Source organism: Pinus tabuliformis, chromosome J (genome assembly GCF_031772625.1).
Source record: "Pinus tabuliformis cultivar Carrire ecotype Pingquan chromosome J, CPIR1, whole genome shotgun sequence".
NCBI lineage: Eukaryota > Viridiplantae > Streptophyta > Pinopsida > Pinales > Pinaceae > Pinus > Pinus tabuliformis.
In genome coordinates, this window is record NC_142295.1 from 1,445,853,582 (window position 1) to 1,445,997,760 (window position 144,179).

Consider the following 144,179-nt stretch of genomic DNA (forward strand, 5'->3'; position numbering starts at 1 on the left):
TGTGCCCCATACATTTCGAGAGAGCTTGTGGACTCAAAGAGGATTTTTCTAACAAACGTCAGTGCCATTCGATGCATGAAGGGTTAGTTTTAAAAATCCTATAGTTAGGAAAGTTGTTTACAATGATCAACTAAATGGCCAAAGTAAAAGAGACATAACGTTAAGCAAGGGAGGCCTTTCATGGCACTAGAATAAAATGGGCGACCATAATCATCTACGACGACCATGAAAGGGGCACTGAAAAGAAAGGACCTCAATGCATTTGATCTCACCAATTAGATGTATAGGAGTCCGGCTTCTCCTCCACATGTGGTTTTGTTAGTGCATGACTAAGATATGAAAACCCATGTCACCCCAATATGAAGAGAGGACCTCCACGCATGTAACCTCATCAATTAGATGCATAGGAGTTCATCTTCTCCTCCTCAAGTGGGTTTCATGCATGGCTAAAGCAAAGACGTGAAAACCCATGTCACCCCAATATGTGGGTAAGCATATAGTGAGCAAAGTACGTACACTAAATATTCAGTTTGAAGCTCTCATCTAAGGTGGACCAGTATTAGCAAAAGACAAGCTTCGAGCTTCAAAACATGATTAAGTTAGTCAAAAAAATATAGATGTTGTGGATCCAAATTGTGAGTTGTAAATCTAGAAACATCAACACGAACTGCATATATTGATTAGTTAAATGCTTTCACTTTTGAGTCTTTTCATTTTCCATTAGTTACTATATAAATATACTAATTACACATTGTACCGTGTGAGACTTGGTTTTGAATATATTGCAGTTATGTTGACTCTCTCCAATTCTGTTTGCACTTGAATTATCTAACATTGAAGGCTGTATAGATCTGTCCATAGCCGTACTGCGTTTAAAGTATCATAATAAGCTCATCCTATGTTAAAATCAGCTTTTGGCTTAGAAAGCCTTTAGAAATACTAATTTTGAAAGTGTTAATTTTGAAAGTGTTCTGGAATAGAAGTCAACTCATTGGCCATTTTTCCAACATCCATTATTTCTGATGATCAAAAATCGGAAAATAAGTTCACATGATTAGCAAACAACGTAAATCCAATATTGCCCATGGAGATTTGAATAGACAGTGATTAAGTGTACTGTTAAGGCACTCCTTAATGTTAAGATCAAGGGTTCAAAACCTGCGGCAAAACCAAAAAAAATCCTGTGACTCGGATATTAATCTTAACATACACATATATGCTCAGAATATTAAATTTAGAAACTTTTAGCTTTCTATTCTCTAATACCAATGTTCATGTATGTTTTGAAACTTATTGTGAAAGATGATGGTGGAAGGACGTGTTTAGAGTGTAGTCCCATAGTACAAGTTATGCCACAACCGGAGATGCACAAATGCAGCATCGGAGCTCCCCAAAGCATAATGTAAGCTAGTTTGCTTAGTGTACAGAATATTTAAATTAAAAACTGGTGAGCATATTCAGAGGAACAAATGCACTAGCATGACCATTCTGCACTCAGCCTGCCATAGCAATATTCACCTTTCTCCTCAAAGGAATTAACTAGGCATTCTGCATTAAGTTAACCATTCTCACTCAACCTGTCATAACAGTGTCTGTCTTCCTCGATGAATTAAATTAACATAATGACATTAAGACGACCAACGACCATCACCATTCATCCCTCCATAATTGTATCATTCTCCTCGTCATCCAAATCAACTGCTGACAATAGATCTTCAAATGTCAAAGGAGAATGCCTAGCCGCGTACTGAAAAAGTATCTGTATTATAACACCAAAGTATTCATTCATTTCATTATCCACAAGGATACATCACATTTTGGAAGTTTATAAGAGAAAAATTTTAGAGCCTTTTCCAGTACATACCTTTGAGCAGCTATCTGCAAAAGCACGAGCACGAGTTACAGCACCCTGGAATTGCACATCAGCCACTATAGGCTTTCCATCTATAATACGCAAGCCCTGATCACCAACAGCAAACCGCAAGAGGCTCCCAGGTTTCAAATGCTTCTCATTCTGAACAAAACAAGGATATCAGGGACCATAATACTGGGACTGGTGCTGCCTAACAAACCGCCTACGGTTTTCTATGCGGTAAAGCTACAGGCTTTAAATGGTCTTTCCATTATAAAAAACAGTTCTTGCAACTCACACCTGACAACAAAATGTTTTAATGAACTTTTCTACCTCAATGAATGCCCTTCCTAAACCAGAATATAATTGTGAAATGCAAATATAAATTTTGAGGTATATTTCCAATGGTAAAGATATCATTATTATAAAGGAGACGTTTCTTCCAAGTGCAAAGTTAGCTATCACAGCGATGTGGATTATCCGTTTGCAGAAGCTTTTCTCAATACCTTGTCTGTGGAGTTCCTCAAATCTCATGTTGCATATACATAATATTAATATATTAACAGTTATGATTGTTATTACCCCCACAATATTACTAATTAAATATACATCTTACAGCTAAAATCTAACTATAAATATTGTTATGAATTTTCAAAACACCTAGCCAATAGGTACAAAATGAAGATTGAGCACACCTGTTGAAGAAATTGTTGAGGCATGCTGGCTATAATAACTGGAGGATCATCTATTGTACCAACAGTTCCATCTTCTTGCAATTCCAAAACAACCTGTCATCATGAAAAGACATTTGTCAGACGTAAGTACAAAGTGAGAAAAGATAAAATTGCCTCCATCCTAAGTTCAAGAGGTATTTTCCTGTCAAAGGAATTACTTAAGAAGAAAGTCCTGAGACAATACATGCAGGAGTATATCTTCTAGAATCTAGGGTGCAATATATAGCTGTAGTTAAGATGGAATGATTTTAATTTTTAATTAAAGCTGGAGGTGACAAGCCTCAATGTTCAAAGGGTATCCACTGGAAAAAACATTACTAGCGTGAAAGCATGTAAATAAATGTTTAAAATTAAAGCCGCAAGGTCCAAAAGAATATCCAGTCAAAGTCTACAAGAGACCATAAATAGCAACCACATCTCAGCACAGATATAAACATCAGAAAAATATTAACTCTCAACGAAAGCATAAATTCTAACAACGTAAACTAGAAACTATAACAAAGAACAACGTGATCTGACTCACAAGCTATCTCTGAACTGATTAGACCATAAATTTAGGACAGCAGGAGCCTCTGCAAACAATCTTTATTTATGATTGGAACATCCATGGGCCAAAAACATTCTAAATTATGTTACACAGTGAATGGGTGCAGATCAGGTGCACTAGACAGTTGGGTGCAGCTCAGTGCCTAGATTTAGGAATTGCGGATGGTGTTGCAGTGGGTGTAGAAAATATATATTTTCAAATAAATAAATAAATATATAGTCAATTGGGGTTATCTCAGGTGTTTGGGCAGAATGGTTATTATCTTCCCCACCCAGGTTCAAATCCCCGCTAGTGACATGATGAGCTATAATGCCTTGATAAATATTGTTGTAATGGCTTCATGCCTATGAATATTGTTGTATTGGCTTCAAGCCTTGTGAACTCTTAAGTGAGTATATCTGTGGACTGGCCTAGTACCAACAACCTCACTCTAGCCCTCGGGTTGAGAGGGAGGCTGATTTCTTTCCTCGGTAAAAAAGGAAATATATTAATATGTGTGTGTGTGTATGTGTGTGTGTGCGTGTGTGTGTTAACCCCCAGATTTGCCTGCGCAACTAGAGGGTTAAGAGCCAGCAGGTTTTGATCAAGCCAGTAGTCAAAGACAGCTTTCACAGAGATCAGAGACAATTTTTCCAGGGATCAGAGTTCATTTCGGAGCCAGAGGCATTTCTGCAGCATATTCATCAGTTTTGGGGAAAATGGTACTTTTAGCAGTCTTCCTACTTTCTAGGAGCCCGAGTTCAAATGTCCACAGCTCAAATGCGATCAGATATTTGGGATTTCAGATTTCAAATGTCCACTGCTATTTTTAGTAGTTAGGGTTTGAGGGTTTGTATGTTGATTCTGAGCATATAGTTGGATTCCTTCCGAAGAATCAAATCTGATGAGCCTGATTTCATTGATATGTGAGTTGCCACTACTTTTAGTAGTGCCTATTTTTAGGCATGCTATATTTGGAAATTGGCAGTGATCTCCTAACAGTTCCCCACATTTTTCGTCTTTTCAAGTTGTTAGAGGTTGGGCTGCTAATTTTTAGCATGTCTATTTCTAGCAGGTGAGGGCAACATGTTTTTGGTTCCAGCGTGGCACATGGCAGCAGTATTCTCAAGGTTCCAATGTGACAAATGGCAATAAGCTAAAAAATTTGTTGTATGCTTCGGTTCTATTTTCAACAGATAACTTATCAATTATTTTAGCAAGGAATGACACCTAGGTATATGGATTCCTTCTTTCTAAATTTGCAAACTGGGAGAGGATTACTTTTAGAGTAAGACAGCCTCATGGGATAGTGTGCATGAGAAATTTATTATTGGATAGTGAGTTTATTTTGGAAAAGTTTAAATAAGGAAAACTTCACTTGTCTTAAGTCAACATCACATGGACAATAGATAGGGCACAGGAGTTGTTTTTAAGAAAGGTCGACCCCCCTTTTTAATGGCTACTTTTATGGTTGTTATGTAGTATTTGCAGCAGTTGAATTTATTTAAAACAGCCAAATTACAACATTGGTGTTTTGCATGAACATGGCCACCTACTTTGAAGAGTTTGAAGAGTTAGATAAGCCAGAGCAAATGGCATTATTTCAGCAGAGTTTTCAAGTGAGCAACCAGCAGTCCTCTTTATCCCATCTCTCTTTTTCTTCTTGCTGCCTACAATTTGCAGGGTGAATTATTGTAGTCAGTCTTGCATTATGTCTCTATGATGCGGACAGTCTTTTGACAAAAGGAAGATAGAATTTGACTATACAGTTTTCCACAGCTCTTTGAATTAGTCAGTTCGTTAATTTTATTTTGTGCGGTGCTATGGGTAGTTTAGTACCTTTACTTTGATTGTATTGATCACTTAAAGTGCACATCTATTCTCTATTTCTTTCACATATAGCTGTTGCAAATTTAAATTCTCTTGCATTATTTAAGCATCAACATTCTTGTGTTTTATGTGCTGATTTGTCATTCTAACATATAGATTTTTCTATGTAATTATCAATACATGAACAATAGGGACACCCCTCTGTGACTGGAAAAGCACCAGTCCAATCGGAGGAGTAAGTCTAATTACTCATAGGTTTCTCTTATGTTTGCTTGGTGCAGATTTTAGTGATAACATTATACAATTCAAAAAAAATGCTGACTGCCAATTTATTACAATTAAATTATTAATCTTTGCTCATTAATCAACTGGGTCTAGATTAGTTAGTAAAATGGGGCTGTTTCATACCCTCCGCCAGGTCAAATCCCCCAAAGATGCATTTCACCCCTTGTGAGCTCTCTCACCTATGCAAGCAGACCATTTCATGCAGTTAGTGCCAGTTGCAAATCTTGGTGATTTCAGCAAAATAGAGACGTCCACACAGTTTCTCAGCCAAAAGGATCTTTCTAGAATAGAATCTTGTAAGCGGGATACATTCCACTGTAATAGTCCTTGATGGGGGAAAGGCATGTTTGCCACACAATAATAATAGGAAGCATCTTCATCCAAAAAAAAAGGTTATCCTTTTCAAAACCTATTCACCAAATATTAAATAACACTGGAATTTGAATCCATGATTCATAATACATACATGAATGTCTCTATTGCAAAGATACTTACCCTGTATACCTATAAAGATCAAGGAAAAAGGCACCCCATTGTGAAGATATGACACTAGAGGCAAATAGCAGGTCTACAATGCAAATCCCAAAATCCAATAACCACTTGTGAACAAACCAAAACCTTTCCCAAGTACAGAATGTTGGCCAGCAACCTGGAAAGGGTTTTGTAGCTAAAATAATATTGGAGTACCCTAAAAATGGTGTTCAAGTCTATGTAACAGTTGGATAGTGAAATTGCAGCTCAACTTTTATAACGTCGTCAGGAACTCATAAACACAGAACAAAACCTCTGTAACTGCTTTTGAGCTTAAAATATGCATGGCAATCTCTGGAAACAAACTGGCTGGCATGAGAAGATGTGCATCAGACTGATCAGAAAGATGTGTTTTTTAAGTTCCTAATTATCTAATAAGACTTGAGACATTAATAAAGGGCGTCTTTGTGTCAAGGGATTAGTTGTGTCCTAATAATGTAATAAGGCCTAAGACATTACTGAGGCCATGTTTGAGTTAATTAGGGGATTGGTGCATCTTGATAATATCACAATGCCTAAGACATTCATGAGGCCGACTGTGTGGGGTTATGTTTGTCCTAAAATGTAATAAGGCTAAAGGAATTTATGATGCTAACCTTGGGCTAATTAGGGTTAGGGCTAGAGTAGCATTTATGGTAAGGCTAATAAACCTATAAATAAAGGAGACAGCCTCAACATAAGGGATCAATGTATTTTGTTTGTTTGGCATTGTATTGTAGAGTACCCTCTCTTGAATAGGGCTTGCTTTCTAATACAATCATTCAACTGTCCTTCCATTCTGATTCTCCGTTATTGTGTGTTCCATTGCTTAGTATATCCTCTCATGATATTGCAATTAGTCATTTTTGGTTGGAGAGTAATAGTGATGGGCACAGGTTCACCACAAATGGTATCATAGCAGTGGTTGTGTGACCTGTTGACAAGTTCATGGTTTGGTTGGGATGCATCTTTAACCGTAAAGGAGTAAGTTTGATTGTGATCTTCTCAGCACAAGACAAGTTGTTTCTTGTTACTGTTCAAATAAGTCATTTCCTTCTTGTTGTTCAATAATCCATCAGTTGTGTTCACCACGTGTTCCTCATTATAGTGTTTATATGTTAGCTCATCTAATTTTTCCATCTCATTGGTATCAGTTCTCTGAAATATACAAGCCGATCCATATTGTGTCTCGGTCTTAGAACTCAGAGAAATAACTTGTCAAGTCTTTCAAGTATTTATTCAATATTCTTAAGGTTCATCGTATTCTAATTGTGCCATAAATGATTTTGAATTTATGAAGTGCCTAAAGACAATTGTTGATTAGGTTGTATGCATATATTTGGAAACCATATATAAGATGTGGACCTTCCATTAACCCCAAATTTTAAGAAAGAATCATGATTCACAAGAATTTCAAGGACGGACTGGATCGTGGAGACCTCCACTTCCTTCCAGAAGACCTTCAGTGGTTATGTGCAAAAAAAAGGGACTGGGAAGTCCCCTTGGACCTTCAAGTAATTTTTACAATCCCTATTTTTGCTTTAAAAGCAAGCATATTTTGTATTCAGTAGCAATCTGTGCAAGAAGAGTTATTAAGTGTCACTACAACCCTCTGAAATTTTGGAATACTGTACATAACGACCAAAATAAGCAGGCATACAACTTTGTCTCGACTCTCGAGTCTCAACCACTCAATAAAAGAAAGCATTTCATTGAGAAGGCTGAAAGCACCCAACAGGTATTCAAGGCACTCTGACTGCGTGTGTGGGCAGCAGACACTTGTCATTTATGTTGAAGCTTATGGTAGCTTCGGAATGTCTTCTGCATAGACTTGGTGTCTTAGAATGTGGAAGATGACTTATTGCCTCTTTAGATGCTTGCTTGGTGGAGTGTGTGACTTATGTCTTCTTTCCTAAGTCTAACTTGGGAAAAGTACAATAATTAAAATCAATTAATTATTGTGGACTATTAAGTCATTTTCTAAGGAGAAATAATTTAAATTATTTACGTGACTTAGAAATTATCTCAACCATTGATCTCCAAGATCTTCTAGAAGGGAGATTAGGGTTAGGGATTTAGGCATAATGAAGATTATAAAAAGAAGCCTAAGGAAGAAGTAAAGACACAAGAGGGGACACAACAAGAGAAAGCGTTTTTCTCTAGTGCAAGTGGCTCAATAGACTAAAGCGCAAAGGAGGAAGACTGAGGAGGACACAAGCATATCCAAAAGGTTGAGTGTTTGGAGATTGTGGGGACTAGTTGTTAAAGAGAGAGTGAGGTCGATTGATTGGAGTAGCCGATTTGTTAGAGGCCAAATTTCTTGAGGCACAATGGCAACTCGTAAGGAAGGCACAGGGTCAATTTTGCTAGCAAATTGTTGGGCCAAATTTCTCCAGCTCGAATTCCTTCAAAGGCTGATTTCCACGGGGCCAAATTCATCTGCTAGGGGCCAAGTTAGAGGTTCCAGTAAGTGTATTTTTCCTTGTAATTCTGTGGGTCGAAAACCCTGATTTTCCAGTTTAATAAATGATGAATAATTGTTGTGGGCATTTATTTGTTGCAATGTGTGATTAATCTCTCCTAATTTCATTTTCGTTGCATGTATCTCTAGAGGTTAAAATTCCTGTGATTTTTTTTTTTTTTTCAAAATTTATTTGATTAGTTAAATAAACTATTGGGAATAAATAATTGTCATGAGAAAAAAAAAACGGTTGGTATTAACAAATTTAACAATTTACTAGTCAAAATTAAGCTTTGATCAGGGAACATTAATTAAATGGACTTTGCACAGTGCATATGATAAATGACCACCAAAGTAAATCACAAAGAAGAAACTTGAGGAAAACCTTGATTATGTACTAAGGGCTCTAGAAGATCGAATAATCAGTGAATTTTTCTTGAGAGACATCCCCCAAAGGAGGGATGAGGAAGAACCTCCTAAGGAACCACATCCAAATACAAACAGAAACATATCTACGATTGAGGATAGGGAAGTTCAATGACACACGAATCAAAACTTTGGTTGGTCAATTGGACCAATACTTACCCTTCATAATATTCCTAAAAAAATCAAATAAAAGGGTCCTCATAGCATAATTACACATGGAGGTTAAAACCTTCCAATGGTCTCAATAGATTACAAACAAGCCTAGGTCGTACAGATACACATGGAAGGAATTCAAAGAAGATTTATTCGATCAGTATGACAACACTTGAAACAATGGTTGTTTCAACCAAATCTCTAAGTTCAAACAAACTGGATCAATAATGGAACATACCATCCAACATCAAAATTTGGCTTCACATATGTTTATGATTTATTAAGGATAGGATACAAGAATTATATATCAAAGGACTTAAAGAGGACACGTGTTATGAGGTTAAATGCTCAAACACAGTGTTACCAAGGATGCAACTCACAAGGACAGACATGTTGAAGGAAAAAGTTGAATCCAGTGGAGGTATACCAATAACCAGCATAGAGGAATTTTGCGGAAGTCAGCTAAATGCTCCATACCAATACAAAGGATCTCTCCCAACAAATTGGAAGGAAAAAAAGTGTTACCTAGTATGAAGGGAGACTTTTTATGTGTTGGGATACTACCCCTCCTCATAATCAACAACTATTGTAACTTGCTTACTGAATTGCATTGTAAATGACAGCATTTTTAGTAGAACCAACACCCTTCATTTGCTAAGATCGAATTTTGAGAAAATGGTTCGAATTCATGAATTATTATAGTTATTGAATACTCCAATATACTCGATTGTCGATGATATAGTGAAAATTAGCAAAGCCACTCTCACCAATGTTTGAACTTGTTTACAAAATTTATAAGACAAAATCGACTTTCTCCAACTTGAGTCACAACTTCAACGAGATGAAGTACTGCAAAAGAGTCAACATTCTGAATTAGTCCTTGTTCAAAATAATTCTCTTTTTGACTTTTCAAAAATATTCTTATCTGTTAGAAATGTAACTAGTTCTGGTCTTCATAATTGTTATTGTACTCATTTCAATAAGTATCTTATGTAACAAACAAAAGAAAAAAAGAAAAAGTATTGTTTTAAAGCATGGCTTTCATGCTCTTGATTGATGGCCTTCTAGGTAAAACCCTGCTCTTCATGCTTCTAGGGTTTGTTAAGTCATAAGATATATTGTCATGAGTCAAGAGAGTCAACATCATGATTATAAGACCCTTCCAGGCAAGATGTACCTTGTAAAATAAAATATAGAAGGTCCTAGAAACCTCCAAAGTACAAATCGGCCATGGCAGCTATAACTCGGCGTAAATGAGGGAATTCGACCCCTTGGAAATGTTATAAATAGAAGCATATTCGACCTCATTTGGCACTCACTCACTCACAAGTTCAATCTCTCAATAAGAAGTTTGATCTGTAGTTGGGAGAAGTAAGAAAAAAAAAGCGAAGGTCTAGAAGACAAGGAGAATCCAAGAAGAAGAAGAAAAGTTTGTTTTTGGGCTTTATCTCTCTCACACATGTGAAATCTAGGGTTTTTGTAGCATCTAGGAAGGCTGAAATTGCAGGTCTAAATTGTAGGAGATCAAGTTGCAGTATCAAGTTGCTACAAGAGTGAATACTCAGTTTTGACCTTGTTGCACTCAAATTTTCAAAGTTCCATGGAAGTGAAAGTACCAATTTTTTCAACAAGGATCAAATCACATATCAGTAGTGCATGTGTCATAGTCATCCCATTCTGCAAGTTATATTGTAAATGATCTTAGTAAAACCATGAGTCTAACGAAATCCATCCTAGGAGGTTTTTTTAACCTCATTAATTACCTGTGCTTTTCGACACGGCTAATCAAAAGAGTTTTTTCCCTCTAGCTTAAACCCCCAAAGATAGGGTGAAATTTATTGTCAAATTATTAAATGAGTCTTAGTGTTTTAGTCGAGTCTAATGTAAAAGTGGTTTGGGAATAATTTAAGCTAATTGGCTAAATTATTTTATTACAAATCACTTGGTTTACTAGATCATATTGAGTTGCAGATGGGTTATGTGTCCTGAGGGCCTAAGACAAATGTGCATTCCTTCTTTGAGTCTTGTAAAAGAAAATTCATATGTATTAAAGGGTTGAAAAAAAAAATAATCCCCTCATGTGTGAATTAATTAATTTTTTTGGCAAAATGATATTAAATCCTAAGCCAGAAAATTAATTAATTACAGTCAAAATTAAATTGTCTAGGAAAATAAATTCTCCAAATGGAAAAAATCGTGGGTATTTAAGGAATCAATTTTTAAAGGTCCTCCACCAAGGGAATATTGTCTTTTTTAAGAAAATTTGGACCCTTGTACCTTGGGGGTTAAATCAAAGTCAATTTTTTTAGGAAATTAACTCTAAATAATTAATTTTGAGCTAATTAAAATGGAATTAAATGGTAAATTCGAAAATTCCTCAAAAATAAGAAATCAAGGGCCAAGATAAAAATATCTTGAAGTGTTTATCAACGACCAATATTATTTTTAAAAGGATCAAAGAAACTATCCATTATTTTTCCATTTGGAAAATTTATCTATAAATTAGAAAGCCATTTGAGTCTATAGTCATCTTGATCTCTGGCTAGAATTGTTGCTGAAGCATTGTGTAAACTATTGTCTCACTGGGAACTATTTTTCTATCATAATAAAAGACTTTGGGGTGCAATTCAAGGTGTTCTTGCTTATTGATTTGTGGTATCTGCTGACTACGGGCATCTCTATGTTGTGTTGACTATTGGTAAGATATGTTTTTTCATTAGATGGAGATATAATCATACTATTGATAGTTTTGGGCTAATCTTATGTGGTTTGATTCCCCATGTGATCTAATAGATTATTTTTTGAGATAAATACAGCGTTTGTAGGTATTTCAGTCTTTGGCCTCCAAGTTCACAAACTTGGGCAAGAACCATTGTTGCTTGGATCTTTAGATTTTATATGATGGATTTAATCTTCGCTTGGGCTATAGTGAATCATTAATTTTTCAGAGTATTTTAGCCATTCTTTTAAGTACACCAAAAAAAAACTCAAAATCCATTTAAAAGCACATGCATATTTTGTAAATTGTAATTTTAATTTATTTTTCTACCTTGGGTTGGGGCTTTAGATTTATTTTGTATATATTTGGCGTTGGGGTGTTTTTATTTTTATTGTTGCAGGATAGATCAAGGAGTTAAGTGGAAGAAGAGCTACATCTAAGCCTTTGAGGGTAAGATCTAGTCTCTTGGAAATTTTTGCAGGTTTCCCACGACAAAATTTTCAGAAAATCAAAGAGCTGAAGCATAAAAATAATCAAAGCAAGGTTTTTCAATTTTTGGCTTTCCCAAGGCCAGATCTACCTCCTCCAGGCCCAGGGTCTCCCTCTCTTGGCCTGCGCCAGCCCTCCTTGCCCTCTGTGTCATCTTTTCGACCCTCCTAGGCTAGTTGTTAGCCCTACTTAGGCCTGTGCAAGCCTCTCCTCCTTTTCGGCCCTCCTCCCTTGGCCTTTCTCCTCCTTCTCCTTGGTCGTCGTCCTATAAGGGCTTGCAGCTCCCTTGTGGAGCCTTTAGGCCCTAGGCCTTAGGCCTTGGGGTTAGCCCCTAGATCCCTATTTTCCCAAATGCTAGCCTTTCTGGGCAAAGCGTTGGCCCTTCTTGGCCTTTTCTAGCCTCCTTGTGGCCCGATCTATCATCCTAGCCCACTTATCCCCGCAAATTCACTTCCCTTGTCCTAGTTCTCCAAATTTTGGCCTCTTTTGCCCCAAAATTGACCTGAAACCCTAATCTGAAGATTTAAGGCTAAATACTTGGCGGTTTTGCAAGATTAAGGTCCCAAAATTCATATCTAGCAAGCGGCAAGGTAATCCCAAAGTTTCAACGATTTTCAATGGTGGGATCTTCAAAGCCTTGAGCCTAGGGTTTGACCTCCAAACCAGTGTTGCAAACATTGCGATTTAATCGCAATTTTTTAACTTTGCCGATAAAATTGCCCGATTTTTATGAAGTTTTTTTTTCGAAAAAATCGCAATTCGATAAGCAAAAGCATGGACCTCCGGGACAACGCGTTTTAAAAGCAATTTCGTGGGTTTTACTTGTCATTTTTAGCAGACAGCGGACTTGTTTAAGAGCTAAGGAGAAGAGGAAGGCGACTACTAGGACAAAGGTGGAGAAAAACAGAAGATTTTAGCATCCCCAGCAAGAGAAATTTGTGTTTCGACCAAATTTCTTCGGCAAACAGTGGTTTCCAAGTTTGGGCACCAAATTTAGCCTTTTTTTTGTTTTTTCTTGTTTTTGCTTGGGTTTCTATAACCCATTGATTATCAATGATTTTTGAGTGGATTTGATTGTGTTTTTTTTTTCATTTTTGTTGCATAGAGTGGAGAGGGTTCATTTTGGTCAAAAATGCAAAAACTTGATTGTTAGATTTATTAGTTTAATTTTTTCTTGTGCTCTATTTTTTGCATCATTTTTTATTGGGTGTGAATGTGCATTTTTTCTATTATTTTTGGATTGAGTTGAGGTTTTTTTTTGTCAAAAATTCAATGTGTTGTGTCATGTATGTAATTTTTTTTAACTTGCAATTCTTCTTGTGCCATAGGTTCAAGTTTCAACTTCAAACTTCATCTTACATTAAAACTCAAGAGTTCAACCAAATTACAAACATGCCAAGGAAATTGGACCCTCTGTGGGAATTTGGTGAACCTGATGGAGGGTTTGATAGATCAAACTTGTCTTGCAAGTTGTGTGGGCATCATATGACAAGGGGGTTTATAGATTGAAGTATCACCTTGCAAAAATCCCTGGACATGAGGTAGGGCCTTGCACCAATACAAATCTGGAAATCATCCAAAGAGCCCTCAGATCATTGAAAGAATTAGAGCAAGTCAAATTGTCCAAGTCAAAGCTGAGAAAGCAACTAGTAGGGAGAGTGTTAAGAGGTGATTATGAAAGTGGCACTAGTTCTACTTTAGCATCAACATCTACAACCAACCTTGTAGCTACCTCATCATATTTTGTTCCTAGAACCACAGCTGGTTCACAACCATCTATCTCTTCAATGCTTAAAAAAAAAAAGACGCTGACAAGTTGTTAGGCAAGTTTCTCCTTTGGAGTGATATTCCTTTCAGCGTTGCAAGGTATAATCCATTTTTCCAGCCTACTGTTGATGTTATTGAAATTGTTGGCCCAAGGTACAAAATCCCTTCTTATAATGACTTTAGAGGCCGCATTCTTCAAGATGAAAAGGTTGACTGCACCAAAAGATTGGAGGAGTTTAAGGCATCATGGGCATAAACAAGACATATTGTGATGTCAGATGATTGAACCGACCAAAAGGGGAGAAGCCTTATAAACTTCTTGGTTAATTGTCCCAAGGGGACAACGTTTATGAAATCTGTTGATGGATCTACACATATCAAAGATGCAAAATTATTATGTGATTTGTTGGATGTGTTTATTTTGGAGGTGGGTGCAGAATATGTTGTCCAATTCATAACAGACAATGCTACAGATTATGTTGTTGATGGCAAGATGCTTATGGAGAGGCATCCTACTTTATTTTGGACACCTTGTGCTACACATTTTATTGATTTGATGTTGGAGGACATAGGAAAAATTTCCTTTGTCAAAGATATTGTTGACTCATCAAAAAGCATTACAAAATTTATATATAATCATGCATTTGTGCTTCATTTGATGAGAAAATTCACCAACAACAAGGAGTTGGTGCGTCGTGCCATTACATGCTTTGCCACCAGTTTCATATCTCTCCTCTTGAATTCTATGTGGGATGTGAAGAGAATGTTTCTTTCAGATGAGTGGTGTGCTTTGACATTTAGCCACAAACCAGAGGGAGAGGCCATATGCAAATTAGTAGCAGCCAGAAGTTTTGCCTTGAGGTCTACTTCAACTACTACTTCAGGGTTATCTTCGTCATCATCCTCTTTCATGCAATTGGTGCCTTCATCCTTGTTTTCAACTGTCTTCTCTGGTTCTAGATTATCTTTGTGCTCTTTGCCACCATCTTCTAGATTTGAGGTCATGAGCAAAACTCCTTTTGAGTGAAGATCTTGAAGATTCTCCCAAAGCTCTTTTGTTGATGAACATTTCTCCATTTTGATTTTTATATGATCTGGTAGGGCAATCAAGATTGCTTCCATTGCTTTTCTATTGGATTCTTCTGACTTATCTGTAGTAGCATTTTCAGTAATAACTGATTCCCAGACTTCACTGCCAAGGGCCATCAAAAAGAACTCCATTCTTGTACTCCATTGTTCAAAATGTGTTCCATTGAACATGGGGCTTTGCCAACATGATTTACATCTATTTTCATAATTGGGGAGGAGATATTTCAGAAGGTTTGGAGCCTTCTTGATTATTCCATTTATGTTCGTAAGATCTACCTTCTAGTTGTTAGGCATTGAAGGTATTGGCTCTGATACCAATTGTTGGAAATACTTAGAGGGAGGGCGAATCATTGTTTCATTTCACAATTGTTATTTTAAACCAGTTAAGATCACTTAAAAACAGAACACAAAATGAACAAAATAAATAATTTTATTAACAAGAAATGACGAGGACTCCAATCCTCTTTTTACATCAATCAATTTGTACAATAGGGCTTATAATTTCTTCGAGGCTCCAATCCTAGATGACGATTCTGGTCCTGATGAACCACACTTGTTGGTTCGAAATGCGTCGACCAAAAATTTCTATTATGTGATTTCTACCGAAAGTCCTTGCTTAATTCCAATCTTCAACCAAACTAGGCTCTAACCTGCAAGTGCCACGCTCCAACTTGGTCTTTTGGAGGACTCCAATCCTCTCAACGATTCAGGCTCCAACCTAGTTTTCCACAAGGCTCCAACCTAATGTGAGGACTCCAATCCTCTAGGGCTCCAACCTTTACAATCTGCTTCAATTCTGCAAAGCGGCTTTAGTGCTGCTACAGGGCTTCTAATGTATCCTTCAACAAGTCCTAATAACACCTCCAAGATCACCTTCAAGAATGGTTTATGAATAGCTCCAAAATTTGCTTCATCAATTGCCTAGTATGTGTCTCCACAACTTTTCTTATCTGTTCAAAACAATTTTCCTCTAGGCTACTTCATTAGAGCTTCAATAATGCTGCCCCTTAGATGACTTCTTCAATAAGCTGCTTCAAAGTCTGCATTCACAAAGTGTTTCCAAAAATGCTTCCACAAGCCTTCAATAGTGACCCAACAAATATTTCACGGGGCCTTCAATAATAAGTCTTCAAGATGCCCTAAGCAATGCTCCAAGCTTCAACTACTGATCTTCAAAATGGTCTTTAATAGACTGCTTAACAAGTCTTCCAACAAGTCAACAATGCTCCAGCAAGGTATCTTCAAATTGTCTTCAACAAAGTCTTCAAGAGTAGCTCCAAAGGATCTCCAAGATGCTATGGAAGCCTGCTTGACAAGGGAATTAGACTTCTTAGATCATTCACAGGTTCAAGCCTCCACTGTTCAAGTCTGAGATTACCAAGCTAAAATTCACAGATTGTTCACCCTCAAACTGAAGTCTTTTATGCTCCACAGATCAAGGTCTTCCACTACAGGACCGAGACTTTTCTCCTTTCTATAGGGCCAAAATAACAGTGTTTTGGAGGTCTGCCCACAAATCTGAATTATATTAGTGCACAGTTCATAGGTCCGAAAATAAGATTCTTCCCACAGGTCTTAGGCATATTAGTATTACAGGTCCGAGCTCTGAAGTTCTCCCACAAATCCGAGGGTATAAGACAGAAAAACAAACAGAATTTTCCACCAAAAATCGTCCTTTCTTGCACAGGGAAATTTGTTCTTCTTAACTGTCTTACTTTTATTTTTACCTCAGGTCTGAATCATTTTTTGTATGCTTGACCGAATTTATTTGCCAAACCGAGGAGCTCAACTTTTTATTTATAATTGTTTTTCGTATAGTGAAGAGACACGTCTCTTGATCATGGAGCTGACTTGTGGGCCAACTTGTATAATTGTTTTCATTTTCCAGTGATGCCAACACAACAACTTCTTGTAATGAGGTATGGCATTTTTTTTAGTGTCATATAGTATATGTATTGAGTGATCCTGAGCATCGTATGTTTGATGATGAGATACATTTTTGAGGATAGTTAATCCTTTCTTGGATAATTCTCAACCAGAGGAATGAAACTTTAGTGCTTGCACTCAAAAAAATGTTTTATGGTTTTAGCAGTCCAACGCTATTCTGCCACATATATCAAAAGTCCAAGTTGAGTAAGTGCAAATTTTGTTCCATGCCTTCTTGTCCTTTTAATATCTAAGATTCTTTGCCATAGTCAACAAGTCTTGTCTTACTATAAGCAAGACAAGTTAAAGAAGGAGCACAGTCTGGAGTCATTGTTTGAGGTCACAATGCAAGAGGTATAGAGGGATTCCACTTCATAGAGTTTCATCAATGCATTTGGCATATACATTTAGGACTTCATTTATGCATACATAGGCTTATGGCTAGGGCTTCAATTATATATTTAGGGCTTTATTCATCTTCAACAATGCTAGGCCTTCAAGGATGCTAGGGTCACTATTGACATCAATGACAACTTTATCCAACAACTCCAACACAAAGGAAGACTATTGTAAGTAAGGATGTCAAATTCGAGGAGGGTAGGACCTTTAGATCGGAAGCGAGAGGCTCTGAAGGCTGAGTAAGGGTAATAGCACCAGCAATTGGGACTTAATCTTATGATCAGGAGGAGGAGCAAAAGGTTTCTTTGAGCTCTGTCAAAAGGAGGTCAATATGGACCAAGCAGACCTTGAAAGATGACGAGGAGCGTGTGGAGGCTCCTAGCAACACCTTCAAGGACAGTAGACCACCAAGGAGATTTTCCTGCTACATGGCATTTATGAGCAGCATCAATTAGTATGAGCCTTCCAATTTTGAGGAGGCAACTGACCAGCATGTTTGAACAGATGCCATGGTGGAGGAGTGCAACTCCATGACGAACGATGTTTGGGAGATTGTCCCAAGCCCTGAGAGGAAATCAGTGGTAACTTCTCAATGGATATATAAGAACAAACATGTTATTAATGGAAATCTTGAGAAGTATAAGGCAAGGTTTGTGGCGAGAGTGTCCTAGGAGGGAGTAGACTATGAGGAGACATTTATTTCTGTCATCGGATATGCATCTATCAAGGTTGTTATTTCCATTGCTTCGAAGATGGAGCGCAAGACACTTCAAATGGATGTGAAGACAACCTTCCCCAAGGATTCGAGTTGCATTGGAAGGAGTCCCATGTATGCAGGTTGAAGAACACGTTGCACGAACTTAAGTAGGCACCTAGAGCATGGTACTCAAGGATTGATGGGTATCTACTAAGCTTGGGCTTAATCAAGAGTGCGGCGGATTCCAATTTGTACTATGCACTTGTTGGCAATGATCTGCTTATCTTGGTGCTCTATGTCAAAATGATCTCTTTCTAACGAGATCTAAGAGGCACATAGAGATGTGCAAGGAGGACCTTGGTTCGAAGTTCAAGATGAGGGACATCAGGATGATGCACCGCTTTTTGGTATTGGAGGTGTGGCAATAGCCAGGAGAAATATTATTTGGGTAGGGCAAGTATGTGGTTGATATCTTGAAGAGATTTCGCATGGAGGATATCCCGTGAGTCCCAAAAACCCCTAAGATTTTTCAAGGTCTGAGGTTGTGGCCAATCTTGCATAGCCTTAATATTTTTTGGATCCACTCATACTCCTTCGTTGCCCGCAATGTGTCCCAAGTACTCCACCTCTTCCATTCCAAAAGAACACCTGGACAATTTAACAAATAATTTCTTATCCTTTAGAAGTTGCAATATTTGGTCAACATGTTGATGATGTATTTCCCATGTGTTGTTGTAAATGAGTATATCATCAAAATGACCAGGACAAATTTTCTGAGATATGACTTGAGAATGTGATTCATGAGACTTTGAAAGGTGGACTGGGCATTACAAACACCAAAAGGCATAACCAAAAATTCATAGTATGTGTTTTGAAAGTGGTCTTGGGAATGTCTTGTACTTTCATTCTAATATGGTGGTAGCAGAAGCAAAGATCCAACTTGGTAAAGAATTGGGCGCCATGGAGTTCATCAAGGAGATCATCCACCACAGGGATAGGAAACTTACCCTTGATTGTGAGTTTGTTGAGGGCCTTGAAATCGGGACACATGTGCCATTCCCCGTCCTTCTTTAAGACCATGACTACTAGGGACGAATAAGGGTTGGTGTTGGGACGAATCACACCTGCTTCTAGTAGTTCTTTAATAATCTTTTCAATTTCATTCTTTTGTGCAAATGGATACCGATAGGGTCAGACTTTGGGCAGTTGGCTACTCGGAATCAAAGGGATGCTATGATCATGTTGTCCTTGGGAAGGAGGTAGCTCCTTGGGTTTTTCAAACACCTGTTGATGGTGGCTCAACACCTGTTGCAAATCTAGATGAATATTGGCAATGCTTGAGTAAATGGCCTGGATTGTGTTGAATTGAGCAACTACCCCATGGTGGCCCTCTTTTAAAAGCTTCTCCATTCTATGCAAGCTGATGATTGTGGGATCACCTGCCTAGAGCCCACGGAGCGTATGCATGTGTCCATTCTGTTTGAAACCCATATATAGCTCTTGGAAGTCCATGGTAGTGGGGCCTAGTGTTTGAAGCCACTAGCCACTCAGCTCCAAGGGCGATGTCGCAGCATTCCATTTCTATGGCAAACATGTGTATTTTAAGGTGATAGTCCCCCATCTGGAGTTTGATATTTTCACAACAGCCTTCACATTTCATGGTCCCCCCATCAGTTATAAGGACTTGAAAATTGGATACTTCCCTCACAAAACAATGCACGGCATCAACAACCCTTTTATGGAAAAAATTATGCGTGTTTCCATTGTCAATCAATAACACGACCGGTCGGTGCTTAATAAAGCCTCTAACTTTAAGTGTTTATTGAGAAGAAATATTGACTAGTGCATGGAGTGAAATAGTCAATTCATCAGGTGTAGTTATAAATTATAATATATGTTGTAGTATTGTGGGGTACCACTACTTCCACGCAGATATGTCATTGGGTTGGGCCTCGTTCGTCGAAGCTATTTTAAGTAGCGTCAATCTAAAAGAACTTGAGTTCCTTGCATGTGTCCTGGGGAATATTTGTCATCACAATAGTAACATAGTCCTTGTTTTCTCCTTTCGGCCATTTTCGCGAGCAACACCTTTTGCACCTTCAAGGTTTGGGTGGGGCCACTAGCAGGGGTGGGGTGTGCTTTTGATGTGAATGAAGGACAGCTAGGTTGGGTAGAAATAACAGTTTTTGCATCTAAAGATTTGTGGCAAGCTTCCAACCAAGTAGTCGGTGGATGCATTCTAACATGTGCTTGGATGGATTCCTTGAGGTCGCTAATGAAACATTCCAAATAGAAGGCGTCCCCTAGGCCCTCGGTTTGAATGGCCAGCTATTCAAATGCGGTGATGTAGTTGTGAACTGTACCAGTTTGTTTGAGCTTTTTGAGGTGACCCAAAAAGTGTGAGTCCCTATCAAAAAGGGCACAGATGGATTTAGAGAAGACATTCCAAACTGGCTTTCTTGCGTAGCATTTCTGATGCCATTGCCACCATTGCCAGCGTTCTTGGTCCAAATAAAGAGCTCCCACATGTAGTTTGGTGTCATCATCCCATATATTATTGAGTGAAAAGTATTGTTCCATTTGTGCCACCCATACTGTCGGGTTAGAACCGCCAAATTTGTGCATGTCAATCTTGGGTGTCTTATTGTTGTAATAGTAGTGACCTCCCTGATACCCCTCATATCGATGGTGGCTAGATTCTCCTTCCACGCTGCCATTGACCTAGTTCCCCTCCCTCATGGGGCTTTTGTCCTTGAGGAGTTGTTGCATGGCCTTGTCCAGGGCCTTGTCAACTACAGTTTGGATCGTATTGGTGAGAGTGTCTTCTAGGGCTTGCACTCTTTTCTCGAGGATGTCCAAAGTTTGAGCCCTTGTAACTAGCATATAATGGTTCGGGTCAAAATTTTGGATTACTTAAAATTACTATGGCGACAATGAGCACAAGACAAGGAGTCCATTGGTGTAGATCATTTGAAAGCACCTTAGAAAAATTTGGGACTGCAGAAAAAATGGACGCTTATCGGCAGGATACAACAAGATATGATCTGTATTGTTGTGGCAGAAACCCCAACTTCTGGATACTGCAAGATGTGATGGCCAATCAGCAAAAAAGAGGGAACTATGGCAATAAAAGAGTGTCAGGTGCTACAGATCGTGATATACGTCGAGGGTCCAACAATAGTACTCAGCCCAATCTTTCAAGGCGTTAACTAAGGAGGACCGACCGTTCCCTTAGTCGTACTACCAGACTACCCCAGGTACGTGCGAGTAATATCCCCGAATGTTGTTTATAGTGTACTGTAGCAACAAGACAACCAACGGCTTATCTAGGGTTTGGTTTCAGGGTAACCTAGGGGGGCTTCCGATATAGCAGAGGTATGTGGAAGTGCAGTGCGTGTAGAAGTGTTGTCTGATGCACTACCACTTGAAGCGTTACCAACAAGGGGTATAAGGGAGTCCAACAAACGTGGCCACCTATTGTAGTTCCCGCATGTATGCCTCCACAACCACAGGTTGATGTGCGTAACGATAGATCTTTGTAGTTTAAAGACATCGGAACACATTTGTAGCCTAAAAAAAAATTACTAAAATTGGTGGTGCGACTAGTCCAAGAAAGTGCTCTGATACCACTTGTAATATGCTTGACCTGCAAAAAATATCAAAAGAGTGAATATGCCAATGATACCATAGAAAAATAACACAATGAGATGAGAACAACAAAAATATTTTATTAATATCTGAAACAATTACTATTCACTTGCCTCTTCGAGGGGGCAACCTCTAGTAGAGCAAAGCTCAATTACACAACACAAGACAAGACATTCCTTACTATATCTCAAATTATATAGTTTCATGAGACTCTAAAACCCTAACTACTTGTGGTCCCTTTCATAATGTGGGTTAACCACTTTATTTATTAACTATGGCCCGTTCTAACTAGTTGTGGTCCCTTTTTTATAATGTGGATCAACCATTTATAATGCTTAAGGGATTTATTTATTAAACTAACTAATCATGACTCTTACGAGCCCCCTTGGGCTTATTAAATTAATAAAGGTTAGGGTCGGACCCTAACAATTATTGAAGTGATAGTGGATGACCCCTCCAAATTGCCATTAGGTCTTTACCCTGTAAATTAGAACTTTACCACCTTTGGTGAAGACTTAAATGGCATTTTGGCATCGTTGCTAAGGATAAAATCTATTTCATGAATCAGAAATAGTATGCCTCAACATTGTTGATGAATCAATCATTGGAGATATACAAGAACTCATCTGGCAACTCCAGAAGAAGAAGGTACATCCAGGAGATACTCCACAAAGAGTTCATCTCAAAAACGTTTTTGTTCTCAAAAACGTTTTTGTTCTACAGAAGAAGAACTAAAAAATCCTTTGAATCTTCAATTAAGAAAAGCCTTGAAATCCTTCGGGGCATAAGATGCTTATTCCTTCACTCTTCTAATAAGGAAAAGCCCAAAGTAGTTGTGGCTTCGTAGAAAAATAGTCTCAACTATCAAAAGAGCCCCACATGACATGGCTAAAATATATAGTAAATGGCCTCCCAAATCTCAAGAACAATGTCATAATCATAACAGCTACAGAGCGCAATGAAAAAAGATGTTCGAATGTGGTTTAAGAACCTCAATGCTAGTAGCATCAAAACTTTGGATTCCTTTAGAGATGCATTCACAGAACAATGGCCTATGAAAAAGAATGGTAGACTTCTAATTAATGAACAAAGGTATATCTTTCGATGTGACCAATGATCAAATGAAACAAATTAGGGAAAAAGTATATAAGCAGATAAGCTCATGAATATGTACAGTCCAATGTCCTCTAAATAACAGATGAGAAAGATAATAAGAGAAAGAAGTTTGAATACATACCAAAGGTGAAATTCAACTGGTTCAAAAGCCACAATCTAGGAAAAAAACTTCCTATCCTGGATAACATCAAACATATCATGATATTTTGTTGTTATGGACATGGTTGTCATTCCTGATTGATGGGGTATGCTCCTATCCAAAAAGTGGGTCATGAACCTTGGTGGTAGTATGTAGATGGATCTTTCTTATGCCATTATACCAACATGTGAAGGAACTCATAAGACTTTATACAGGGAACTTCCTATGAAGTATCATATTGAAAATCCCAAATACACAATGAATGAATTTGTTTGTTAAGAGGATGATATGGGAATTTATGTTCTTCTTACCCATACGCTAGCCCCTATAGTCGAAAATGCATATGAAGATAGAGGTTAGAAGGCATAGAAGACACATTTTGACAGAGGCCAATCCAAAACAAGAGTAGGAGCCAAAATTGTGTTCATTTCTCCTTGAGGTGGTACACAAAGCTTTTCATATATAATGGAGTTCGCGTGTATGAACAATATGGTTGAATATGAGGCATTATGTTTAGGCCTTGAACTTGCAAGACACAACCAAAATATTGAAGGTTGTTGGCGATTTAGACTTGATTGTAATGCAAATCAAAAATCAGTTTGTTGCATGAATATTAGGTTGAAAAGGTATAGCCATGCGTGGGATTCCATTGAGCTGTTTGAGGCAATTTCAATTTCCATTAAAGCAGTGCCAAGAGAACCGAATGAGACTTGATTTATTAGCAGTTGCAGCTTCTACTTTACAACCTTGTGATTAGTCGGTATCTAGTAACAATTGAACGGAGATATCTTTAGGCCTTCTTTTCCTAATAATTATGAGCATTGGTTTATTTTTCATGATAAATTTCTCCATAATGGTCAAGAAATTGCAAAAATCCAATAAATTGGCCAAGTCAAGATGATGAAGAGCTTGAAATCATAGAGTTCAAGGATAATAAGTTTTCAAACAGTGTCCTTCCTTTTGAAAAGTTTTTACAGGCATGACATGTATAAATAAAGGAGGAACGTAATCACAAGGATGCCATTGAAATTAATAATGGGTCAATTAAAAGTCTAAAACTCATATAGATGAGAAAGAATACTTCAGCATATGTAAGAGGAAATAGAGAATCTAATCGAGGCATACAAGGATGTATTTGCCTAGGCATATGATGATCTCAATGCTTATAAATGTGATATCATTCAACATGTTATTCCATTGAAAAGGATGTCGAGTCTTTCAAGGAAAAGTAGAGACAAATTAACCCCAAGTCAGCTCTTTTACTCCAAAAAGAACTTCAAAAATGTCGAATGCCCAGATCATAGCCTCTACAAGGCAGTCCTCCTAGATAGCAAATTTGGTGGTAGTAAAGAAAAAGAATGAGTAAATCAGGTTGTGTGTCAATTTTAGAAACTTAAATCAACTCTACCTTAAAGACAATTACCCTCTTCCAATTATGGAACATTTATTACAAAGGGTGACTGGATCGGGTATGTTATCCATGCTAGACAATTTCTTCAATTATAATCCAACTCTAGTTAAAGAGAAGGATCAACACAAAACAGCTTTCAGAACACCATGAGAAACATTCAAGTATAAAAGGATGCTATTTGGTTTGTTGAAACTTGAAAGTGAGCTCAACTTTTTTGAAACCTATGGATTTTTCATTTAGAGATATTATCAGTAAAAATATTGAGATTTATCAGGATGATTTAAAAGTATTGTCTAAGGGAAAGAGTATGCATGTGAGATATCACTAAATTCTAAGAAGTTTGTTTTCGAGGTAGATTAAGGGAAACTCCTTGGACATATTGTATCAAGGATGGCATTAGAGTCAATCTGGAAAGGGTAGACGCTAGCAACAAAGTCCCACTACCAGAAAATAAAATGGATATCCAATCATTCTTCAACAAAAATTTATTAGAAGGTTCGTATGGAACATTATTGAGATAACAAAGATATATCTAATTTGCGAAAGAAAATTTGTGAATTCAAGTGGAATGATGAGGGCTAAGTCATTACAAATGATAAAAGAAGCAATAGCATCAGCTCCAATTTTGGTGAGTCTTGCTTATTCTAAAGGGTTTCGGATCTTCTAAATTTTAACACAAGATACCATCACTGGATTTTTATTACAAAAATATGATCAAAGTACGAAACAATCAATAGATTTTATGAGTAAGGCATTGAGAGATTCAGAACTAAACTATTCAATTATGGAAAAGCAAGCATCAATTTAGTTCAGTCCTGGAAGCATTTTAGGAACGAAGATGGTTATGCAAGAATTATTGGATGTGTTCCTCATGTTGTTGTGAAGGATATTCTTTCCCAGCAAAATTGTTTGGGTATCCAAAGAAAGTGGGTTTCAATTATTCGAGAATACAATATGGAATTAAGCCCATTAAAATAATCAAAGAACAGAGACTACCAAAAATGTTGACTTAGGCAATGAAAAGGCATTGAACATTGGTTGTGTTGACATTATTGCCCTGTCTTGGATAAGCTACAGCACCACAGTTGGTATTCAAATATCATACATAGATTATTTGAGGATTACTGCATGTCCAGATACTTTGAATGACCACAAAATAAGAAGGCTAAAGGCTAAAAGCTTCAAAACTATTGCTTGATTCAAGAAGGCTTGCAATGGAGGAACCCTAATGTTTTGATACTTAGGTGTGTTGATGAGGACAAGTGTAGAAAGCTCATGACAGAATTACATTATGCTACTAGGAGGACAACACATATAATTCGAAGCGCAAGATATTATTGGCCAACATTATTTGCATATGTCCACCATTTTGTTAGAACATGTCATCCCTATCAACTTTTTTGCAAGAGCAATATTTGGCATCTCTACCTTTGTAGTTGACTGTTGTAGCAGTAACCTTTCAACAATGGGGCTTAAACTTTAAAATAGACTTTAAAAAAAACTTAAGCGATGGTTTTCGATGGATTATTACAACAACAAATTATTTTACCAAGTGGATCAAAGTCGTTCCCATAAACGCAATAGATAAGGTGGCTAAGTCATTGGATTCGCTCCCCCCCCCCCACACGTGTCATGAATACATCATGTCAGGCAAGATTCTCAAGTGACATGTGCCTGATTCGAACCTAGAGCATGTCAAAGAAGTGGGATTCGTGCCCTACAGGAATCTGACTGGCACCCATAGAGAATCACAATTTTCAGACATGTGTACGCCAAAAAGCAACCCGCAAGCTTGATAAAAGCCAAAATTGGGCCGCTTTTTCTCATTTGAAATCGTTGTTTGCAAGTTTTGGGACTGTGGGAGTGACCAACAAAGGAGATAGGCATGTTTTGGAGGTGATTCAAGCTACAGGTATGTGGATTTCCCTTCCATTTTTTTTCCAGTTTTGCTACAGCAGTCTGCCTGTCCATTTTGTTTACATTTTTTCTTTATTTTTACAGCAGTCATGGCTCAATCAAGGGCAGTAGGGAAGGGGCAAAAAAAGGGGAGGAATATCCCCATTGGTAATTTCAATTTCATCAAGGTCTGCCAGTGTTCCATCTGTTGGAAGTGGGGTTGCAACAACAGCTTCAAATGTTGAGAGAAACATCAATTTAGCAAGACAACAGGCTTAAGAAAGTAAATATCCCTTGTGGAAGTATGTTACAATAGATCAAGGGCCAAGCACCAAGTTAAAGCAAGGAGACAATGTTCTCTGGAAATGCAACTTTCGCAACACTCAATTCAAGAGAAACCATTTCTGTGTGAAAGCACATTTGTTGGGCATACCAACTTGTGGAATTTGTGCATGTTTAGGAGTGATTGCATCTAAGAGGAAAGAATTAGAAAGAGAGGCCAATTTTGATGTGCAATGGTGGCTGCATCCTCTAAGAAAAACAAGGATGAGGATCCCCTTCCATTCTTGACGAAAAGCAGTTCCAGTGGGGGTGCAGGTCAAGTAGCAAAAAGGAGGGCACATGATAAAGGCAAGAAGAGATTGATATCACCATTGCATTCCTTTTCTATCTCAACTTCATATCATTTAATGTTACACAATCACCTTTATATATTGAGATGTGTCGAGCTCTAACTCAAGGGGCTCCATCGGGGTATGTGCCTCTTGGGTTAGAGAGGCTTAGAACTACATTGTTGAGTAAGGCAAAGAAGGAGGTGGATAAAATGCTTGAGCCTATTAAATCAGCATGGCCAACATCTGGGTTAGTATTGTTTTTGATGGATGGACAGATGCAGCACGCCATCCACTCATCAACTTCATGGTGTCTTCCTTGAATGGACCAGATTTATTGAAAGTAGTGGATGCTCTTGAAAAATACAAGGATGCACAATATATGGGTGAGTTGTTCATTAAAGTTATTGATGTACGTGTTGTGCAAATCATTTCAAACAATGCACCTGTTTAGAAGGTTGTTGGCATGATTGTGAGAGCTAAATATCCACAAGTATTTTGGACGCCTTGCATTGTCCATTCATTGAATTTAGCATTGGATTGGAAATCATATTGAGGATGCACGAGATATCCACAACTTTGTACAAAATCATATCAATGCCCTCACAATCTACAAAGAGTACACACATCTATCATTGTTGAAGATTGCAGATACATGGTTTGGCTCTGCATTCATCATATTGAAGAGGTTAAGGGAGGTCAAGACCACTCTAGGGGCCATGGTTATTTCAAAGTTTTGGTCTTTTGGAAAAAGATAGATCAAGCAGCCTCAAAAAGAGTCAAGGACACAATGTTGGATGATGTTTGGTAGGAGAGGGTAGATCTTAATATTAAGATCATGGACCCTATCATTACTTTGCTACAATTTGTGGATACAAACCAACCCATCCTAAGAGAGCTTTACGAGGGATGGGATTCCATGATTGAGTCCATGAGGACCATTATTTTTCAGAGTGAGTGCCCTAAGTATGAGACATCAACGGAGGCCTTCTTCACCACCATACAAGATATTCTTGTCAACAGGTGGGACAAGAATTGCACACCTTTGCATTGCTTGGCTCACTCATTGAATCCAAAATACTACAGCCATGAGTGGTTGAATGGTGGACCTTCACGCAAATTCCCTCCTCACATGGATGGTGAGATTTCATGGGGCAGGAAGGGTGCATTGAGACGGATAGTTCAGGATAGAGCATCCCTTGATAGGGTGGAGGATGCCTTTGCATATTTTTCCACTGGCACTAGGCAATTTGCAAGCTATGATGTTATTAGAGATAGAGGATCTAAGAATCCCTATTCTTGGTGGGCAACTCATGGGGCACTATGCCCTCCTCTACAACAATTAACCATGAGGCTCCTCTCTCAGGTTACTTCATCTTCTTGTTGCGAGAGGAATTGGAGCACATATGGGAATCTGTACAATTTCAAGAAGAGAAGGCTTGAGCAGTCTAGGGCAAAGATAATGGTGTATGTGCACATCAACCTTCGTCTTATTTACAGGCAGAGGGAGGAGTGGTTGAAGGGAAAGACAAAGACGTGGGATGTGTTCCCTAATGATTTGGGTTTCGTTAGCACTGTTGAGTTAGCATTGGCCAACTTGGATCTTAATGACCCAGTGCTAGAGCCCGTCACAGTGTCACTTTTGATGATGGTGATACACTTGAGGAGTCATCCTCCACACTAGTAGATGCAGAGATTACAATGAATACAAAGGAGAAGGATGCAAAAGAAAGCAGTGGTGGTATTGATGTTGATTTTGATGATGATGAGCTATATGTACATTGGGGCACATATAGGGCTTGGTGCTCTTGATTAAATGCCAATCACATGCCCTCATACATGATATAATCTAGTGAAATGCCACAATCCCATTGATCCTGAAATCCTGAAAACTATCAAGTTTGTTGAATTTTAAAAGGGATATGAAATTCTATTAAAGTCTGATAAGGTTGGAACCACTGTCAAACATCCTGAGTCATTTCATGGCAATGTTAAAAATTTAAGTAAAAGGATAAAAATGAAAGATAAAGGAGAATGTCACTTTTAGTTTAAGAACCTAACATTACCATTAGGGAGCATCTAGGAAGCGTTTAGGGAGCATCAAGGGGGCACCTTGGGAGTGTCCTGGAAGCATAATTCTTTACATAACAGTTTGAAAACCAAGTCAAGTCCAAAAGAAAAATAAAAATAAAAACTAAGTCCGCAGAACCATCCCCCTTCCTCCGAATCTACTCGTAATCCGCAGTGGATCCTCAACCGATCCTTTTTGGAAACACAGATTTGGCCGACAAAAACGTGGATTGAGGCCCCACAAATTTAATTTTCCAAGAATTGCCAAAAAGAGTCAAAACTGCAAATTCGATTTTCGGATCTGGAATTCCGGCAAAGGATCAAAGGCAAATCGGTATGGGACCCAAATCCACCTCCAGATCCGGGGGGGAAGGATCCTACAACGTTGTGCAATACTCATGGGAGAAGTAGATGTGGTCTTGGGAGTGCAATGGCTCTAAACATTATGCACCTTTGATAGAAAAATCAACAAACTCTTCATCAGATTCAAGTTATCAAACAAGTAGTAACAACTAAATGGGTTCACACCTCCACCCTCACAAATCTTAGATCGCATTGAAAGGAGAATTTACAGAAAAGGAGTGAGTAGCATTTTATTGCAAGGAATTATGTTATCCATGTGAAAGAAGCACCTAACTATAAGGAACCAGAGTTACAAGATGTTCGTAAGCAACATCACAAGATATTTGACGAACCAAGAGGGCCTCCAATCAAGAGAGAAATCGATCAACCCATATATATCTCATGTCCAACAACAATCCACCAAATATCAAAAAGACCATGCAAGTACCTTTATGAACAAAAGAAAAAAAAAATAAGACTCGAGAGGTTGATTAGGGAGTTGTTAAATGTCATAACAATATAAGAAAGGTAAAGCCCTTACTAAAAGGAGGTGGTATTAGGCCAAAAAAAGGATGGATGTGAACCACCAAACATTAAGGACTATCTTTCAAGTAGCCCCGAAGTTAAAGCAATTATAGATCATTTTTAGCAAATACAAATTGTGCAGTCCCAAGACTAACTTACACACTACACAAAAGGAGATGATAAAAGTAAACAAAGGAGTGAGCAAAACATTAAAGCAAGGCATTGGATGTCAATGTCTCTAACCATGCAAGAATAATTCTCTTAAAAAGGAAGGAAAAAAGTTAAAGACAATCTAGCACTAAGATTCTATGGTCTCTACATGCCACTTAAGCAAATTGGTGGAGGCATATGCACTAGAGTTACACACTTCCAAAAGTTACAATGTTTTCCATGTCTCCTCTTTATTGAAGGTGGTCGGTTGAGATACCAAGATAGATCCATCTTAAACCTAGATTTAGTAAGCACTAAGAGGGATCAAAAGAAAGATAAACACAATTCTCTTAGTGTTTAAAAGATCCAAGGTTGAATGGATCCATGTTAGTTTATTTTATTATAGATTTTATAATTATTATGGCTCCTTTTTTGTTTATGCCTTTTTATTATTATGGTCAGCTATTTTTCATTTTTCATTTCTTGGTACTTCAATTTTTTTCAATTTAATTTATTAATGTTACAAGCATGCACATCAAGCTAGGATGTAGATGCGCCTTGCTTTGTACAATCAACATGTAAACAAAGCTACTCAAGTTTTATGTGGAGGATTGAATGTAGATGGAACTAGAAGACAATCCTCACAATTATATAAAGAGACTTTGGTCCAACAAGGTCAAGGAATACCTCATCAAATGGAAAGCTTACCTCCAATAAGACAACGCATGTGAAACTGAACAATTTTTTCCGCAACACCCAAGTTTGTCCAAGTGTTGAAAGCAAAGCTTTTGTAAAGCGGGGAAGAAAGGTATGTACCATCCTAGTTATTTAATAAGGCCTAAGCCATTAACAATGAAATAAGAACTTAGACATTAATGAAGCCAATTATGTTAATTAGGTGATAGGTGTGTTAGTAATGTTATAAGGTCTAAACATTAATTGTTGAGAAATATAGCTTGAACATGCACTTCCACGCAGGTTCAATGTGAATGTGCTAAAAATGGCTTGAGATATTTTAAAAAGAAACTCTGTTTTTAATTCACTTTACGAAAAAGTGAAGTCTTATATTTGTTGAGTTGAAGAGTGTATTTCATGCATTAATGACTTAGACTGGGAATAATCTCAACCATACATCTCACTAAGAGATTAGGGTTTCAACTAAATGTTTTAAGACGTCTCAAGATAAAGAGTTCAAACATTTTTGGTCAAAAAAGGGCAACAACCAATTGAGCAAAGCTAAAGAACAAGAGAAGAGTCAAAGTAGCCATTTCTATGGTAGCTGTACAACAAATTCGTATTGTCACAACAAAATCTAGCACCTAGTGCAAAACCTCACTAGGTGACCTAGGCAATGCACACAGAAGTGCCACCACTATCACCTCAACAATTACTCCCCTCTCTTTAGTGAAAGACACAATCCAACACAAGGGAGGCTTCCCTAGTAGGACTTAGGGATCAAGTAACCCAAAGATCTCAAGCTAAGTGCCCCCTCAGGATTGGACAATGCAAATCCACCAAATGAAGGTATAGCAAATTAGGGTTTGACGTGTTTGAAGGCATAAATTCTAAATTTGGGTTTAAGGGAGAAATGGGTCAATCTAAGCGTAAATTCCAAGTGTTCAAAGAAGATCTGTTGTTATATGTCATGACATCAGCCATAGAAAATGGCTGAAAATGCATTAAAAATTTAAATTTTGCTTCCCTATTGTGGTTTTAATCAACGTCTAATCCTAGGGCATACATCAACAAATCATTAAATGCTGAAAATATAAGATTTTGTTGTAATTTAACCCTAATTTACCATAAAATAAAATAAAAATTGATTTTTATATTTTAAAAGAATACCACAAGTGAGATAGGCTAGAGCCTCTCAATCTAGAGCATATGGAGTCAACAATACAAACAATTCTAGGGTTTCTTCTGGAGTGATTCTAAATCCAAACAAACTAGGGCAAATAAATTAACTTACCCAAGGGTTTGATATTTAAGTTTTCAATCTTCTAGATGATTAAGGGAAAGAAAAACCTATCCCTATTCCTTAACACAATAACATTAATCCTATGGAACATGTAACCAAGAACAAACTGACTTACTTCACCATACAACATCCAAGATCCGTAATAAACATCCATGAAAAGAAGATTCCAAGGGTTCAAAGAAGATTCGTTGTTATATGTCATCACATCAGCTATAGAAAATGGCTGAAAATGCATTAAAAATTTAATTTGTTCTTCTCTATTGTTGTTTTAATCAATGTTTAATCCTAGGGCATACATCAACAAATCATTAAATGCTGAAAATATAAGATTTTGTTGAAATTCAACCCTAATTTACCATAAAATAAAATGAAAATTGATTTTTATATAAAGAATACCACAAGTGAGATAGGCTAGAGCCTTCTCAATCTAGAGCATATGGGGTCAAAGATACAAACAATTCTAGGGTTTCTTTGTTGGAAATACTAAGAGGGGGGGTGAATCAGTATTTCTTTTCAATTGTTATTTTTACCAATTAAATCATTTATATTTAGAACACAAAATAAACAATAAGAATAAATGCTTTTATTAATATAATCTTTACAATAAATCAGGTACAATATATATAAGGCTCCAATCTGTTGCCAAGTACAAACTTGATCTTTTGATAGGCTCCAACCTCTAGGGCACCAACCCTATCTTCTCAAGGCACCAACCTTGTGTTTAGGAGCATCAACTCCAAGGAAACCAATCCTTCCAATTCTAAGGCACCAACCCCAAGGGCTCCGACCCTATCTTGTCAAGAAATGTTTTGATTGTATTACACTGCTCTCAAAATCTTCTTCACTGTGTTCTGTCAATCTACAGCTTCTTTCTTCGCTCGGCCTTCAGCTTCTACTGCACCTTCTACGTCTGCCAAACCTTCAGCTTCCTCTGTTTCTTCCAGTTCACAAGTTGTGAACTTTTCTTGTTCTTTGTGATAGATGCCTGATACGCCTCACAGTTACTATCAATCTAAGTTGCACGAAACGGGGAAACGGGGAAGCGACACGAAACGCGGAAGCGAAACGAAACGCGACCTCCCCGAATTTTGGAAACGGGGAAACGCGAATATATATAATAATATATATATATATATATATATTAAAAACATTTAAAAATTATTAATATATATATGTGCAAGACTGCAATCATAAAGCATTAATGATACATTTACTTAAACATTTTAACATTAAGATTAAATTTACATCACAATGATCACATTTACTCATGACTCATCACATAATGAAAATAAAAATATAGGAACTGGAAAATCCAAAATCAGCCTTTATTTATATTAGTATATGAGGCTGCAAGTACAATAAAGACTATAAGGCTGCAAGAACTATAGAGACAAGTCACAAAAGACTAATCCTCATCAAAAATAGAAGCAGCAGAATGCTCAACAGTGGATGGTGGTGCTGAAGAAGATGATGCACCAATTCCACTTCCAGAATCCTCCTCAATATTCAGGGCAGCAAGAGAGAGATCCAAATCAGGATTTTCTGCATCCACATCCCATTCTTTAGAAGGACCACTGTTGTATTCTGGACCCCTACGAGATGCAAGGCGAAGGTTGGAGTGCACATAAACAAGATCCTCTGCTTTCTGTGAGCCCAACCTATTGCGCTTCACAGAATGAATAAAACCATAAGTGCTCCAATTCCTTTCTGCTGATGAAGAGCTTGCCACTTGTGAAAGAATACGAATGGCAAGGCTTTGCAAATGTACACCATTTGCTCCATGACAAATCCACCACCTAACTGGATTCATGGTGCTTCTCTCCGCCAAAGCTGATATATCTGCATAATCATCTATTCCTGCAGCAAAACTGGCAAATTCCTCCTTTACCTCCCTATGTAGGTGAGAAGGAAACATTCTCATTAGTGCTTTTTTCACCCCATTAGCCACCTCTCTATCCTTATGGGGTGCCTTCCTCTTCCCATTGCTTTTAGCAATAAGCTCCTCATCATAAAATTTGGGGTTCAAAGCATGTGCTAAAGTGTGCAATGGTGTATTGAAATTGTTCCACCGGTCAACAATGATTTTCTTGATCAAACCAGCAAAATGATCATCAACAAACAGAAGTTGTGGAGACTCCTGCGAAATGATTTCCATAGTTTTCTCAACCATGGAATCCATGCCATCATATACCTCTCCCAAGAAAGGTTGGTCAGTGTCAGCACTCCGGAGAAGCTCAAATGCAGGGGTTGTGAACTTTAGCAAGAAATCTACCTTGCTCCACCAATCCTCATCAAGGCACAATCTACGCACCATAGATCCCCGCTCTGAATCTGCTTGTCTCCACTCAATCCACAGTTGACTCACCACCATAGAAACTAATGCATGCTTAACCTCAACAAGGCGGCGCAACATCACGAAGTTTGAGGCATATCTTGTCTCAGCAACTTTTAACAACTCCAATTTGGAGTACTCTCGAAATATGGCCTGAGACTGGTGGTGGTTGGTGATGAATTTGATAATCTCCCTTGCATCCCCTGTGACTTCCTTTATCCAGGAAACTTTGTTGTCGATCTCCTCTAAGATCAGATTCAGATTATGGACAATGCATGGTGTCCAAAATATGTTGTCATACCTCCCCTCAATAATCAAACCTGCAGCTTTGCAAACTGGTGCATTATCCGTGATAACTTGCACCACCCTGTTAGCCCCTATTTGTTCAATAGCTTTTATAATAATATCAGCAATGAACTGTGCATCTTTCACCTCTCCTGAGCAGTCTTCTGCCTTGATAAACATTGCTCCTTTGGGGGAAGTGGCAATGATATTTATCAATGGTCTGCGCCTCATATCTGTCCAACCATCTGAGACTATGGTAACCCCAGAGCTACTCCAGGAAGAACGAATTGGAGCTAAAACGTCCTCCACAAGTTCCTTCTCATTTTTGAGAAGCTGGGTTCTGACTTTCTCATAGTTGGGCCCCTTGTACCCTTGAGGAGCTTTGTTAACTGCCCTCAACATATCTTGCCAGTAAGGAGAGCGAACAACATTGAATGGGATACCACATGCATAAATGCACCTGGCAACTCTGGAATCAGCTTCTTCTCTTGCTTGCACATTCACCAATCTAGCAATTCTGCTATCCTGAACTGATTGGGATGCCCCTGAGCCTCTGGTATGTTTGGGTGCTGCTTGTTCATGTTCTTGACTGTGACCCAGACCACCTCTCCTCTTTCTTGCTTCAACTACAATCCTTGGCTCAACGTTAGATGTAGCCTGAGTATGCTCATCATGCCTCCTCTTAGTACCATCCGCCTCATCTTGCTCTCTTTGATATGCCCTCCTAACCAACGGGTCTACTGTTTTTGAGCAACCCACAATCCCCTGTCCTCCTCCATGCAACAGATGCGCCTTCACTCTTGGGTAGGAGCCCTTGTACGTAATATTGCAAAGAGTGCATCGCCATTCCCATGAGCCACCACCTCCACATTTTTGAAGCTTCACCACATGCCTCCAAAGAGGATAATATTCAGCCCTTGGGTTGGCCCTAGGGTTTGAAGTTGCAGCTGCACTTTGGCTGGAAGCCATTGCTGCAAAAATAAATTAAAAAAACAAATCTGTAAATAATAAATTTATAAAAACGTTTTTCATATTTTTGGCTGTATAAACCCTAGAAAAATTAAAGAAATAGTAAGGAAAAAACTAAGAAATAAATGTGGCTTACCCAAATGAATTATCTGTGGCTGAATCTACCCTAAAATGCCAGAAAAGAGGAGAAATATGGCTGTAGCTGAGCCAAATCTGCTGCAAAAATAAATTTAAAAAACAAATCTATAAATAAAAAACGTTTTTCAGCAATTTAGCTGCATAAACCCTAGAAAATTTGAAGAACTAGTAAGAAAAAACTAACAAAATGAATGTGGCTTACCCAAATTAATTTTCTGTGGTTGAAACTACCCGGAAATGCCAGAAAAGAGAAGATAAATATGGCTGTAGCTGAGCCAAATCTGCTGCTACAGAAATCTCTTGCTGAAATCTCCTTCTCTTGCTGCTGAAATCTCTTTCTCCCGCTGCTGAAATCTACTTTGCTCAATGCTCAAAACACCAGCTACTAAAACAACTGCCAATCTCCAAGAGAAACTCAGAAACTCCTTGCTGAATAGTGTGATGAGAGAATGAGAGGCCCAGCTCTTTTATAACTTTAGAAACGCTTTCTAGAAGTGATTAGAAACCCTAACCTAAACCCTAAAGTAATTAGAAATTTATTTTTTTAACCGACAAGTGTTTTTTTAAAGGAAACGGGGCCCGTACGGTGGGGAAACGAGTTTCCGTCCGTACGGGCGCGTTTCCATCTCGGGAAACGCGCCCGTACGGACGGAAACTCGTTTCCCCCCCGTACGGTACGGGGAAACCCGTTTCCGTTTCGTTTCCTGGAGGAAACGGCCCCCTGCCCAGCGTTTCCTGCAACTTAGCTATCAATCGTTTCAACTTGTGTGTGTGTGTGTATATATATATATGTATGAGTTTTGCCAAAGAATCGAAACGACTCGTTCAAAGGTGAAGGGGCCGACTCATTTATTAAAAATATATATCGGAGAGTCTTTTATCCATAGACTTGATTTTTCACAGAAACCATATAAGAGCTGCTATACCCACAGGGAGGTCCCACATGCCACGTCATTACCTTTAATCGCAATCGCAACTTCATGAAAAATCGGAGTTATTCCTTTAATCCCGCAAACAAACATCGGTCCCACCTAAATGCACAAGACCGGACCCCAAATAAAATAAACCCGTGTCCATAAACTTCTCAGGTCCACTCAGTCCCAAGTCTTATCGGATTAATTCTCCACCGTTGATCTCATCATTAATCTGACGGTTGTTGATCCACCCGATCAACAAACCCAATCGTCGATCCTCCACCGTTTGATCAAGGCGCTAGATCCAATGGTTCACAATGATATCGGTCGGGGAACTTGCACGATGCTTAACCGCCTTTACGGAGCCGATAAGGATTATAAATCCTTGATCTATAAAAGTTCGAGCCTGTTTTGTGATTAACTTCTGATCACTTTATGACCCAATATCCATTGGATATACAAGGTTATCAAATCTACAGCCTACGGGTCTTCAACTAGCACACGGGTTAAAAATAGGCCTAACCCCCACCGTTGACTGTGACATAAGCGTTTGAAAATGAGATCGACGGCTAGGATTTAGCGCGGGCTGAGATCAACGGCTAGGATTTAGCGTGGGCCTTCAGCCACGATCAAAACATCCATACACTCCTAACCTCCGCTCTTCCGATAGTTGTTGCTCCTGTGACTTCTCTTCACTCTTTCGCTCTTTGGCTTCACAATGGCTTCTCCTCTTTGGCTTCTTGCTCCTGTTGCTTCACGGATCTACTGCTTCTATTATGTATATATATATATATATTCAATCCACTTGGGTCCTCCATCTCATCATATCATCATATATCAAACTTTCATCACTATGAGCATTATGATCAATGGGCATCAATGGGCAATCATGTATCAAAGAATTTTCCATCACAAACACTACTATATTCACATCAATGACAGCGTAGATTAACATTCTTTTGGAGTGATTCTAAATCCAAACAAACTAGGGCAAATAAATTAACTTACCCTAGGGTTTGATATTTAAGTTTTCAATCTTCTAGATGAAAAAGGGAAAGAAAAATCTATCTCTATTCTTTAACACACTAACATTAATCCTATGGAACATGAAACCAAGATAAGGCAAACAAATTGACTTACTTCACCATACAACATCCAAGATCCACCATAAACATCCATGAAAAGAGATCACATCCTATCATGAATCCACCCAAGAAAGTCGCTCAACTAGGTCTCCATAGCACACAAGAGAGGAGATTCACTAATCAAGAGAGTTATGATCCAAGTGTGACAATCATCCAAGAGACAAATCAACTTCCCTATTTATACTAGGGCAACCAAGTCAATTTAGTCTTAATTTGCTCTAGCATCCCCGAAAAACGAATTATCCATGATACAAGGTGGATCAATCATAAAACCAAACCCCAAAGATAGCCAAAATAATGAGATATCATTTAAATAAGCTTAAGTTAACCCACATGTGCGAATAGCAAAAACTCCAAGGGTGACATCATCACCCAAAAGGCATGCCTCTTTATGAAAAGGTGCAAGGGATAACCCAAGAGATTTGCCTCATCGCAAAAGTAATGTGTCCTCAAAAAATGGTGCCTCGTCACCAAAGAAAACCTTCTCAAGACCAACGTCATCCTCTAGAAACACCACGTCATCATCAAATGCTCATAAGGGTGATCTCTATTAGATTTTGTGGTCATTAGACTCAATGCACACAAAATCTAACATTGGTATTAGAGTTGAAACTCTAAAGAAAGTCGATCTCAAAATCACTGGAAGCTAAGATTTGTATAGGATCGTTGGCCCAAGTTCGGTCACAATCGTGCAAAGCCAAGGGAATTTTTAAATAAGGCTGAGATTGCATGTCGTACAATATACAGCGCAGTCGACTAACAACAAAATGAGTCAGCACAAGTGAAATCAAAACAATAGATGCAAGTGAAGCAAGCAACAGCTTGGGTAGATCTAGCGAGCGATATGGCCAATCACATGAGTTAAGGAGATTGGTGGCTCGCATGACCCACAGGGCCAAAGTTCTTGCACAGATTGCAAGGTTGTGGCAGATGTCAGCAGTGTAAGCAGTGCAAAAGACATCGCATGAGGGATATGTGCAGGGGGTGTTGGGACCGTGCATAAGGGCTTGTATAGTGCAAAGTGTAGTCGAACCATGGACAAGCCAGTTGCAGAGGGAGCGACAAGGCCTGGTGCATGCAATGCCACATAGCAATGTGAAGGATCGTGTTGCACGTAGGGTACCATGTTGGGCATGGTTGAGTAACTGTGGGATGCAGTGGACAACAAGGATTCACTGGGTAGAGGATCTGCCACAACAAGCCGTGAGTGATGACAAGGTTCAACCAGCAGAGTATGGTACAAAGGATAGTAGTTAGTACCAAGAGTGCATCCAGCAATATTGGCAGAGGTCAACCCTCAGAGGGAGAGAGGGAGACCATACCAATCGAGGGTTTGGTAGCAATGCTAGAGAGACCTAGCATTAGCAGCTACAAGATGGGGAATAGGGATTGGGACATTGCGCAAGAACCAGAGGGTAAGCCAATTCAAGTTGGTTCTTCCAGAAGTACCTACCTCGTAAGAGGGAGAGTTAGAGTTTGTAGCTCATGCAAAAACTTGGAATGAAGGTCAAGTAGAAATGTTGAGAGTCAAGAAGATCTACAATCTAGAGTCAGAGGGAATCAAGCTTCAGACGAAGTGACCAAGCTCAAGAGGGAGTCAATCTTCAGAGAAAGTCAATAGACTCAGAGGGAGTCAGCAACTCAAAGGAAGACAACCTTTTGGTTCAGGAAGTCATACACAAGATGGCCATGCAGGATAATCAAAAGCACGAGGTTTCTAAGAGCAGGATGTCTTCGACGAAGGACCCCTATTGTACAACGAGAATTGCTTCTTATCATATGAAGTAGTTATGATAGTGGATCAAGGTTGGAAATGTGTTCTAGATTCTAAGGGAAAGCCACTTCTAGGTGGCGCTGTGAAAATACATCTAGCTAAGAGGAAGTGTTGATGTTTTGGGTAGCATCGGAAGTATTCTCACGTGGGAAAAGTGGGCTAAGTGATGGGGCTTTGCATCCATAGACCAATCGTATTACCCATGGTATTTTGATGACCCATGGTATTCTAATGACCCATCATATACACCCATGGTATTGCACCCTTCGGAAAAGTATAAGTACGAGAGTGAGTGATTCGTTCTCGTGGCTTGGTGAGCAGAGCCGAGAGGCACTGAGAAAGCCAAATTGGGCCAAGAGGACCAAGAGGGTCTGTGGTAGGCCTCAAATATGTGGAAGGGAACACATTTCCAACCTTGATCCTCTACCACAACTGCTTCATATGACAAAAGGAATTCTCGTTGAATGATAGGGACCCTTGTTCAAAGACATCATGCTCCTGAGAATCCTACATGGCCATCTTGTACCATGACTTCTTGAACCTAAAGGTTGTCTTCCTCTGAGTTGTTGACTCCCTCTAAGTTTGTTGACTCCCTCTGAAGACTTACTCCCTCCTAAACCTACTCATTCACTTTGAAGCCTAACTCCCTCCGACTCCAGCTCACAGGCCTTCTCAACTCTCGAGGACTCTGCTTGACCTTCATTCCAAGTTTCTCCCTTGGATCTCCAATGGCTATGTCAGCCCTTTGAAGTATCTACCCGAGCTACAAACTCTAACAATGGCATCGTGTTAGGGCATGACACAACCATGGAAGAAGGTGTAGTGTCCCCTCCAAAGGGTTCCCAAGTCATCATCATCGTCAATCATCATCAAAAGAAACGCAGTGTCCATTAAGAAGATACAATGCTAACCTGGAGTACAAGCAACATCCTAGCATAGATCATCAACATCCAAGGTCGTGAGGTTGAGGGTGGATCTCATCTACTGTGCCAAGTCACCCTCAAGGTCTACGCCCCTCAAAATGTTGCCCAACATCCTATGTCAAAGTGCATAACATCATCATCAAAGTGGCTACACATCATCTATGAAGAGTTGGAGAAGCATTTTATCATCCCTTAAGGGATCTTGGTTGCATATGGAAGAATCATCTAACAAACACTCAAGGAATTAGGTTAGGTGAGATCAACATCATGGGTACAAGAACCATAAGGGCATCAAGGTGGACCATATTAAATGTTTAAGTCATAAAAGCACTTCACAAGAGTATTATCTTCAAATGTCTTACTAGCTTATGATTGTATCCAAGTTACTATACTCAGGTATGAGAGGGTTATCACATGACCCTATTAGGTGCATCCAACCCTTGGGGAAGGCACAATGCCTACGCCAACCCTTGCAAATGATAGGAGTCAGTGATAATGTTATGGCTTGGGGTTTACCTCAAAGGGTGTCACATTCTTATACATCCCTTGCCATTCTTTTGCACTTTGACAGTTAGATTCTGCTTTTTATTTTTCTTACAATTGCATCAACCTCGGTTCCAACCCCTTTTCCAATAGGATAGGACAAAATATACAGGGAACTAGTATGAGTCAATGAAACAACCAATTAAAGGACGGGATAATGAAATCAAGGAAATGATGACAAGTGTTAAGTATGAAAAAGATGGAACGCTACCATCATTAGAGCCTCCTATTTGTGCCTATCCTGAAGAGTGAAATAAACACCCTAAGGAAGATCTCACTAGACTAGGGGCAAATGATAACCACCACAATGAAGTAAGGGAACAAATACACAACCAAAAGTAGTCCATAATCCAATTTCAACCTGGGATCCATACTAGAATGCCTTAAACATTAAATGAAAGCACTTTGAATGCAAAATTGGTTAATAGATGACCTCATTGCATGAATAGGCTAGACCAATGAATATACTGACCACAGAATGGGCGAGAGGCATCTGAAGCTAGCTATCTGTGGAGGGGTTGGTTAGCAAGCTACATCCTAGGAATTAAAAATTCTAATATGCATGGGTAACATGTACAATCGTACAAAACCATACAACAAGTCATGCAATCTTCCTTGCAAGTTGTTTCTTCTTTATTTTTATGCAAATCTGATTCTAAGGTGAATTTGATAATCATGTAGTTGTCGTTGTAGCAAATTGTGGAGGTTTTTTTATAAGCTTTGAATAATGAATGAGATTTTGAACGAAAAAAATACTTGTACATACGACATTGTTTTTGTGCTTCCAACATTTACTTTCCAGTGATTGTGTGATTGACATTATGGTCTAAAGTTGATTTCTACATCAATAAAATTTAGAAATTTATTTGTTTAATTGAGATCAGAAGGATAATAGTCACCTAGTATTGAAAATGTCTACATGGTATTAGAGCCAAGTTCACTTATTGAGATTCTCAAAGGTTTCCAACAATAAATCCATTGTCAAAAACAAGGACTACCAGTTAGAGGATTTCAATATTTTTTTAAGACTAATTTTAAAATTTAGAAATGCGAGTAGATCTCAGAGATGGCATCAACTAGCCTTAGACTCAAGGACAAATTGGATGGCACCTCAAATCTCTTGTCTTGGAAAGTTAGGGTCACACTCTTGTTTGAAGAGAATCACCTCTAGGATATTGTCAAGGATGTTGTGCCTTAGCTTTCAGATCTACATTAGTTTGCAACTCACGGGAAGAAGTGAAGGCCAAGCGAATCATTATGGTTGCAATTAAGGATCACCCAATTCCTCATCTATCTCAAAAAAAAGTGACATAAAAAATTTCCAATACCCTAGTTAGCCTCTACCAAAGTGAGAACATAAACAGGGAGATGATATTGTGAAACAAACTAAGGCCATAAACATGACCAAATTAGATACGGTTACCAGTTATTTTATGGTCACGCAAATTCACAATCAACATGCCATAGTTCAGGACAAGATTGCATATGTAGACCTAGTAAACATGGCACTAAATGGATTCCCAACTTGATGGGAACTATCTATCAAAGATATTTGTGCTCATGAGAACCTCCCTACCTTTGACAAGTTGTGCGATGACTTTATACAAGAGGACTCAGATGGAGTCAAAAACCAACAAGAAGGGTTGCTTTATTTGTACAAACAAATAAAGTCAGGGGTAAAAGACCCAATAAGGGTAAGGGAAAGAATGAGTCAACCTCACATTCAAGGAAGAAGGAATTGAGTAAAATCAGGTGTTTTATTTGTCATAAGCATGGGCATTATGCATCGCAGTGTCCAAATAAGAAGGGTGAAAGTAAGAAAAAGAAGAAACACGAAATGTCTGCAAAAACTTAAATGAACAAGTTTGCTACCAAGTGTGAAAAGATTTCTCAATGGTATCTTGCCTTTCTACCACCATAGTTCCAAGGAATGTGTGGTATGGAGATAGTGGGGCATCTCATCATATCACATCAACGCAATTGCTTTCTAGTCAAATAGAGTAGGACTGAAGAGTATGGATTGATCTTGGTGATGATAACAAGTATAGTAGCACGAGTTGGTATATTCTCTTCTAGTTCAAGTCAATAAACTCTTTAGATTATGATGATGTTTTGTTTGTTCCAAGTTTGAGGAAGAACATGCTTTCAGTTTCAGTTATGGAGGATAAGGGCCATGCAATTGAGTTCAATAACCAGGAATTCCACATCAAACCAAAGGTATCTAGCCCAAATGCGGCGCAAGTAATAGGAGCACACCTACATCATAGAGCATGAGATGGTCACAGGTCTTCTAAACTTCAGCATTGAGCAATAGAGAGTATGCAAAGGATACAAACTTGGCAAGCATGCCAAGGCTACTTTCCTAAGAAACAATAAGGAGATTATAGACCCAGTGCATTTAGTGTTGATTTGGGGTAGCATCGGATGCGATCTAGCCATGAAATTTGGTGGAGATGCTAAAGCACATGAGATCTCCAAGACCCAGAAATGGCTAGGGGAAATTTCACCTGGTTAGAGAGATATTAAAATAATTACTATTTTTAATGGGTTCCTAAGTCTAAACATAGGAAAATAAAATTATTAATGGGTATTAATATAAAACTGGGTGAGAAGGTTCTAAATGACATGGATCGAGCCAAATCTAATCTTAGTCGTTGATTAGAGATTTAATCTCGTTCGTTGAAGACTCAATAGAAAAAGTATAAGAGGAGGCTTGAGGGTCAGTTGGAGACACACCAAGTTGATCAGTCAGTTTGATTTTCTGGAGCGGGGTTTGCTGAGAGAAATCGAACCAGTGATCAGAGTTGCAGCGAGGGGCAGTGAGTGCATAACAGAGAGGCAGAGATAGTGTCAGGAGACCAGTGCAGAGGCAGAGAGGCAGACGCAGAACTAGCAGGAACCACGCAGAGGGCCAGAGTGACTGCGCAGAGGGCCAGAGGGCCTGCATGGGTGACGCAGAGGGCCAGAGTGACTGCGCAGAGGGCCAGAGGGCCTGCATGGGTGACGCAGAGGGCCAAAGAGCCAGCGCAGAGCATCTGTAGGCTAACGCAGAGGCCAGGAGGGCTGACGTAGAGCCTCAGAGAGGCGTTGGAGAGACTTTCGTGGAGCAAACTTATCGAATATCTGCTTCCAAAGAGAGGTATTACTGCCAAATTGATTTCTCTATCGGGTGAGCCAGTTTGGCACCTAGTTGTACTCAAGAAAAGTTGCTTAATAATAAAACCCTCAGAACTACTGCACTGTTTTTCCCAAGTTGGGTTTTTCCGGGGACAATTGTCCAAAAATAACATTGTCCCTTGTGTGTTTGTCTATTTCTTTAAGTTGATGATCTGTAGATGGTTGAGACTGCATTTTTGTTTATTTCAGTATTTATATGGTTAAATCAGTGTTCCACGGGGACTCGCCCCCCCCTAGGGGTCTAGTTTCCTCGCTCCCCCGCGCTCCGAGGACGAGTAGGGGACGTTTCCCCACGCTCCCAAAATGGAGGAAACTCAGGGGGACGTGCCAGGGAAACATTTCCCTTCCCTAAGGGGGCGTTTCCGAAAAGGGGGACGTGGGGGGACGAGAGGGGACGAGGGGGGGGCGAGAGGGGACGTGGGGGGACGAGGGGGGACGTGGCACACTTTTAATGCATTAAAAACCATTTTAAACTTTTAATTAGCTAAACGCTGAACGTAATCTTTAATTAAGAGTTAATTAACATTTAGGGTTTTGGAAAATCGTTGTTTCATGTTATAAAACCGGCACCCTGAACCATGAACAACGCACTCACAGCGGCACAGCCTTTGCAAGTTCGCTGAGCGCTCCACTCATAGCGTTGGATTTCATTGTTCAGATTCATCATTCCAGAGGGAGCTGATTTCATCTCATGTGAATATCTAATAGCCAACTGGCATACTTGAGTAAGGCCAGGTATTCATATATACATAAGAATTTTAAATTCAGTTCAATTTATCTAAAATATATATTTGCACATATGATCACTTTATTCTGTTTTTCTGTGTTGAACTTGGTGCAAATATCTAACTTCTCCAAGTTAAGGTCTCATCTGTACTGGTTGATGTTTATCGAGGCTCTTTCTGAACAGAAGATTTGCAAGGTGGAGTAAAGCCCAACTTTCATATTTTCATATTTGCAAATTTGCGGGTGTTTCAAAGATATAATATAATTCTGCATAAAAGCTGACCATATTTTGTTTGTGCAGTCTATCTCTCTCTCTCCAGGTGAAGTGAGGGCCCATTATTAGGTTGCCTTCATGAAAAGAGATCCATAATATATCATGTTGTGTTTCATTTCTTGCTGGAAATAAAAATCATACACTTATTTCTCTCTCTTCGGGTGAAGCGAGGGTCCTTATTTGGTTGGCTTCATGAAAAGAGATCCATAGTATATCATGTTACTTTTCATTTCGTGCTAGAAATAAAATCATATGCTTATTTCTATCTCCAGGTGAAGTGAGGGCCCATATTAGGTTGGCTTCATGAAAAGATATCCATAATATATCATGTTACTTTTCATTTCTTGCCGGAAATAAAAATCATATGCTTATTCTGAGTGAATCATTTCACATCGACAATGGTCAAAGTGGACAAACCAGGGATCCAAAATGGGAGAAGCACTGTACAAGTATTGTAAATACTAAAAAAGCTATGTTACAGTTCAGAACATCTCAGGCTCCCTAGAAGGTTTTATGGTGCAGTCAGGCTATATTCGAACAAGATAATTATAATAAATTGGAGATTTATACGTTTTACGCTTTTAGTTTTAATCATGTCCATATTTATCTACTACTAACTATTTGTCTTGTGATGCTGTTGAAGAATGAAGTTTATATTGCATGAAACATATCATTGCAGTTAGATACACTTATACCTATTGGAAGCTCAGTGTAATGTTAATTTCAAATTAAGAAAGTTTTTACAGCTGTAAAATGTGGCTTTTTCAAGGTAATTTCAGCCGTGCCTAATAATATAAAATTGTTTTCTATAAAAATTTAGAGCATATGGGAGCCTTTAGCATTGGGAATTTTTTGCCAATGATGACTCTTGATGTATCAGACTTGACTTTAATCTTTTATAAATTTGGATAATGTCAAATGATATTCATATCAATGATCATGCTTTGCAGCTTTTCAATTCAAACCAAATTGTCATAGTGGACTCAATTAATAAATTATATTTTATATTTATAAATTTTTAAGACCCTGACGCTCCCCCACGTTTCCTAAAAAATGGTAGGGAGCTTTTGCATAGGCCGCTCCCACGCCCCCTCGCTCCCTCGCCCCCTCGTCCCGGAACCTTGGTGGAACATTGGGTTAAATAACTTGTTCAGTAATTAAACAACTAGGTGAAATAAACCAAATAGTGCAGGAAAATTTCTAATGGATTAGACTTAGAAATTTCAACATGGTATCAAAGGGTTGCAGACCAGAGTTGAAAGCACCAGCTAAATCAGAGAATTTGCAACAGAAACAGCTGTTCCGAGAGAGAAGTTGTTCCTAAGCAGAAAGCAGCAGAGAAGGAGTGACGCAGAGAGCTTGCATCATCATTCCGGGCCAGAGAAAGGGTCAGCACAGAAGCAGTGAGAGGCAGAAAAGGCTCACGAAGAGCCACGTCATCCTACTCAGCCAGGTAGGAGTGACGCAGTTGGCGATAGGAGCGATTCAGCCACTGCAGGGATTACGCAGAGCCAAGAGGCTCAATTTCTTCCACTGTTGGGGCCTAGAGAGTTGTGGGCAGGTTGTGGATTGTGAAGCTAGTGGGGCACTGTCGCTGTCAAAGCAGAACAGTACCTAACGGGACAGAACCAAGGTAGAGGGAGTCGCTACCTAAACGGATTTCTAACCAAAAAATCCAGATCAGTGTTGCAGGAGCAAAGGGGATCGAAGAGGTGCGATTCCACTGTTGGCAAAAAGATTTCCAAGGGGGAAATCGAGACTCAGGGGGAGTCTAGGAGAGGATTTCCAAGGGGGAAATCGAGACATAAAGGGAATCTAGAAGACAACTTCCAGGAGGGAAGTAGAGACTCAGTGGGAGTCGAAGAGAAGAGCGGAGATGGCAATGAACGCACTGAGGGATCAGGACAGGCTGGATGGGGCATCCAACTTTGTCATCTGGAAGGCCAGGATCCTTTCAATTCTGGATAGACATCGCATCAAGGCCTTCGCCTTGAGAACAGTGGTTATCGTAGTCGGCCCAGTTGATAACGAAAAGTATGAGGATGCAATGGCCAAGGCAAAGTGCATAATCATTAATGGGGTCAAGGATCATGTAGTTCAACATATTGCCAAGAAAAATACAGCAAAGGATATGTGGGATACCTTGACGACATTGTATCAGGGTACTTCCATGCAGAGGAAGATGCTATTGGAGAATCAATTGTGATCATATCAGATGCAGAAGGGGGAGCAGATAGATCACTTCCTCAACAGGTTGCAGGAGGTTCGGGACCAACTGACTTCCATAGAAGCCACGCTAGATCAGGAGTTAATGGTGAGAATCGCCCTGAACACAGTCTCTGAGGAGTGGGAGACATTCGTCCAAAGCATTTTGGGCGCTTCCAGATTGGGAAGAATTGTGGGTAGCTCTTCGCCAAGAAAAGATCAGACGGCTGACCAAGGCGGGAAGTAGTAGCAAAGGAGGTCGAATCAAGAAAGAGGAGGAAGAGGATGTGGCTCTGGCATCTGTGAGGCAGCAAGGGAAGAGGAAGAAGGACATTTCCGAGCTAAAGTGCTTCCACTGTGAGGAGTTGGGCCATTATGCAACCCAGTGTCCCAGGAAGAAGAATAAGGGAGAGGCTTCTGACTCAAAGGCAACGCAAGCTAAGGCGGAGAAGGAAGTGGAGGATGATGACGATTGTGCCATGAGTGCTCATGTACCTCTAGAGAAGAGGTGGGGTGACATCGAGTTGTAGTCAAGAGGACTACAGGAGATGTGGGGCAGGATCCATGAGGTACCCAAACTCTTGGATCATATCTGGCTACAGGGGCCCCGAGAGACAGTAGCAGGATGACAAATGTCAGTAGAAGCAAGATGCGGATGGAGCAGCAGAACAGCGCTTGAGTGCAGGGATCTGTAGCAGAGCAATGGGGGCTATAGCAGTGTGAGAGGCACATAGTTGTAGCAGCAGCATAGAGGCAACGACACAGGATAGCAGCAGAGGGAGCTTCAGCATCAGGAGGGCTTCTAGCCTGACAAGGATGTCGGTAGTTAGGTAGATCAGTTACCATCGTCTCAGAAAGGCACAAAGGTGTTTGTAGCAGTGCGAGAGGCACAGAGTTGTAGCAGCAACGTAGAGGCAGTGACACAGGAGCAGTAGAGAGAGCTTCAGCGTCAAGAGGGCTTCTAGCCTGACAAGGATGTCGGTAGCAGTGCAGCAGTAGCAGTGGTAGTGCTATGGGCATCACGATTCAGCATGATGAGAGAGGGTTGCAATGTTGGGAGAAAGGACCAGCAGCAACACAAATGCAGAGGGAGTTGCAGTACAGATGTAGCAGTGGCAATGGTAGAGCCATGGGCAGCAGTACAGGAGGCAGCGGTGTAATGGATGTTGGGCAGCAAGGCCAAATATCAGCACAGGTACCGGTGCCGGATAATTAGGGTAATGTTCAGTGGTGGAGCATTACTAGAGCACATTCCTCGCTAAGAGGGAGTGTTGATTTGGGGTTGCATCAAATGTGCTCTAGCCATGAAATTTGGTGGAGAGGCTAAAGCACATGAGATCTCCAAGACCCAGAAATGATTTGGGGAAATTCCACTCGATTAGAGAGATATTAAAATAATTAATCTTTTTAATGGGTTCCTAAGTCTAAACTTAGGAAAATAAAAATATTAATGGGTATTAATATAAAACTGGAATGACATGGATCAAGCCAAATCTAATCTTAGTCGTTGATTAGAGATTTAATCTCGATCATTTAAGACTCAACAAAAAAAGTATAAGAGGAGGCTTGAGGGTCAGTTGGAGGAGACACACCAAGTTGATCAGTCAATTCGATTTTCTGGAGCGGGGTTTGCTAAGAGAAATCAAATCAGTGATCAGAGTTGCAGCAAGGGGCAGTGAGTGCATAACGGAGAGGCAGAGATAGTGTCGGGAGACCAGTGCAGAGGCAGAGAGGTAGACGCAGAACCAGCAAGAGCCACGTAGAGGGCCAGAGTGACTGCACAAAGGGCCATAGGGCCTACATGGGTGACGCGAGGGTCAGAGAGCCAACGCAGAGCATTTGTAGGTTGATGCAGAGGCCAGGAGGGTTGACGCAACTCAAAGAGGCGTTGGAGAGACTTTTGTGGAGCAGACATACCAAATATCTGCTTCTGAAGATAGGTATTACTGCTAGATTGATTTCTCTATCAGTGAGCCAGTTTGGCACCCAGTTGTACTCAAGAAAAGCTGCTTAATAATAAAACCCTCAAAACTGCTACACCGATTTTCCCAAGTTGGGTTTTTCTGGGGACAATTGTCCAAAATAATGGTGTCCCTTGTGTGTTTGTCTATTTCTTTCAGTGGATGATCTGTAAATGGTTGAGACTGCATTTATGTTTATTTCAATATTTATATGGTTAAATAACTTGTTCAGTAATTAAACAAGTAGGTGAAATAAACCAGATAGTTCAGGAAAATTTCTAACGGGTTAGACTTAGAAAATTTCAACATTTAGATGTTTGTGGATCGATGTTAGTGGCATAAATTTCAAGAAGCATGCATTATGTTTTTTCAATGATGACTTCTCTCACAAGACTTGGATCAACTTCCTAAAGACCATAGATGAGATCTATAGCAGATTTCAAGAGTTCAAAGCATTAGTTGTGAACCAAACGAGGAAGAAGATCAAATTCTTTAGATCGACCAATCGAGATGAGTATATCTCACAAAAGTTCATGGGTTTCTACCAAGAGGCAAGGATCAAGAAGGAACTAATTATTACATACAACCCATCTCAGAATGAGGTTGCAGAGTAGAAGACTCAATCCATAATAGGGGTTGCTTAGGGCATGATTCATGACCATGATTTGCTAATGTTTTCTTTGGGTAAAGGCATGCAACCCAGCATCTACATCTAGAACAAGTGTCCTCACAGGGTCTTGGAGGATAAGACATCAAAGGAAGCATTCATTGGTGGGAAGCCAAAGTTAAATCATTTTTGCATCTTTGGATGTCCAATTTATATTCATGTATCGATGGAGAAGAGGACCAAGTTGTTTTAGGTTATGGCGAGACTTCAAAGACCTACAACATCTAATATTCTAGAACAGAGGAAGATCGTTAAAATCGACAACTAGGGCCAAACTCCATGTGGGTCATCTTAATAATGGAAGCTGATATTTTTCTTGGATCCCTCTCTTCAAGAGGTGTAGGATTGATCTAAAGATCATCCGATTCGATTCCGATAAGTATTCATGGAGATATGAATTTATTTGTGTTATGGGACAATTCGTCAAGTTCAGCCAGCAACCAAATAAACCCCACTTGTGCTCAATGTTTTAGTATAAATAGAGGTGGCCTTCAACTCATTTCAACACACTTGGGATCTCTTCCTCTCTACTTGTCTTTGGGTTTTAGTAGGAGGAGAGATCCTAAGCGATAACGCTGCCCTAATCCAGAGGGCAGAGGGCTGGAACTGCTGGGAACTGCCAGAACAGTCGAGAAAGCTGACGCAGAGGGCAGAAGCCGGAATTGCCGGGAATTGCCGGAATTGCCGGGAATTGCCTGAACTGCCAGGAACTGTCGGAACTACCGGGAACAGACGAAACTGTCAGAACTGTTGGAAACTGCCGGAACTGTCGCGAACAGCGGGCACTGTCGGAATTGTCGGAACTGCCGGGAGCTGCCGGAACTGCCGGGAATTGTCGGAACTGTCGAGAATTGTCGGAACTATCGGAAACAGCCAAAACAGCCGGAACAGCCGAACCTGTCAGGAATTGTTGGAGCATCTACCTCTGAAGGAGCGCAGCACGCGAGGGACAGCTAAATAACATTGGAATAGTTGTATGGTACTTAGCAGCGAATACACCAAGCATGCAACGTTACAGCTAGCATGCAAAGCAAGCAAAGGACAACAAGCGAGCAAGGGACAACAAGCGAGCAAGGGACAACAAGCAAGCAAGGTGCAGCCAGAGCATAGGTCAGTACAGCAACATGGTGTAGCAATGGCACATAATGCAATACTGTGATGGGTACAGTCATGATTAATGAAGCGTGATGAGATGCAGCATAGTGATGATGGGTGCAGCATGGTGCAGCACGGTGAGGTGCAGCATGATGACGAAATGCAGCACAACGATAAGTGAAGGAGTCACCTTAGAGAATCAGTTGAAGCAGCATGTCTTCAACTGATCTCATGTATCATCTTCTTAGAGATGATTTATGCTCTTATCTAGAGAAGTCAAAGTGTTGACTTCTATTGTAAACGTACTATCTCTCTCTCTCTGCTGAACTATTGAAGAACAAATAAGAAGAATTGATCAAGGGTTCCCCACATTGGGGTTTGTCCCTGGGTAGCGCCACATCTTGTGTCCTCTTGTCTTGGCTTGTCTTCTGCGATTTATGTTTATGTTCTATCTGCAGTTTACTTTAATGCTGATGTGATTGCTAATCTGGAAAAGATATTGAGCTAACTGTGAAAATTGAAATAAATTGCTCTAAGTATACAACATAACTAAAATTAACATGGTATCAGACATGAGGTGAAGACAATGCCCAAGCAAGAGTGAAAGAGCAATCACCGAAGATAGTTGGGAAAGGACAAAAGGATCAGTGGATTCCTCATCCCTCTTCAAATTCACCGAGGGTGAAGTCAAAGCAGAGAATATTATCAGAATGGCGCAGTGGAAGTTTCTAATGGCCTACCTAAAGAGCACTTCATTAGGAAGTCTGGATCTAAGGGTGGAAGGAAAGGCAGATGCCTTGGTTGAAATAAGTTCAGCCATTATGCGAAGGAGTGTCCGAATCACAGAGACACATCTCTTGATGAAGATAACAATCATTCCAAGGACATCTTCAATGATCAAAGGAATGACAGGTAATGCAGGTCATCAAGGAAATGGCCAACTCTTCAAAGAAAGCAAGGAACCCCAAGTATGAAGAATCAAATGTTGTTTTTGATAAGATAAAGAAGCGTTATCTTGTATTGACCCTCTCCTTCAAATTCTTTGGGAATTTGGCTTATTGATTATAGTGCTTCAAGGCACTTCACCGGATAGAAGGGTGCACTCTCTAATTTGGTAGAGATGGAAACAATCGTGGGATTATACTTGGAACCGATGCCACCTATCCCAGAAAGGGTGTAGGGAATGTTACCCCTCAATTGAATGAGGGTAACTCAATTCATTTACAGAATCTCTTTTATATACCTGATCGCAAGAAGAACCTGGTGTCCATTTCGGCAATGGAAGTCAAAGGTTACAGGGTGGCACTCATCGATGGAAAGGTACGTGTTTGAAAATAGAATTTTCAAAGATGTTTTTGAGTTCAGGGTTGTATCAAGTTGCAGGAAGTCCACTGGGGACCATGTCCATTAACACATAGCACCGGAGGTCTGTGAGTCAGATGGTAACAGGGATGCCTAAATTCAAAAAGAGCATGAAAGTACATGTCTGAAATGTACTGAAGGAAAATCTTACAAGGGGACCATTCCCCTAATGTAGTAGGTCCACAACTTTGGAACAACCCGAGGGGTTTGAGATTCATGATCAAGAATCTCACGTATGCAGGTGGAAGAAAGCCCTCTATGACTTGAAGCAAAATTCCCCGGGCGTAGTATGAGAGGACTGATAGCTATCAGATGAAGCTGAGATTCAATAAGAGTGGTCGATCCAAACCATTGTTTGAAGGTTGTGGATGATAGACCTCTCATACTAGCACCTTCTGAGGATGACCTATTTCAAACAAGTGCAGACCCTCTCACTTGCAGAAGTAAGAGGGAGTTGGATTCCAGATGTGGAACGGTAAACCGCAAGCCCGTGACTACCTCGAGGATCTTAACTTTCAAAAGTTATATGGTGATGATGTCAGACCAAATTTGGGAAATGCCTCTGAGATTCATAAACTCATATATTTGGTTGAGCCTCACTGGATTGGTGCCAAGAATCTTCTGAGATATCTTCGGGGCACAATCTCTCATGGATTGAGATACACTGCGAAAATATGAAGCTGCATGATTATTTGAATGTTGACTGGGCAAGCAATGTGGAGGATCACTAGAGCACTTCTCAGCGCTAGTTCTCTTTGGGTTTTGCTTCGATATCATGGATGAGAAGGAAATAGAAGTCGGTTGCTATAAGCACTGCCGAGACCGAATACATAGCTACGAGTATGATCTCGTATGACGCTACCTAGTTGCGGAAGCTTTTCAGTGAGCTGTTTGTACACATGATGAATTCCACTGTGATTCTCTGTGACAACCAGAGGGGGGATTCGATTATTGAGGAATCTCGTATTCGATGATTGCTCCAGCAGATAGACATCAGATATTGCCTTATCTAGGATATGGTAAGTCGATGAGCGAGGAGGCTCCATCGCATTGAGACTGATGAACAGGTCGTAGACATTTTGTCAAAGCCTCGGGAAAGGTCAAATGTGTGACTTTCCCGAACGACTTGGAGTCGTTGAGAGACCTTCTTATAAGGGTCCTACATGTTGCATGCATTGAGCTCTGGGAGCTCTTGAGGGCTTGGAGTACTTACTGGAGCAACATACGACCACAAGGCAACTCACCCTCCCTTGGTGGTGCGCTATGTATAGGATGATAGGTTCAACCTTCCCCTGTGATACCTCGTGGCAACTGTGGAACAGGATGATTAGTTCTCCTGTGGGCCGAGATGATTAGTTCTCCCGTTGCCACTGTGGAACAGGATGATTAGTTTTCTTGTGGGCCGAGATGATTAGTTTTCCCGTGGCAACTGTGGAATAGGACGATTAGTTCTCTTGTGGGCCGGGATGATTAGTTCTCCCGTGGCAACTGTGAAACGGGATGATTAGTTCTCCCTTGGCGACTGTGGAGCAGGATGATTCGTTCTCCTGTGGACAGGATGATTAGTTCTCCTGTCGAGGCATCTTACCCATGCAGTCTGAAACTCATGGGAACTACCTCTCATCTGATCAATGAGCAAGGAAATGGGGTTAGGGACCATAGTAGTACTATCGATGGACGCATTGTTGTATCTACCGTACTCCCTATGCTAGGATGACCTCCATTGATCCGAGATCAATGAAACTGATTTGGGATCAGTATGAGTGGTTTGAAACACTCTCTTGTGATATTGATCTGGGATCAATAAAACTGACTTCGGGTCAGTAAGAGTGATGTGACACACTCTCTTCAGATGAAACTGACTTCGGGTCAGCAAAGAATGGTATGAGACATTCTCGATCAATTCTTCTTCTTCATGGTTCAGCAGAGTAGTGCAATGCAGGGCAATGATGGCAAAGATAGCACAGTCAGACATATGGATTAGCGGATGGAGTTCTCCCTAGTTGAGGAGGAGTGTTAAAATTGACAACTAGGGCCAAACTCCATGTGGGTCATCTTATTAATGGAAGATGATACTTTTCTTGGATCCCTCTCATCGATAGGTGTAGGATTGATCTAAAGATCATCCGATTCCAATAAGTATTCATGGAGATACGAATTTACTTGTATTATGGGACAATTCGTCAAGGTCGGCCAGCAACCAAATAAACCCCACTTGTGCTCAACGTTTTAGTATAAATAGAGGTGGCCTTCAAGTCATTTCAACACACTTGGGATCTCTCCCTCTGTACTTGTCTTTGGGTTTTAGTAGGAGAGATCCTAAGCGATAATGTTGCCCTAATCCAGGCAACAGAAGTCGGAACTGCCGAGAACTGCCGGAACAGCCAGGAAAGTTGACGCAGAGGGCAGAATCCAGAACTGCCGAGAACTGTCGGAACTGCCGGAACTGTCGGGAACTGCCAGGAACTGCCGAGAATTGTTGGAGCTGTCGGAACTGCCTAAACTGCCGACACTGTTGGGAACTGCCGGAACTGCCGGGAACAGCCAGAACTGTCGGGAACAGTCGGAACAGCCGAAACTGTCGGGAACTGTCGGAGCATCTGTCTCCGAAGGAGAGCAACGCACAAGGGACATCTAACATACATTGGGATAGTTGTATGGTACTTAGCAGCAAATACACCAAGCATGCAATGTTACAGCTAGCATGCAAAGCACAACAATCATGCTAAGGACAACAAGCATGCTAGGGACAACAAGAAAGCAAGAGACAACAAGCAAGCAAGGTGCAGCCAGAGCATAGGTCAGTGCGGCAACATGGTATAGCAATGGCACATAATGCAGTACTGTGATGGGTCCAGTCATGATTAATGAAGCATGATGAGATGCAGCATAGTGATGATGGGTGCAACATGGTGCAGCGCGGTGAGGTGGAGCATGATGATGAAATGCAACACAACGATACGTGAAGGACTCACCTTGGAGAATCAGCTGAAGCAGCATGTCTTCAACTGATCTCATGATCATCTTCTTAGAGATGATCTATGCTCTTATCTAGATAAGTCAAAGCGTTGACATCTGTTGTAAATGTACTATCTCTCTCTCTCTCTCTGCTGAACTATTGAAGAACATATAAGAAGAATTGATCAAGGGTTTTCCCACATTGGGGTTTGTCCCTGGGTAGTGCCACATCTTGTGTCCTCTTGTCTTGGCTTGTCTTCTGCGATTTATGTTTATGTTCTATCTGCAGTTTACTTTAATGCTGATGTAATTGCTAATCTGGAAAAGATATTGAGGTAACTGCGAAAATTGGAATAAATTGCTCTAAGCATAGAACATACCTAAAATTAACAAAGACGATAGTGGGCAAGGATGTAATGTTTAAGTAAGACTTTGCATCCAAGGAGTCCCATGAACCTATTCCAATGATAGAAGATGAGGTCAAAGAAGCCCTAAAGGTTTTACCAAGGTTGCAAGTGACTTGTAGCACAAGACAATAGCCTTCATGTAAAGAGGATACATCAAATATTTTAGTTCTACCAGGAGACCTCGATGGTTCAAAACATTGAGGGATGCTCAAGAATATGTTGAGACTCCTAGAAGCCAGTGAAACAGGAATCGGCGATTCTGCCGATTAATCGCGATTCCCAATCGGCTCGGCCACGAAACGAGTAGAGTCGAATCTTCCGGAGTCAAATCGCGTTGACCGAGTTTGACTCGTGGTCAACGCGATTTTGACTCGCGCGTCTGCCGATTATTCCGACTCTGCGATTTTTTTCCGAGTCCCGCCAAAATTTTTGGGTTTCGGTTTATCGGGTTCTGGGTTTCTGTTTGTGGCATTTATCACTCCCGCGTCCAGCGTCCATACTCCCGCGTCCAGCGTCCAGCGTCCATACTCCCGCGTCCAGTGTCCAGACACCGCACAGTCGACACCACCGCAGAGCCTGTGCATTCGACGCCGCATTGTTGAGAATCGATAAAGCGTATACCTGCGTGAGCCTTCAGGTAAACCGTAACTCCTCTCTCTATATAATATATATATAATGATGAATGTGTGCAGCACTGCAGCCGCCAGCGTGATCAGGGGATGCGAATCGCAGACTCGCAGAGAAGAACAGATCTAATATAGTAATTAAACCGTGATCCTCCTTTATTTCTTCCGTCACTAATGAGCTTTGTTTTGGAGTGATACGATATATCTCTGCCATAGAAAGTCTCCTTCTGCTGCAAGCACGCACTTCAACACGGATGAGGCTGCACCTGCCGGCTATTTAAGCCAACTTATTCCATTCTTAGCAGCCATAGCTTGCTATCCTCACATCATTCGATTGGGATGCAAAAAAATGGTTTGATCACTAAGAAAATTGAAAAGTAAAGACACAGCAGTGGTAGTTAATAAAAGGATGCCACTGTTTCATGTCATGAACTCGTAATTATTCAGTCATTATGCTATATTTCTGTTGTTTAGTCATGTGCAGTATTATAATGGTTTGGTTTAGCATCATTGTTCGTTGATTGCGGCTTTATTTGTTATTGAACATTAGAAGGTTCCGCACTTAGTGAAGAAAGCTAACATTACCTTTCTTTTTGTGTTTGTCATTTCCACTGTAGAGAGCTAGTTTATACTAATCAGTAATTATATAAAGTATTGTGTCAACGAGGTAGTAATTATATAAACTTATAAAGTATTGTGTCAACGAGGTACAGTTTCAGTTTTACTTCAACCTAACTAGTTGCTTGAGGTCCCAATTTTCATATATGCTCTGTTTTTCCAATTAGGCAGGTGATGTTTATTTCTCTGATTTTGGGTTCTCATTATTACTGAGAATAAGCTCTTTATTTTTTTTAATGTTTATAATTATATGTTTTAACTTTCATGAGCTTTGAATGCATGGAAAGATTGAGAAAAATCCATGCCTGCTTCCACATTTCTGTTCTGTCCTTGTTGTCCCTTGCCATATTACATAACGTGAAATTGCCTCAATTTTTGTTCCAATGTGTCCTTACGAAAAATAATCCACTACTCTGCACCTAAGACCTAGGACGAAAACTAGTTTAGACACCAGTGTAGAACGCAATAACATAACAAATTTAATCAGGTGAGATTTTGCGCTCAATATCCAATAGACAAGTACAACAAATTACTACAAAAAAATTTCTATATGTTCACTGACATCTGTCTTCATTTAATTTTTTAAATTTCTAGCATATTTTAAATTTTTGGATAATTTTTAAATTTGATTTTTTGTTGTCTTTCACAGGAGCCACAAATTAAATAGAAGCCAGACTCCAAATCTTAACAGAAGCCACAAATTAAACACAAGTTCAAAGCAACAACAATGCCGAGAGAGCGGGACTTTGCTTGGGCTTATTGTGACAAGATTCCCGGAAAACCCTTGCTCCTTTGTAAATTTTGCAAAAAGGAATGCAGTGGAGGCATTTATAGATTCAAGTTCCACCTTGCAAAAATACCTGGCCATGATATAGGTATTTGCGGCAAAGTTGACGAGAATGTCCAATACCAAGCAGCCTTGGCCCTTGATATGTTAGAGCAGCATAATGCCAAGAAAGCAAAGCAAAATGCTGAAATAGGAAATGTTGGAGTTGATACTTTTTCTGCCACTAGCCCCATGTCACCTCAATCTGTTGAATCCTCAATGCCGTTCCCAAGTTTTCCACACATGCCTCCAAGGCCAAGTCAAACTCAAAGCCATGCCAGTCCTTCAACAGCAACTCCTTCCTTCAACACTGGAGGTGGAAACATAAACACCTTTTTTGCTCCCCGCACAAAACCCGGTTCCCAACCTACCTTGGATGGCACTGGTTGGAAAAAAAATATCCATAGTCAGGCAAGGAAGGCCATTGCTAACTTTTGGTACTATTCTGACATACCTTTCCACTGTGCCAGAAGTCCTTATTGGCAAGCTATGATTGATGCAATTGCTGCTGCAGGTCCAGGGTTCAAAGCCCCTACATCAGAGAGCCTTAGGACAGATATGTTGTTAGAGAGTGTTGAAGATGTCATGCTTGTGCTAGCTGAGTTTCGTTCATCATGGGTAGAAACAGGGTGCACCATCATGAGTGATGGATGGACAGATCAGAGGAATAGAACTTTAATAAATTTCCTTGTATCTTGTCCCGCAGGCACAATGTTTCTCAAGTCAGTGGATGCTTCAAATAAGGTTAAGACTGCCCAACTTATCTGTGAAATGATGGAGGAAGTCTTTCAAGAAGTGGGAGAAGAAAATGTTGTACAAATTGTCACCGATAATGCAGCGAATTATATGGCTGCTAGTAGACTTTTTGAGATGAGGCACCCCACTATTTTTTGGACCTCTTGTGCTGCCCATTGCATAGATTTAATGCTTGAGGACATTGGTAAGCTTCATTGGATACATGAGGTTGTGGAGAAGGCAAAATCCATAACCAAATACCTATACAACCACACTATTGTCCTAAACACTATGAGAATATACACTGAAGGTAAAGAAATTGTTCGACCTGCAGTGACTAGATTTGCAACAAATTTCATATCTTTGCAATCTGTGGTTGAGCAAAAGATAAATCTGAAGAGGATGTTCTTGGGACCTGAGTGGATGGGATCTAAACATTCCAAGACCCCTGAAGGCATCGAAATTGTTGCACTTGTGTTTAATGATGGCTTCTGGAAAGATGCTGAAGAGATTATTGTTGTGACAGAGTCCCTTGTTAGAGTTCTCAGGTACTTTTAGTCTTTTAAATTTTTCATTTTTTAAATTTCATTTCAAGCTTCTTTTTATTTACAATGTTTCATATTTCTTTAAATTTGAATGCTTGAACTTTCGGGATGGTTGATGGTGACAAACCCGCTATGGGTTACATTTATGAGGCGATGGATCTTGCAAAGGAGGCCATCAAAAGAAGATATGGGGATGATGAGACAAAGTATATGCCTCTTTGGGACATTATAGATGCACGTTGGGATAGGCAATTGCATTCCCCCTTACATGCTGTTGGGTACTTCTTAAACCCACAATATTTTTATGATAAGAGCAAATTTAATGAGGATGGGGAGGTTGGCAGAGGACTTATGACATGCTTGGAAAGGTGCTTCCCTGATCCAGAACAACAAAGTCGTGTCTTTTCCCAACTACAAGATTATAGGGCACCATCTAAATTGTTTGCCTATACCAGTGCTATAAGACAAAGGTCAAAGATGTTGCCAGGTACCCAGCTTGAAGGCTTCATCAATTCATTAAATTTGTTTAAACTTTATTTTGTATGTTAAATGTTTTATTAAATTTTCTTTTCTTTTTAAGTTTTTACTATTTACTAATTTGGTACTTCTAGTCTTCTACTCACAAACCCTTACCACTTGCTAGGTCTTTGGTGGCAAAACTTTGGTAGTGATACGGCAGATTTGAAGAGATTTGCCATTCGAATCTTAAACCAAGCATGCAGTGCTTCAGGTTGTGAACGCAACTGGAGCATGTTTGAGAAAATACATTCTAAGAAGCGCAACCGATTGACACAAAAGCGCTTGAATGACCTTGCATTTGTCCATTACAATCTACGACTTCGCAACAAACAAATACAAGGTGAGATTCGAGAGCTTGAATTTGAAGGTTTCATAATCTAGTTCATACTTTAAAAGTTTAAAGTTCAAACTTCAAAGTGAAATTTTAATTCACATTTCAATGTCTCATGATAATGACAGGTATTGATCATTCACCAATCGACCTTGAAGAGTTAGATTTGCAAGCTACAAATGCGGCAGAATGGGTTCAATTAGATGAACCTCCTCTTTTCAGCCTTCATGACTTGGAGAACTTTGAGAGTCAAGCAAGCGAAGGAGAGGGAGGAATCGCTTCTAGTTCTCACTCTTAAGAGTCTTAGACTCTTAGTTGCTGATTTTTTTCTGATTAGTATGCAGTTTTTAACTTTTTTGTAAACTTTTAGAAGCATATGCTTCTAAGGACTCAAGACTCAGTGCTTTGGATCATGTGTGGACTCATAACATATATGAGATACTTATTTATTCATGATATTTTGGACATCTATTGATATTATGCATTGTTTGGACATACCTTTACCCAATATTAATGAAAAATGGTTTTTTTAATTCAATATATGTGTATATTTTTATTTAATGAATTTGCCGATTTTTTCCCGATTTTTTCCCGATCCGATTAAAACTCTTCGCTCTTTTGCCTCGCCGATTTATTGCCGATTCCGAGTCTGATAACATTGCTAGAAGCACATTTGGAGAAAGCTAACCTCCAAAAAGATTTCCAATCTACGTGGCATTAACGAGCAACATCGTAGATTTCAATCCTTTCAGCTTTCAAGAGGTAGCAAACCAACGAGTATGGTCTCCATTAAGAAGAATGATGTTCGGGACAAAGTACCAATAATGGAGGGAAGTCATTAGTGAGTTCCAAGTGGCTCTACAAGATCAAGCACACAACAAATGGAAACATTAAGAAGTTCCCCCAAAAAGAGGGAATGGACAATGAAGATAAGTTAAGATACTTTTATTAATGTTCGACAAGTGACCAAAAAAGTAGGTCAATGGGTTCAAGGGCACAACTAGTATGAATACAATGTGGGAGTGCAAACGCATCTCCTAGAAAATACTAAAAATAATACAAATAAAAGAAACCTACATAAGAATATCACCAAAACATATGTATAAAACCATGACAAAGGAACAGTGACACAAAACACTAAGTGAGTCTCCTATGTCTAATGGTTGAGGGCATGGAGGGTGAAGCGAGCACTGGCTCGCTATCAAAGTCCCCTAGAACCCTCAAGGAGCTCGATTGTATGATCCTGGGGGGTGTACAAGCAAGTAGTACTCCTTGTTGAGAAAAAGGGTACCAAGGAGTTGTTCCTTAGTGCTTTTTGCCTTTGGCCTAGGAAAACACATGAGACACCCTTTTAGTGGGTGACTTTATGATTTATTAAAGTCATGTGACTTTTAGTCACTTCATGAGGTTCAAAAGTACAAAGCACTTTATTATACTAAAGTCACTTTATGTTTTTGAAGTAACTTTATGAGAAAAAGTACATGGTACTTTATATTATTAAAGTTACTTTATGTTTATAAAGTGACTTTATGTGGAAAAAAGTACAAGGTACAAAAACAACATTAAAGTGACTAGGGAGGCTCTTCATGAAGGGGGGGCATGAAAATGGGGGTCGAGTGAAGATTAGACCTCCACCATTGATCTATGAGAGCTAAGATCTAATCGCAGCCATAGATCAAAGGGTTAGGGTCCTCTCATCATTATGAGGGACTAAAAGGGGAAAAAAGGCAATGTGAGCTCATTATTCTTCAAGTGCAAGGTTGGAGAAGAGGAGAGAAGAGGTTGAGATAGCTTCAAGAGGAGGCTGAGAGAACTTCAAGGAGGGAGGCTGAGATAGTTTCTGATAGTTTCTACAGCAAGGAAATGGCAAGGAGGCTCTCATTCTTCATGTGAAGTGTTGGAGGAGAGCAACGAGAAGAGGAAGAATTTGCTGGAACAAGGAAGTGGCTGAGATAGATAACCTACAGCAGTAAAGAAAAAGACTCAGCAGGCCGAGTTTCTACGCTGGGAGGTGACACACAGTTCCAGGAAGAGCAGGCACCTACAGTAGTTACTCAGCACAGATTTCGAGGAAGCTTCCAACGTAATTCTGGAGGGCATCAGCGCAAATTTTGTGAGGTGTCAGTTCAGTAAATGCAAGCCTAGCAAACCCGAAATTTGAGGACATCAAATGCAGAGAAATCTGCTGTGAGATTGCAGAGAAATCAGAGTTCAGTCAGCGCGAGTTTCGAGAGAAACTCAATTAGACATCACTGAAGCTGTGACACAGATTTCAGTGCCGTGGAGACTAATAGTGGCCCAAAATTCAAGGAGAAAAAGAGCCAACTGTGGCACACTTTCTGAGGTTGATAAGTATGTACAGAGGTCCAGTTTCCAAGGCAGAGAGTATTGGAAATGTGGGACAAGTTCCAGAACAGCAGCACAATTTCCTAGGAGGATGAGCATGAGTTTCAAAGGAGAAAGTCCTTTGATGTGTAATTTAATGCTGTAATTATTTCTCTGAGATTAGAAATAAAATACTCCTCCTAGACTAGTTTTCCCCTTGTGGGTTTTTCCAAGATCAGAGATTGACCAATCAAGTGTCCATTTATGTGCATGCTTGTGTGAATTTATTTTATCAGTTGTGTGTAAAGATCAGAGGTAGCCTAGCATTGTCTTATATGAATGCAGATTTATGTTTATATCAGCTAAATTGAAATAGGTTGTGGGCATTAAACTTTATGTGGAAAACATACTAAAACCAGAGGGGCTGTCACACAGATTTCAGCACAGTGGAGACTAATAGTGGCCCAAAATTCAAGGAGAAAAAGAGCCAACTGTGGCCCATTTTCTGAGGTTGATAAGTATGTACAGAGGTCCAGTTTCCAAGGCAGAGAGTATTGGAAATGTGGGACAAGTTCCAGAACATCAGCACAATTTCCTAGGAGGCTGAGCATGAGTTTCAAAGGAGAAAGTCCTCTGATGTGTAATTTAATGCTGTAATTATTTCTCTGAGATTAGAAACAAAATATTCCTTCTAGACTAGTTTTCCCCTTGTGGGTTTTTCCAAGATCAGAGATTGACCAATCAAGTGTCCATTTATGTGCATGCTTGTGTGAATTTATTTATCAGTTGTGTGTAAAGATCAGAGGTAGCCTAGCATTGTCTTATATGAATGCAGATTTATGTTTATATCAGCTACATTGAAATAGGTTGTGGGCATTAAACTTTATGTGCAAAACATACTAAAACCAGAGGGGCTACAGGGACCCCAAAAAATTTCTGAATGGTATCAAAGCGGTGAGAACCCACAGCTGATAAATGTGACCAGCAAGTGATTGTCTGCTGATAACAGTGAACAGCAAGCTTAAAACAGCCCTATATATCAAAGATCTGTGGTTGAGAGGGAGGATTTTGCCAGTTTTCAGTGATTGAGAAGTTGTCTTGGTTGATGGGGTCATGGCTATTGGTTTGAGGGTGGAGAATAGGCTCAGTGGGGCTGAGAATTTTGCCCCATGGAAGGAGAGGATAGTCTTACTACTTGAAGAAGTTGAGATGTGGGATATTGTAGAAAGCTAAGTTACAAAGATTCAGATACGGATACAGATATAGATCCGGAACCAGATTCGCGAGTTTTTTGAAAATCCAGGATCCGGATACAGCAAGGATACGTCACGTACAAAAAAAATATAATAATATTTTTAAAAATTTAAAATTAAAATCTAGCTGTCTGTAGCTGCCTGTACATAAAATTAAAATTAAAATTAAAGTACAATTAATTAGATAGCTATTTTAATTTATTAAAATTAAAATTAAAGTACATAAAAAATTAAAAATTAATTTAATTTAAAGAAGGCGTTCAAGTTTCAACAAAATCTAAGATAATAGCAACCAAAATTAGCTATTATGGCGTTCAAGTTTCAACATATTGGTTTCACTGTGAGCATAATTTTTTGGTATATTGGTTTCACTGTGAGTATAATTTTAGGAGTAAAATTTCCGTTTGTTGACACTAGCTACAGGGGTCATTGACACTTTCAAAAAATTAAAAAATTCTAAACCTGTAGGCTGTGAATTGTTGCGAGGTGAATAGTCTTCAAAAAATTTTAAAAACTATCAGCTACAGGGGGTCGCTGCCTGCTCAGTGTTGAATAGTCCTTTGTTTCTCAATGTTATGACTATCTTATGCAGCCGTGTCACAAGAAACAAGGTGCTTTTGTTGGCGGACGCAATTTAGTATTCTCCGGACTTCCCTCTGTCTCCATTCACTATTTAGTATTCTTCCCTCTGTCGCTATTCTAAGTTCTTCTCTCTGTGCGGCCGACAAATTCAGATAAAACAATGAGGGTGGAGGGACCACGTCATCCAAATAAGCCAAAAAGAAAACCTAAAACAAATCATGAATGTGTACAAAGTAAAACCACATTGCATAAAAGTTGAAATCCGGAAAATTTAACACAGGATCTGTTTCTAGGCAACATAAATACGCCACGTGCCGGTTCATGGATGGATCTCGGCGGATCTGGATCCGGATCAGATACGTGGATCTGTGAATCCTGGACCACGGAGTGCCGGATCCGGTAACATAGGTGGAATGTGCAGCACAACCTCCCACTGATCCAATTCAGTTGGCAGACTTCAAAAACCTAATTTTGAAGTCTGCCTTCACGGAATTTCCTGTTCGATGTGAACGTGCTGGAATTGATTCAAGATATTTCAAATAACTATATTTTGTAATTTACCTTAAGAAAAAGTGAAAAGTCTGTACTTAGTTGTTGAGTCTAATAAAAAGTATTTCATTCATTAATGACTTAGACTAGAATTAATCTCAACCATACATCTTACAAAGAGATTACAGTTTTGCTAAAAGTATAAAGTCAAGTCAAGATAGAGAGTTCAATCACAATTTTTTAAGGACAGCAACCAGTTGAAAAGAGCTGAAGAACAAGAGAGAAGCAAAAGCAACCATCAGTACAACAGCCATGCAGAAGATTCATTCAATCGTACAGATCCATATAGCAGGTCGTAGAGTATTCCTTGCAAGCTGTTTCTTCTCAGCTTTTGTGCAGATCTGTTTCTGCGGTGATTTGGATAACCATACAGATGTTGTTTTAGCAACATGTGGAGGTTTCTTCTTAAGCTTTGACTACGGAATGAAAAGCTAATTTTGAAAGAAAAATTGCTATTTACTTTCCAGCTATTGTGTGTTTGATGCTATGTTCTGAAATTAATTTCTGTGTTAATAGAAATCAGAAATTTATGTTGTTTAATTGAAATTATAAAGACAACAGTCACCTAAGGCTGGAATTTCTATATTAATGAGGCCGACTTTCTGGAGTTCCATGTGTCCTGAATCCTAATTACGTAATTAGACCTGACACATTAATGCAGCTAGCATAGCCTTGTGTTAATTAGGATTAGGGTTAGAGCAGCATGTTTGGCAAGCCTCATAAGCTTATTAAAGTGCCTCAACATAAAGCATCAATGTATTTTGTGTACTTGGCATTGTATTGCATAGTACCCTCTCTCAAGTAGGACTTGCATTCTAATACAAGCATTTAATCACCATTCCATTCTTCTGTTCCATTATTGTGTTCCATTGCTTCTTATATTATGTCCTAATATTGTATTTAGACAGTTCTAGTTGGAGAGCTAAAGTGGTCCATAGACTCCATACAGATATACCACAGTTAACCCCCCACCTTGCAAGAGATGCCTCTCAGCCCCCTTATGTTGTCGGTGTGTTTCCTACTTCAAGAAATGCCCCTACAACAAAACAATCCCAAATGGGAATAGTATGGGGGCAGAAACCTACCCTCAAGGACCTGCTGCTAATCAAAAGCAGGTATAGATCCCCTAGGGAAATCATTCCTGTAACAAGAATTCTATGATGCTTGCAGGTCTTACAACAAACCTTTTGTATACTATAGGACTAAACATCTATATGAAAAGCATTGACCAAAGACCCCTGTGGCAGCACAACTAAGTAAGAGATCAGTCATTCAGGATGTGAGGCCCATTGGATTAGAAGGTGACAAAATATATGGAAATCCCGTTTATTCTTTAAGACCAAGGTGCCTGGATAGTTGGTGCACAACCAAAGGCTAGTAATGAATGATAGACTTCATTACTTACAAAGTAAAGACTCAAAGATGTTGTATGAGAGTGCAAAGTTATTTGATTCTTTTGAGGGTGGATTGCATCAACTTCGATTCAAGTTGAGTTGCTTACAATCTCTATCCCTATTAATCTTTTTCCTATAGTCTAAGGTCCTGTTTTTGTCATTTTCTGACATTCCTTGTCCTCCGTCACATCAAGTTGCTTCTTAACTGTTCTATCCTGCTTGACTCCGAATTCCAAAGTGCCTTGGATTTCTTCCTCGATGTTTTCCTAGACGGCCTGACTTTCTGCCAAATGTGCAATTTTCCTCTTCTCCTCTTCTATGTCCTCTAAATGATCCCGCACTTCCAACCTTTTTATACCTTCTCAAAAACCTAATTCTCATACACAACATAACTCTTAGCATATGGATAAGAAAAGGGATAAATAGTTAAATTCTTAGAAAGTGAGTGGCTAGAAAAGCGATAATATATCAAGATATCGGAAATGTCTGTACATGTTGTTGGGTGGGGACAATTCCGTTGCTATCAGTGTCCAAAAAATATTGGCTGCAATTTCCATCCTTCCAGACCAAGCATAAGGGAGTCAGCCCCAATTCATAATGTGCGTGCCTGCAATACAAGTCAAATATAAATGCATGCAAGACTCTATCATCAATATACCCAAATTCCTTGAAACAATTTAATGTGTTATGCCAAACAGAAATATCATGCATATGGATCCTAGAAGCATAAAGACTGTTCATTTCTTAGCTTGAAACTTCTGCATTAAAAAATGTCATACCACTCCACTAGCTAATCTGTTAGTACTTGCTACGATATCATTGTCCACAAAGCTAAATTAAGGAGTAAAAAGAAACAAGAACTATGGAATATAATTACAAATTTAAGAGAAAAACTCATGCCAATAACCACTAAGAAAGATAGCTATAGTGCCTTATCCAGATTCTAGCCTAACTATTAAAAATTTCCTCCACCACCAACATTTTATCAACCTTTACATTGAAACAAGGATATAAAATGACAGTGCCTGTAACCATAAAGTCTCTATTTACATGACAGAATTACATTCAAGCTACTCTTTGAATCCAAATGTAACACATGCAAAGCCAATAACATACAATAGGGTAATCCTTTAGGTATCCAAAGCTTTACATATTTTGAGTGCTTGTTAGAATCAAGTAAAGTGACCATGGAATAAAAACAAATACCGAATATGACAAGCCACTCTTTGGGAGACACAGATCTCACTTTATCAACATGTCCCCTATCTGAAAGTTGAGTCCTAGCAATATTGAACAATGAGGAATAAAATCCTCTTAGAATTTTCGTCGGTCTATAACAATTATAAAACAAATTGCATCCAATAATTACATCTTGAAGCCCTATAAGAAGACCACATCATGTCGTTATAGTTCCAGGAAGCAAAGTATGTGTATTTTGCACCTTACTCCTGTAGAAGCCCACACATTTAGAAGGAATGAGATCATCCTGGGAAAGGCTCTCATGATCAAAATGGAAGAGAAATTGCATTTCTAGAAAACCCAAACCTCACATGCATAAGAGAATGACTTAATACGTGTGCCTCTTATGATTAACATCTACGCAATCTTGTCCAATTCATAATGAAATTACTTTTCTCCTAGTTCCTGGTTGATATTTTCATAGGAATCCAATAGCCTTGTGAACAGTTGATCATGTCATTCACCAAGTTATAATGCCAAGAAAACTGGGGTATGAATCTTTGGAGACTTTGTCTCCAAGTATGAACTTAAATGGAATGCTCCAATCAGTCATTAGCCCTGAAGAACTTATCAATGATAACAAATGGTAATCTAAGTCACCTGTCAATGAGACACGAGGATATGGGTATCCAACATAGGACACATAGACCCCACAATGAGATACAGATAGGCACATAAACAGTATAAGTGTGTGTGTATACATAAAATCAAAAAAAAAAAACTACAGAGACAGACAAATTCAAATAATCAATGCCAGAATTTAGAATCAAAAAATGCAAGAAACCTTGAGGTTTTCTGTATATAAAATCAAAATTATGAAAATGAAAAAATAATTATAAAGACATAGACAAACTCAAAAATAAATGGCAGAAATTAGATTTCACCAAACGCAAGAAATATTGAGGTTCTCTGTATCTTCGCACTGTGCTAGAGTTTGTCTGAAGTTTGAACAAAAACCGGGTGAAATGGAGCAAGTCCCCTCTTTATTTCCATTTTTTCCAGCAAGGGGTTCACTTTGCCACACCCTGCATGTCCAATACATCAGAAAACATATTTCCTACTTGTCATGCATTCCCATGCAGGTGACATGTGCAAAGCAATGTGGTGAACATCGCGATCAGGATTAAATCGGCGAGGGTCCGAAATCGGAAAAAATCATAAAAATCAGGAAAAAATTGGCAAAAAACAACATACAAAATATTCATTTTTTTCAAATTTTTTAATATCTAAAGCATCTACAACATAAAATAAATGCGTTGACACATAAATATGAAAAGATAACTAATATATAAGATGTGTAATATCATGTAGTGCTACATCACACATAACAGTGAATCATGTCCTAAATACTAAGTCATGAGTCATAATATCAATAAAAATATAATAATGTATCTCATATCATGAGTCATAATGTCATATACAATGAAATGAACCAAATAACTAATACTATTGATTTCCTCTACCCCTCTTGCGAGAAAATGTAACAACTTTCCCTCTAGATGAAGAAGACGGTGGGGTTAGCAATGGACTCTATTGTGCTCTAGAAGTTGAAGAACTAGGAGCTATAGGAGGTAGACCATGTCCCCTATTGGTGACAAGGGTAAGTGGTGTCACCTCCTCCTCCTGTTGCTCCTCCTCCTCTACCCCCTCCACTGCCTCTTGCTCTAACCAATCAGGGGCTGACTCCATGATAGGCCTCTCAGCCTCAACCCTCAATGCAACAGTGGTGTCAAACCCCATCCAATGAGATGGACTCCACATGAGGTGTGCTCTCAATTTGCCTCACCCACAATCGAAGATTGTAGTAGATATAGACCATGCCATTAAATCGTTGGGACTCCAACCTGTACAAGGGTCATAAATTAATAAATTATAAATAATAAACTTAATAATTATAAAAAATTATTATTTAATGAACTCAAAAAATTAATTGGAAATTTGGAATATTTTAATTTTTAACCTATTGTGCTTCTTGGTGTGTATTCTTTCAAATACACTCGATTTGCGCTCGCATTTCGAGGAACTACATGTTTGGCTGAGCACTCGAATGGCAAGCCTTTGGAGATTGGGTAATCTGTCGCCATAGCTTCTCCACCATGCATCTACAACAAATAAGATAAACAAAAGAAAAAAATGAAATTGCAAAGTTGAACTTTTGAAGCAAAGTATGAACTTGAAGAGACAATGAAATTTAAAACAAACTAAAGCTTACCTGGCATTTTAGTCTTCCTATCCACAACAGCCATGTCAAAGCTAAATGAGCTACCTGCCATCCTGTATATCTCTATTTCTTTGGAGATTTATGCACGTTCTAATGGAGATGGCACCATTCTTTGAACACAAGTGAAGAATCCATCCATGACCTCAGCATCAAATAAGAAATCACAGTAATAAGAAAATGTGGGGTTCAAGTAGACCCTTGCAGCATGAATGGGACGATGGAGTGTATTGTTCCATCGTTCATCAATCACTTACCATAGGAGTTGTTTCTCAAACCCCTCATCCCCCTTATCATCATAGTAGCTCTGAATGGATTCTTTGTCCCTATCTATGGCCTAATACAAGTAGCCCATTGCAAACTTGTCTCCATCAACTAATCGAAGAACCTTTACCAAAGGTTCAATAATGCTATACACACCCTGCACTCCCGCCCAGAAGCTTTCCTAGTATGAAACTAACCTCTCACTCTGGTTTGCAGCTATATGACAAAGCATGTCGCTCCTCTGAAAGAAACATTCACTTCTCATCCCACATAGAATTCAAGAGGAATTGAAGAGATACGAAACTGGTAGCAAACCGTGTAATGGCAGGGCGCACCAACTCCTTGTTGTTGGTAAATGTTCTCATCAAATGAAGCACAAATGCATGATTATATATAGATTTCGTAATGCTTTTTCATGATTCAACAATATCCTTGACAAAATGAATCTTTCCTATGTCCTCCAACATCAAATCAATGCAGTGTGCAGCACAAGGGGTCCAGAATAAGCTAGGATGCCTCTCCATATGCATCTTGTTAGCAACAACATAATTTGCAACATTGTTCGTTATGACTTGGACAACATGTTGTGGACCCACCTCCTGAATGAACACATCCAACAAATCACATAATAATTGTGCATCTTTGATATGTGCAGATGCATCAACAGATTTCATAAACATTGTCCCTTGGGACAATTAACCAAGAAGTTAATAAGGCTTCTACCCTTTTGATCAGTCCAACCATCTGACATCACAGTGCATCCTGTGTGTGCCCATGATTCCCTAAACTCCTCCAATCTCTTAGTGCAGTCAACCTTTTCATTTTGAAGAATGTGCCCTCTAAAGTCATCATATGAAGGGGCTTTGTACCCTGGGCCAACAATAGCAATAGCATCAACCGCGGGCTGGAAAAATGGATTGTTCCTAGCAACGTTGAAAGGAATATCACTCCAAAGAAGAAACTTGCCCAACAACTTGTCAGCTTCTTCCTTCTCCCTTTTTTTAATAACTGACGAGATAGATGGTTGTGCACCAGGTGTGGTTCTAGGAACAAAAAATGATGAAGTAGCTACAGGGTTGGGTGTAGATGTTGATGGTGAAGTAGAACCAGTACCACTCTCACAGTCACCTCCCAATCCTGACACTCTACTCCCTGCTATTTGACTCTTCAGAGTTGCCTTGGACAATATGGTTCTCTATTTCTTCCAATGATTTAAGGGCCCTTCAGATGATTTATGAATTTGTATTTGAACAAAGCCCTACCTCATGTCCAAGAACTTGTGCAAGGTGATACTTCAATCTGTATAACCCCCCTATCATTTGATGCACACACAACTTGCAAGTCAAATTTGATCTGTCAAACCCTCCATCAGGTTCACCCACTGTTTTACAAAACGACCGAATCGACTCCGACTCGGCCGAGTCGAACCGAGTCGATGGCCTGGGCAATGAAACGATGTGCAATCCGGCTCGGTTGACCGAGTCACATATGACTCGGCCGAGTCATATGTGACTCGATCAACCCGGTCGGGTCCGTTATGACTCGGCCGAGTCAATGTAGGGACGGCTGGGCAGCGTAACAACTAATAAAATTTCACTTTTTATGTGATTTTTGCAAAAGTTAAATGCAGTTAATGGATTCTAAAGGGTAATTATAATTTGTTAAATGCTTTTGGGGTCCATTTCCCCCTCCCAAACCCTATTTAAGACAGCCAAATGCTCTCATTCACTCACAACAGTCTTATGCATTTGAGTGAGAGTCTTCTTTGAGAATTAGTGAGCAGTTCTTGAGCTTGTTTTGGAGCAGCAGTGAGGAGTCTTGGAGGAGCATTGTAGCTGGAGTGAGGAGCTTCTTGGGCAGCCATTTGGAGCAGCATTGAGGAGCTGATTCTTGGAGCAAGCTTGAGGAGGCAGTTTGTGCCTGGAGGTATTTTTTTCCACCTCTATAAATCTGTTTTTGCTTAGTAAATTTTAGGTGCATATCAAGAAAGCTTAGAGAGTGTTTTTTGTCAAATAAATGAACATTGAATCAATTTTTATTTTTTTTCATTTTCAGATTGTTTTCCTAGTCAAAAAATGGCACCTAGAGCAAAAGATCCTGCTTGGGCATATGTTGAAATGGTTGATAGTCAGATGCATTGCAAATTTTGCCATAGGAAAATTAAGGAAGGTCCTAGGGGGATTAATAGGCTGAAACAACACTTGGCAGGGATTAAAGGCCAAATTACCGCATGTCCCTCATCAGAAATTGAGGAGATTAGAAAGAATTTGTTGGCCAGCTTTGAGAAATTTAAAGAAGATAAGGCTAGGCAAAAAGAGATACAGGCTGAAATTGGGCGGAAGAGGGAGATACAAAGAATGATGGCTACCAACCCCCACTATGATTTTGAGGGTTCTTCCTCTATCCCTCAAACTGAGGCATCCAACCCTTTCCGTTATGTTCCTCCCTCTTTTGGTTCTGTTCAAGGTAAGGGAAAGGGTTGAATGAATTTGACAAAGGGTGATGTGACTATCAAAAGTTATTTCACTCCCTCCTCTCCATCAGATGCACATGGTCCTGAAGTTAGTAAAGGTCAAATTCAGCCCACTTTAGATGACCATTGGAAGAAAGAATTGAGGGAGACTGCTTGTGACTACATAGCTAGATGGTGGTATGATGTTGATATCCCCTTTAATGCTGCTCGTTCACCATATTATGAGCCTATGTTTGATGCCATACATGCTGCTGGAAAAGGCTTCAAAGGCCCTACTATGCAAGAGCTAAGGGGGTTTCGTTTGCAGAAAGAAATTCAATCCATTAATGAGTATTTGCAAGAGTTCAGGGACTCATGGGCAAGAACAGGGTGTACCATCATGTCAGATGGATGGACTGATCAAAGAAACCGTACCATCATAAACTTTCTTGTCTTCTGCCCACAGGGAACCATGTTTTTAAAATCAGTTGATGCATCTGATAAGGTAAAAGATGGCCACTTGTTGTTTCAGCTATTGGATGAGGTTATTGAGGAGGTGGGGGTGGCTAATGTTGTTCAAATCATCACAGACAATGCCTCTAACTATGTTCTTGCTGGTAAACTGTTAGAGGAAAAACACAAGACCATCTTTTGGACCCCATGCGCTGCACATTGCATAGACCTCATGCTTGAGGATATTGGAAAATTAGATTGGGTCAGAAACACTGTAGATAATGCCAAAAGCATAACAAAATTTATCTACAATCATACACTGGTTTTGAGTCTCATGAGGAAACACACTGGAGGCAAGGATATTATTAGGCCTGCCATCACTAGATTTGCTACACATTTTTTGACATTGCAATCTATGCTTTCCCAACATAGAAACTTGCAAAAGATGTTTTCCAGTGATGAATGGAATCAAAGCAATTGGTCTAACAAACCAGAAGGCAAAGAATTGAAAAGGAAAGTCCATGATGAAACTTTTTGGAGAAAGGCAGCAGAGATTGTGAAGCTTGCTGAGCCACTAGTTAAGGTGTTGCGGTTGGTGGATGGGGAAAGGTTGGCTATGGGCTTCATTTATGAGGCTATGGATCAAGCAAAGGAGCAAATAAAGACAGCATACAAGGATAGAGTGGCAAAGTATGGGCCCATTTGGGCAATCATTGATGAAAGATGGAACAATCAACTCCATCGCCCTATACATGCAGTTGGGTATTTTTTGAACCCACGGTATCATTATAAAGCTAAGGAGTCAGGAGCTTTGAGGGGGGAGGTCAGAGATGGATTGGTTGAATGCATTGAACGCATGATCCCATCGAAGTCTGATCAGCAGGAGATACATCAATAGGTCACATCCTTCAGCAATGCAACAGGTACCTTTGGGAAGAACCTAGCAAAGATTGCAAGAGAAGCAGATGAGCCAGGTAAACAAAAATTTCAATTTTCAATTTCTTAATGGTTTTGCAGTTTTACTTTTTTTATTAAAGTTTGTTAAATCATTTATAATTTGAAAGTTAGATATAATTTGTAATTTTGTTGAGCTTCAGCCTTCATCTAACTCATAATTCATTACACTCCTATGTTTTTTGCAGCACAATGGTGGGAGGCCTTTGGTGGCCAGTGCCCTCAATTGCAAAGGTTTGCAATTCGTATTTTGAGTCAAACTTGCAGTGCATCTGGGTGTGAGCGTAATTGGTCTGTCTTTGAGAGGATTCACACAAAGAAGAGAAACCGTTTGGAGCAAAAACGGTTGAATGATCTAGTTTTTGTCCAATACAACCTTCGGCTCAGACGGAACCAATTGCTGAACAAAAGACCTGATTCAGATCCCATTGTGTTGGAAGACATTGATCCAACATCAGATTGGGTAGTGGAGAGTCGTCCACCAGAGTTTGATCCTGATGAGGATCTTGATGAACTTGAACATCCACTTCAGCCTGTTCAGTTGAATGCAAATCCCAATCCACCAGCCTCAGTCTCACAGCCAGCAAGGAGTAGGACTCCAATTGTAGGTGCTTCCTTTGCTCAGCCACGACAGAAGCGCAGCCGCATATCTACTCTATCTCAGCTTGCATCTGCTGCACAGCCTGCTAGTGGTACTGGCACCACTTCTACAGTTGCAGTTGGAGACGATGATGATGAGGAGGAGCCATGGGGCCCCTTGTCTGACTCTGATGATGATGATCCAGAGATTGGTCGAGATGATCTTGGCTCCTCTGGCAGTAGCTACTAGCCAGTAGTACTAGTATTGGAGTCTGGTCACCATCACAGTTTACTTTTGTTGTAGAGGCCATTTCTAGCCTCCTTGGTTATTTGTATTTTGTTTTGAGTCTTTGATCATGTATGACAGTTGACTATGTATTTCCATTGGGTACCATTTTGATATAATGGATTGGTTCATGAGCCTACTTTGATCATATGTTGTCTTCCATCTATATTATAATGCTGTGTGTTTGGAAATATCAATGAAAATCTTTAAAATTATGTTTAAAATATTTAAAATTATGTTTTTTTATAAAAAAAATAAATATTTAATGTATTTTTTACAACGATCGAGTCATTGAAATCGAGCCGGCCGAGTCATTACCGAGTCGGAGTCAGAGTCGGAGTCGGAGTCGATCCTCGGCCGAGTCGGAGTCGGAGTCGGAGTCGGAGTCTTAAAACATTGGGTTCACCAAATTCCCACAAAGGATCCAATTTCTTTGGCATGTTTGTAACATTTTTGAATCTTAAGTTTTAATGTAAGATTGAAGTTTGAAGTTTGAACCTAGGGCACAAGAAGAATTGCAAATTAAACAAATAAAATTAAAATTTACATACAACATTTTGAATTTTTTATAATAAAAAATCCCTCAACTCAATGCAACAATAATGGCAAAAAATACACATTGAAACCCAAGCAAAAATGGTGGAAAAAAACTAAGGCACAAGAAGAAATTAAACAAATAAAACTAACAATCGAGATTTTGCATTTTTGACCCAAAAAAACCCTCTCCACTAAATGCAACAAAAATGACAAAAAAAACACTCTCAAATCCAAACAAAAATCATAGAAAACAAATGGGTGATAGAAACCCAAGGAAAAACAAGAAAAAAACAAAAAATGGCCAAATTTGATGCCCATACCTTAAAACCACGCTTTGCTGAAGAAACTTGGCCCAAACATGAATTTTGTTTTGCTTGGGATGCTAAATTCCTTCACTTTTCTCCTCTCTTGCCCTTGTAGATGAGTTATCCTCCTCCTTAGCTCTCACGCTTTCCCTCTGTCTGCAAAATGAACAACAACAAAAAAAACCAAATTTAGCTTTAAAAGTTGGTTGTTTTCTACCCCAATGATTTTTAACGATCGGGTCGCGATTTTTTCGCAATTTTTTGAAAATAAAAATAAAATAAAATAGATCGCCCATAAAATCGTTTCTCTGAAAAAAATCACATTTTTTTAAAACATCACGATAAAATCGCGATGTTCGCAACACTGGTGCAAATCATGTTGGACATGTTACCCACCAAAATGGGTAACCCTATAGGAGAAAACTTTTCTCCTATCCTTGACAGTCAGTTGGTTGACCACATAGCCAACAGTGCCTGACAGCACCACTAGCTAATGACATGCCATTATATCTATGCCACTTGCGTCAGCCATATGCTTCTCACCCATCCAGCATGAGCACATGGACGAAGGTGGGCATCTACTCAAAAGGTACTTTGATCATTTTGCAATCGGGTGCTTATGCTTGTTTGTCTTTGGGCATTTGGTATGGATGATGGGGTGATCTAAAAGAAGGATGGGCATTGCCTGTGATCATGTTGGACCTCCCTTAATGGCCCAATGGGTATAGGAGGGGCACTACTTGGGAAGCCCTGATTAAGATAATGTAGTTCCATCTATCCCTATATGATACTTAACACTTTTCATCATAGATTACAAGCCCTTATCTCACTTCCATTCTTTGGGTTCCACTAACCATTGGTTCTTTGGGATTTGGCACCCATATGTCCACATACCTGGGTAAGACCTGGAAACTTTTTCCCTAGGAGGTTGATGCAGCGAAAAGAAACAAAAAAAAGCATATCATGGCCACAACACAATTAAAAAAAGAATATCAAAAAGCAAAAGATGGCTAGGGACTTAAGAATTAGCACGTGAGCAAAAGCCTAGCATGAGTTCTACCTCACTCATTATGGCCATCACCCAATTCCTGAGCACATGTTGCTCCATTACATCAAAAGAAGGAACCCTTGCATGTCCCAACCTCGATGAGTGATAAACTAACTCATCATTAAGGGCAAATACAACTACCACATCATTCAAAGCAAGCTCTAACCTATGAGCTATGAGCAGTAATACAAGGAAAAATCAAGAAAAAGTAAAAATTGCACAAGAGGGGTCATGCATCCACGAATACTCCCTCCTCACATCTATACACTTAGGATATGGATACCCCCATTAGTCGGTCCCTTTGATCATGGCACTTGGCCATGAAGTCTTACCCCCTTTGTTATCATCATTATTATTCACTAACACCTATCAATTGAAGGGTGGACTAAGGAAATGTTACTTCCCCTTAGGTGTTGGAAACACCTAATCGGGTTGTTTGTTGGCCACTCCTACTTAGGGAGAAAACACCATTGCGAATTCAAGGCCCTGATTTCCAAAAGGGATCTTTGTATGAAATATTAAATAGCCCATGACACTCAATCTTGGTTCACTTAGATGCAATAATGATTTTTGTCCCTAATGACTAGTTGCTTTCACTAGAATCTATGTTATGAATTGTCACAAGGTTTAGTAGCTCATGTCTTGGGCACCTTCCCACAAGTAACTAAGATATTAGACAAGTACATTGGCATAAACAGGTGACACGTTAAGACTCTTGGGCTTCCTAGCAACAGTAGCATCTGACAAATGTACCAGGGCACTTCCTGCACCCAAAACATTGTACCACTTTACACTAGATTTGATGATTCTTCAAGATGACATGACTTGACCCAGCATGGCCCCAAGCCAACCTTAGCACCAATTGACAAATGGTAACTGATCCAAGGCCCAGATGAGGATGGTTTCATGTTGGTTTGAGGGGGCTTGACCCAGGTTCAGAGTGTGTTGCGCACCAACAAAACCCTCAACTACTGGCTCTTTCGACAACGACCAGCAAGTAGGTCACAGTTTCACCCGAAGCAGTTATGGGAAGTTGCACAACCAGGTTTCCGCAACTGAAGGGATATCCGCGAGGTGGCACCATGTATTTACTTCTACTGTATATCAATCTTATAACTTCGCATGCATAAGAACTTCGTGCAGATGATTAGTTTACAAGAACGCATAAACTCTAACACATAACAATATATCTTACAGGTCTTCGCATAATTCAGTGAAAAGCATACATAATCAGATACATAACAGTAGACAATTAACATATACAGAGATACAATACTTCACCAAAACTTCTTCTTTATTAAACAGATCTTCAATTACATTCACTTCTTTGACCTGCACACCTAGCTGCAGGTGGTCTGCGCACTCAACTGCAGACTCTTCAAGGTCTTTGCGCACTCAGTTGCGGAGCCTTCTCCAAAACTACAGACTACAGACGCAAATACAGAGATTTACTTATGATATTTCATTACTTCCTCTTTTACAAAGTATTACATATCATTTAATACAATTCATCTATACAAAAACCATGGTCCACATACCATGGATCTATAAAACAAGGACTACTACCCGTTACAAATTACGGACTTTATCCCATCCCAAAAACCCTAAAAGTTCGTGCGATGAATATATCTTCGCCAGCGCCGCACAATCTGCTCCTCCTTTCGCAGGGTCTTTTACCCAAAACTTGAACCAAGTTAGGCCATGCCCAACAGGCCCCCAACACTCACCCGTGACTCGTCCCGAGTCACTCAACTTCGATGCCCTTGATCTTTGTTGCGATCCCGTAGTAAACCACGTTGTAATGCTGGAGTGTTTATGCCATCAACTTTTCTTCCTGCTACCCCTCCTTCAGCAAAGCTTCTATAGTAGGGCTAGCAGTCTTTTGTAGTAGCTTTGCTTCCCTTTTCTTCAATTCCTTCAGTCGTTCATCTACTGCCTGCGAAAGTTCCAAGAATTCCTCCTACCACGGCTGAGTCCTCTCCTGCAAGATCTGTGCTTTCCTCCGCAGATCATCTATTTGCGTCTGGAGGTTCTTTCCTTCGAAAACACTAGCAAGCCTCTACAAGACTGGTAAGGTCTTTACAGCTGCCAAGATCTCATCGTGTTGCTTCTGCTTGGCCTGCAGTTCTTCCTCAATCTTCAAGACGTTTGGATCCTCCTGCAGCGAGGTCCAAATCTGCATCGTGTCATCGAGCAACTTCCCACAATCTACCACCGTCTCAGATATGCCTTTCAGCGTTGCACTGAGGTCCCTTTGTCTCTGCTCCCGAACCTCTACTGGCGTACCTGGCTGCAACCTTATTTGTAGCTCCGATATCTGCACTTCATAGTCAAATTTTAAGTTGGCCATAGCATTCTTTGAGTCCTTGATCGTGAGGGCAAGCTTTGCGACCTTCTCTGCTAGTGCTTCATCATCGCGAACCTTCATGTCTGAAACTACGCTGCAAGTCTCAACAACAGCCTTCTCCAACTGTTCTCGTTGTTGCCTTACTTCCTCCTTTTCCTTGGCCACTTGCTTCAGCTCCTTTTGGATCGTTGCTTTCTCTGACTCTGCATTTTCTTTCAACAGCGACATACGTTGCTCTCGTTCCTACATCTCTGCGATGATTCCTTGATGAAATTCATGCAACACCTGGAGGGGTAGCGCAACAACATTCATCTAGACATTGTGCCATGCCTTGGCTCGCTCTTTATCTGTTGTTGCTTCAAACTTCAGTGCCCCAGCTGGCACATGTAACATCCTCATTCCAAAGCTCGTTTCCAGTCTCTGTTCTTGTTGTGATGGTTGGGTTGCCTTCTCTAGTTGCTTCACTACTTGTGGCAACACCTTCAGCTCCGCGATGCCCTGTTGTACCTCAGCCAAGATTGCTTTACAACGATCATCAATCTTGTCTCAGGTCTCTGTGTTAATCTCCTATATTTTCTCTGCTATCTCATCGATGTCCCCATTAGTGAGGACAAGCAGCACTGCGCCCTTACTCTTATCTGCCTTCTGCTTCTTTCTTGGTCGCATTTTCATCACAAAGGGCGAATCTTCTGATACCTCCGCATCGCTGCGGTGTTCTTTGTGTTCCTGCCCTCCCCCTGTTTCTTTTGTTTCCTCATCAACATTCTTCTTACTTGTACCCAAACCCTGCAATGTACATTTTTTTGCGCCCTCTCCTCCAACCGCTCCATCAGGTGGAGTCATCCATTCCTCCAGCCAATCTTGCACTACCGCGAGGAGATCATCTTTTGTTACCAGGTATGGCAATGGATGCCATGTCTCTGTTGGATCCTTCATTGCTTTCACATACGCCCTGTGAAAGTCTGCCTTAAACTCCGCTATATGACGATATTGTTTGTACAAGCTCGGTGACAGTCTGGGATATTGATTCACCACCATATGCAAATCCATCGCCATGACTACAAAGAACATCTTGTTCTCTGTTGCGCGCGTCAGCTCCTTCATAAACCATAGTGAAGCATACCTCACTGCTTCGCATACATCCACCTCAATAGTCGAAAATTGAGAATCTTCCAGCTCCTTCCATGCAATAAGTGCAATAAGAATTAACAACCAGGCATAGTGGAAGGTCTTGCCTTCTTCCTATGCTTCCCTGCAATCCATTAAAAACTCCTTACATAGATAAGAAGCCCAGTTGAACTGGACCCCTACACTACATTGTTCTGCTAATGACACTACTGCTACAAGCACTTCATTGGCCCTACACTTCCTCATGATCTTCCCTGCTAAGATATGTGCAACAAAGTGCACACCCTGATCTTCGATGGAGTTTATCTCGTATTTGCAGGATTTCTTTACTAACCCGAAATTTTTTTCATCATCTAGGTCATCTCCTTGTCTTTGTTTTTACCCACGAATTCATCTGCGGGGTCCTTTCTCTGTCATGGCAGCGCTATTATTTCTCTGATGAGCATCTCATCAATCGGGATCCTCATCCCTAACCAAATGCAATCATCATGCAACAATGCGAGGAGTTGTCGCACACAAATTTTACTGAATGGGCTTCAACCGAAGTGTGGCATATTCAGCATATTCAAAATTCCTGCTTTGGTACTCCTGCAACCCATTGTTGCAGCCCCAATCTTGTAACTTTGCTCTCCAGATAGTGGACCTTCTTCAGGTACCTATTGGGCTCAAATTGCAAGTATTTGCTTCTGTCGTTGAAATCCCAATCTTCCATTTTGAGTTGGGAATCTTCCCCAACACTTCTCCTTCAAAGACACCTCTTCTAGCAACAGCGGCATATAAGTAGCAAATTTCCCTTCTTTTGGCTCCTTAAACCGGCTTTACGCCCGGTTTTCTCGACAGCATGTACGTTGGGAGCACAGAGGGAGTCTCCACATCCTCTATCTCCTTCCTGTGAAACTCAACTTCTTCCTCACTATCGTGGACCTATTGAGGTCCCTCCTGCTACATCGGTCTCTTTCCTTTTTGCCCTTATCCTCCGCGTTCTTCGACCGCACTTCCTTCTGTGTCTTCTTCCGTGGTGACGTTCTCAATTCTGCTGCAAAGACCTCAGCTAGTCTCTTCTCCTTCGTCTTATGTGGCTGCGACCACGGCACCTTCCTTAGTGACCTTAAGTGCGTCGGGGACATAGGTACATTTTCTCCTGCAGTCTTTCCTACTTGTGACTCCATGATACAACTAGCCCTTTCTTCTTAAATATTCTGACCAACTCTTCCCAACTCCTCTCAGACATGCAATAGCTCTTCTTCACTTAGGCACAATTTCTGATCTCTCTTAGGCAACAAAGTGTCAAATGTGGCACGGGATGCGGTTTTTATAATAATTTTGAATTCCCAAACTCATGATTGGCTCTAGATTTGGTTCATTAATGCAAGTATGGGCTAGATACATCCAATTGTGCTTCATAAATTCTTTTCTCCCGCGCCCTTCAACGGTAATTTCTTTTTAACAGTGCCCTTTTTCCTTCCAACGATCATATTTCCAACTAACTTCATCGGAATTACCTTTTGGCACAGTCACCTCTTCTTCGTCGCAGCTCCTACGGACTTTGTCATACTCCTAAGTATCGCGCAACAATCTTCCTTCGACGAAGTCCCTTCCTGCAAAGTAGTTTATAGTCCCATGCCCACTTTCAACTGCAGGTGGCACTAAGACTTCCTTCCCTTCATTCTTCAGTGCGACGATCCAGGGACATAATCATCCCTATATATTTTCAGTCTACTACCATTCACTCGTCCTGGAATCATCTAACCATTTAACTTCACGAGCTGAACAACACCACCATCTATAATGTTCTTGACAATATATGGCCCCAACCAATGTGTTTTAAATTTTCCCGAGAACTTCACGAACTTATTGTCATATAATAATACAAGATCCCCTTCGCGAAATATCTTCTTCTTGATGTGCCTGTCATGTCAGGCTTTCTCCCTTGCTTTCTGCACTTGCTGATGGAATCCTACTATGAATCTATCTTCTTCTAAAGCTAGTATCTGCAACATTCTCTCATTCATCATGTCAGGGTCTGCCATATCTGTGACAGTTGCAATTCTCAGACTTGGCACAATGTATTCCATTGGCATAACTGCTTCTTGTCCATATACCAACCTAAAAGGTGTTTGCCCAGTCAATTTCTTGCATGTCATTCTGTATGCCCACAACATCGCTAGAATCATGAATTCCCAGTCATCTCAGTTTATGTTGCACACCTTGAACAATGCATTCTCCATAATCTTATTGAAAGCTTCCACTGTCCCATTTGCCTGAGGATGATAGGGAGTGCTCTTCTGATGGTAAACTTGGAATTCCTCAGTGTTTTAATCGTCTGATTCAAAAAATGTGTCCCTTGGTCGCTCATCAAGATCTTTGAACAACGAAATCTAGACAATATATATTTGAAAATAAACTTCGCAGCAATTTATGCGCTGCAATCCTCTATTTCGCCTCGGCCCATCTTGTCAAATAATTCGTCATGGTGATGATATATCTTGCACCAATCTTTTTCCCCGATGGACTAATCAGTCCAATAAAGTCAATTACCCATTTATCAAAACACTGCAAAGTCACTTGGGGTACTAGTGCCATTTCATCTCTTCTAGATGGCTTCCCTATCCTTTGACATACATCAAATGCTTGACAAAAGTCTTTTGCTTCCTTATGCACCGTAGGCCACCATAACCCGGCTCTCAAAATCTTCTGCACATTGGCTTTTTCTGCATAATGCCCACCTGCAACTCCTCCATGAGCTTCCATTAGAATGTTCTGTCTTTCATGTTCAAGGACGTATCTGCGCAGTACTTCATCCTGTCCCATTTTATACAAGTGTCTCGCAATCAGCGAGAAATCAGCTGCTTGAACCACCAATTCCTTCTTTTGCTTTGTAGTGTACTCTACGGGCGCCATTCCTGTGGACAAAAACTGAATAATATCCGTGAAGTGATCATCTGCGACTTTAATTGCAAACAATTGTGCATCGAGCAGGTTATCTTCAAGACTTGTAGGTTTTTCTCCTGCCTTTATCTTGGATAGATGATCCAGCCCAGCATTCAATCTTCCCGACTTCACTATAACTTCGAAGTCATATTCTTGGAATAATAACAACCATCGACAGATATTTCCTCCTAAGACAGGCTTATTTACCAAATATTTCAGCGCAGAGTGATCTGTGAACATCTTAAAGTGTCCTCCCAACAAGTAATGTTTGAACTTTTGTAGTGCATACACCATAGCTAACCCCTCCCTTTCTGTCGTGCTGTAATTCTTTTCTGCCTTAGACAGCTTCCTGCTTGCAAATGCAATGGGATGATCAATATCCCCTACTCCCGGTTGTGCTAGTACTACTCCCAAAGCTATGCAAGATGCATCAACATGCACATGAAATTCTTTCTTCCAGTCCGGAAAAACTAGAATTGGCGCAATTACCATTTTTTCTTTCAGCACATCCAAGCTCTTCTGGCATTCTTCATCCCACTGGAAGGTCACATCCTTCTTCAACAAATTTTCCATCGGCGCAGTTATTTGTGCATATCCTTTTATAAACTTCCTATAGTAACCAGTGTGTCCTAGCGTAGTACGCAATTGTCTTATTGTTTTTGGTGCTGGCAAGTTCACAATGACTGCAATCTTCATCGGATCTACCATCAATCCTTGTTTACAAACCACATGTCCCAACAATATTCCAAATGGCGCACAAAAGATGCACTTCTTCAGGTTCAATGATATCTGATACTACCTACATGTATCCAGCATCAACCTCAAGCTCGCCACATGCTTCTTTAATAGCCCAAATTGTTAAAATTGGCAACTAGGGCCAAACTCCATGTGGGTCATCTTATTTATGGCAACCGATATTTTTCTTGAATTCCTCTCATCGAGAGGTGTAGGATTGATCTAACGATCATCCGATTCGGACATGTATTTATGGAGATATGAATTTATTTGTATTTACTTGGCAATTTGTCAAGGTCGGCCATCAACTAAATGTGTGGCACACATCCTCAACGACTCATATAAATACAAGTTACCTTGAGGCATTATTCACTCATCTCATCTCTCACATTCTTCTCTCTCCTTAGTTGATTGGGTACACACAAGGAGCAACTCTCATGTGGGAAGAAGGAGGACGCAAAAGGATGTAGAAAGGAGGACGCAGAAGGATGCAGAAAGGAGGACGCAAAACTATTTGACTACGTTGACCGAGTTTGACTAGGGCTGCAAAAGGTCTCTTTGACTAGCGTTGACCTTCTAGGACTGCGATTTTGGTGTGGTTGTCTCTCCTAGGCAGGCCACAAATTTTGGCACACAAACCAAGGCAATCTGACCTCAGGTTTGACCAGCGTTGACTGCCCTAATTGATGGCAGCAGGTTGACTTTTGTTGACTTCATTTGACTGAGCTTTTTAGACTGTTTTTGGGCTACCTCTTCTTGTTGTTGGAGGTCGAGTTGACTAGGATATTGACCACGCTAATTGGAGGTCAATTCTATCTTGTTTAACCAGCTTTGACTTTATTGGTTAGGGTTTGTTGTTGTTGTCATAAAACTACAGATTTGTATATTTGTATTATTTCTCTCTCTTCTGAACTATTAAAGATTATAGAAGAATTGATCAAAGTTGGGGTTTGTCCTTGGCTAGCTGCCACATATGGTGTCTCTTGTCTTGGCTTGTTTTCTGTCGATCTATTTATGTTCTATTAGCATTTTACTTTATGTTAATGTGATTGCTAAACAATGAATGACATTGGGCTAATAAGAAGAAATTGAAGTAAATTTCACTAAGCATAGAACATACCATAACTTAACACAAATACTATCCAATCACCGAAGTAAACTTCCAGAAATTTGTGTATGTACTCTTTGAAAGCTATAATTACAACTCTAGAAAAAATCACAGGTGCATTCTTCAACCCAAAAGGCATCACTATGTACTGATAAGACCCCCATTTTGTGGCAAACATTGTCTTATGTCTGTCTTCTGGTGCAATTCTAATCTGGTGATACCATAAGAAGGCATCTGTAAAAGAGTAAACCTCTTGTCCCCCTACATTATCCAACATTTCGTCTATAAATGGGGTGGGAAAGGGGTGATGCGGGCATGCATCATTTAACTTCCTCAAGTCCACATAGATTCTAATTTCACCTTTCGCTTTCTTCTCCTTAACTACAATGGGACTTACCCATTCAGACTCTTCGACAGGTTCAATTATCCCTGCGGCTAACATTTTGTCCAATTCTTCTTTTACTTTTTCCTTATATTTTCGGTTTAGTCCAGTGTTACTTGGGAGCGGGGAGCGGAAGCAGGAGCGACATTTTCAGAAGCTCCCAGTTTGGGAGCAAATCTCGGAGCATTTTTTATATAATATAAATATTTTTTATATTTCGATACATATATGTAAACAAAAACATGTAGAATGATGAATTAGATATAAAAAAAACATTCAAAAAAATATATAAAACAAAGATACAAATAAAATAATAAAAAAAAAATTAAAAAAAAACCATAGATTGAACCATATAACAACAATAATCTAGAAGTTATAATCTTCATCAACCACATCCACAAGTTAGTAACATAATAACATACAACATATTGAGTCTCATGATTCATCAATCTTAAAGTTTCAAGCTTTCAGAATTCAATATATAACATTTATCATCATTGATCGCCAAAGTTGTACTTGTAACCTCAGTGTAACCATTACAACAAATAATATCTAACATGAAATGAAATGTTATAAAATGAAATGAAATGAAACAACTTTCAACTTTCATGAAGCATCATATTCATAATTCATTACTAATGAGTTATAATTGCCAACTTCAAAGTCAAATTGTCATATATTGTTTAAAAAAATATCATAATAAATATGAAAGAGTCAATAGTTATAAAACCTACTAGAAACTAGAAAAGACACGTAAATCTATTATCTATTGCTTATGCTTAGGCCTCTTGCCACCATGAGAAATGTCTAATTTTTTAGTCTTGTTGGAAAATCAGGATCTTTGTCATTAATATCACGCTCTAAGCATTAACATAATATAGAAAAAGCATAGCATGTCATGTCAAGATTTTGTTTGAGTGATGCGTACATTTTTAGGAGGGTCATGATAGAGGAGATCGACGACCAATGTCACTAACATCAAAATACATAGAGGGATTGGTGCTCTTGATTAAATATGAGTTCCATACCCTAATACATGACAAAATTCAATGGAAACATTGCAATCCCCCAATCCTGAAATCCTGAAAAACTGATAAGTCTGCTAGATTTTGATTGAAACCTAAAATTCTACTTTCTCCATATGAAATCCAACGAGGTCGGAACCATTGGCAAACATCCTGAGTCATTTCATGGTAATGGTAAAAATTTAAGTAAAAGGATGAAAATGAAGATTAAGGAGAATGTCACTTTTACTCTATAAGGCTTCTGATTAACAGGCTTCGCATCAGGCTTCAAAGGAATCCTCATAACTCCCGAATCCCCTAGGATACCTTTCACATCTAAATTTTTTGAAGGGGAACAGTTCCCGGTATATATGCAACAAATCTATTATCTTGCTGACAGTGTCTTCATCCCAGTAATCTCCTATGGTCGCATACTTCGGTTCAACTTCTATCCCTATATTTACTTTCTTCGTTTTCAGTGGTTGCGTTATATCTAGCATCTCTATCTCAGGTCCATTCACTTCGCAATGTCCTTCTGACTCTTTGATATCAATGTTGTGAGGATCTTCGTCCTCTTCTGCAGTGAGGTTATAACATTCCATCACATTTCAGATCTACGCAGCCCAATCAGGTTGCCAGATAACTGGAACTTCGTTTTCAAAAATCTTCTCAGATCTGTGCAGCCCAATCAGGTTGCCAAATAACTAGAACTTTGTTTTCAAAAATCTTCTTCTTAACTATATTCAACGCTGCATCTATATGTGGACAGTCATCTTCAAATCTAAATGTCATCACAAATCCATCCACCATTTCCGCCCAGCTAGTAGTGCCATGTCGAAGTTCAGTTTCCAAATACCAGTTTTGAGGGATTGTTTCCAGGGTATGGATGAAACCATGCACCCATTCTTCTCACAGAATTTCTCTCCAAGCTACCATACAAAGTTGTATATGGTCTCTAGGATCATTCTAGCCATCATACTTGTCTGCGAGCTCTATTTCTACTTGTCCAAATCTTACCCACATCAACCTTCTACATTTCTGCCAATCTCCTATATTCTTCTTATGTGTACCCCACCATCTAGCAGGCATAGCCCTCAGCGCTTGATCTAGTGCTAACAGTCTCTGACATTCTGGTACCCGCCTTTCATAATCTTTAAAGAAAGTATTTACATCACCCAAACCATCATATAAAGGTAAATCACGTAACTTAGCTATCATCCTTGCACATCGCCTTGTAGACACTTCATACAATCTGTTCTGCCAGTTCTCCAAATCTTATTTTGAATCCGAGTGTTCTGCCAGTTCTCCAATTCTTCTTTTGAATCTGAGGTACAGGAACTATCTTGCTCCCAAGTCAGATTTCCATCTGCAGTGGGATCGATCTGTTCTTCTTCCTTTCGCTATGATCTGGTAGATATTATCAACATCATCCGTGCTATATTCTTCTTTGACAGGCTCTGTATACCTCATCCTTTCTGACAGATCCAATGGAACAATAACCCCCATATTATTGCTCTAGAATATCATTTGACTTTTCCTCGTATTAATTATAACCATGTTGTCAAATGCCCAATCCAATCCAAGCAACGTAGGGTAAGGATTACTATCATCTACTATCTCAATCACTTCGAAGTCAGTGGTAGTGCGCACTCCATCGATGTCCACTATGACATTAGACAACCTTCCTAGGGGTAAGATTTTCTGTTGATTTGCCATCTTCAGTTGAATAGTAGACCATTGCAACTTCAGCTTACCCATCGATTCCCAAGTCTGCCTTGGCAAGACATTAGCATCAGATCCCAGATCTAAGATAACCTGATCCATGTCATACTCTCCAATCTGCGTTGTAAGCCTCATTTCTTTCCCTGTTCTCTTCTTGTGTCTATGCAAATTATTCACTGCGCACATCTCGCTCTGTGGTATCTCCCTAGAAGTACAGGAGTCTATCAGTTCCTGTAATCCCTCCACAGCCTTCTGATTCCTCAACAGCTTCATGCAAGTCTGTAGAAAAGACTTCAAAACATTTGGATCCACCTCTTGTGTCGCAACCAGTACTATTTCGTGGTTATCCTTCTGAGTCGGCTGCGCGGTAGAGGTCAAGGCCCCATCATCCATAAAGCTTTGCCTCACCTCCATGAATGCTTGCTTTTCCTTCAAGATATCAAATACAAGAGCCTTTTCAGTGGTTTTCCTTATCCATGTGGCTTCAACTTCCTTTTTTCCATCGGCCTTATCATTCCTAGTCGCGGTCCCGCTTCTTGTTACAATGCCGATGCGCGGTTGATCTTCTCTTGGCTCAGTGGTCATCATTTGGACATTTGTTGCAGGTTGTTGGTTTCTTTTCTCCTGCATCTTCGCAATGAGGACAGGACATTCTTCTATGACATGATCAAAAGCCTTACAGTAATTGCAGGTTGTCGTCGGGTTTTGACAGTCTCTCACGAAGTGTCCTGCCTATCCACAATTATAGCAGATAATTTGGCCTCGTCCTTGACCAGCTCCTCCTCCTCGTCCTTGAAATCCTCCTCGTCCAACGTGTTGGCCTTGCTCTTCATGTGCATATCCTTCGTCTTGTAGTCTATAACTATCAGCAATGTGCTCCATCATTAAGTCATAACTTCGGAAATTTTTCTCATCATGGCCTACTGATCTACAGAAGTTACAAAACAGTTGTTTCAAGGTCTATATATATTTCTGTAATAGATAGCAGTCTTCAGAGTGATGTTGACCTTGCGTCCTACAAATTTTGCACCACAAACCCGGATTTACTGGATTAGGTGCTCCACTTGCAATATAATCTCTAAATACTAGGCATTGATCCTTATAATGACCTTCTGCTTTGCACTTCGTACACCACACTTCTAATCTTTCTGGTTTGACTTCTTTACCTTTCTTCAAATCCTGCAATTCCAAGGTCAACGTGTCTAGCTGATTATGTATCTGTTGTACTCTTGCATGAGTATCTCCAACGGCAAGGCTTCCAACTTCATCGCAATCTCCAATGCTTCAACTTGCGTCCTGATCTTCTGTTGTGTCAATGGTAACCTAATATGTGGTAGTAGCACAACTATGAGCCATTCCTTATGTTGTTGTGGGGGTATCTCAAAGCTCACTTGACCCATCAAAACCTTGAATCGCTAATCCAATTCCCACATAGATTCAGTCGGTGCTTGCTTGATCTCTTTCAGCTCTGTGATACACTGCGATTTTGATTTTGGCTTCTTGAACTCTGTTACCAAGGCCTTCTTAATTTCATCAAACGTAGCATTCGGCTTACTCGCGGAGTATTTCATATACCATGTCAGTGCCCTCTCCCTCAGCGACGTGACGAGTTGCACCTTCTTTACATCATCATTATTAATCTGTCTTGCCATCCATACTGCATCAACTACGAACCAAAACTGGTCAGGGTCCTCTGTTCCCAATCCTCTAAAGACAGGTAGCTTAATGTCATCAACCATTCTTCTTCTCGGGGGGCTAGGTGGAGAGGGAGGTGGAGGTGGAGGGGAAGTATGGGGAGGGGGATGGGGTGTGAGGGGGGTGGATGGATGGGGAATCCCAAAGACACCCTGATTCTTTTCAACCCTTGACTTCGACGCGCCTTCAAGATGGGTGGGGGAATATCGCAAGGTTGTAGGGTTACTTATTTCTTCTTCGTTCTCAAATCCTAACAGAGGGCTATAGTTAGCCTCAATAAAATTCTTTGGATCTATTCTATATCGTTTTCCACTTCACGTAGCTCTTGGTTCCGACTTATTTCTTCTTTGCCCAAACATTAATCTGACTGCATCTGCAGAATCCCTTTTTCACACAATAACATTTTAATCCAGAGCTTCAAAGAATTTAAAAACTTACCTCGTGGTCCTTTGAAGAATCTTTGTTTAGCTTCACTATAGGACACGATTTAGTCGATCGTGAACTCAGTGATAAATCCTCCCAAAATGTTATCGATCCAAAAATCAACAACCCTTGAGATACTGTTATCGATTCTCTTGAGCCGTTGTATCAAATCAGGGTTCCACTTCTTAGGTTCATCGCCTTTGAAACAGTTCTTATGCTCAGCTAACTTAGATATCCACTCAAGCAATTCAATGTGGAATGAACCAAAGAAAATCTCATATTGATCTTCAAAGATATATCTCTGCAACCAAGCTTCAGTAGATAAACGCGAGTTTTTGTTCTCTTTTTCTACAAATTCTCTTTCTTTCTGTTCGACCCACTCCTGGAGTTCTTTCTTCGACGGATGCCAAATCATATCCCTTTAAGCAGATCCCGGTCCCGGCAACGGAACCATTTGTTGGTTTGAGGGGGCTTGACCCAGGTTCAGAGTGTGTTGTGCACCAACAAAACCCTCAACTACTGGCCCTTTCAGCAATAACCTGTAAGCAGTCGCAGTCTCACTCGAAGCAATTATGGGAGGTTGCAGAACCAAGTTGCCGCAACCAAAAGGATATCCGCGAGGTGGCACCGTTTATTTACTTCTACTGTATATCAATCTTATAACTTCGCATGCATAAGAACTTCGCGCAAATGATTAGTTTATAGAAATGCATAAACTCTAACAGATAACAGTATACCTTACAGGTCTTCGCATAATTCAATGGAAAGCATACATAATCAAATACACACCAGTAGACAATTAACATATACAAAGATACAATATTTCGCCAAAACTTCTTCTTTATTAAACAGATCTTTAATTACATTCACTTCTTTGCCTGCGCACCCAGCTACAGGTGGTCTACGCACTCAATTGCAGAGTCTTTAAAGTCTCCGCGCACTCAGCTGCGAACCCTTCTCAAAAACTACAGACTACAGATGTGAATACAGAGATTTACTTATGATATTTCATTACTTCCTCTTTTACAAAGTATTTCATATCCTTTTACAGAATTCATCTATACAAAAACCATGGTCCACATACCATGCATCCACAAAACATGGACTACTACCTGATACCAGTTACAAAATAAGGGCTTTATCCCATCCCAAAAGCCTTAAAATTTTGCGCGATGAATATATCTTCGCTAGCTCCACGTGGTCTTCTCCTTCTTTCACAAGGTCTTTTACCCAAAACTTGGACCAAGTTGGGCCATGCCTAACATTTCAACTTCGGAGACTAGGCACCTGAAAATCCCTCAACTATGGAGCAGAGGTGGACACTTTTAGTAGTTGGAGACCCGTAGAGACCACTTTGTGGTGCTCCAGCTAGATCTTGGGACCACAAGGAGCCATTAAGGTGAATTTGAGGGCCAACCCTCAAATCTTGATTTTTGTGTGCTTCTACATCGGCTTGGACACGTCATAGCACTTGGACATGGCATTTGGAGGCTATTTCATGCATGATTCTAGCCCTAAACAGCTAGCGGCTCACATGTGTGTGCTTGTCAAAGCATTTCTGTTTAAAGCTAGTGGGTTGGCTTGTAACCCAAGCATATTTTGTGACTAAACTTGTTTTAGGGGTATCATTAGGCTAATATTAGGTACTACTCCTCATATAAACCAACATAGATCCACCTTAAGTACAAATCTAACATGAGCCAAGAGAGATCAAAATTTTTCAGGTGCAAAAAATAATGTGTAATTTTTCATTGTTTCAATTGTATTTTTGAATACTATAGAGATTACATAACTTAAACTTGTAAGTCAAAAATCTTTGTTGGATCTGACCAAAAAAATATATTCCTTAAAAAGAATTAAACTGTAAAATACAGACACCACTTTAAACATTTTAACTATAAAAACTTTTTTTCAACATTTTTTTAACATCAAAATATTTTCTTTTAACATTTCTTTTCTAACTATAGATATATATGAAGTTGATATCAACTTAAATTAGCTAACATAAATCTTCAAATAGTTTATTTAAATCACATGTTAAAATGTTTTTGAATAGTATAAGGTTTAAACATCTTACTCAGATATTTTTTTTTACTTCTAATTACTTTATATGAAATGATACTAGGTCATATGGATAACTAATTAAACATGCGTAGCATATTCTTTTTTGTCTTTTACTATAGGTGACATTGCTTTTCTATATAGAAATTTTATTTTTATGTTAAGTGGGACACGTGTCAACTCCATGTTGAGCATGGACATACCTACACATCACCTTCACATTAGGCTGTAGAATGAGCCTCTCAGCTCAATAAAGGAGAAGCTCATTCATTTTGATTCATCATCACCTTGACTATTCCAGCCCTCTTAGGAGATTTTCGGCCTCTTTGTTTCTTGGAGAGATGTGATCTATGGAGAACTTTGTTTATTGGAGCTATTGTCTTGGCATTGGAAAGGTTATCTTGGATCAATGGAAGGATTGTTCATGAATTTTGTCTTGTAATTGAGCCTTCTTATTGATGAGTTTGTTATCTTATGTCTAATGTATGGAATAAATTGGTAACCTTGGGTTTTTCTATTGCACCATTTGTTATTGAAGATTAATTGTATAGAATCTAGATATTATCATTGTATGCATTACTTATGAATGAAATGTGAATGGCAATCCCTTGGTGAACTTTTGTATTAGCTCTCCCAAGTGAATATTGATCCCTCACAAAGGTAATAGTTAGGGTTTTGTGCTAGGGCATCAAAACATCCTTACTCGTTTTCAAGATTTGGCTAATCTATCACCACCATAGACTGCATCAACCCAAGGACTAAGCATTGGCCTTGTCAAATTGGTGATAAACCTTATTTCATCCACAAAATTGAGTTTTGCTCTCTTTCCCTCTCCTATTTTCGATCCTCTTAAGGATAAGCGGCCTAAACTAGGGCTTGGAGTGAATTTGCTTGGAAGGAGAATTAAAGGTGGTGGAAGGATTCAACATCAAGAGGAGACTTGGTTGCCTCAAAATCAACCTTCTTTGGTGGCTAATCTATCCATCTTAGACCTTAATTTCATTGCCCTAGATAGTTTTCCCTAAGGGAAACCCTAGTTTTGCTAAGCTTCAACTTGAGGACTTTTGGAAGGTTTCATATGCCATTGGCTTGCTAATATTCATTGTTGGAAACCTTTTTTTGGCACACTGACCTTAGAAGATTCCATTGTGTTTGCTATTACTCAATCCCTAGGTCTAGTGTGCCCTAATTAGGTCTCTAGAGGATGTGAATTGCCTTATTATCCTTGATTAAGCCTTGTACTTAAGAAGAGTCATCCTTTAGAAGCCTCTTGTGTCACCCTAAACCTTTCAGCCTAGAATACCACTCATAGGTGGCCTATCTACCAAGAAGCCTCCCATTGGTCAAAGTCCATAAAGAACAGGGGATAGTGGCTCTAGTGACAGTGGGCCACACCTCATTGTTGTCACTTGATCTAGTGTTTTCCTTGTAGAGCACCCCTCTACAAAGCCTAATATATTTTGAGGCAACAAGACACATAGGAACGAGGCCTAGACATGCCCATGAGTTTGATATGCAAAGTTCAAACACACATGGGGGTTAGGACGTACCAATATGTTAGACAATACTAAGCAATGTGTAATAGGTATTGAAGCCTATGCTATGTTTATGAAAGTTGTGAGAACATGAAAAACTATAGAGAAAAATTCCCTATGCTAGACAATTTATTGCAATGGTGTGTCACCATAGTTTTGTGTTACCAGAAACAAGAAACGAGAAACAGAACAAGAAATGGGGTTTGGAGGTTTGCAATACAAAAACCAAGGAGGAAAAATAACAACAATGAAAAGAACAATCAGGCAAGGAAAACATTATCATTATAGTTTGAACCTACATTGTAAATTTTGGTTCAAATGAACATTGGAGGCAATTTGTCGGATCATATAACTTTGGAATATGGTAGGAATAAGTGGATTCAACTTATAGATTGGGCACATATTTAAGAGGTTATTTAAAGTCACTTGTTACTAAGAATGTCATCCAAAAATATAAAGAAGCATCCCTAGAGTTTTGAGAAGATTTTATATATATATATATAGAGAGAGAGAGAGAGAGCACCAATATTAGAAAATAGAGAGAGAGAGATAATAGAGCGATTGATTGCACACTACAAATCACACTTGATATCTTTATTCATCACAACAATTACGAATATATAGGACATAGATCACAGACTTCGACGAATCTAGATCCTAGGAAAGTGGATCTATGACTCGAAAATGACACAACTACAACTCAGACATAGGGAGCAACAACTTCTAGATTGACACCTCGGGACTCACAATGACAACATGTAGATCACATCATACACATGGAAGCATTACTTCCAACATCCTCCCTTAATGCTTAGATGACAAATATAGAAACACAAATTACAACAATAAATGAATCTCTGTCAAACTGGTCTTCATCCGCACTCACATCCACTCTGGAATCTCGCAAACACCACTCTTTCACCACCACATCTTCGAGCTGTCACTTGACCTCCATTTAAAATGTAACTGCCTCTGACCATCGTTGATGAACTTTGCAAGATCAACAATACTGACAACTCAGCTCGCTAGGGCTTCCACGATAAGAGTCGTCAAGTAATAAACCATCCTATGGACCAACCACCATCTGTCGGATATTTCGCTTTCGGCTATCCATTAGTAGCTAGGATGGAGTTATGTATACTAAACGTGTTCAAAAGTTGATCAAACAACTTGATCTTATAAGAATTGATGTTTTGGACACTGGGGCTTCCAATTTAAGAAACACCAACCCTTTTTATAACTAATAAAAACATACAAGAATTGATGTTTCGAACACCGGGGCTTCCAGTTTAAGAACCACCAACCCTTTTATAACCAGAATTAAAAGAAATAGAAAACTACTTGACAAAGACATCTCACAACTACAAACTCAATAATCATCAAACTATCAGTTGTCATCCAGGCATAAACAAGTCACAACATCCCTCCTTAGCACAGGTCAAAAGTTGTTCATCTGGTTCAATCTTTATCTTGGAGTTTTCTCGTCTTCACAAAGCATTTGTTAGAGTGGTCAATTCCAACAAACTTACACTCACATATTGAGTTGACCAGACTCAATATGTTTAAAATGCAAACTCCAAAATTTGAGATCAAAACAAGATTGCAAACAGAAACATCTGACGCAGAGATCTCTTCCCCGCAGAAGCGAAAAATTGAGATCTGCCTCCAATTTTAACACTTTTGACATATATCACTGGCCACTTGAAACTCCTCTGCACCAGATCTCAGATATACCAGCTCTGGCAAGAATCAGTTCCCTGGGGGTGTCACGTAGGTGAAAACACAACGCCTTTGACCTACATCCCATTTAGTAGCATTAAATCAACCCTACATTACAGAGACTGCCAACCGAATACTCCAGGTTGCCCCACACACACACACAATTTAGTAATGGCTGCAGAGATTGACAGTACAGGTGTTCAACTGCAAATTATCGAGAGGAAGTGGTTTACAACTTTACAGCAATTGGTGTTTATATTGAGGAGGCCATACTTCCCCACCTCCTCCTCAAATGGAAGCACATAACGGCCAGCCAGTTGAGGAATATGTTGGATTTATCCATATTAAGGCCTTTATTTGCAGGGATTATCTGGAACAGCAATCAATGCACAGGAAAAGGTCGTCCAAACAAAGAGTATATTTGAAAAACAGAGGAAGAAACAATCAATGTTGCACATAGTTGCTTGAGAAAGGATTTCTCACTTCTAGAAATGAGAACGGCCATAGGAAATGGCATTTCTTGTCTTGTTGCCATTTCTGGAGCATTTCTTCAGCAAGAACGAAACCCCTCCTTCCGTTGCAATGTCCATTTCATTATAGGACATCACACATCACAAATCTGGAGGCTCTAGAAAATGAAGGGATTGGACTGGAAACTGAAATTAGGTGCCATAATGTCGAATAGAGTAGATGGAGTATAATTCATTTTGCTTGCTAAGATGTTCCGATTGCAACTGTGGACAATATACAAGGATGCAAAAGAAATGCAGACATAGAACATATGTTATTTCTGGTCTATAAAATACTTAAAATACCTATTATAAAACAACAGCCCATCCCTAATATAAGGCAAAGGACCATTATAAGCATCTTGCAATCCTGCCCGATCACAATCATAGATAGGAACAACATGAAACTGGTAGCGATGGTATGTTGAAGGCGGATCACAAGCCCCTGTCTCTGCAAGTTTGGAGTTCAACCAAAAGAATCTGAACTCAGCACTGCAGTCATATAATGAATATCCTCGCCAACAAATCATATCAATTACATAGTAGCTTTGATCTGCCTGCAGCAAAGATAACAGAACACAACAAGATTACAAAATCAACAGCCATAAAATCAAGACAACATAATTGGAAGCCTCAAACATGAAACATCGACATTCTGAAATATGCCAAATCATTAAATCACAAATTTACCTCATGAAATATACAATCTAAAATACAAAACGTGTGACCAGGGCCAGCAACATTTTTTGTCCTTGCACCATTTGGCAAAGCTGATGGGAAGCAATGCAAGATCCGTCCATTGCGAAGCCTGCTTACTGTTGTACCATTAGAAGAAACAACAAGGCATCGTTTGCCTGCAGGTCTTGGTAAAACATACCTGTTCACAAAGTTACAAACAAATATGAAGCCAATTCCTTCAACCACTGAAAGAAAGTGAACAATATCGCTATGTAAGTGTATCAATCTACCTATAAGCTTATCTTTATCGCATATTATCTATAACCACTCTGTCCAAAGTTACCAAGAACATTTTCATGAGAATAAAAAAAAAAGATATATCCTTTCTTGTATGCACCATATCCCGAATGCCTTTCGCTTCTCAAATTTTATTTTCTTCAGCTTCTTAATCCCCTTCTCTCCAAAGATTTTATCAGCTTATCGAACCAAAGTGTCAATACTGCTAGCCTGACTGCCATATCCTTTATGATAATCTGCTGAGTTTTTTAAGTAGGCTACTGCACTTAGTACCCCATACATCTCAAGCTCCTGTATAGTTTCATATCAAAGGACTTCAGTGCCTCTGGATCTGGTAATTTGATCTTTAGAACATTCATCCTCCAGCTATGGGTGAATACCAAATTAACATTTCAGGAAAAAGCATGTATAACAAATGGTTGACCATGCAGTAACTTCATACAATTCATTTGCAGTCCATTAGGATGTATGGATGCACTTGGGTCATTTGGCAGAGGTTTTCAGTTACTGTGTGACTCGTCTCTATAATTTATTTGGGACTTGTGCTCCACACTCATGTGTGTGATGGTTTATTATGCTATCTTTGGTGGTTGCAGACTGGTAGAACAATCTAATTTATTTATTTATTAATTATTACATTCACATCCAGTTGACTCTAAGATACATTCTGGTCATTATATGAATAAAAGGGTAGTTTAATGACCCCTTAGACCGTGTTTTAGTGGAGCTCAAACACAGGTATCTCATTATGATTATAATATATACTCAATATATTATTAATGTACTGTCGCTCTCAGATTTAAATTCCTGACAACCATTGAAACTTGGATTATGGCAGTCTTTTACTGATTAGGCAGGCGGGAGAACCATATGGCATATTATAAGATTAACAGGCATCTCCTTTTCAAAGCAAATAAATTGCTGAAATATAGCCAATGGAGAAAATATGCCACTTCACCTAGGGGAAGTCAGTAAGTTCATAATTTAAATTTGATTTAGCAACACAGTTGAAACTTTGCAACTAAGATAGGAATAGTTAGCCAGAAGGGTTAACTCAACTGGTTGTCACTAATATCAATGACCATTTGGCTAATTTCGTGCCAAAAGATGCCCAGTTCAAATCCCCTTGAGTGAGTTGCACTAGTCTGCAACAGTTTTACTAGAAATACCATACACAAATGTGGGGAAACATCCCTTTAGTTTCCTTGCAAGGGTTTCCTTGAGGCAAATAAGGAGAGTTGAAGCCAAATAAATCTTATCGAATCCCTTTGGCTAAGCTGACATGCTATGAGGGGCATATCTATGCCATCAAAATCACCTAGGATTTGCATCTGGCCTTGTCAACATCCACTCTGGGAGTTTTGAATTTCAACGGAGCTCTACGCAGACATGCTTGCCCTTATTGTTTGTATAGTAAGGGGAAATGAGAATACCTTTAATTTCACTGGAATCGTATAAATATATGCTGTATTGTTCCTCTGACCATTAATGAAATATAAAATACATTAGTCTAAAAACAATTGTTGATATCCAGTGCAAAAATACAGTGATATGGGGAATCCAAGTGACAAGGCACAATTGGCAAATAGACATGTCAGTTTAGGAATTTTGAGGTTTAGAAAAAGGAAAGTAGGGATTGAGGGTATAAAGACTAATGTGCATTTTTAAGAGAGATCAAGCCTCCCTTCTTTAAAAGCATGCAGAGGAGAGGTTGATTGCCTAAAGCCGTTCATCAGATGGTTGGAACACCCCGCTGTCTGGGTGGGTAATCTTATAATTTAGAAAAATTCTTGGGTTAATGTCACCTCTTTCCTTTTGCAGGAGGAGGGATTTTCTATTTTCCCCTATTTCTATTAAAACCAGGCCAGTGAAGAAGAGCAGGGTGTCATAAAAGAATATATCAAACTATCCAATAGGCTCAAACTTCACGTACACAAGGCCTATGACTAAATCGGATTGTTCTTGTCAGGTGAAACTTGACTGGTTAGTGAAAGTGGGTTGCTAATATAGCCCCTGCCAGCGTCCAAATCATCTTAGTGCCTGAATTTGCACTTGCACTTGTAGATGCATGCCAGTACATGCAACAGTAGTTGGGGTCAGTTGCAAGTCCGGGATGACTTTGACGGGTTAGATACCTAAGCATTTTCTATATCAGAAATAAATAAGTGAATTCCCAATTATATTACGTTTCTGGTTGAACACGAATCTATTTATGTTTGTGTTTGATTTTGACATCCTTAGAGACTTCCCTGGCGTATTGGACCATCTCCTCTCTTTGAATCATAAGCACCTGGTGCATAGGATCATCTCCTCTTTGAGAATCACAATCAAAAGTCAAATTTAATTGCGGATTAGATAAAAAAATGTTGAGTTTAGAGATTTTCTGTCTGCGGTTAAACATCTCAGTTATAAAGTTTCCTAGCCATTTTTTTTTGCATGGGAGAAGAAGTCTTGGAGAAGATTATGATGGGAAATATTTTTGCAAGCAGGAAGCGGTTTGCCATTTGTGTGACATATTGTGCGGACTCTTTATATCCAAATGGGTTTTGGGGTTTAAAGAGCTAATACTGGTTTTTGGGGTTTAAAGAGCTAATATTGTGCAGGTTCTTTCCTCCTAGTGGGTCTTGAGGTTTGGGGAATAAGTGAGAGAACCATTCATTTCAATGCAACTAAAGCAATTTTAGATGCATTTATCCTGTGAGTGGAAAAGAATTAAGTAACATAGCGGACCACAGCAGAATCATTACTTCTTACCATTCGCGGTTAAGTCGGGGAGGAATATCGAGCATCCACTCTGGCAGCATGAGCTGGCGAGCGAACCACTGGCGTGCCTTCGCACCCTTCAGCTTAGCGGCTTCTTGAAAGCCCGCGCCATCAAGCCGCTTCCAATTCGGCACCGTCGAAGTAGCTTCGTCTTCTTCCTCTTCTACTTTGGCTTGTGCAGGCAACTCTTCATCAACGTGATCGTTAACTGCTGTGATGGTTAGTTCATCCAATGGCTGCTCTGGAAGAACATGAACTCCCTCCTCATGCCGGAAATTAAAATTTGCGGGCTCCTCCGCCGATGAAGAAGAAAGTGATAATGCAGAGGCGGCAAGACGCCTGGCGTGCTGCTGCGAATCCCGGCGGCTCTCGTTCTGGCGCTTGAGTGCCAATTCCCTTCGCTTCTGCTGATCGGAAATCGTGTTCCGCTTGTGAACACGGCCAGCCGGGGCATGGGGTCCAGCCATGGCGATGTCTATGCCTGCAATTAAAAATATTCAGAGCGTTTCAAACCGCAGAAGAAGAGGCGATGAATGACTAAACTTTTAAATTTCTCTCCGGGTAAACGGCCCTTAATAACAGGGGCGGTATGATCTGCAGCGTTAAAAAGCCATATTTCTTTTGGTTTAAAATGCAGGTGGCAATAATGATTAAAACTATTGCACCATTCTCTTTGGGATGCAGATATTTATTTGTCATTTTTTTCTTCCAATTTCTGGTGAATATAATAATTTTTTATTACTATTTGAGGGAAAAGATAAAATTTAAAAAACAAAAATAATTTTAATTTAAATAATATTTTTTAAATAACGTTATTTATGATTTTGAAATTATTTTTTAAGCAAAGTTTTATCTTTCAAAGTAGTGTTTAGCTAAAAATTAAATATTATTATTCCTAACACTTAATATTTTGTAATGAAAAAATTGTATTTATGGTTGGGTATACTTTTTGTTTTCTTCCCCTTAGGAATTTATAGGGTAAGTTTCTCAAACAAAACACCAAAGAATACCGCTCACAAATAGATCACATATCAATACAACAGTGTTTTTGACATGGTTAAAACCCTCAAAGAGGGAACCAGTCCACAACCTGAACCAACGCTGCTACTTCAAGCAATTCATTAATAAAAAAAATAAAATTTACATAGGCTTCTCTCATGAACGGTCGCCCTACAAATGACCCTCCATGCTCTTTAAATAGAAATCATGGACCAATTGGGTGTTAAGCCACGGATCAAGTGTCGATAATACCGAGGAGAGAATGAACCGTCGGATCACTTCATGTCTAGAACATATCGTGATCATCGAATTGTAAGTTACAAAAGTACATAGTAAAGAAACACACTTTACCTAACTCTACACTAGACAAGTTATACTAACTATTTCCCATGTGTTGGAATATCCTAACATCCCCCCTTAAAAACAACTTGGGATAGGATTAAAGGATGTACAAATATGACACAATAGGAGAAGGAATGAGGCATTAGAGCTTATCCCCCTTAGTGACAATTTCTTGAACTCCAACCATAAATCGAAGTTTAGTAAACTTCACCTTTGTGAGAGTCTTTGTAAAGATGTCTACAACTTGATCATCTGTTGAACAACATTGCACTTCAAGAACATGGTCATGAATGAGCTTTCTAATGAAGTGCATGTGTAGTTCAATGTGTTTGTTGCGCTGATGTTGGACTGGATCTTTACATAGTTGAATGGCACTTTGATTATCACACCAAAGCATAGTCGGATGCTACTACTAAAAACCAAACTCTGACAGGATCTGACGAAGCCACAAGGCTTCCTTACTAGCTTCTATGGCGCCACGATACTCTGCTTCTGTTGAAGAAAGAAAGATGGCAGTTTGTTTCTTGCAAGCCCATGTAATAGGTACAGAACCAAGAGTGAAGACATAACCGGCAGTAGACTTCCGATCATCAGGGTCACTAGCCCAATTAGAATTAGTGAAACCAACCAATAGAGGAGATGCTTCTGCACTGTAATGAATCCCAAATTGAACTGTACCTCAAACATAACGAAGTATTCTTTTAGTTGTTTTTCAATGACTTTCATGTGGGTTTTGCATAAACCGAGCAATAGGCCAACAACAAAGGAAAGGTCAGGACAAGTATGGGTCAAATACAAAAGTTTTCCTACAAGTTGACGGTATAAGGTTGCATCAACTTCAGGGGAAGTACAAGTGACTGAAAGTTTGGTTCCAGACTGAAAGGGAGAAGGGTCTAGCTTACAATCTTCCATGTGAAAATGGCGTAGAAGATCACAGGCATACTTGGACTGGGAAAGGGAAATAATTTCATTGGATTGCAAGACTCGAAGACCAAAACAATAATGCAAGTGTCCTAAGTCTGTCATTTCAAACTTCTTTTTAAGGTTGGACTTCACATGGTTTATAAGGTTGGGATCACTACCAGTAAGGATAAGATCATCAACATAAAGAACAAGAATGATAAGAGACTTGGCCACTTTCTTGGTGTAGACGATATTGTCAGAATGACACCTAGAAAAGCCAGTATCTAAAAGAAAGATATCCATTTTGGCATACCAAGCCCGAGGGGCTTGCTTGAGACCATAAAGGGATTTCTTAAGTCGACATACAAGGCTGGAGTATGTTTGTATAAATATTCACGCAAGTCCCCGTGCAAGAAGGCAAATTTAACATCCTTCTGATGGACTTCCCATTTGAAAGAGGCAGTAAGGGAAAGAACAAGGCGGATAGAGTTCATTTTGGCAACAAAGGAGAAGGTTTCAGTATAGTCAATGCCTTCAACTTGTGAAAAACCCTTTGCAACAAGACGAGCTTTATGTTTATCAACTTTTCCATTTGGTCCATACTTGGTACTGTAAACCCATTTGCATCTAACAAGTTTTCGTCCCTTTGGAAGAGGAACAAGATCCCATGTATCATTTGCCAGTAATGAACGATATTCTTCATTCATAGTTACGTCCCAATCTGGATGGCCTGAAGCTTTTGCAAAGGTGTCAGGATCATAATTCGTTGAAGCTTGAGCTAGTAAAGAAGAGGATCTATCGAACTGATAATGTGTATGTTGTTGATCTGTAGGATTGCCTACAAGAGCACCTGCTACATCCCGAGTAGCACGGAGCTATTTTGGAAGCTAAGGAGCTGAAGGAGGATCCTGAGAAGGTGGGGGAGGATTGTCATCCTCGCTATCATTATCTGAAGAAGAAATATTTTCAGAAGTAGAAGGGATAGAGAGAGGTGGCACATCCGCCGAACTAGGCTCATAGGCCGATATATTTTCAACAAACTTTACATCTCTTCTAATGATAACATTTTTGGACTTAAGTAGAACAAGTCTATATCCTTTGACATCTTCAGAATATCCAACAAAAATACATTTTTCACTCTTAGGTTCTAAAGCTTTATGCTTCTCATCTGGAATATGGGCCCATGCTTCACTTCCAAAAACACAAAAGTGACTTACATCTGGTTTAATTGAGCCCCATGCTTCTTCTGGAGTGATATTCTTTAAAACCTTAGTAGGAGTGCGATTTACTATGTAATTTGCACAATTAATTGCGTCTGAGAAAAAAATTAAGACTAAGTCCTTTAGATTGAAGCATACAATTAGTCATTTCCTTTCAGGGACAATTCTTCTTTTCAGCTACACCATTTTGTTGTGGAGTATATGGAACATTATGTTGCATTTGAATTCCATTCTCAGTGCAAAAGTTGATGAATTTGTTGTTAACATATTCTCCGCCATTATGAGAACTTAGCTTAAGAATTTGATGTCTAAATTGTTTTTCAACAAAGGCCTTAAAGGCCAAGAACATGTTAAATACTTCACTCTTGAGATTTAAGAAGTATACCCAAGTGCGTATGGAGAAATCATCAATGAAATTTAAGAAATACTTGTAGTCAGAGAATGAAACAACTGGAAGTGGACCACATAAATCACTATACACAAGCTGTAAAGGGGCTGAGGTGTGCCAAGAGGCACGTTTTTCAAAACTATCCCGATGATGTTTTCCTAGTACACATCCTGAGCAAACACCATCTCTGCAAGATACCATTGGAAGACCTGTCACCATATTTTCTTTACATTAGTTCTAAAGGGAGCAATAGTTTAAGTGACCAAATCGCTCATGCCAAAGTTTGCTCACTTCATCATTATGAGCAACAAATACCAAGGGAAGATTTGATGACCCAAAATTGTTAAACTTATACAGCCTTGCAAAATCATCAGCAATGCTAGTAGCTAAAATTTGTCAAGGATCTCTTAGGTCCTTAATTACAACATCGTGAGGTGAAAATTCAACGATTTTATCTTCACCTGAATGAGTTATTTGATATACAAATAGAAGGTTACAGGATAATGTTGGAACACATAATACATCATTAAATTGACCATTGTCTATATGAACAGTTCCAGTCCCTACAACACTAAGAGATATATCATCACCAACATATATATTTTTGGTGTTACTATCATTTAAAGAAGAAAACATGCATTTGTTTTTAGCCATGTGATAAGAAGCTCCATAATCAATAAGCCACTCGTGAGAATGAGAAGAAGAAGATACATTTAGTCTCCAAATGGATGTTACGCTTCTTCATTGTTGCTTCCAAGGCTTCCATCTTCTGAAAGCATTTGGATTTTAAGTGGCCATCTCAATTACAAAAGTGACAATGTCTATCAGTCTTCTTCCCTTTGTTTTTATTTACCTTATCATTTTGTTGAAATGATTTTTCATTTTGAGACTGAAATTGCTTAGGACCCTTGTTTATGACCATTCTTTCTAGGATACTGCTTCTTAGGATTCTTTGAATTTGGTTGCTGCTGGGCAGCTAAAGCTTTCTTAGAAGAGTTTCCGAGATTAAGAAGACCAAGATATAATAGTTTTTCTTGTTCTCTTATTAAAGAATCACAAAAGGCATCAAAAGAGGGGGACTTGTAGTCTTGTCTTTGAGAAATAAAGGCTTCTCTAGTAGAATAGAAGGTGGAAACAAACACAGAGTAGGCTGGTCCCAACTTAGCAAGAATGGAATAGATAAGGCTACCATCTTCTTTCTTAACCTTAACACCTTCCAAGAGAAGTCTAAGGGTCTTGAACTTGGACAAAAAATCTTCAATGGAAGAAAAATTATTGGGGTTCAATGTAGCAACTCATTTTCAAGTTGATAGGCTCTATTTTCATTTTTAATTCCAAAAACTTTAGTGAGTTGTTTCATTGCTTCATTAGGAGTATCAAGTTTTGCGATATGGAATCTAAGGTCTCGAGAAATAGACATCCTTATCAACCCACATGCTTGATCTTACCTATTTTCCCATTTGGCTGCCTTATCTTCATCTTGAGTTTGGTTTCTTAGCCTGAGGCTATTCTGTAAAGACATTTACTTCTAAGTAAATCCACAATGTAGGACCACCATTGGAAATAGTTGGTGCTGTCAAAAATAACTTGGCATGAAATTTTCATTCTAACAAAAACTGAAGCTGTAGTTGCTAAAACTAAGTGTTCCAATGGAAAGATCTCGAAAAAATAGGTTGATTAAAAAAAAAATGGCTTTAAAAGCGGCTTCCGGATGAAGAAGTTATGGCTTTTTGAAGAAAAGTTGTTGAAAATACCGATGAAGTACGTGAATGTACGGAAATGAATGATAATGTTATATTTTAAAAAAATTCCCCCTCCACCTCTTCCAAACTTAATCTAATTAGCTCACTTAAAATAAATAAATTATGTGACTCACTTTTATAAACAAGGAGCCACTGTTGTGGCGCTAGTCCCTGCCGGTTAACAAAAGTGTTTGGTGAGTTATTATGATGAGATTTAATAGGTGTTTAATTTGCATTATTACTAGAGCCGGTTTGCATTACTAGTGTGTTGTAGGCATGCTTATTTGTATTAAGATTTAGTGAATTGGATAGCAAATTGTTGTATGGACTTTTTGACTTTATGCAAAGAGTGAAATATAATGAACTTTGCGTTTGTTAAGAATTGTGGTAAATGTAAAAATAGTTTTAGACATAATTTTCCAATGTGTCATGATTTAGAGAGTGTTTAGATTAATAATTAAAATGTAATAAAATTTGAGAGTGAAACATGGAAACCTTGACGGGGAAAAAGTATAAAGGGTAATAATAATGCATTATAATATACGAAGAATTAGAGAGTGTTAAAGTAAGCAATGTATTTTAATAAGCATGGGGTATAAAATATATTTAAATGCATAATAATGAATTCATGGTGCATAAAAGATAGAATTTTGTTTTTTTTTTTACATTTGAATATTATGGAAATATCCATAAAATGATAATGAGCAAATAAACATTATTATGAATATAAATTTGTTAATTGAATCCGTGGTGGAGAGTGTTATGATTGTCGAAAGTCAAGGAGGAACTTAAGCATCTAAAAATTATGGAGTCTTGAACCCATAATTGAAAGATTAGATATCTAGTAACATGTTTGGACATAAGTGATTCCATTGGGGTTAATGTCAATGATTGGGGAATTATTCCATGGTCAAAAGAACAAAACATATATTTATTTAAAAATATTGTTTACCATAACTTTAATGTGAACTTTAAATTTGTCCAATTACTAATTAGCAAAGAAAATAAACCCAGCATCTAATTTCTAATTAGTGATTTGTTGCATTTAATTAGTAATTTGCTGCGATGCAAAAGGACATGACTTTTGGTCTTTTTTACAGTTTTGGGTTAGTAAATATAGTATCTAAGTACAATAGCAAAGCAATTTTGATAAGTTTATTTTATAAATTAAAAACTAAAATAAAGAGATTAAAATTAAAAAACATTTAAACTGTACGAGTTGAAATGTAAATTGATCATGAGCTGCAAGAAAAAAAATCGTTATCTTTTGGTGTTGTATACTGTTGCTTTTTGCAATATCTGTGTTCCATTTAAGCAAGTTAGTTTTCTTATTGAAAATTTTTCAAAGTATAATGAAGGCACTTACATCACAGATAAACAGATGCCATTAAACATAGTTGTTTTTCTATTTTGTGATTATCTTAATTAGGAAGTATAGTTTAATATAATTCATTTATTTGACATAACATAAGCATAGGAGATATGATGTCATATAGAATGACGAAATTTGGGATAATTGAAAATAATAAAAGAATGGAGATTGACTATAGCATTTCAAATTACTCTATTTATTAAGAAATAATGTTTTGACACTTCAAATTACTGTATTTATTAGTTAGAAACTATTTATTAGTTAGAAATAATGTTTTGACAGTTCAAATTACTCTTTATTAGTTAGAAATAATGTTTTGACAGCTTGATTTTTTAAAAGTTATTATGTTATTAAACTTTATACCTTAGAAACTATTTATTAGTTAGAAATAATGTTTTGACAGTTCAAATTACTCTTTATTAGTTAGAAATAATGTTTTGACAGCTTGATTTTTTAAAAGTTATTATGTTATTAAACTTTATACCTGGTAACAAGAAAGTAATACAACTGGAAGGAATGATATTACATGTTATGAATTATGAAAGCCATATTCAATTAATACTGTTTTAAATAAGAAATAGATAACAGTTCATTTCAATGTGCGAATATTTTTATTCAAGGAATTTTATTTCTTTGTGATTGGAAGTGTAGTCTTTGCATCATGAATACTGAATAATAAAAATATTATAGGAAATTTATGCTTAGTTAAAACTATAAATAATTTAATAGTTATAATTAAATATAAATGAATAAGAAGTATTTAATATTATATGGGTAATTTAAATCATAAAATGCATTATTTATTTAAACAATGCAAGATAGAGTGTGATATTACAATTAAAAAAAAATAAATAATAATAATATTTTTATATTAGATCGGAGATATTGAAATTTAATTAAACATTAGCATAATGAATCAAGAGCCATAGAGACAAAATAAATAGTGCCAATGCAATTTTTATTAACTAATAATTAATGCATTAAACATTGGCATAATGAAAAAATATTGGACCAGAGATATTGAAATTTAATTAAACATTAGCATAATGAATCAAGATCCATAGAGACAAAATAAAAACTGCCAATGCAATTTTTATTAAGTAATAATTAATGCATTAAACATTAGCATAATGAATCAAGAGCCATAGAGACAAAATAAAAACTGCCAATGCCAATTTTTATTAACTAATAATTAATGCAACATTCCACTAAATGAATGTTCACATACAAGATGATCATTTAAGAACATAGGATTTGTGCTGCAACTTTTTGCCTTCTGTCAATACAATGTCATTTTGCCAGCAATTACAGTAGTTCATTCCAAGTCTGCATGTTTCAAAAATTTCAGTTGAAGGGGATCCCATGGAATTTGCAGAAATTTATGCTTCTTTATACTAGCTTAACTGTTGAATTTTAACAAGATCATTTCCAGACTTTCCTAGAATGGCTGCAACTGTGCGTTCAGATGTTACAACTTCAACTGTGCGTTCAGATGTTACAACTTCAACTGTAGTTTTTGTGATAAGCTGACCAGCTGCTGTGACACTGGCAAAGGTGATATACAATGTCAAGGACATTAGCACAGAAATACTGATCAGCAAAAGCACTATGATAGTAGCAATTGACAAAATTTTGCAAATGTTATGTACCTTTCAAATCTGGCAGAAGTCTGTTGACAAAGAATTGGGTCTTCAAACTCAGAGAAATTGCCAATACTGTTTAGCCACACTGCCAAAGGTGATATACAATGTCAAGGACATTAGCACAGAAATACTGATCAGCAAAAGCACTATGATAGTAGCAATTGACAAAATTTTGCAAATGTTATGTACCTTTCAAATCTGGCAGAAGCCTGTTGACAAAGAATTGGGTCTTCAAACTCAGAGAAATTGCCAATACTGTTTATATTCCGATTTGACTGAATTTTGAAACAAAGCATATAGTTAGTTAGTACTGCAGGGGTTCATGTTTGCAGACAGATTTATGGTTGTCACACTGCCAAAGGTTGTATACAATGTCAAGGACATTAGCACAGAAATATTGATCAGCAAAAGCACTATGATAGTAGCAATTGACAAAATTTTGCAAATGTTATGTACCTTTCAAATCTGGCAGAAGTCTGTTGACAAAGAATTGGGTCCTCAAACTCAGAGAAATTGCCAATACTGTTTATATTGCAATTTGACTGAATTTTGAAACAAAGCATATAGTTAGTACTGCAGGGGTTCGTGTTTGCAGACAGATTTATGGTTAATTATCTTAAATAGAAATTTAATTGAATCAAGGAATCTGCTTTTGTTGTAAGAAATCAAAATCAAAAAGTAGCAACAGAGGGACAGTAGACGAATTGTTGGCAAATGTTGGAAAATGTTGGAGGGAGATCAAGAACTGCATACAAAATTGGTGCACTTGTTTGCTGTGGATTGCCTGAAATTTCAATTAGTGATTCAGATTTTCCTGGTCTAACTTCAAGAAGATTAACTTTGGCATCAGAAATCTGACCATACAAAGAAAACATGATCAGTAAATAAAGTGTGTTCATAGCAACGCATCAACAATTGAGCTTGTTATTCGAGCATGCAAGAGTCCATGGTTATTTGAGCATTATAAGTTAATGGCATTCTGGTTGAATACTGAGAGTTTGTCTTAACTGTGGTTGGCATGCGCTATGGTGGTCTGATTGGCGGCCATCTGTTCCTGCTGGAGATGCTGGAAAGTTCGGCTTGGGTTTTACTGTCTTTGTGGCCTTTGGGTTGGTATTGTTACTTGCTTGTTTATCTCTGCAGTCTGTGTGATTTTTCGTCTGTGGTGGAGTTCCTGTTTGCTCGGATATTGTTACTTGCTTGTTTAGCTCTGCAGTCTGTGCAATTTTTCGTCTGTGGTGGTCTTGTGAGCGGACAACTGTCCCTGGTCGAGATCCTGGAAAGTTACTCGACTTGGGTTTATTATCTCTTCGTTTCCCTCAAGAGTCCATGGCTATTTGAGCATTATAAGTTAATGGCATTCTGGTTAAATACTGAGGGTTTCTCTTATCTGCATGGCTTTTATGAGCGATATAAGCTAAGTCGAACCAAGGTTTTGGAGGTTGGAAAGGTTGGTTTTGGGGGTGGAAAGGTTTTGGGGTGTTATTGGGGGCTCGCATAGTTGGAGGTGAAGGGCAGGTGGTCCGGTGACTCCCAAGCCGTTATGTAACGTTGGTATGAATCGGACTGTGTTCGCGCCCTTTGGGTTATTATTGGTACTTGGTTGTTTAGCTCTGCAATCTCTGCGATTTTTCGTTTGTATTTGTTGTATTGTCTGCGCTGAAAACACAATGCGGTTTCTGCCGGCCGTGATGCTGTGGACTTGTCTTAGCTACATGGGTTTTATGGAAATTTCTGTAAATGTCGGTTTCGACCGGCATTTGGAACGAGACAACCTGAGTCAAGCTATGGAGTGTATTCAAGGTTTTTGGGTTATGCATCTATGGATATTCGACTTTGATATTACTCCTAGAACGGAAGGTTGCTTTGTTGACTAAAGCTGTATAAGACTAAAACAGATGCCTAAGATGGCTTGTTGCAGCTTTGCAATGTTAACGAGATCTGTTTTGATTTGCAAAAACAGTTTATTAGAAAGTGAGTATTGTACATACCTCAACCAATTGATCATTTTCGAAAGCAGACCGAGGAAGTTGTTCTCTTTGTAATATTCTAATATTGGCAGCTGTTGTGTGCCTCATATTAGAAGTCGGTACAGCATCCCTGCCAATTAGACAACACAATTTCAAAATAAGATCAAGTTGCTGAAACGTACTTTATCATATGCAATCCTATTACTGGTTACAGAACTGCATCTGCAATCAAACTTCAGATTCACGCTAACTAGCTAAACATGAGAATGCAGAAGGAGAGATCAAAAGTCTGAGGCTACAAAGCCATAAACCTTTGGCACAAAGCCTGTAGCATGTGCTTTTCAATGAGGTCTAATAGAAACATTGGCTGAAAATATTGCAGAATGCTGAGGATGTAGGCAATTAAATGCAAAGAACCGACTAGAAATTTTAGGCAGGCGTTTCATAAAAAGTTTTAAGTCCCCTTGCCGAAGTACTCCAAAGTAGCTTTTGCATAGACAATACTGTGTGTGAAGTGCACTTCAAATCATATAAAAAATGAAATGGGTTGAGGTAAACTTACTGCTTGGACATTCTTTATCATGGTTATTTTAAAACGCCAAATAAACCTTATTCTCCGCCCCGTAAACCTTAATTTGACTTAGGAAAAACGCCAAATATTTCCAAATATCGCCGCGGTCAACCCAAAGACAGCGATCTATCGATCGCTTATAGTCCCCGGCAGGGACTAGTAACTATGTGTCATGATCTTTGTTTTTTTATTCTCGAGTCAAATGAATGCAATTAAACTAAAACAGAATGCACACAGAATCCAGACTAACACGTAGCAAAGTTTTAGAGCCATATATGTAAAAGCAAGTAAAGCAGAAAATAAACGTACTTTCACGCTGAACTGTGAGCGGTTCTGTTTTAAAAGATAAAGAATTGCAAAAAAGTCATTTCTATCTATATCTGAATCCAACAGAATTTGATGCGGTGCTCCATGCGATGGAAAACTTTGACAACTTAGGTAAGCCAACAGAAATATTTGGGAAAGAATAAACACATGTAACATCATCATGATGCTCTGTGACGAGTTGCACTTTGTATCATCAAGTGCACTTGCTCATGCAAATAAACTAGTTGAGTCAAAACAGTAGTCAAATTATGCAAGACTGAAATAACATGGAAGTGTAATCTAAAACATCTGAACTCAATTTTGCATGTAATAATATGTTGAGCCATAAATAAAACAAAGATGTTTGGATAAGGTATTTGCAAAAAAACCTGAAATAGTTGCAAACAGAAAGAAGCATCAAATAGTTGCAGATTGCACTTGCCTTATGTGAGCAGGGAAGAACACAATTTCAATATAAGATCAAGCTGCTTAAAGGTGTTTTATCGTATGCAATGCTATTGCTGGTTACAGAATTGTATTTGCAATCAAACTTCAGATTCACGCTAACTTGAGCCTCCTTCTACCCTGATTGAAGTTGTTTTTCTTCTGATGCATCACCAAGTAAAACAGAACGTCAACAATGCAGCAGAAGATTGAAACTGATATAAAAGTGGTTTCCAACATTAATGCAATTGATATATCTAGCCATTTAGCTAACCAACGTATGCAAAAGGTATCACCCCATAAACCTTGTTCAGACTGCTTTATATTTGTAGATGCAGAATAATGCATTTTATGAAGATATGTACTAATATCATTAACACGATGTAACTCGTATAAGAACTGAGGTGCTAGTTCATATTGATATGATTGTATTGCTTCAATGTCATTGTTCTTTAAGCAAAAAAGAAAGTGGTCTATTAACGCATTTCGCAATTCATTTGAAGTATAACGAAAATGTAGAAGCATTTCGAACGAGTCAAATAGACAATCTCCTACAGTATATGAAAATGCATTTAGTCTAAAAAGACCATTTCTTTTTAATACAATATCAATGTTGTCAGGCAAAACGCATTGCAATCTGAATTTGTAATTGTCAACATCTATTATTTCTTCCATTATGTGCAATTGCTTACCAGGGTTGGCTTTTGCAATTGTCTTGTACAGCTTTGCAAAAAAATATTGATGAAGCTAGCAAAAACTGAACATGACTGACATCGATAGGCCACCAAACCCCCCTGAAGCTTCTCAACACCAAAGTGTTTCCCAAAGAACAATGTCCCTTTTTCAACAAAACTACCAATGCAAACATTTGGAGTTTCGTTGAAAAAGGGAGATCGTTCTTTGGGAAAGACTTTGGCGTTGAGAAGCTTCACGGGGGTTTGGTGGCGTGATCTGACATATCTACATTTAAATATAGATATGTAAAAGGAGCAGATATATATGGTAAACATTAATATTTTAAATAGCAAATAGCATGTTTGTATAGTTGCCATACATACCTTTTCGAAGCAAGCGGTTGGGTTGCCTTTCCTAATTGAGTTATGTGGTCTATTTCTTCAGTTGTTTGTTTTCCTTTTCCAGGATTTATGCTATGTTATAGAATAGGAACATATATTTAGTTCAATTTCAAAGAGCATATAGAAGTAAAGAGTTAACAAGGAACATTAAAACCATAGAACGATACATATGTAAAGATAGAATGGATATATACTAAACATTAACATTCTAAATACAAATTGGCATATTTGTATAGTTGTTATAGACATACCTTGCTGAACATTATTATTCTAAATACAAATCAGCATATTTGTATAGTTGTCATAGACATACCTTTGCAAAACAAGTGGTTGGCTTGCCCTTTCTAATTGCGTTATGGATTCTATTTCTTCAATTGTTTGATTTGGTCTCTGAAGATTTAGGCTATGTTATAGAATACTAACATATATCTAGTGCAAACTAGAAGAAAAAACTGAACAAGAACATTAAAACCATAGAACCATACATATGTAAAAATAAAAATAGAATGCATATATAGTAGACATTAATATTCTAAATACAAATTACCATTTTTGTGTAGTTCTCATAGACGTACCTTTGCAAAACAAGTGATTTGTTTGCGCTTTCTAATTGGCTTATGCATTCTATTTCTTGAATTGTTTCGTTTCCTTTTTCAAGTTTTATGCTATGTTATAGAATAGCAAGACATATTTAGTACAAGTCAAAAGAACATATGAAAGTAAAACTTGAACAAGAAGACAAGATGCATGATTCATGGAAAAGGAAAGGCAAAAAGAATATACTGTGTTTGTTTATGTTGCATCTTGTTGTTCTTTTTTCTTGGTTGTTCTGTTCAATTGAAAAGGGTTTTACTAGTAGAATCTGCATGCATAAATAGATGGGGTCATATCTGCAAATTTATGATAGGATAGTTCTGTTCATTAATTGAAAAGGCTGTGTCTGGCATAAGTTGCATTGATCAATACAGAACGCCATATATGCAAATGTAGAATAGAATGCATAGTATGTATGCTGTTATCACTTCGTTTACCACAAAAAGATATTGTAGTATGCTTTAGTAAAATAGATATGATAAAAGCAATGAGATATTGCAAAAATGTCAAAATTTGGAATTTTGTAAACTGTTTCATGTGTATATCATAGGTCAAGGAGAAGAGATATTATATCATGGTCAGACCAATATGCATCCAATACGAAAATCTTATAGTTTATATTGCCTAGATTTGCCCAAACATGGTCAATCAATGATTTGTGCATGCTATTAGTTTTGTCAACTAGGAAATGAAGATTGTATTTTTGCATGTAGGTTTCTAGCTGCTTTGTTTTTTGATTGCAATGCACCATGTCAATATTCAAGTCCCCTAGTATAACTATGATATTGTTTAGATCTAACTGGTAAAAGGATTTTGCAATGACGTTGAGGATATTGTTTAGGTTTGCATGTGGCAATGCATATATATTGAGTATTCGAATTTCTAATGTGTCAACTTTTATTTTTGCAAACAATGGTTCTAGAAAGCAGTCTTCAAAATGGGTATGTTCAAGGACAACAATATTTTCCTTTATCAATATCATTAGTTCATGCTTAATGCAACTTGAGATGCAATTGAAATTTTTGAAGTCTTCATTTAAGTCGAACTAAGGTTTACGGGGCAGAAAGGGTTGGGGATCTTATTACGCGCTTTGCATGGTTCAAGGCGAATGGCACGTGGCGCACGTGAGGGGCACGTGGTTGCATGCGGTCTGGTGGTCTGATCGGCGGCCAGGTGTCCGTCCTCGAGATGCTGGAATGTTCAGCTTGTGTTTTACTGTCTTCGCAGCATTTGGGTTGGTATTGTTACTTGCTTATTTAGCTATGCAGTCTATGCGATGTTTGGTCTGCGGTAGAGTTCCTCTGGTAAATGTCTGCGTGAAGCTATGATTCTTAGTTGTATTGTTTAGAGGTTAAGTTCAGCTACTACATTATAAGTTAATGGTTTGGATATGGTTATACTATATGGATCTAAACAAAATTCAAGGATCAAGGAACCCAAACAAGGCATTGAGAACCAGATACGAGTAGTGCATAAGCATAATTCCATAATGCTTCTCAACAAGATCCATCATTATGGGACACTGCAGGTATGATCCATATAAATGATGAACATGTAATATATTCAAAGGGCAGGTTTGGCAAACACAGCAACAATCTGCCTAAGCAAATTGTCCCAAGACTATTGCCAATTGTCGCATGTGAAAGAAGATGCCCAAAAATTACAGATCTTTGATGATTCACAAATTGTGGTGAATTCGATGAATGCAACAAATTGATTGGATAATTATAAACTTCAACCTATATTTCAGGAGATTCGACTTCGTTAGACAGAGTATTTAACACATTATGTTTGAACATGTTTACAAAGACAGGAACATGGAAACTGATGGACTGTCAAAAGCAAGATTACACAAAGACAGGAACATGGAAACTGATGGACTGGCAAAAGCAAGATTACACTTGGCAGCATGAGCTTGGCTGATTCAACAGAGAGTGGAAGGACAGCTGATGGAATGTCTTTTAAATGCCAATATCTATGTATAATTTTTTATGCCACTGTTTATGAACATATCTAGGACCTGATTCTTCATGAGACAAAACTGGTTTCAAATCTCTGATGTATGTCAGAATGACCATGACAGTATATGAATCTAAACAGAATTCAAGGATCAAGGAACCCAAACAAGGCATTGAGAACCAGATACGAGTAGTGCATAAGCATAATTCCATAATGCTTCTCAACAAGATCCATCATTATGGGACACTGCAGCTATGATCCATATAAATGATGAACATGTAATATATTCAAAGGGCAGGTTTGGCAAACACAGCAACAATCTGCCTAAGCAAATTGTCCCAAGACTATTGCCAATTGTCGCATGTGAAAGAAGATGCTCAAAAATTACAGATCTTTGATGATTCACAAATTGTGGTGAATTCGATGAATGCAACAAATTGATTGGATAATTATAAACTTCAACCTATATTTCAGGAGATTCGACTTCGTTAAACAGAGTATTTAACAGATTATGTTTGAACATGTTTACAAAGACAGGAACATGGAAACTGATGGACTGTCAAAAGCAAGATTACACAAAGACAGGAACATGGAAACTGATGGACTGTCAAAAGCAAGATTACACTTGGTAGCATGAGCTTGGCTGATTAAACAGAGAGTGGAAGGACAGCTGATGGAATGTCTTTTAAATGCCAATATCTATGTATAATTTTTTATGCCACTGTTTATGAACATATCTAGGACCTGATTCTTCATTAGACAAAACTGGTTTCAAATCTCTGATGTATGTCAGAATGACCATGACAGGGCTGTTATCAGATAAAACTCGCTTCAAAGCTTCGATATATGTTAGAATGACTATGATAGGGCTGTCATATTGACATTTTTGGAAACTGTTTATGAAACAAGATATGTTCCCAGCAATACTTTTATCACTTCCTATGCTTAAGCATATCTGTGAAATGCAGGAACATATATAATAAATGTAATTTTGTTTTCATAATAAAATAATTTTTTCTGTCTGAGCAGAATAAGGTAGTTGAACATCATATGAGAACCAATCTGGTTATAACTAGCTAACATGACATTTTAATCTAAGGTTTAAATAGACAAAATGTCTTGATTCATCATTATATGGAGCTAGTTGCATGCATTACTCAACTTGTACTTGTTGGGATCATCTCAAATAATATTGTTGTTATGATTATAACAATTGATAATATTAATATTAATATTAATGTAAACACAAAATAAACAATGACAATTCAGATTTGAATTCCAATATAATTGAATGACAGAAAAGATCTCAATGACTGAATACAGCTTAAATATCTATGTTTTTTAAAACAATCACAGAGCAACTCGACTATAAATCTAGAGTAACTGAACCATAAACCTACACAATGCAAAAATTAAAACCCTAACAAATTCACAAAAAGCAATTAATACAAAAATTGACAAAAAGCAATTAGTCGAATAACAACGTACCTGGAACAAAGCCGAGTATTCAAATTGCTTCTCGTCTAGACCATATTCATGCACAACAGAGCCTGTACCAAGAACCAGAGCTTCACCTAGGCCATCTCGGTCCAAATGACAAGGAAGTCACATGGTGCTCGAAACTGACATTTACGGGAATTTCCATAAAACCCATGCAGGTAACAGAAACCCTCAGTATCATAGAAAAGCTTATAATTTTCGCAAACGAAACATTTCATCCAATATATAAGCAACAGCAAACGAACAACATCTAGTACCAATATAGCAAACCTTGAATTCAGCACTTGTTAACAAAGCAAATGAACTTAACACTAACTAAATGAACTTAACAAAGTTGTTAACAAAGCAACCTTGCATTCTAGCAGTAATATCAGAGTCGAATATTCATACATCCATAACAGAATTACAAACTTGAACAAACATTAAGGACCAAAGTAAACATATACATAAATTATACGAGCGAAAAAGGCTGAATACACGCCTAAGATAGGAAACCGTGCAGTTACAAAACAGACTGCAATCTTCAATATTTTAACATTTCAAACAGTTCAAAATCTCCAATTTATTTAGATGTTCATGTGCAAAAACAGTTCAAACTACAAAACACTGCGACTCAATCTGTACCAAGAACCATAGCTTCGCCCAGGTCCACTCGGTTCAAATGATAACGAAGCAACATTGTGGTTGAAACCCACATTTACAGAATTTTCCATAAAACCTATGCAGCTAATAGAAACCCATAGTATCACGGCAGCCAGCAACCGCAACGGTCAACCCAAAGTCAGCGATCTATCAATCGCATATAGTCCCCGGCAGGGATGACGCAGTAAGTGGACTATAAACCTAGAGTAACTGGACCATAAACCTACACAACGCAAAAATTAAAACACTAACAAATTGACAAAAAGCAAGCAATACAAAAATTGACAAAATGCAATTAGTGGAATAACACCGTACCTGCAACGAAGTCGAGCGTTCGAATTCCTTCTCGTCTAGAGCATATGCATGCACAACGCAGCCTATGCCACTACCATGAGAAAATGTGCAAATGACGTAATTGGTTAACGAAGTCTGCACACAAAACCCTCAGTATTCAACCAGAATGCCATTAACTTATAATGCTCAAATAACCATGGACTGTTGCATGCAGGTAACAGAAACTCTTAGTATTTAACCAGAATGCCATTAACTTATAATGCAGTAGCCGAACTTAACCTCTAAACAATACAACCAAGAATCACAGCTTCACGCAGACATTTAGCCAAATTTCCATAAAGCTCATGCAACTAAGACAAACCCTGAGTATTGAACCAGAATGCCATTAACTTATAATGCTGAAATAACCATGCACTCTTGCATCCAAGTAACAGAAACCCTCAGTATTTAACCAGAATGCTATTAACTTATAATGCAGTAGCTGAACTTACCAAAGCGACAGCACACAGTCGAGCGATAGAAGCTGCACCTGGAACAACACAACCGCAACCAAACGTTTGCGATAGAGTTAACCGAACAGCCAGGAACCGCATTGTGTTTTGACCGCAGACAATACAACAAATACAAAGGAAAAATCGCAGAGACCGCAGAGCTAAACAACCAAGCAACAATAATAATCCAAATGCCATTAACTTATAATGCAGTAGCCGAACTTAACCTGTAAACAATACAACTAAGAATCACAACTTCACGCAGACATTTACCGAAATTTCCATAAAACCCATGTAGCTAAGACAAGCCCTCAGTATTCAACCAGAATGCCATTAACTTATAATGCTCAAATAACCATGGACTCTTGCATGCAAGTAATAGCAATCCTCAGAGCAGGCAGGAACCGCATTGTGTTTTCAGCGCAGACAATATAACAAATACAAAACAAAAATCGCACAGACCGCAGAGCTAAAGAACCAAGTAATAATAACAACCCAAAGCCGCGAACAGGGCAAAAGCAAAATAACCATGAACTGTTGCATGCACGTAACAGAAATGCTCAGTATTTAACCAGATTGCCATAGAGTAGCCGAACTTACGAAAGGCACACCCAGCAAGCAGGAACCCCAGCGCACACGGAAAATCGCACAGACTGCAGAGCTAAACAACCAAGGAACAATACCCGAGCACGCAGGAACTCCACCGCAGACGAAAAATCGCACAGAGTGCAAAGCTAAACAAGCAACTAACAATACCAATCCAAAGGCCGCGAAGACAGTAAAACCCAAAGGCCGCGAACATACTAAAACCCAAGCCGAACTTTCCAGCATGTCGACGAGCAACAGCTGGCCGCCGACGAGACCACCACAGCGCATGCCGACCACAGCTAAGACAAACCGTCACTATTCAACCAGAATGCCATTAACTTATAATGCTCAAATAACCATGGACACTTGCATGCACGCAAGACAAAACGTCAGTATTCAACCAGAACACAAACCCTCAGTATTCACAATAATAATCCAAATGCCATTAACTTATAATGCAGTAGCCGAACTTAACCTCTAAACAATACAACTAAGAATCATAGCTTCACGCAGACATTTAGCGTAGCAACTCTACCGCAGACCAAACATCGCACAGACTGCAGAGCTAAAGAAGCAAGTAACAATACCAACCCGAATGCCGCGAAGACAGTAAAACACAAGCCGAACATTCCAGCATCTCGAGGACGGACACCTGGCCGCCGATCAGACCACCAGACCGCATGCAACCACGTGCCCCTCGCGCGCCACGTGCCATTCGCCTCGAACCATGCGAAGCGCGTAATAAGACCCCCAACCGTTTCCGCCCCGTAAAGCTTAGTTCGACTTAGGAAATATGCCAAATGTTTGCAAAAATCCCGTCCGTCAACCCATGGACAAACCCTTAGTATTGAACCAGAATGCCATTAACTTAAAATGCTCAAATAACCATGGACACTTGCATGCACGTAAGACAAAACCCCAGTATTCAACCAGAAGACAAACCCTGAGTATTCACAATAATAATGCAAATGCCATTAACTTATAATGCAGTAGCCGAACTTAACCTCTAAACAATACAACTAACAATCATAGCTTCACGCAGACATTTACCCAAATTTGCATAAAACCCATGCAGCTAAGACAAAACCTCAGTATTCAACCACAATTCCATTAACTTATGATGCCCAAACAGCCATGGACTCTTGCATGCAACTAACACAACAAGCAGGAACCGCATTGTGTTTTCACCGCACACAATAGAACAAATAGAAAGGAAAAATCGCACAGACCGCGCAGCTAAACAACCAAGTAATCATAATAACCCAAAGACCGCGAACAGGTTAAAACCCAAATAGCAATGGACTCTTGCATGCAGGTAACAGAAACCCTGAATATTTAACCAGAATAACTTACCAAAGTCACACTGAGCAGACAGGAACCCCACCGCAGATGACAAATCGCACAGACTGCAGAGCTAAACAAGCAACTAACAATACCAACCCAAAGGCCGCGAAGACAGTAAAACCCAAAGGCCGCGAAGACAGTAAAACCCAAGCCGAACTTTCCAGCATGTCGAGCAGGAACAGCTGGCCGCCGATCAGACCACCATACCGCATGCCGACGACAGCCAAGACAAAGACTGCAAGCAACAATACCCGGGCAGGCAGGACCTCTACCACAGACCAAACATCGTACAGAACAATACCAACCCAAATGTCGCGAACACACTAAAACACACCCCATGGCTTCCAGCATCTCGAGGACGGACACCTGGCCGCCGATCACACCACCAGACCGCATGCAACCACGTGCCCCTCACGCGCGCCACGTGCCATTCGCCTCGAACCAGAATGCCATTAACTTAAAATGCTCAAATAACCATGGACACTTGCATGCACGTAAGACAAAACCGCAGTATTCAACCAGAAGACAAACCCTGAGTATTCACAATAATAATCCAAATGCCATTAACTTATAATGCAGTAGCCGAACTTAACCTCTAAACAATACAACTAACAATCATAGCTTCACGCAGACATTTACCCAAATTTGCATAAAACCCATGCAGCTAAGACAAAACCTCAGTATTCAACCACAATTCCATTAACTTATAATGCCCAAACAGCCATGGACTCTTGCATGCAGCTAACACAACAGGCAGGAACCGCATTGTGTTTTCACCGCACACAATAGAACAAATAGAAAGGAAAAATCGCACAGACCGCGCAGCTAAACAACCAAGTAATCATAATAACCCAAAGGCCGCGAACAGGGCAAAACCCAAATAGCAATGGACTCTTGCATGCAGGTAACAGAAACCCTGAATATTTAACCAGAATAACTTACCAAAGTCACACCGAGCAGACAGGAACTCCACCGCAGATGACAAATCGCACAGACTGCAGAGCTAAACAAGCAACTAACAATACCCGAGCAGCCAGGAACTTCACCGCAGACGAAAAATCGCACAGACTGCAGAGCTAAACAAGCAAGTAACAATACCAACCCAAAGGCCGCGAAGACAGTAAACCCCAAAGGCCGCGAAGACAGTAAAACCCAAGCCGAACTTTCCAGCATGTCGAGCAGGAACAGCTGGCCGCCGATCAGACCACCATACCGCATGCCGACGACAGCCAAGACAAACCCTCAGTATTCAACCAGAATGCCATTAACTTATAACGTTCAACTAACCATGGACTCTTGCATGCACGTAAGAGAAACCCTCAGTATCTAACCAGAAGGCAAACCCTCAGTATTCAACCAGAATGCCATCGCCGAACTCACCAAAGCCACACCGAGCAGGCAGGAACTCCACCACAGATGAAAAATCGCACAGACTGCAAGCAACAATACCCGGGCAGGCAGGACCTCTACCGCAGACCAAACATCGCACAGAACAATACCAACCCAAATGCCGCGAACACACTAAAACACACCCCATGGCTTCCAGCATCTCGAGGACGGACACCTGGCCGCCGATCACACCACCAGACCGCATGCAACCACGTGCCCCTCACGCGCGCCACGTGCCATTCGCCTCGAACCATGCGAAGCGCGTAATAAGACCCCCAACCGTTGCCGCCCCGTAAACCTTAATCCGACTTAGGAAAACGGGCAAATATTTCCCAATATCGCCGCGGTCAACCCAAAGTCAGCGATCTATCGATCGCTTATAGTCCCCGGCAGGGACTAATAAGTGAAAGTCAATTTTACAATGGTACTTTATGAGCTACCCACTAAATTGTAACTTAAATAAAAGATAAAGAGACTTTAAAATTATAAGTGACTCACTTTTTATAATGGGTGAGAACACTTTTACATAAAGTAACTTTAAAACATAAGTTATATGTTGAAAGAATAACTTCGGCGTAAATCACATGTAGACAGATATTTGTCGACGCGTTTCGAACCAACTAGTGTGGTTCATCGTCAGGACAAGTTGAAGAAACAGATCCAGCTTAGCAAGATAAATAGAAGCCTCAATTCAACTATAAGTTATATGTGTGTTTTTGAAAAAGTAACTCAACAAAAAGAAAGACTTGAACTTAAAACCTCTCTTCTCATAAAGTAACTTTGGACCAAGTGAGCTAGTTTAAAAGGTTACTAATTTTTGGAAAAGAGGAAGGTTTTTTGTTTTTTGTTTTGTTTTTTTTTAAGTCACTAAAACTTTGGGGTGTTTGTTTACTTGAATTTTTGTTTATTTTTTATTTTTGCCTACAAAACAAAAACCACAAAACCCAACACGGACATACAAAATAAAACAAACCTTACGACTTGAAGTTAGTTTTAGCCGGAAACTAAATATTTTCCTCAATGTTTCTGATTTTCCGAGATCACACGAAGGCGCAGTGGAAAAGAGCATACGCGTGAGAAAAATCCTTCCTTTCTGTTTCTGATTTGCCCAGATTGCATAGAGTCGCAGGGCAAAGAGCATACGCAGAAATGAAAGGTATAGATCTGGTAATAAAAACATAGAGCCAAATAAACCAAATTAAACATAGAGATGAATAGCTAGAACTGCAAATAAACACTATATACCTCCAGATCTTTAAAATGACGTAGCTATGGCTACCGGAAACCTTTTCGCGTAAAACGAAAGGGGTTCCTCACTGAAACAGATGCTTCTAACACAATAGAGAAGTCCTCTCAGCCCAAAAGCGGTCAGAAACAGTAGATCTAGGAAACGACAGTCGGATGCAGTTGTATCAGCTTCAGATTTGGATCACCAATGGATGCGGCCCTCAAATAGCTCTGGTACCATGTAGGAATTTACAGGGTAAGTTCCTCAGACAGAACACCAAATGACACCGCTCACAAACAGATCACATATCAATACACCAGTATTCTTGACGTGGTTAAAACCCTCAAAGAGGGAAACAATCCACGGTCTGAGCCAATGTAGCCACTTCAAGCAATTTATTAATAAAAGAAACAAAATTTACATAAGCTTCTCTCATGAACGGTCACCCCACAAATGACCCTCCATGTTCTTTAAATAGAAATCATGGACCAATCGGGCGTTAAGCCACGGATCAAGTGTCAGTAATACCGAGGAGAGAATGAACCATCGGATCACTTCATGTCTAGAACATATCGTGACCATCGGATTGTAAGTTACAAAAGTACATAGTAAAGAAACACACTTTACCTAACTCTACACTAGATAAAGTTATATTAACTATTTCCTATGTGTCGGAATATCCTAACATCCCTGCCTAGGTTTAATTACCATAAGTGACATGTTAGCCTATTATGATAAGCCTAGAAGGGTAGGTGTCCCTTGGGATAGAGGTTCCACTTTCGTGGCCTTCACGACATATTAGCCCTTGCTAAGTCATAAGTTATTGGTACATCTTAGCCCAAAACTCTTCGTGTGCAATTGGAGTTCTTATCCACATCATTAGGTTCTCATCCTTCCTCCTATGGGTTAATTTTGGGGTCGGTACAAATACAAAAGCTGAAATTTGCGTTGTCGAGGCCCTCTTGTTTTTTTCCTCCCTCCGCCACCTTTCCTCCTTTGATGATTCTAGCCTAAGCTGACTTTACGCACAGTATGCATATAAAATGCATAATCTCATTAGTCCCAGGAATTTCAATTACCCTGCCTAGTCAAGCCTTCATAAATTAAGGTTTAGGCTCTTAATTAATTTTCATGCGGAAACATTATATTTGACTACACATAGTCTGACCCCTTAATTAACCCTTTGAGCGGAACTTAATTCACCCTCATAAACTTTGATTAATCCTTAACCCTTATTACTTAACCCTCTGGTTGTTTTCATTACCCGCTCGTCTAATCATACCATGGTCTTAGACTTTGGTAAAACCCGATTTAACCCAAAATACATTAATCTGCTTTATTTATATTATAATTCTTATATAATAGAAATACTCCACAAAGCAAACGTAAACCTTACCTTTTCACCTTTCCTTGGCTTTTGCACATTTATCAATGTTTACCTTTATCGGGTTCACACTCCACCGTTGATTTCACTCCATTAGATCAATGGTTGTCGCGTGATCTCCACTCATCCTCTGGAACTCAAATAACTTTAACTCGCGTCCATAAACTTCTCGGGTCCGCTTTTCCCAAGTCATATCGCTTCAACCTTTGCCATAGATCTCACACTGCGATCCGACGATTAATGTCTTCCCCGATCAATAGAATTGATCGGCAATCCTCCACCGTAGATCCAAACCCATTTGATCCAACGGTCCACAATGATATCGGGTGAGCTACTTGCACGAGGATTACTCGCCTGATAAAGCGGTTTCCTCTCTCCTCCAACGTGCGTGTCAACTGCTAAGTGGAATCGGGTGACTCCCCCATATAACCACTTACCACTTTTTCTCCATCTGATAACTTGCTTTCACTTATAAACCCGCCTTTCTTCTTGGATTAACGCCTGAGCTTGTTAGCACCCAATGACTGTAGATCTTCTACCATCGACAGCTGCGACGGCTCCTCTGAATTCCTCTTCCGCTAACACTTAAGTTAATCTTCGTCGTTCATTTCTTGACTCCATTCTACGCGACTTAATCTTGATTGCCCATCTCATTCAACCTCGTTCGCTGATCTCCAAGATCCAACAACTCCTGTGCATCATAACCTTGTTTCTTCGTTCTTCCCTTTACTTCATTTTTATGCCGTTTCTTCATTGTTCTTCTATAGTTTCGGTTTTCTTCAGGGTTCTGGTATTTCATTGTTCTGCCACACAACTCTCTCATGAGCTTAACTCTGTGTATTCTTTAATCACTATCACTCCCGAACTTCACTTTGATCCTTCAACCGGATTCAACTATCTGACACGATCCTTCATCCTCACTTCTTCTATGTGTTCTGCCCGAACTCCACCTACATACATATACTATGCAGAAACTCTAATTCACCCACAATTTATCATTCAATTTATTCAATCCACACACTTACACACTTTAGGAATCGAATTCTCTCTATATATATATATATATAAATATAAACAAATGATTACATAATGAGACTCTCTGTCTCTCTGGCCTGATTTACATTCAGTTGGCCTTTCTCATTTCAATGCCCGTAGGCTCACAATCCAACCTATCTAACTCTCGACCTGACTGACTAACCAGCTAACCTGTGACTATGCCTTTTAGGCTTACATTTGTACAAAAGGATTCTACAACCAATTCCTGGTTTAGATCCATAACCTTCTCAACAAAATCCTAAAATCTCTTCCTTATCTCTAAGGATCCTCTCTAATCCACAAAATCATGAACTAACTCCTAGTTCCTCTAACTCACACACTATTCTTGAAATCTCTCTTAATGAGAAGATTTCATTACAATATCCTCACTATTATACAACCCTCATAAAAACATAGGAAAATAAATAATTAATCACTCTTTAGAGAATCAGGTCCCTTAAAACACAAGACCCTATGCTTACTAAAATGCAATGGTTTTTCTTGGCAGGATGCTCCTGCATCACTTAAGGTCATTAGAGATTCAAAATGTGTTATTGATTAGATCTTTAGCAACTCGCATTTACAAGTTATGTCATTAAATCATTGGATGGACATGATCATAGCTTTGAAGGATAAATTCCATGTTCTCGGCTTCCATCACATTCCTAGATCATGGAATAAAAAGGCACTAGAGGCTGAAGAAGGCTATATCTTCTTTGAAGGGATAATGGACTCATAGATCACATACAGGTGTCATCTTTCACTTTGGGCCGAACATCACCTCAGCTCCCTTTTGTAGTCCCCTCATGGGCTCTACATATTGGTAACAAGTTTTGAGTAGTTTTTTCACAATTTTATGATATAATATTGGCTACTTTTTTTGGCTGAAAATATTTTTTGTTACTCTTTGCATCATTGTACAGGATGTCAGGTCACTGCTAGTTTTTTGGTTTTTCTATGATGGCTAACTAGGTTGCAGTCCCCATTAGCTATAGATCGTTATTTCTTTTAGATATCTGTTGTATTTTTTATGCTTTGTCAACCTCTAGACAATTGAGGCCTATCAAATCTAGTAGTTTTTTTTATCTTATGCTCCAATAGTTTTTTGCAGAATTGGCAAATATGTATAAATGTGTAAAAATATTGTTTTAATTAATAGAAAAAATATGTTTTCCCCTCTCTGGAAAAAAATAAAAAATAAAAAATAAAAAAAAAATAAAATAGCCTTTTTTTCACGGAATTCACCAAAATTCGACGATACAATTTAAAGCAAGAATGTGATTTTTTGTTCTTTAAAATATATTTTTAAATGCATAAATAGGTTCAACACCCTGAAAAACCTTTAAAGCACCTGAATTATACAGATTAAATAATTTAAACTCAACTATTTAAAAATCTTTATCTAATTTTGATTAAAATTAACTAGAAAACATGTCATAAAAAAAAATCATTTTATCTATAAATTAAACCCCACACACATACATATACATATATATAAATTACAAATTTCTTATTAAACACTCAACAATTCTACCTTATAATTTTTAATAACAACAAAATAAATTAAACCCCAATCCTCCGTCACATAATCCCCAACTAGTAAATAATGCCTATAACTTTATTAAAAAAAAAAAACCATATCGATATTTCAATTTAATAACTTGGTTCAAAATCTTATTTAAAATAACCATTAAACAATTTTATTTAAAATAACCCTTACTTTTATTTTGATTTGGATATTATACTATTTGGACAAATTTTTAGATTTTATGGAATTAAGGAAAAAAACATATTAATATTTAATTAATAATGACAAAATTGTTCAATAAATATCCAAATTAGTTATAATGAATATGAAGAAAGAGTAGTTTAGAAGTAACTCTAAGGTAAGAGCTAAGGTAATAATCAATAAAAAAAAGTTAGTAAAAATAAAAGACCATATACATGATGTTGTTGTCAAAGCATGTTTGAGCGAAAAGCAAAGTTACGAAGGGAGATGGGATTGGTTATATTCCAAGTCATCAATCATTGCAAGGGAACTAAAACATTCCTCGAGGTTGTTGCCTAACTATATATGAAATTAATAGAACTGGTTATGCATTTTGATTTATACAAAGTCCATTTTAATTGGGGGTGTTATATCTTCCTTTTTTGGGACAATTCCTAAATTTTATTGAATTAAAAATATATATACAATATGATAAAGTTAATCAATAAAAATTTAAATGGGTTATAATGAATATGAAAAATAATAATTTAAAAAAAAATTAAATAATTATTAGTTAATAAATATTTAAATAGTGAAAATACAAACTTATATCTAAGTATATAATATTGTTGTAAGAAACAAAATTAAGGAGGGAGGATGGTTTCTGGTGCAAGTCATCAATTATTATAAGGGAACTAATGCATTTAATGATGTTATTACTAAACAATATATGAAACATATTTTTTTGTAATATTTGACCATTGGTTTCTATTAATAGCAAAAGGTATTACATTGGGTACATATAAGTAACAACAGACCAAAAGTAACGACTTGGGAGTTCACCTCCAACTATGTATGACATAATTGATCATATTTCCTTTTTGTGAACCTATGTGAGAAGATCAAATTCCATAGGTGTTTAGAAGTTTTTCTTTTTTCCCTTTTCTCCTACGAGCATCTACCCATCCTATAGATTTTTTAGTTACAACCGAGGATATTGTTATATCCTCATTTTTCAGAGAAAGCTCCATCGATGTCGCCTTCTCAGAGTGTGGGACGTCCCTATCACTATATGAAGGATCAGATTCATGAGGTAGTTTCTGCCCAATGGTTGTAGCCACGATTATTGCGGATGAACTTTCTTTCTCCATAGCTGAAGGATTCTTATCCATTGAGGGCATAGGCGTATCGACCCTGGGTTGCATAGGATCTTTTGAGGTTGAAGAACCCAAAAATGATTGTTCCTGCTGAGTATTGTCCTTCTTATTACCTGTTTCGTTCTTGATGTTTGATGTTGCCTTTTGATCATGCCATCCACGGTGTGGTTTTCACGGCTTCGGGGATCCTAACACCCCTTTAAGGCAGGCACTGTGAAGATGCTCGGGTTGCTGACAAGATCTGCATCTAAAAGTTGTGTTTTCATAGTCTAGAGGTTGATGAAGTTCCTTGTCATCCCATTTTAAGATGATTTTTCTGTAGGACCTGTACTTAAATCCAATTCAACACACATGCAGACAAAAGAGATGAACCCACTAGCTAGTCTCTCACTGTTTATCTTGACAAAGAATCCAAGAGCATTTCCAATAATTTCAAGGAAATCCAGCCTTATCCACTAAAGGGATATTTTTGGAAGCCTTACCCAAATTGGAGTGACCACAATGTTCATGGAGAGCGAGTTGAACCCTAGAAACCATGGTTGAATTGAGAGTCTTGCTCGACCCCAAAACCAGGGACCCTAGTCAAAAACCCTCTTCCAGTCATCAAGATCCTTGAAGACGACTATAAAATAACCTTTGGAAAAAAATAACAAGTCAAAGTTTTGTGCCTAATTCTAAAAAAACCCAATCCTTAATGGTGAAGGTCAGAATCCATTGAAACGACAAATGGCCGCATGCTCAACAAAATAATGAATCTTTATTGTAGTGAAGATCAGATTCATCTGGAGTGTTGGAGCCTCCAATGAATGTTCAACCATGAAGGGTTGACCTGAAAGAACCTTCAAGGGTTGGGAGCTAGAGCTTGAATTGAGAACTTGTTCGAATGAGAGGGGTTTTGGGGTAGAGGATGCTTTGTTACCTTTGGCACCTCCTCGTAGGCAAGAAATGGGAGAAACAAAGGCATCCTTCTTTATGCCATAATCCCTCAAATCATTTTACAAATTTAATTGCCTTCCCTCGTAGAGGATCCTCATACTCCCCTCGGGAATGGATGTTAGCTTAGAAATTATGTTTGCAAGTGAATATACGGCCTCCTATTCACAGACCCTAAGGCACGAAGATTTTCTAGCTAGGGTTTTAATAAATATTGGAAATTTCTGGACTCTGAAATCCCTAAGGCCATCCAACGGCTAGATGATTGGATCTAGAGCCAAAAATATCGGCTTGGGCACTAAGATTGATAGGAAATTTTTGTCAAACCATTCTCCAACAGTCTCGCACCAGTACTGTAATGGCCTCCCAAGATCATGACCACTTTGTGGTGGTTCTATATGGGTTTGAGGAAAGATATCGTTGACTTGAATAATGCGTTGTGGAGTGGCAGTGGTTTTGAGGGATTCCACATCAGCCACTACACTAACCTTCTCTTCGTGGGGAGTTTCTATGATGATGGGATCATGGTCAGTTGTGGCAGTTGGGAAAGATGACTCCTTTTCTCCCTTGCTATGCCTTGATGGCTTGAGAAATTGTCTGAAACCTGATGCATGCTTGCTCTTAGTGCGTTTATTTGCAATGTGGAAAGAGATGTCCCTAAATCTCCAATGAAAGCCCCGCAGAGCATCATCGACATTGATGATGGGAACATCGCAGAGGGCAGTGGTAACCCTGGCTTTCATGGCATTGACGATGTTCCATAACCAATTTTCATGGACCATTAACAATATATGAAACTAATAGAACTTGTTATACAATCTAAGAAATCAGGTAATCAATAAGTTCATAACTCCTAATATCCAAGGTCATAGTACCTTGAATGATCTAATTCTCAAACCACTATTTCATTACTTCCAACAAATGTGACAATGAGAAAGAATAAAACAAACCTAAACACATAAGAACCTATCTTGTAACGTAAAACCTTATGCAAAAAATAGCAAGGCATAAATGCCTTAGTGGAGAAAGGATATTATTGAGAAGAGTTTTGAAATGTCAAGCACATGATTAATGATGGCAAGGAATATATGTTAATCATTGTTATGTATCACAATATCAACTAACAATGATCCATATGATGTCAAGCAAGTGTAGGTCATGTAGTGGAGATGGTATGTTGTCTTCCTCCCCACTTGGGTTCGAATCTCATGATATGACATGTCTATCTGTAATGAGATTATCTACCTTAACTCCTCGAAGTAGTAGGTAGATGTTGCTCGTGGACATGGCTAGTACCATATTGGTACAATGAACCACCTAAAAGAAAAACAATGGTCCATATGGAAATTCAACATCATGCCACATAATGATGATAACCATCAATCACACTTTGTGGTACAACCCCTACTAAACCCATAAATGGCAATGATATCCAATGATTTTTATCCTCAACAAACACAAGCATCTATGTTTAGTAATATGCTTAACCTTTGTAAGTTATTTGTCACACAATAAAGGTATGGTTTAACTTTTATTAACATATGAAAATTATAAAAAATTTAAAAGGTCTCTCTTTTGACAGTTTTTGGTTAAGAATATGGTGCATGCCTTTCAGGTATGGTATTGATCTTTTCATCATATTGGCTTATTGCTTGTTACAAGTCTTTTAAGAGTCATTTACAACTCTTTGAAGTAGCGAGAATTAGTTATTTAATACTTTGATTGGTGAAAGTGAGAGAGTGAATATATGATTGTGTTTTTTAGATAACTAAAAATGTTTTTTTGGAAGTTTGTTGTAAGGTCTATATTTGTGTATATCCTATGTCATGGTTAGTCCAAAAGCAACCAAACCGAGTGCCCCACTATGTGTTATAGCACAGGTCATCCAAGTTAAAATATATATGACAATTATAGATGACACACTTCAAAATATCATAGGTACAAGTTCAGTTGGGCATGAGCATTCCCCATAAAGATTTTGAAGATGATATTATATGGTACACATTGTGTTAGGTCCCTATACTACTAGTGTAACCCCTTATTGTTATTAGTACAACCCCCTTATTATATTGTTGTGCCCATGTAGTTCCCATATTGTTATTATTGTGCCCTTACATTATTATTGTTATGTCGACTTTGATTATATTATGACCCCTAAGACTCCTATGTATAGAAAGGAGGTCTTGCCATTTGTATCATCTAAGAATTGTTCATTTGTGTAATGTAAAGGAGGTTGCCCCCTCGAAGAGGTTTATTTCTAAGGCGTTGATCTATCTTTTCTATCTTTCTGTGAGCTGGTTTCATAACATTTGGTATCAGAGCTTTGGATTCTAGGGTTTCGCTGCTCCAAATAGGTCATCATGGAATTTTTGCTATAACTTCTTCTTTTTTGCGACATTTCAGAAGCGAAAAACAAAACCCATTTGAGAAGAACTCACGCTGAACCATAGGTCCAAATTTCAGAGCTTGTCTCGCTATATTTTTGGAGATATGATATGAGGAATTTAGGGTTTTTGCAAGTTCCAGAATTTCAACTAAAATAGGTCATCGTGGGATTTTCGCTATAACTCTTTTGCTACGAAGTTTCAGAAGCTAAAGAAAAAACCCATTTGAGAATAAATCTTTCTAAATCTCGGGTCCGAATTTTAGATCTTGCCTCACTATATTTTTGGATATATGATATGAGGAAGTTAGGGTTTTTGCAGACTCCCGAATTACATCCTAAACAGGTGACCTTGGGAAAATTGTCATAACTTTCTCTCTGAGCAACAAATTGAAATTTCGTAAGAAGTTACAGAAAGAGGACGGACTGTAGTTTTCTGTGTATAGTTTTCAGATCCGAAGGTCGAAACAGTGACACGTGGGATGTCGTACAAGTTCACTCTACTGAAACATTATATAATTAGGTCATCTTAGGAGATTGGACATAACTCTTTCTTGGAGAATCAAATTCTGATCAAACTTGCGGGGTTAGAAAGAGGACTCAGAGGGATACTGCAGGAGACAATTTTAGAACTTTGAGATCTGAAAGTACAGAGTTACATTCATTTCAAGATCGAGCTCCTGAAATCAAGAAAAGGCGATATGAGGAAGTTTGATGGAAAGGATCCAGTAAATTGGATACTATAGATGGAGCAATATTTTGATCTACATGGTGTACCACTGTTACAAAAGGTATGTATTGCATCTTCATATTTAGAACCGGATCAATTTTTATGGTATAAAGGGCTTTGTTCTCGTAAACAACTTGTTACGTGGTCAATTTTCACGGAGGAAATGATAACACATTATGAGGATACTGTTGTGGCCACAACCACCACCCTATTAAAACCTACCCTGGTAGCAATTTTGAATGGGCCCCCTAGAAGTTTGATCTTCCACCTCCTCGAATGATCTACTCTATCCCAGGGATTTTAGCTCTCTATCGTATGATTCATCCATAACCCTCTCTAACCCTTCATCTGTTTCCTTCATCATGACTTTTCAATCCCCATAAACCTTCATGGTGCTCTACGCCCATTCACATAACCAACCCCCACTCTCTATCATGGTTGTATTTGAATTCAACACATGAAACCTTCCATCACTTCCTTATTACCATTATAACTCTTTACAATGTAAATGCTTCATAAACATGCATAAATCACCCTATTTCGCCTATCGCAATCAACTCAACACACACCCTAAGGCACCGGACCCAACGGCATTATTAACCACATTATATATATTTCGGGTTCAGAGCCCTTCGCATATCGCAATCGGCGGAAGTCGAAGCCTATACATAAGGCCGATGCGATATAGCGGACCCGACAGGACTATAAAGTAAAATATATACGTTATCGAGTCCGCTTCCCCATCGCATATCGCAATCGACGGGGTCCGGGGCTTATATATAAGGCATACCATGATATACCAGACCCACAGATAACTATTAATTTGGGTGCATAATTTTTCAAGTCTGGCCCTATGGTCGGTCGCGGGTTTTCCCGTGTATTCCCTTGCATTGCGATAATACGTTGTGGCCGGGGTTTTCAAAGGGAAATCTTATGTTGGGGATCCGAAGGGATTATTAAACGCAGCTCATATGTATTTCGGGTCCGCCTCCCCAATCGCTTATTGCAATCGGTAGAGTTCATTGTTTATACATAAAGTGATTTGCGATACGCCGAACCCATCGATAATTATAGGCTCGGGTATATAAGATTTGAAGTCTAGCCTTATGGCCCGGCCGCGGGTTTTCCCGTGTTTTCTTGTGTATTCGATAAAATGTTGTGGTCGCGGTTTTTAATGGAAAATCCCATATGGCGGACCCAATAGGGTATGGGTTCCCGTCTATAATATTTCAAGTCTGGATTTCGGATCTGGTTCTGTGTTATGCGATGATTTTCCATGTAAATCGAGTTTACACTTGCGGGACTTAATCAATGTGTGAATTAAAAAAGACAAGGGTTGATTCTTTCACATTTGTTCCTGTTGATGTTATAAATGTTTAATGAAGGCACGACTTATGTTTTTTAAGCATTTCTATCATATTTTCATAGGCATAGCTGATGTCTGTTATCTCTATAGGCGAGGAGTAAAAGAAATGCATGAGCAGATCCGGAGGGTCCATATATGCGGATGTGTTCCATTTAAAGATGCAGCCTTAGGCATTCTCGGTTAGGGTTCCACACGTTGCCTGTGTATTCCGAAAGAGAAATTGTCCCAGGTTTCATCATGAAGAGATGACACATAGTCATCCTCTTCTAATCAACATCTATTCATTTCCCCAGGAAAGGAAGCGCTCCAGCAGATATGCCTTCTACGTGTCAGCAGTGACACTGGTTGTTCTACATCTATGTATTCTGATTTCTTATATTGCAAAGAACAGGGGGAAGGCGAAAGGTTATGGGAAGACCGAGAGTCATTTCCAGCGACATAAGTATTACCTCCGAATAGGAGAGAAGGGTTTTTTGTTTGGAGAGAACAACTTTGATTTATTGTGAATAAAGAACTCTGTTTGGTTCAAGAAGGAGCCTATTGTTTCAGATTCATTTTCCTTTTCTCTCGTATGTTTAGAATCAGTGTGTTGTTGCTGGCATAAACATAAATGTGATTTGCTTTGTGCATATTGATAACAAGCAGTTCATGGTTATTCCTGGTTATTTGAATATGATTCAATAGCACTGTTAATTCATGAAAGGTTGCTAATTCGAAACTTTGTTAAACATCAGTTGCAAGTGTTATTTGTAAGAAAAGGAATGTATATTCCTGTATAAGAAATTGGATTACAATTAGGATTTAATACAACCTTGTTCTTATTGAACCAGTAATTGATTCATTTGGATTTGGAATCTATATATGATGTTTAACCTCTTTTGTTATGCTCCTGCAAGATAGATTAGGATAGTTAGGACTAGCTTAAGTAGTGAGATGTAGTGTAGATAGGATTTGATACATATAGGTTAGCTGTTTCTTTTGTTGATTCAATTGAAGTCTTCCTCAAGGAAGAAATCTCTCAACACCTTTAATAGTTTACGGGATCCTTTAAACCCGTTGGAGCTAGCCATCCCAAATGAAAGCATATCTAATTGGGGTCTGTGATCAGGTTAGTTCCTCTTGTTGGTATAGCGAAAATTCGCCATGTCAATAAATTGGTGCTAGAAGGAGGGTTTGAACCACCGTCCACAATGTTTTATAATTTCATCTATAAATGTCATGGATTCGAAAAGATTAATGCATGGATCGTACAGGTCGAAAAGATACCTCCTACCATCTGGAAAAGCCTCATTTCAAAGAAGAGACACTGTGGGAGTATCCTGTCACTCAAGAACAGCCAATGAGAGTGCTTACTCGGGCTTACGCTCGTTCGCTCTCTCAGCTCCCCATCTTTCACTCTTTACCTCCGACAACTAAAAGAAAGCCAAGGATCTGTTCCATAAACGAAGATACCTCTGCAGCCCTGTCTCTTGAAGATATTGTGCTAGAGTCCTTGCAAAGTATCGACACTCCTTGGGAAGAAATTTCTGAGGATCCACTCTTTGAAAGTAATCCCTCGCCCGATTTGGGTAATCCTAATAAAGAACACCTTGAAGACACCTTCAATGAGAACTTCCTTATCCATAATATGGCTAACATTCCTCTTCCAAGTGGGAATCAGCTTCAACCAGGTGGAAACCAACTCCCACCTCCTCCGAGAGCACTCCCTCCCTGGCTCGCTCAGAATGTTGTAGCGGTACCTGGGCAACAGCATCCCTTACCCAAGAATGCAGAAAGAGTACTACCTAAATTCGACCCTGAGAAGGGAGACACCGATGATAACCATATTCACTCTTTCTTCCTTGTCGTGCGCATGTTGGGGGTAGCCGATGAAGATATAGTATGTCTCCTATTCCCTTTTACCCTGATTGGTGCGGCTTCCACATGGTACTTTATCTTGAGAACAAGATCGATCACCTTGTGGGCTGCCTTTCAATAGGCCTTTTTAGACAAGTATGGCGATGACAAAACACCTGCGGCCTTAGTTTTAAAACTATCCCATTTGAAAATGGAAACCAAAGAAAAGGTCAAGGATTTTAACATCCGATTCAACACTTTGTTCAATAGAATCCCGGCTAACGCCAGACCTACTGAGGAGGTGCTCATGGAATTCTACATCACTGCTCTCCCTGTCCCTACCACGATGTGGGTCAAAAGGAGTAACACACAAACTTTATAGGGTGTTATCGATGAAGTAGTAAAATTTGAGAATGAAATGATTAGTCTCATAGCATGCCATCATACAACCGGAGAAAAGAAAGCCTCTCAAGCATCTAAGAAGAATAATGGGAGTGATAACAAAGGGGCTGAAATCAAAGAAAATGATACCACAGATGTAGAAGGTTTGCATCAGATGATTAAGAAGTTGACAAACAAAATCATCGATATGAAAAGGAATTCTGGAGAGAGTACAAGCAGAAGTGTAGGAGAGTATAACAACAGAAAATCTTTCAAACCTTTCTATCGTAAGAAGACAAAAGGTGGTCACGATCAACTTGCACTGCCTGCTCCACCTAATGAAGGGAATTTAAATATAGAGGCACTAGCTCTTATCGGGTCACTCCTTAACCAAGAAGAACCTATAGTGGAGCTAGAGCCAGAACAAGAAAATGAGGAAGAATACCAAGTAGAAGAGCCCTTGGATGAAGAATCTCAAATCAATGAACTGTGGGATTTCTACGCAAATGAGAACGATGATGATGAAGGAGATAGTAAAGGGCCACTTGCGGGTGTGATGAAGCCTGTAGACCAGACCAAGAAAGATGTTCGCCCTGTGAAGGCATCCGCTCCCAAAGTTCCTGTCGAGAAGGGTAGACCTAGTAGTGAGTCCAAGAATACTCCTGTTGCAAAATATCCAGAGAAAGAGAATGCATCTCCGACTGCAATGAAGGCGACTCAAAATGGTAAACCCCCACCTAATAATGGAAAAAACAGTATGTTTACATTGCCCTACCTTGTTTATAACATTGATTACAACATTGTGGATGATCTTAAGAAATCTAGGGCTAGTATCACATACTTTGATTTGCTAAAATTCACGCAGTAAAGAGATTTGCTCTTGAAAGCTACGAATGAGCGATCTGCAAAACTCCCACCATCCCAAGCAGCCAAACCAAAAAGTCGGTGTCCAGACCTATTAGTACCCCCAGTACAGCCCAAATACCATCAGCTATGGAAGCCACTATGACTAAAATGAATAGAAACCCCCAAGATGTCAGTGCAACCATGATAGGGAGGAAATCAAAATCCATGACTCCACCTTTCCTTATCACATTTGAAATCCTCAACATGAACGTACACAATTTCTTGGTAGATTTTGGTGCCTCGTCCACTGTGATGCCTTATGCTATTGCTAAAAGACTGCATGCGATACTCGAGAAAACTAGGACTCGAATTATGCAATTGCACAGGAAAAAAGTAAAAGTAATTGGGGAATTGAAAGATGTACTGATTTGGATGGCTGCTAAACCACAATACACACAAGTCATTGATATAGTGGTAGTCGATATACCCGAGGCTTATGGAATGCTGCTTAGTAGGGATTGGTCAGCAAAATTGAATGGATATTTTTCAACTGATTGGTCCCATCTCTTGTTGCCTCAGAAGGGGAAGGGTGATATGCTGAGAGTTGATCGTGAAAGATACATGAAGTATGTGGTGACGAAATTAAACAACCCCAATGAACCTGTAATGTTTACCAACTCTATCCTTGGGAATTATAGTTTCAATGTTGGTGCCACGGAAACCTGTTTTGGAGAATTCCATGCAAAAAAATTTGAAGGAACTATAATAAACACACAGTTGGAAGCTTTCCCCTGTAGTCCAACTGATGAACAACCCTGTAATATAGTAGATGATAGAACTAGTTTTGTAGGAATCAATTCAATTGATGTCACATTAGACTCTATATTTTGATGACTCTAACTGCCTTGAAGGTGCAGGTGCTGGGAGCATTCTCATTGACTCACAAGGGAACCAACATCTAATGGCTAGCCGGTTGGAGTTCACGTGCACCATCAACACGGCAGAATACGAAGGCTTGTTGCAGGGCATGAAAAATCTATTGATATGAAGGTAAAAAATCTTAAAGTTTTTGGTGACTCACAAATAATTGTGGACCAGGTAAGGAAGAGGATACACTACCATTCGCCACACCTGGTAAGGTACCAACATGAGGTATGGAGCTTAATTGATAGTTTTGATTCTTTTAATATCACATACATACCTCGAGGGAAAAACCAAGATGCCGATCTGATGGCTGGTATGGCTGCAAAACTTCTGCCTGATTTTAGATTAAAGAAGAATAAATGTTATGTTGAATTGATTTTCAGACCATCCGTGCCTGATAACATCTCAAATTGGCAGGTGTTTGAAGATGACGAGCAAATCCTAGAGTTCTTGCACTGCGAGAAGACATTCAAGAATGCAGTCATTGATGAAAAAGAGCATGACAGGCTTATGAATGAGAGGGAACATGAGGAAGAGGATCATTCCAATATGATTCCCAAGTCAGTTGTCAAGATGGCCCACTTGTATGACTAGCATGATAAATTCAAAAGGCCGACTAACTGCAAAATGCATGGCTCATCCATGAAGTATGAATCGATCAACCTTGGAACCCAAGAAGACCCAAAAAATGTCAATTTGAGCTTAGGGTGCTCTCCACAAGAAAAGGCTATATTTGTCAAGCTATTTAAAGAATACAAGGACGTCTTTGCATGGACATATGGAGACCTAAAAACCTTTGATACCAACGTTATGCAACATGTAATTCCTTTGGAAAAGGGGGCTAGGCCCTACCAACAAAAGCTCCGCAAGATGCATCCAAGCCTAGAACCGCTGGTGAAGAAAGAATTAAACAAAATGCTGGATGCTAAAATCATATTTCCAGTCAAACACACCTGCTGGGTAGCCAATCTCGTGCCAGTAAGAAAGAAAAATGGAGACATCAGGCTGTGTATTGATTTCAAAAACCTGAACAAAGCATCACAAAAGGATAACTATCCTATCCCTTCTATGGAACACATTCTTCAGTGTGTTTCTGGGTCTGAAATTTTGTCCCTATTATATGGGTTTTCAGGATAGAACCAAGTGTTGGTATCTAATGGGGATCAGCTGAAGACAACCTTCAACACTAAATGGGGCACTTACACATATCATAAAATGCCTTTGGAATTATTAATGTGGGTGCCACATTCCAGAGAGCCATGGACATAGCCTTCCGAGGATTGATCAATAGATCAATAGTAGTGTACATGGATGACATTACTATGTATTCATATCGCAAAAGGGATCATATTTATCACTTGAAACAAATTTTTGAAAGATGTCGAAGATAAAGAATATCGTTGAATCCTAAGAAGAGCATCTTCACAGTCACAGAAGGGAAACTACTGGGTCATATCCTCTCTAAAGAAGGGATTATTATTGATCCTGAAAGAGTAGAGACCATCATGAGAATACAACCCCCTGCAAATAAAAAGGCAATGCAATATTTCTTCGAGAAAATTAATTTTGTTAGGAAATTTGTTTCAGGTTTCGCAGAAATAGTGCGTCATATGCAGCTAATTATGAAAAGGGACGTTGTGTACAAGTGGAGCGATGAAGCTAAGAAATCGTTTCAGCGAATCAAGGAGGCCATCACAGAAGCTCCTGCGTTGGTCAGCCCCAATTTCGGCAAGGAATTCTTCTTGTACACTTTTGCTTCTAATGTTTCATATGTCGCAATCCTCATTAAAAAAATGATGATGGCAATGAAGTCCCTATTTCTTATATGAGCTCCAATCTTCAGGGAGCATAACTGAACTACCCAGACGCGAAACAAGGCTTTGCGGTTTTTAAGGCCATAAAACATTTTCGCCCTTATTTATTAAAGGTCAAGACTAAAGTGATCATTCCCCATCCTGCTGTAAGAGCCCTCTTCGTGCAAAAAGAAATGGGTGAACGGAGAGGAAATTGGATAACCGCACTTCAAGAATATGACCTCGATATTAAGCCGACAAAGATAGTTCAAGGGTAGGGATTGCGTGAGCTCGCGATAGAAGCCTTGACGGAGAATATGACCTCGAGATTAAGCCAACAAAGATAGTTTGAGCGCAGGGACTGCATGAACTCGCGACAGAAGCCTTGGCGGAGAAAGTGTTATAGACATTTTTGGGCCCTACAACCCCAAGCATGAAATGTCCATAAACCAAGGGCTCCTAAGTCCCTAAAAGTGTTGTTCTAACCCCTAAAGGAACAAGGTCAACAGATTACAGCTTCTCCCAGAAGTTCTCCATGAAAAACTGCTCAGAATTGGTCAAAACAGGATCATTTCAGCTGCTCCACTGGCTAAGTGCGTTGCATTTCAAAAATCCCTTCTGTGGGGTGCGATGGGCGAGAAATGACAAATGGCAGTGTCATTCCGCGAGGTGGAGAGGCAATGGAAGCTTCCAGAATCTTCTCCTGTGACACTTGCCTCACTGAATTCGACCAAGGATGAGTAAGAGGCCATCAGTCTCCAAGTGGAAGCAAGAACTGTCAGAGAGAAGACACTAATCAAATCACAAGCTGACTCATTCCCCTTACAGATATCTATATATGGATCCCTCATCCCAGAGATCCAGAGGCTGGAATTTTGCATATTGTAAGGAATTGCTGTTGGTTTCTTGAGACAAACATCAGATTGTTGGGTGATCTAAGCTTTATTTGAGGTGAAGAGGGGCTTCTTTGCTAGGAGGTTGATGCTGGGTCAGAACCACTGGTTGTAACTCCTCTTGGCTCTTTTCTTGTTTATCAATAAAAGCTATTCAAGTTTTCCTCCATGATTTTGTGTCATTGATGCTTGCTACATTTGTATGGTCAATTTACATCTGATCTTAGATTGTTTATGATTATAGATCCATGTCTTTGTATAATGCTATGCTTCTGTGATCTTACAGGTACTTTGTGAAGCTGGGCGTGCAAGGGAACATGTAGCTGAGGACTATCAAAGAAGAGAGGGATCAAATCAGGAGATTAGCGCAAGACAGAGGTTGGTCTTTCTGTTCCTCTCTATCTATAATTCATAAAGGAAAAACGAAAGTAGCTTTTCTCTGTTTGTTTCTAAGGCAGCTGTCACACCTTAGTGGGATAGAGCAGTTTTATATAGACACTTTTCCCTGTAACAAAATGGCGACTCCGCTGGGGACCTAATTAGTTAGTTTGTTTATCTTTCTTTGTTGTTTGTTTCATAAACTTACAAGTAGCATTCGAACTGCATTTACCATAACAAATGCAAAGTAGATAACTGCTCCTTCAATCCATCTACTGGATCTGTTTATGATTTAAACAACTGATTCACAAACTATCTGATTGCCCTTGTGATAGCTCTTATATCCTCCTTAGATCTACCCCTGATTGTTGCATTACTGATTGCTTTTTGCTCGGCCAAAACCCAAGAACTAAACTGCAAACTGTGACCCGGAACCCGAACAGAGTCTCGTTTCTGGCCCAACGCAGGTACTGTTCAGAGATTCTAAATTTCAGCGCACGTCCCGAGTGGACAACCTGTGCCGCATTTCAGATTCTCTGTGTTACAGGTGCGCTAATCAGACTAGCTCTGTGCAGTTGTGGCTTCTGTGGTTCATTCTTTCCAGTTCTATTCTTGAATTTTGCTGCCTATGATCAGTATATGTCTGTTTGAAACCCCTTTTCCTTGCTGTTATTCTGCCTCCTTTGTACAAAAGAACTGTAGATGTTTTTTTGTGTTTGTTGAGTCATTTATAGTTCTCCTTTGCAAAAGTAGCGTAATCGTACTGTCGTCCTTTGATTTGAAACTGTCGCAAGTGTCGATTTCAATCATAGGAAAGAGTTTGATTGCTGTTGATGGTTGATTATCCTGTTACTTTTGCTTTTGGTCTGAATTTGTAATTTTCTGGTGTCGAGAACAAGTATTCAGTTCAAAATCGTAAAGTGTTGTGATCATCTCCATTTTTTGATTTCGAAAAGAAACTATTTGATATTTGTCGCTTGAAAAGAAATTCAGATTTGTGCATCAACTTTCTTTTTAGCATTCATATACTAAGAAAGTCGAAAACAAATACATGCATGTGCATTTGCATATAGACAGTCTGATTGGCTTGATTTAGGAAAGTGCATTTTAGAGTGTGCTCTTTTCTCTTTGTGAAAAGATTATGTCTTTCTTTTCCCTAGTAGCTAGGATTTTCATTGCATAAAGGAGATAAAAAGTTTGTTTATCATCTTAAATTGCATTTTAGGAATTACATCTACATCTCGTGGTGAACCCGAAAGGCAAACTTCATAAACAAGATCAACTTAAAATAAATTCAATGAATCTAACAACGCTTTGGAACTTAACGCACAACATTTAGAAGTCTAGGCTAGAGACGTATTCTGGCGTCGTAAAGCCTGGTAACTGTTGTTCTCACTAATGGTTGGGTGATTCCTCCACTTTGAGACGATAAGTGCCAGTACAGACTTGTGCTCCCATGTACCGTCGAGTATATTTTGGGAGACCCCAATAGGCTTAATCCTTTATCCATAGGAAGCCGTGTTTGCCGCCCTATCGATCGCAATGCACTGAACACAACATTCGGGAAGATTGACTGCCGTACCGTAAAAAGTATTCTGCAGTTTTGCGATTGGTTTGGTAATCCCTCTACCTAGATTTCCAGAGCAGTCCCTTTCGTTCCTTTTCAGACTCCTTAACGGAAAATGTCCATCTGAGCACTTGTCACTTCAGGCTCATTAAAAATCGAAGGAGATTAGAGTCATCTTTTATTTTTTCTCGACTCTTAAAAATTGAAAAAACAAGTTGTGTCAAAGCGTCTAAAATTCATTTAATTCGGAAACATACTTCCCCTTTATTTTAGTTGATCGAGTAATCCGCAATCGTGGAAGAAAGTCAATTGAAACCCCATCGTTCGCGGAGGCTTACGAGTCAGCCGTCTTTGTCTTCGGAATCGAAGCTAGTACGGACAAAGCGAACTCGTTTAACCGGTTCCAAATCTCCTGTTAAAGTTAGAATAAGTGTTCCAACAACATCAGAGACTTCGGTTACTCCAAACATTTCTGGAATCCCTGCCTCTATAGAAGAAGTTCAGCAGCCACAGAAGGACAGTGATACTGATCCTAGTCTGAGAGTAAACACTTGTGTTACCGAACCAGTTACATTTTCAACCGGTTCGGAGAGTCTTGCTCTTCAAACATTTGTCGCTGCCGATTCCATACCTTCTTCGGCACTAGAAATATTCTACGGACCTGACGGTCTTCCCCTTCCACCTGAAGAGATTATAGAAGATCCTCCAACGAGTACTCCATCGCAATTTGGAGTCAGGATCACTCTATATCCTTCTTCATCAGAAGTTAGTCTACCACCAACGGAAGTTCCTGTAGAATCGCTAGGTAATCTTTTGGACAGACTACAAATGTCTGAAAAACCGTCAACGTCTAGGACTGTGTCGTCTGACACAGCGACGACAGAACTCCCTGCTATCACTCCAACAATGTTCGTCGGTATACCATCTGTCCTGACTAGCTCTCAACCGCTAGAAGGAGCCCACTCAGGGGCCATTTCGACAGTATGGTCTGTTCCTGTTTGTTCATCCGGAATAATATCCGGAAACTCTTATGTTGAGTCTCAACAAATTGATCCATTTGGAGGTCAATTTGGGCAGTCCGGCCCCCAAGGGCAAACCATTCCCTTGAGTTCTGGATTACCACCGTATGGGGGGCAGTATACCCTTTCATTATCCCCTCCGGGAGGATATCCATACGGGAGTTCACAACAACATTCAGGTTATACTAGAATTACCTCAAGCGGTTGGGTACCAATACTACCTCAACAACCAAGAGTTTTATATTCGATGCAACAATGCTTACCTATGTCAAATATACCAACTACGCCAGCTATTGTGACGGTGTCGCAAGTTCAAGCGCTGCCTGTTGTATGCCAACCTCAGGTTTCTCAGGTTGTAATGCAACAGCCCCTTGACCCTGCGACTCAACCACAATCGCCGACTGGTGGAATGACACAGGTTCAGACGGGTACAATTACCCCTCATCTTGGTCAAACTGTTAGTATCGGTCAACAGCACATGGCTTCACAACCATGGCTAGTACAATACCAACAACCGCAATTCCAACAAGTATACCAAGGTTCTGAGCAACAAATCTTTGCAAATAGTGGACAGCCGTATATTCAAAACAGTCAAAATCAACCATTTTACAATGGTCATGCCCACCAACCATACCAAAGTTACCAGCATCAAATGCATTATGCCGGTATGAAAAGACCAACTGCTCAGGCAATCCCATCTTATCCTGGGTATGCTTCACCTAACCTGAATCAACAGTTACCCTTTGTGGCAACTTTAGAGTTACCTGATTTAAATCGGTTAACAAACGATCCAATCGCTCCGCAAGATGCATCCAAGCCTAGAACCACTGGTGAAGAAAGAATTAAACAAAATGCTGGATGCTAAAATCATATTTCCGGTCAGACACACCTGTTGGGTAGCCAATCTTGTGCCAGTAAGAAAGAAAAATGGAGACATCAGGTTGTGTATTGATTTCAGAAACCTGAACAAAGCATCACAAAAGGATAACTATCCTATCCCTTCTATGGAACACATTCTTTAGTGTGTTTCTGGGTCTGAAATTTTGTCCCTATTATATGGGTTTTCAGGATAGAACCAAGTGTTGGTATCTAATGGGCATCAGCTGAAGACAACCTTCAACACTAAATGGGGCACTTACACATATCGTAAAATGCCTTTGGAATTATTAATGCGGGTGCCACATTCCAGAGAGCCATGGACATAGCCTTCCGAGGATTGATCAATAGATCAGTAGTAGTGTACATGGATGACATTACTATGTATTCATATCGCAAAAGGGATCATATTTATCACCTGAAACAAATTTTTGAAAGATGTTGAAGATAAAGAATATCGTTGAATCCTAAGAAGAGCATATTCACAGTCACAGAAGGGAAACTACTGGGTCATATCCTCTCTAAAGAAGGGATTATTATTGATCCTGAAATAGTAGAGACCATCATGAGAATACAACCCCCCTGCAAATAAAAAGGCAATGCAATATTTCTTCGAGAAAATTAGTTTTGTTAGGAAATTTGTTTCAGGTTTCGCAGAAATAGTGCGTCATATGCAGCTAATTATG

At 39.1% G+C, this 144,179-nt stretch overlaps 1 protein-coding gene across 1 annotated transcript; it reads right to left on the reverse strand.

Moving 5' to 3' along the window:
• Window positions 1-1,228: 1,228 nt before the first annotated feature.
• Window positions 1,229-99,923, reverse strand: LOC149232806 (uncharacterized). Its single transcript, XM_089379522.1, has 7 exons — window positions 99,271-99,923; window positions 96,232-96,418; window positions 95,848-96,098; window positions 66,400-66,514; window positions 2,548-2,640; window positions 1,865-2,014; window positions 1,229-1,759 (listed from the first exon to the last, which is right to left on the reverse strand). Exons 1-7 carry the CDS (start codon window positions 99,744-99,746, stop codon window positions 1,655-1,657), a joined length of 1,377 nt encoding a protein of 458 aa, XP_089235648.1. The 5' UTR covers window positions 99,747-99,923; the 3' UTR covers window positions 1,229-1,654.
• Between the last annotated feature and the right edge of the window lie 44,256 nt (window positions 99,924-144,179).

What these genes read in the sequence shown, in the direction of transcription:
- LOC149232806 (XM_089379522.1), bottom strand. Translation starts at nt 99,746, where the DNA reads ATGGCTGGACCCCATGCCCCGGCTGGCCGTGTTCACAAGCGGAACACG. An exon ending in CCCCGACTTAACCGCGAATG is followed by an intron (nt 96,419 to 99,270) that starts GTAAGAAGTAAT and finishes CTTTGTGAACAG; the next exon opens with GTATGTTTTACCAAGACCTG. An exon ending in CTCAACAATTTCTTCAACAG is followed by an intron (nt 2,015 to 2,547) that starts GTGTGCTCAATC and finishes TGTTTTGTTCAG; the next exon opens with AATGAGAAGCATTTGAAACC.